Source organism: Coptis chinensis, chromosome 6, assembly GCF_015680905.1.
Source record: "Coptis chinensis isolate HL-2020 chromosome 6, ASM1568090v1, whole genome shotgun sequence".
Taxonomy (NCBI): Eukaryota; Viridiplantae; Streptophyta; class Magnoliopsida; order Ranunculales; family Ranunculaceae; genus Coptis; species Coptis chinensis.
In genome coordinates, this window is record NC_141461.1 from 14,929,110 (window position 1) to 15,073,288 (window position 144,179).

Here is a 144,179-nt window from a genome sequence, read left to right on the forward strand (position 1 = left end):
AACAACAATCATTGGCATACATCCCACAATTAGTATGATGCCCTTAATATATTTTAGAAACATTATAACATCTTGAATCAGCTTATACATCTTCCAATATCTATGCACATACAAAGTTGGTGTACTTGAGATCCCACACAATTTTGCCTTAAGATCATCAGTCCTGCATAGTAACGTACGATGAATAGCAGTGAAGTAATAATGTTAATTTTTCCCCTAGTAACCAATGACAGAATCAAAAAAACAAAAAACATTCTCTAATAAAACCAAATTACTAACCTATGATTTATGAATTAACAAAGAAGGTCATGAATAAGGATTCCTAAAATTAATAATGAATTCAAACCTATATCATCATCTTCGACACATCTTTGTTAGACACTGAAAACAATATATAAATAGATGGTAGAAAATGCAGAAAAATATTGTCTATCAGGCTCAATTAAGATTATATCAGCAAAAATGATAGATTACAAATATCAAAATACAATCCAAAACCATAAAATGCCTTCTTCAGATTCTCCATAGCTTTTCGAACTTTCCTCCGACTCCTTTCCCAAGCTATCCGCAGTGTCCTTACAGATTACTACAACGTAAGTTGAAATCAATGTCGTCCAAAAGTAACTGCTGAGATTACCTACAATTCTCTTTCCGAGCTATCTTCATCATCTCCAATGATGTTTTCATGCTCCACATCATCAATTGAGCACATATCCTTGCAAGTCTATACTAAAGATCCCTAGGCCTCTTTTCCAATTTCACAAGCAACTCAAACGAAATATCATACATTCATACCTAAAGGCATGCAAACAATAAAAAAAATGCCATATGTAACCAAGTATTAGCACAAGGCAGATTATTCACGAAGACTTAGCAAGTGTGCAACTACTGGACAAATTTGATATCTACCCAAGAGGCTTATTAATATCTTAACTCTTCAAAACAAAGACTTCTCAAAAGTTTTGAAAATACGGAAACCCATACAGCTATATTGTGTAGAAGTCCTTCAACTGTTCAAGGTGTTGAAAATCCAATTCTCAATTTGACAACAAAACAAAACAACAGCTACTAACTACTGATATTATGGAAAGCTAGAAACAATGCAATTAGATTATTTGCTAGCTTCCAATTTCTTTCCCAAACACAATTTCACAATATATATTTCTAGACCAACAATTCGAAGTAATTGCAGTAACAATGTCCTAGTTATAGAGTTTGTCTAATATATGACTTATACATCAAACAAACCATAAGATTGTCCTACATCGCCAATGTTACCACTCATTCAGAGGAGGAGTCATGTGTGAATAAACCAATATCAATCCAAAACATTAGTTTTTCATGGGTACCAAAAATCAACATTGTGTCCCATGGAAAAACAAAAGAACAAATAAGAGTGGAAATTGAATAGTACCTCTCCTTGGATCAAGTCGGGTTTAGAAATGTCATCCATTTGCTCAGTAATCAGCCTTAATCATGTTAAGTGATTATTGCTACAACCCATAGTTGATACTATTTTTGCAACTTAACGTCGAAAATAAGCACACTTAAGTTTATCCCTTCTTACCAGCTCCTTAATGTATATTTAAGGGCTTAAACAAAGAATGTTGAAGACTTGAATTGTTCTCTACTTTTCTCTATACAATGTACACTTTTATTTACAGTGATATAATACAATCCTACTTAGCAAATATATATATATATATATTTTAAAGGTATCATCAGAAGCAATAAATTAAGTAGGATGAAATGACAAAGTGGTCCTTCTTAAAGTAATTAGATAATTTGATTTAAGGGCATTAAGCGGTAGGAAAAAAGCCAGATGAATATAAGAGTTCAGGTTATTTACTGAGGATATAATAATTGAGATATCGGCTGCATTGTTATCTCTACTATCATCTATATTGATTCTCAATCAATTAGGTGTAATTGATTCAAAACCACAATCTTATATCAAGGTAGATCATCTCTGACTATATGAAACTAAACCAAGTTTTCACCAGGAATGATCAACACCAAAGAACATAGTAGGCATACTTGTACTGTAATATATAGGGCTCTATCTCCTTGATCTGATCGACCGTTGTTTTAAAAAAGGAAGTAGATGATCACTTGATCCCATCCAAAAACCTTCCAATCTTCAAATGTTTTTTTTTTTAATACAATCAAATCATCAGGAATCTTGTTATTTATAAATAGATCGGTCGACTTATCACTAATGAAAAGGTCCTTGTGACTTGTGTCGAGTGGATTATTATTACCTGGATCAACCTAGGAATTTTCAAAGATGGCCATTTATGAATTTTTTGCTATAATATAAACAATGTAAAAATAAATTTAGCAAAAGAAGTCATAGCATGCATGGCACCATTGTTGGATGATATGTCAGATGATTCAGCCATACTCCAAGTGACAACTTATTTATAATTATGCATTGATATACTTTATCATTCTTTAAATTTAACAATTACAAAAGCTAAAGTAAGTGCTCACAATGAACTTGAATAGACAAACATGGAACCTTAAATCAATGCATCTCCATCCTTTATGTATGTACCGACAATAGGTTGAATCTGTACATTACGATCAACCACAAAAGTTTTTTTTTTCGTCTAAACAAAAATAAGAAAGTGAACTTAAAAATTTATGAAATTGTTTCCGTTATGTTGATGGGATTGTATTGTTTGTTTTACCGCATACCCCAAAGTTCAAAGTATTTTATGAAAATTGGAAATAGGAGTTTGAAGCAACGTTTTATGAAAGATAATAATGCACGCATTCATCTAGAATGGTTTATTTTGAGTTGAGTTCTATAAGGTTAAGCTTAATCAGGTACTATTTAAATCTGTCAATGTCCCTAACTGCTTGCTGATTCTCACCAGAATTTCACTTGAATTAGGGAATTAGACAAACGTTTTAATTTGAATGTACATAACAAAGATTAGTTAATTAAAGTCATAAACCATGGTCTGACATACACACACAATGAAACTATATGAAACTATAAGCTATAAGAAAGAATCCAAGAGCATTTGAAACGGAATTAAAGTAACTAAAAAAAATGAAGGTACCTTAGTTTGCATTCATAGGTTATCATCAAGCCCTCAAGTACACCCCAGTGTCTCCAATCATATAAATCCAATAGATTGGTAGGAAAGCTTGTGTTTAATGAGATGGGGAATTAAACATAGTGAGGGCCTTGTTAAGAACAACGATTTTGCAGCAAGCGCAGACAATGGAACAGGGTCTATTACACCTGACAACTGCCCGAAGCTAACCATGTATCCACAAGTCTTCAAACATACCAATGATACCTGAAAAAACGTACATCCAACATAAGAATCCGAAATCGGTACAATAAACAGTCGATAGGTGGTATACACAGAAGCGTAGAAAACAATTTAGTTCAATTGTCCTCATGTAGTCATTCGTCAAGTAACACTCAATATGAATGTTTTACAAACATTTTCTTTTTTGGAACATGAAAAAAGTTCCAATAGATAAGAATAAATACTCACGGGCTAACATCTCTTCCCAATCTCCCGATATACAAGTCAATACAGAATTTAAAAGTGGTAGGTCTTTACCTATTCAAAATCCCCTTTATAGTAACACTAATAAGTCTATCATCTAAAACACAAAGACTGTTTCCTTGGCATGTATGTTTTCTACAAAGTCTACATTGTAATATATCTTTTCTTATAGAGCTAATCTACCTGGAATGTATCTTTTTCTACAGAGTCGTAGACAACATCAACTCCTTTGCCTGATGTTATCATGCTAACCGCATCAACAAAATCCTCTTGAGTGTAGATTATGATGTGGTGGCATCCATCTTCTTTGGCTTGAGCTGCCTTCTCTTCTGTTGAGACAGTTCCAATTACAGTGGCGCCAAGGGCATGTAGGCAGGCATGTATTGACATGTGAATTCAACTTCAGGGCTTGCAAGGTTTCAATCTTAGAGGATTTAATTAGAGAAGTTGAAACCAAAGAAAAGGACTAAAAAGTCCAATGCACTATAAGGTGTTCTAATCAGAGGCCAATTAGCCAAGTTTACTCAACCTTAGCTATAAAAGCATAAATTGGAGTTCAAATAAACAGGAGGCATCTGAAGTCGTTGCAATGTTTGCACGAATGATCTGTGTTCGTCAGAGCCTTCTTGTATAATAGTGAAGCTTCATAATTGTGTTATCTAGTTAGGAGTATATAAAGTAACATAGAAGCATCAAAGTGCTTGGATAAACAGCTCTGAGAAGTCGACTTTGAATAACTCCATGGTTATGTACAATGGGAGTTTGTAGATCTATCAACAATACAATAGCTATTTCTGTTATAAACTTATGATAGCACTTCAAATATATGTAGTATATGGTCAAGATGATTGAGCTTTAACTCTTTAAGAGATATAACTGATGAATGAAGCATAGAGAAAGAACATACAAACTGTCAGAAAAAAGCAGAATCAAAGATTTAGTACTGCGGATTAACTTAACATTTTCTTCCAATACCATTTTCTCCATATTTAAAAACCAAACCAAATACTTGAAAATGAGTTGAAACATACCTATGACAAGTCGATCTAAGTACTCTCCACCGTGAATATTCAAAAATTGCAGTTTGAGATATAATGGAATCACAAGCTTAGATAACCAAGTATGTCGAACGGAGAAATATTGATCTTTCACTAAGCATAGAATGTGTGCATCACAAAGTGGATCTGAAAAAATGAAGACAAATCTATGATAAAAAAAATATAATAGTGTTTCACCTCCTCCATGGCGTGTACCGGGGTGATGGATACAAAGAGATTGCAGAGTGGGAAAGCTTGACTGGAATTGTGGAAGATTGAGAAGAAGTTATTGGAGGAGAAAGAGGGAAGGTTGAGAAGAATTGAGTAACATTTTTAATATCCATCCCTTCGTATTCTCTCCTTAGACTTTTCATTTTCTTAACGTGTAATTAAATTACCCAATTATTACTAATTAAATGTCATTTATGGTAAGCGTACAATTCAAAATAGCATGGAATTGGTTTTTTAATATACCGCCACATGAAAAGACTGATTGCTCCTATTCAAAGGTGTTAAACAACATTTTAATTTAAGGACAATATCGGTACTGAGAATTTACAAAGGCATAAAAAGACCAAATAGTCATCATTAATAAATATCAAGGTGTTTGATATAATTATTCATCCAGGGGTATTATGCATAAGAAAAATACTCGGATGAATTTAAGAGGCCACGATCATTATAGAATATATATTGGAACATGGAAGATTAGCCACTATTACGAAAGTTGTAATGGAACAATATTGGAGCATGGACTTCGCTAACTCATCCATCCGGCTATTCACATTAAATTCAAGTAGGTTAAAGAAAGTTATAAGCATAATCAAATAACATGATGCTTGATATCTATCACTTTGCGGTAATAAGATTGAAGTCTTATTTCCGTTCGGTGTAGACTCAAGTCTTTACTCACGTATTCATGCGTTTAGCTCGAGTAGGGATTCGAACCAACCTAAATTCTAGGACAACATACAACTTTCTTATACTCTAAGTAGGGAAATTAGTGAATAAGTTTGATAGTGTTTGCTAGCTAAGTTGCTTTGTTGAATCCTAAATGATGCTAAACATGCGAAATACAAACAAACGGTAAAAAACTAAGATTTTTCCAAAGATATTCGAAGAGAAAGAAAGGGTGGAGGATCATGCTGCTCATGTAAGGTCATATTATCTTATCTTAGTATCGGATTACCACCATCTTTAAGCTGTTTTGGATTCATTATCAAACCCGAACCGGCTTGAGCGTTGATCCCCAGCGAAATGAACTCATCTCTAAGTCCATTTTCCTAACATAAGAAGTTGAACTGGAATTTCATCTCTGAAACTCCATCTCAACTCCTGGACACATAAAACATAATCTTGTCAACTCTTGAATCAAGAAGCTAAATAAGACCCGCGCGCGCGGCTATCTTAGGCATAGAAAGGGAGGCGCACGCGAATCCTTCTTCACTTCCATGCCTCAAGTTTGGCCGGACACTACCATTTTGGGGTAGTGTGTTCCATGTATCCTTAAATCCAGGCAGTGAATACTACTTTTAAGAAATTTATACGAATCCTCACATGAGCTTCATTAGCTCTCCACTTTGGAGGGGTTTAACTCATGATCCTAGGATTGGGTTAAAACTACAAGAAGATATATAAAATGAGAGAGAGAGAGAGAGAGAGAGAGAGAGAGAGAGAGAGAGAAGAAGCTAACAACTTGTTTTACCTAATGAAGAAGAGTTTATTCAAAAACTAGAAAGTGTTCCACCATTAACATGTTACACGCTTTTTACTAAAAACCAAAAGATAAAGACAAGGAATGTAAAAAGGAAAAAACCATAAAGGAAGTAAATGCTATCTAACTCCCAAAATCAGCCCCCTTTTATATAAGATAGCTTTTTTTCTCTTCTCCCACGTGAAACACTCCCCTCTCATTTACTTTCTTCTTATCCAAAACTAACCCCCATTTGACACATTTCATTTTCTAGATAATCATCATCATTAATTTCATGCAAGGTGTCAAATTTGCACAAATTATTTGTACCAATTATTTTGTCTTGCATGATGACTCATCAAATCTTGCGGGCCCGCATGGTGGGTCCATGTGTTGTGTCTAGTGACGGTCCGGTCTTTTGCCATTTTTGTAACTTCTCGCCTATGCGTAGAGTTCGTTACACTGATCGTCTGAGCAGCTCACTTGTTGCATTCGGAGTCCTGGTTTAAGAGATATGAGCTTCGACAGTTTGATGCTTATGTGCACGTAATCCCGTTTCTGACTGGATTCTGTACTGTTTGAGTCTTTGGGCTTTAGTCCGAATTTGTTGGGCTTCACATGGGCTTGATCGGAAAGCTTATGTATACTCCATATTACGTGCTTAAATGTTGGCTTTATCATCATTTGTACGTCAGTTGCTCCAACCTGCAAAAACATGAAAATACGATTATTTCATGATTATTAAGCACAAAATTAATCGAAATGTTATGTCTCTACGGGGTTTTATAGTACAGTTTTGGGTAGGGGTGTAATACGGGGCGGGTCGGGTCAACCGCGGGTCAAATAGTAATGGGTCAGGTCGGGGCGGGTCTAGGGGATACAAATCCAATGGTCACCAACGGGGCGGGGCGGGGCGGGTTAAAGTGTCATGTCTTAGTACCATCACCCGACCCGTTAGGTAAGCTTACGGGGTGGGTTTTGGGCGGGTCATCCGAGTCGGGTGGAAATTATCATTTTAACCCAATTTTACCTAGAAAAAACTTTCTAATTCTGCAAGTAATATATTTCCAATTCACAACATAGAGAAAAAAAATAATATAATTAATCAATTAAAAATAAACAAAAATAAAAAAACTTGAACTAAAACCCAAAACCATATCTGTAAATTTGAAACTTTTTTCTCGTGATTTATCATTTGTAAATTGATTATTTTTCATAGCATGATAAAATGAAGATGGGAACAATGATCTATGGTACAAAACAATAAAATATAAACTAAAAGAATACGAAATTAATACAAAGATGAATGATTAATATTCTCCAAAATTCGAAAGTTGAATTTAAACTTTTGATATTTGCCCGATGTTCAAACCTGAATATTTGAAATTGATGTTGAACTCATAAGTTTGTGTTCATATCTCCCAAATTTCTACAAAAGTTAACAGAAAATATAAACAAAATATAAAAATATTAGAGTTAGAGTCTTGAAATTGTGCGGGTCAGGCGACTTGACAGGTCGGGTTTGAGCATAGAACCTACACCCATAGCCCGACCGCATAAAAACGGTGGCGGGGCGGGACGGGTCTATTTTTGGGTCGTTACGGGTTTGGGTGGCGGGTGAAGACCGGATACCCTACCGGATGATGGGTCAACGGTTTTTTTTTACACCCCTAATTTTGGGTGCTTATCAATGCTTTAATAAAACTAAAAAAAATGTACATTTACGCTGAAATCAAGAATAGTCAAGCAAGATCTGGCTACAAAGATGATGAATTTCTTATCTGCCCTCAACTAAAGATGGCAATCAAGTTTTCTCACATTGCTTTATTGATACAAAATGAAAATCCACCAAAATGGCTAGAATCCAAGAAAAGACTGATGTTGTCCTTGAAGGCTACTAATGCTAATTTGTAGAAGTTAATAGACCCCTCAAATAACCATCCTAATAGGCACAAAAGTAATTCCAAAAAATATGTCAGAATTTGAGATGATTAATATACATTATATATATATATAGTAATCCTCTAAAAAGTAGCTACTTAAGTTAACTTAAAATAAATACGTATGTAAAACTTCACCTATAAAATGAATTTAAACCTAATTTTTTGTTGTTATGAAGCACTCACCATAATGATTATCTTCCCAAAATTTCAGCTCATTTGAAAACCTCTAACATAGATAAAAATTGTTGTCATCTTTAAAAAGAAATCTAACGGTTCAGAAATGTTGAATTTTTGTAATTGTTTTTTGCCAATGTTAGAGGTTCCCAAATGAGCTAAAATTTTGTAGAGATAATCTTAATATTGAGTATATCATATCCACAAAAAGATAGATTTAAATTCATTTTGTAGGTAAAGTTTTACTTACATACTTATTGTAAAGTTAACTTAAATAGTTATTTTAAAGAGAAAGACTATATATATATACTAGCTTTCGAACCCGTCCTACGAACGGGTGTCGTTATATTAAATTATTGTAAAAAATATTAGCAACTATGCATAGCTATGAGATATGAAAATTATATTAATCAGTCATTCAAATTTCTTGCACCACTCTCTATAAAAAAGAAACATCAACTTCTTTTTGTTGTTAGGTTTAATAATAGAAGTTTGATTGAAGTTTTGTGAGAATGCCTAATGTGACGAAGATAATATTGAAGCTACTTGAATAGCATGACATTCTTAATCATAATAAAACAATTATGATAAACATTACTTAAAATGCAAAACTATATTTGTCGAGACATTTATTCCCCCTACATATAATACAAACATGTTTTAGGGTTATTAGTTCAATGCATTTGCATCAAGTTTCTGATTTTCCATTAATTATTCTTTGAGGTTAGTTCAATGTAGTACATTACATTCAGTTTCCAATTTCTTATTAATTATTCTTTGAGGTTAGTTCAATGTAGTTGCATTAAGTTTCCGATTTCCCGTTAATTATTATTTGAGATTAGTTCAGTGCAATTGCATCCATTTTATAATTTTCCGTTAGTTATTCATTAAGGTTAATTCAATATAGTTGCATCCAGTTTTTGATGTTTCATTAATTAGTCTTTGATATTAGTTCAATGCATTTGCATCCAAGTTCCAATCTCCCGTTAATTACTTTTTGAGATTAGTTCAATACATCTGCATCCAGTTTCTAATTTTTCGTTATTTATATTTTGAGGTTAGTTGAATGCAATTGCATCCAATTTCCTATTCCCGTTATTTATTTTTTGAGGTTAGTTCAATGCAGTTGCATCCAGTTTCCGATTTTTCGTTAATTATTATTTGCGGTTAGTTCAATACATTTGTATCCAATTTTCAATTTCATGTTAATTGTTCTTTGAGGTCAGTTTAATGCATTTGCATCCAGTTTCTGATTTCCGATTAATTATTCTGTGATTAGTTTAATGCATTTGCATCAAGTTTCCAATTTCTCGTTTATTATTTGGTAAGATTGCATTTGCATCTAGTTCCCGATTTCCAGTTAATTATTGTTTGAGGTTAGTTCAATGAATTTGCATCCAGTTTCTGATTTTCCGTTAATTATTTCTTGAGGTTAGTTCAATGCATTTGTATCCAATTTATTATTTATGCATTGAGCTGAGGTTAGTTCGATACAATTACATCCGGTTTCCGATTTCCCATTAACTATTCTTTGAGGTTATTTCAATGCATATTTGCATTTAGTTTCTGATTTTCCACCAATTATTTTATGAGGTTAGTTCAATGCAGTTGCATTCGATTTTTTTATTTTTTGTTAATTATTTTTTGAGTTTAGTTCAATGCATTTGCATCCAGTTTCTGGTTTCCCATTAATTATTATTTGAGGTTTGTTTGATGTATTTGCATACCATTTACGATTTCCCATTAAATATTTTTCAAGGATTTGCATCCAATTTCTAATTTTCCGTTAGTTATTCTCATTGCGTTAGTTTAATGCAATTGCATCCAGTTTCGATTCCTAGTTAATTACTTTTTGAGTTTAGTTTAGTTTATTGTATTTGCATAAAGTTTTTCGATTTCCATTAATTACTCTTTGAGCTTAGTTATGTATTTGAATCCAGTTTTCGATTTCTTTTTAATTATCCATTGTGGTGTGTAATACCAACTTCTACTGATCCATCTGTAGTGTCCTTGCAAACATGACATAAAAAATAAATTATATTTGATTTACTATGTTGGATCATCAAAGATTATCCAGTTCCCGATTTCCCATTAATTATTCTTTAAATTATGCATGACTCATTATGTGGAATCTGCAAAGATTATCTACGAATGGGTATTGTTATATTAAATATGCATAACTATTATATATTAATATTATATTGATCACTCATCCAAATTTCTTATAATGTAAAAACCTCACTTTCCATTTAAAAAAAGAACTCACATTTGATAAAACCCTTCAATTTCATTTTGTTGTTTAATAATAGAAGTTTGATTGAAGTTTTGTGAGATTGCCTAATAAAGCGAAGTTCATATATATTGAAGCTACTTTAATAGCAAGGAGTTACCAATCATACATAAAGAGATAAGATAAACACAATTTTAAATGCAAAACTATACTTATCGAGACATTCTCACAACATATAATTCAACTATGTTTTGAGATTACTTCAATGCATTTGCATCCAGTTTCTGATTTTCTGTTATTTATATTTTGAGGTTAGTTCAATGCAGTTGAATCCAATTTCCGATTCCCATTTTTTTTTAGGTTAGTTCAATGCGGTTGTATCTAGTTTCTGATTTCTCATTAATTATCCTTTGCAGTTAGTTCAATACATTTGTATCCAATTTTCAATTCCCTATTAATTGTTCTTTGAGGCCAGCTCAATGCATTTGCATCCAGTTTCTGATTTCCCATTAATTATTCGGTGAGATTAGTTTAATGCATTTGTATACAGTTTCTGATTTCTGATTTATTATTTGATAAGGTTGCATTTGCATCTAGTTTCCGATTTTCCGTTAATTATTGTTTGAGGTTAATTCAATGAATTTGCATCCAGTTTCCAATTTCCCGTTAATTATTTCTTGGGGTTAGTTCAATGCATTTGCATCCCGTTTATTTTTTAAGATTAGTTTAGTGCAGTTGCATCCGGTTTCCGATTTCCGGTTAATTATTCTTTAAGATTAGTTCCACGCATTTGCATCATGTTTCCAATTTATAATTAATTTTTCTTTGAGATTAGTTCAATGTAGTTGCATCCAGTTTTCGATTTTCCATTAATTTAATCTTTGAGGGTTAGTTCAATGCATTTGCATCCAGCTTTCGATTTCGACAATTATTTTTTATATTAGTTTGATGTATTTGCATTCAAGTTTTGACTTCCCGTTAATTATTCTTTGAGGTTAGTTTAATGCAGTTGTATCCATATTCCGATTTTCTATTAATTACTTTTTAAGATTAGTTTAATGCTTGCATTTGCATCCAGTTTCTGATTTCCCGTTAAATATTATTTGAGGTTAGTTCGATGCATTTGCATCCAATTTTCGATTCCCCATTAATTGTTCTTTGACATTAGTTTCATTCAATATTATATATGTTGTAAAATATTTGTCATTATTGCTTTGCCATTATTTTTTTTCTTCATTTTCTATTATATATTTTGTGATGTTATTTTCTATATAATTTAATTTTCCACATGTAATTTGTTTTGGTTTGGTATATAATTTATTTAAGCCCAACATCCACTTTAACTGAATCTCGTTATTCCTATTATTATATATATAAAAAAGTTATATAGTGTTGAAAATTTATAAATTTATAAATTTAATTGGAATATGTCGTAATTATTGTGGCCAGAATTGTGATTTTTCGAATCCTTAACTATGAATAAATGTTTAAATCTCATTATGGATGGCGCATCAAATTGAAAGGGGTTTAGGAAAATCGTTTTCGGTGGAAACTATTGTTTTTAGCAATTTAGTTTTTTGTCTCATATTTTTTTTCCCGTAATTAGCTATATTATTTAGGAAAAGTTGGAGACTCTGTGAAACTCTAGATGGGATTATTTTTTTGTAATTAGTTATAGTGTTTATGAAAAGCTAGAGACTCTCTAAAACTTTAGATGCAATTGTTTTCTTATTTATATTATACTTTTTTATAAGAAATAATAGAGTTTAGAAAAAAAAAACTGGAGTGCATTTTCAAAAATAGATTGGTGAGGGTATAACTATAATATATATCTAAGGAATTGAAATATGTCGTAATTGTGATTTTTTGAATCTTTAACTGAATAAATGTCTAAATCACATGGCGCATAAAATCGAAAGGGTTTTAGGAAAATCATTTTCGGTGGAAATTATTGTTTTTAGCAATTTAATTTTTTCTCTCATATTTTTTTTTTTTTTTAAGTAATTAGCTATATTGTTTAGGAAAAGTTGGAGATTTTGTAAAACTTTAGATGGGATTGTTTTTTCGTAATTAGTTTAGGAAAAGTTGAAGAGTCTGTGAAACTCTAGATGGGATTATTTCCTTATTTATATCATACTTTTTTATATTTAGTAATAGAGTTTAGGAAAAATTGGAGTCTCTATAAGGGTATAACTATAATATATATCTAAAGATAAAGATAAATATTTGTTTTCTATTTTATCTCCTACTTTTTCTTAATTAGCCATGACACGTGGACACTCTAGAAATGCTTTCTCAATTGAATAGGGTAGAGCTATAATATATATATATATATATATATATATATATATATATATATATATATATATATATATATATATATATATATATATATATATATATATTACAATATTACTTAAAACAATGGGATTTTACAAATTAAGGATGCATTAGAAGTTTAGAACTCTATTAAAAAAAGAAAATTGATGGCAGTCAAGGGAATCGGCTGCGACCAGAGGGTACGTCTAGAAAACGCAATAGTATCTATACTGTAAGAGACTTAAATAATACATGGAATTACTTCAAAGTTCAAAATAATAAATCTAGATTACGACACATATAGAGATGACACCAAGATCATAATATTTTTAGCCAAAGGAAAACAACAATAACATCCTTATTACAAAGTCGGATATATATGCAAATATCATCTGCACGTTGGGGCTAAACTCAGATGTGTATACTCTTGTACTCTTAAGCAATTTTCAATTACCTCACACAAAATGAAAATGATGACTGTTGGTAGTGTTGCGCAAAATTAATGGAGAATGAATCAAGTCTGCAGAAATGCATCATGAGGCTCTCTAGGTGGGGCGTCCTAGTGACGATACCATGTTCAATGTGAAAAATGTTCCTCTGAAGTAATTCCAACAGTGATGATCTGGTAAAAAAATAAATACCCACCCTGTTTCCAACTTGGGCTTATTCACAATGACCGATTAGAAGTTGTGGTCCCTCATTAATATGCCTAAGAATCATTTTAATACTATGTAGAACTATGAATGATCTCTAAATATAAAGGTCCCAACAACATATAGATGTAGACACTTGGAAAAAAAAAAAAAAAAAAAAATCATGTCAGAGATATTTTATGTGATGCATTTTGGAGGGCTGGGGTACAAGTGAAGAAGGAAGCTCCTGTAAATTTTCTCACTGATCCCAATGAGGGAAGGTCGACACTTCCGCCCTGCTTGAGATGTATTAGTCTCTACAGTTGGTCTGAGGGAAGGCATGCGTGTGTTGATGTAACTGGAGCCTCTCCGTTGGTAGGGCTTGGGAATGGAGTCTTTGAGGTGGGAGAAGCAGCTAATAGAGCAAATGCGGGCCGGGGAAAAGTGAGAAACACGAGGATGCTTGTCGAGCTAACCAAAGATTGTTTCATTCCTTTCGGTTTTTGACACTTTTGGTTTCTTGGCCCAACAAATCTGTTGAGCTCCTTAAGAGATTGCGAAAAAGTTATGGACTTCTGAATGTAATGACATACCGGTTCCAACGAGTTTGTATTTAGGAGAATAGGATTTGCCATCCGAAGGACTTGCGACCTGCACTTGTTGCACGCTTGTCCTAACTATTTGTAAAACTCGTTATCTTTATTAATAAAATTTCCACTTAAAAATTAAAAAAAAAAAAAAAAAAAGAAGAAGAAGAAGAAGAAGAAGAGGGAAAAAAACAGATAACTTCAATTCATACCTTTTCCACCTTAATATAGAAAACTTATTCTTCATTGATCTGATCATCTCCATATATGCTTTGAAAAATTTGACATTATATCCAAATTAACTTACATCTATTACACATAACGAAAACAATAGAAATAGGGAATAAGATTGGAAATATAAGTACTATAATTACCTATGACAATATCTAGTCTAATGTCATATATGATGAAACACTTTGACTCATTTATACAACACTGTGATACTACCACTCCCCTCTCCATTTATCTAGGCCTGAGAGGCTGAGACTAACAAAACAAGATTGGGTATCACATTTAACGGATTTGCTTTCGATATCAATTAAAGCAGTAACCTGAAAGTGGAAACTAAAATGTCAATAAAGGGACGATGATCATTGTTTTCGTAACATACATTTTTGTGTCTTTAAACGGTAAGTTTTTGAAGACATAGCAATTTGTCACGCATATATACTTCAAGTGGAATTCAAACCAATGGCAAGCTTAGACAACTTAAGTTAGTCAAGAATTTTTCTTCCCTTAATTTTTTCCTCTAATGTAAATTAAATGAAAATGTGAGGGTTGCCACCTATAAGTAAAGATATATTCAAAGACATAATAATAATAAAAAAAAAAAGTTGTTAAAACGCAATAATGAATGCGAAATTGCATAACAAAAGCATTTCATAAGACAGGAAAAATATAAAAACAGGTGTAGGTAACCCCATAGAGTCAATCCCACTCAAAAGAACTCTAGATGATAAACAAAATTATGAGTAACTGATTTTTCATTGCGAAAATGTTCCAGTCCTCTACCGTTCATTATTCTGGACACAAATGTAAATGAAAATATAATAAATAAGTGATCTTATAATTCATTAGAAATCAAACTTAATTACAGGCCCTAAGGCCCTAGTAGATCCATTATTAGATTTGGAAACCATAAACTAATTTTCAAATTATCTGCTATTAATTACTTAATTTTGTAGTTTAATAGGGATTAGATGAGACCTTAAACAACATGATGAAATTGAGAAACTATGTAATTGAGTGAATGAGTTTGACGCTAGGTAAAAGGGCCCCAAAGATTAAATCTTTACCTGAAATACGGATTCATCACTTTCAAATCAACAAACATTGAAAGGCATTGAATTGGTTTGGTTATGTAGGTAATGGTGACAAAGAAGCACATTGGTAATGAAGATTTTATTTATTTATTATTTTCAAACAATACATTGATTATTCAAAGCCATGAATGAAAAAAATAGAAAATTGGAAGGGATAAAAAGAACCGAAAATTTTGTGGGTGAAACTTTTGAGTACCCTTCTAATTTAAAAGAAGTGGACGTCTAGGGTGTGTGAGTGCGCAGGCACGAGGGCTTTGGACAATATTTTTTTATAACAATATACCAATACTTTTGCATATATAAGTGGCCCAGATTCAATTCCTCACACTCTCTCTCTCTCCTGATGCACACTAGTTTTACTCTTAAAATAATGGATTAAAAACGAGAAAACGAGAACTAATAAATGGGGCGGCAAGTTTTCCAATTATATATAAGATATTTAATATAACATCTCTTTTACTGATAAAAAAATAAAAAATAAAAATGAAGGATCAAAGAACAATGCACAATCATATCTTTGCACCGAGTGTTTTTTTTCCCTAAAAGCACGTAAAATTTGTGTTAATTTTTTTAATTCACATTCTACTTGGCGATGGAACGAAACGTTTCTAGTTGAAAAATAAAATAAAATCAATGCACAATGTACTTTGCATTTGAAATGACAAAACCTGAGTGCAATCTACTTATCAAAAAAGTTGTGGGATTGAGTTCGAAATGACTTTGCACTTGAGAGATTCATCAGAGAACAGCAAGTGGCAGTATTTCTAGTTAACTGGGTTAGCTGCAACCAAATCTAATTGGGTATGTGGTCAGATTCATTTAATTGAATACATTCTCATTCCCTGTCACCAATATTTGTGGGATGTACTTGCACACCAATATTAATGAAACTAGTTATTCAAAACGATTTCCTCTTGATTTTGCGTGTACTTTGTCAGTTTGGTATATTCCGTCCGATACGCTTGTTGGAATGCTAGACCCACCTTTCTTGAACGATCTCTATGGGTGAGGTTACAGTTTTTCCTTTTTAAGATAAGAATATATCTAAAAATGGTCCTGATATCACCACATGACAGTCTGATCGCAGAATCGCACAATTTTGTACTTTCTTGTTGTAAAGGCTTGACAGTCAACTATGATTCTGTTGTTGTTCTAAGTGCCAGAATGCCAGTCTATTAATTGAGAAGACAAAACCAGTTACGACATTTTAGAATATTATTATGATGGAAAAGTTTCTAGTTCAAAACTTCAAAAAAACATAACCCAGGTGCAACTGGGCTTTGGACTTTTTTGGTTAATATTGAAACCCATAAATATGGAGATCTGTAAAGCCCACATAAATCCATCACGTGCCAAATATAAAAAAGAAAAAGAAAGGTCCTGTTTGGTAAGAGAGAGTAAAGGAAGAGAGAGAAAAAATGGGAAAAAAGATAGTGGAAGAGCAGGAGAAGAAGAAGAAAAAATTGGGAAGACCTTCACTTTTAGATATTCAAAAAAGAAGTATCAAACAAACACACCCTCCTCAAAAACAGAACAAAAACAACCCATATCCCGATATCCCCAATCTCAATCCTGACCGTCGACAAAATTCTCGAGTCAGTAGCTTATTTTTTATTCTTTTTTGAAATAGTCAATGTTTTTAACCGTTTCAGTTACTTTTTTTTGCAGGATGAATATCGAAATTTGGACACTGCTTCGGGTTAGTTATTAATGAGACGCCTATGATTAATTTGTGTACATTGTCATACTTGTTGTTTACTAAATGTATAGGTACAGAAATGGAGTCCAGTAGCACAACAGCAATGCCAGACACAAATTTGTTGGTGTTCATCTTGGACACACTTCAAAAGTGAGTGTATTGATTTTCTAAACTTTTCGTGATTTTATTGCTTTTATTTAGTTTCTGAATCTATATGTAGGAAAGACACTTATGGAGTGTTCTCTGAACCAGTGGATTCGAAAGAGGTCAATATCTCAGTTTAGTTTTTACTTGTATTTTTTTTTTTTTTTTTATTCTAATATGATTGTGATATTACTTCTTTTTTGCAGCTGCCAGACTATCATGATATAGTAGAGCATCCAATGGATTTTCGGACAGTGAGAGAAAAACTTGAAACGGGAGCTTATGTTAAGTTGGAACAATTTGAGGTCTGATAATGCATTTTTGGTTGGATCAGTTTATGTACTGGAGGTGTCAATGTTAGTAGAGCTAGTAATTACTTTGACACCTTCCATGTTAGTTATGGACTTTTAGATACTCCAGGAAAAATCTTCTGTGACCAGAACTAAGTATTTATATGCAATTAATACCGTGGGATCTTTATGATGGCGGCATGTGCATGGGGACCAATATCTCCAATATGGTGTCGTTATACTTTTTTTTTTTTATGTAATCGTCTTTTTGTGTTTAACTCTTGCTTATAAGAGTGTTAAATTTAGCTTCTCCCAACATGTTCACAGTTTATTGGTTAACATTGATTATGCAAGAACCGTTTTTTGACTGTGTTGGATGTTCTTACTTCACCGTTCATACTATTCTTTATCGACTCTTCTTTTCAGTAGTTGCAGCATGATGTAGTTTCCCACTTCTTTCTCTTTCGCATTTTTTTTTTCAATTTAATTCCATGCTACCGTATGACTATTATGCCTCATGTTTCCAGAAAGAGGCCTGTTGACTGTCACTGTTGCTAGAAGCACTCTCATTTTAACGTTGTCGTGTGGTTTACGTGCAATTATTTGGAACTAAACATCTCTCATGTAGTTTACTGAGGAAAACAAATAAGTACACAATAAAATCTTCAAGTTCGTTGTATATTTTCTTCTTAGGACGTGTACAAACTGGGATAGGTGGTCTGTACTTGATTCTGTTAGTTCAGTAAGAGGAATGTTGGTGGCCAAAGGTTCCATCACCTTTTCATTGCTATGAGGGAAACTAATATTGGTATCTTTTTCTTTTTTGGGTTGTACTACCATGCAGAAGGATGTCTTCTTAATATGTTCAAATGCGATGAGATATAATGCACTAGATACAATTTATTTCCGACAGGTACGCAACTTCAGTTCCTCTGTTTCCACACATGGATTCTTTAGTTTGGTATCTTGAACATGGGGTTGCATTTTCAGGCACGATCTATAGAAGAACTGGCAAAAAAGAATTTTGAAAATGTAAGGCAAGATAGTGATGATAATGAATTGCAACAAACAATAGTAAAGAGAGGCAGACCTCCAACAACGAACCCGAAGAAGCGTCTGGGCAGGCCTCCCATTGTGCGTACTGGTTCTGATTTATCTTCTGGTGCAACTCTGGCAGATGCTGGAGAAAACAACATTGACTTGAGGCGTGGTTCTTATGAGAAGTCTGGTCCTTCTGAAACATCTGGTAGGATTGACCATAGATCTTGCAGTAACGATTCTTTTACTTGGTCGTCTGAGCATACATCTGGGGGAAATGATGAATTTCCAGGTTTTATTTTGTGAATTTAAAAGAAGATTTTTAAAACTTTTGCTATTATCAGTTATATTCCTGTCACGGGATATCTAAAATTGAGTTTTTTTTGTGTGTATTGTACAGCTTCAGTAGTGAAGGGTATATCAGTGAAGTTTGGGAAGAAACTTTTTGTATTAGATGAGAGTCGTCGTAACACTTATAAGCAATCCCATTTGTCTGGTCGAAGTTTTCCATCGGTTTTGGCGACTTTTAGAGGAGAGAAGAAACAGCTAATGGCAGTAAGTATATAGCGAAATTTATTTTACTATTTGGTTCTTCTTAAGAATTTGATAGAATGCGCTCTTTCCTTAGCTTTCTCGTCTCTTTTTTTGGTTTTTTTGTCTTGTTTTCTTACAGTCAAATTTAAATTTAAACTAAAAATATACACCTGTGGGAACTTACCACTTTGCATGGGAATAGATGGATGTGGGACAAAAAAGGTTTATCTGCAGATTGGGTCTTTGCGCAAAGTTTGCGGTAGGGATTGGTTGGATTCTGTGTGATATGGATTCTCAGTGCACAAATGCTTTGTGTATTTTATTCAGATCCAAATTCACATTGTGTTTAACTGCTCACAACTGCCTACCAATCCTACCATGGTATGTTGCTACCCTTTGAGCACTGTGAGGATAATACTTGTGGGAAGCAGTTCTTCCCAACATTGGTGGGTTTTACCCAAGATCAATGTGGTCAAATTTTCAAAAACTTTAGGTCTCAAGTTTTTTCAACAGTTGGAAATTGAATGAGGAACGATTTGATGACATATCTAATTGATGGAGGTTAGGGAATAATAGGGTTATTTTGACCTGCTAAACTCATTTAGTGCAAGTCCTTCTCAGTGGTAAACTTTTGCAGTATGGATCATCTGTTTTGGGTTATGTTTTTGGGTCTATCTGTCGGATTGGATTGTTATGTAATTTGACTAATTTCTTATCTTGGATCAGGTGGGACTTCACATGGAACACGGCTTTGCAAGAAGTTTGGCTAGATTTGCTGCTAGTCTTGGACCGGTTGCTTGGAAAATAGCCTCGAAGAAAATCGAAAGGGCATTGCCTACTGGTGTCAAATTTGGGCCTGGATGGGTAGGCGAAAATGAATCTCCGTTATCAGAATCATTATTAACCATCCATACCCCAGCACATTTGTTTTCTGAACAACCATTTTCTGTCTCCAAAATATCATCTTCAGCCACTGTACGCAGCATACCTGATGTTAAAGTTGATAAAGTATCAGAGAGGCAAGTGCCTTCAAATAACTCAGCATCTGATGTATATTTGAATAGAATCAGCTCTCCATCTACTGCAGCGTCTTCCTTGGTTGGTAACCTATCTTCTGAGCTTACTACAGAGAGTGTGGAAGCTACTAGACCAAAATTGGAGAGTCGGGATTGCTTGTTGAGCAGCAATGCTGATGGGATCATGCTGAATCCTCCATTTCAGATTCATCAAGGACCTGTGCTTAATCCATCTGTGAATAGTTTTCAGAACCTCCTCGCAGATGGATAAGGTAGTTAGACCACTTATGCCTGTTGGGAGTGTGACTTCTGCAGCTACAGTTCACTCAGAATTGCACGACGCCTTTACTAAAACCAAGAATGGCATTGTACAATCGATATCTATGAACGAGATTGAAGCAGGAAACATGAAGTCGCCAGAGAATTTGAAAGCAACGAATTCTGAAATTTCCTTTGTAGTTCCTAATGGTGAGGGGTTTCAACAGCTATCATGTCAGGATTACTCACAGCATCAGAAATTAGATTCAGTTCCACCCGACCTCAATGTAAGATTGCAGTCACCAGTGTCTTCGACTTCAACTCAACAGTCAGATTTAGCACTGCAGCTCTGAGGTAGATTAGTTCAATAACAACATGGATTGGAGATTTGGAGTTGCATTCTTTGGAGAGAATAAAGAGATCTATTTGATTAAACAAAATATCAATTCTGCTGTTAAAGTGTGTAGAAGAGATTTATGTACAGATTAATATTCTAATGAGCTGGCAATTATTACATAAGCCGATAACTTTCCTGTACTCTGATATTGTATACCATTCAAGAAGAAAAATCAAATAATATGCTGACCGGTTTTTAATAGATTGATATTTTCTGTTTTTTTTCTTTTATCCTAATGGTTGGTGATCCGCAGGAGTATGCAAAAGAAATTCTGGTGAAACTGTACAACCCCGTAGCTTATATTATTTACGACTCAGGATTTAGAAGTAGTAGGCTTGTAGGAACTATATCTGATCATTATTTACGACTCAGGATTTAGAAGTGTTATCATCTTGCCTGCTGCCTCTGCATTTGTATTAATTATTAATTTACTTTCCATTTCTTGTTGTAGAGGAACATAAGTAACAGCAGAGATATGGTAAAATGTAGCTCTACTAAGAGTAGCTAAGAATAGTAGTTGTGCATAAGATTTGTGATAAATGAAAAGAAATTTCTAAAAATATTTATGCATTAAAATTGGGATTGCATTGTATTTGTATAAATTAGAAAGTCAATTAATGGCAATAAATTTTTTGAGATAAGACAATTCTAATGCCCACATTTTAAAACTTCATGCCATGGTGACTTCAGAGTTTAGACTGGCGTGTTTTTTCAGTTTACAAAGAAGAGTTCAGCACTATAAACGTTACCATATCAAATGGTCATGAATCTCTTATCATTATCATTTTTATTGTAGATGGTAATGAAGACTAAAATGGAATAGGTGGTCTGCTGTAAATCATGTCAGTAAAACAGAAAAAATGTGCCACGTGGCGCTTAGTAAGTAATCAATACTGATAGACATTGTTGGAAATTTTTATGAAAAAATTTAAAAGGAAGATTATGGCTAATTAATGTGGTTTGATTTGCTTCAAATTTGGAGACAAAAAAGTGGATTCATCTTCATGATTTGATTTTGAATCCTTTTGGCTCTGCTCTCACACACAGTCTTGCAGACCATTTTCAACCAAGGTAAGCAAAAAGAGAACTGACTTGAAAAAAAAAGAGTACTCCAGTTTGCTACTTTTACTGAAATTTTATTTTGTGTCTGTTACTCTGTTATTTTACAGCTCTACTTCTTCGTGACTGACCAGATATATGAATCAAACAAATATAATCCAAAATTCTCTATGTTTATAGAGAAGTATTAACATTTTTGACATATTTTTACTTTTGGAAATAGTAACAGTTGAAAATAGAAAGAAGACTGATTCCCTTTTTCTTTGTTGTTGTTGCTATTGTTGCTACATTTCTTGATTGATTTGTCCTGGGGATTTTTATGTTTTATCATCTTGGCACAGTTAGAAAAGTAGATAGAATGTTGAACTGACTGACTCTATTCATGTTCTTGCATGGTTCTGATTTGTGTATGAAAGGTTATTAAATTTATTTGATTTTCCCTGTTTCGAATCTTTGAGCTCTTTGAAGGGTTTGGGGAACTTAGTTTGATGATTTAAAGGAATAAAGGGAGTGAGAGTCTATGTTCATACATTGTCCTTAAAATTTTTAGACAGTTCAACCTCTGCCCAGTTGTCCAGATTGCATGTCTTGGAGCTGTTTGAGGGGTTTCTAGTCAACCTCTTGCAATATAGCATTATAGCCCAACCTTTTAGGATTTTTCTGTTCATCTTCATCTTCTTCTTCCTTTAGTTCCTTAGTACGTCATGAAGTCTTCAACTTCTCATTTCCTCTGCGCTTATTCTGCTCCATCTCTCTTTTGATTACTGAGAAACTTCATTCAACATTTTAATTATTTTAAATTAATCTCCTAGCTAGGACTGTTTGTTTACTTGGTCAATAAGAGGAACATGAGATTATCGGGAAAAAATAAAAAAAGAGGAACATGTGATGGAAGGAACTGTAATTAGGAGGATATATAATCAATGTAAAGTCGTGTTACATTTGTGGACAAAACTGTGAGTTCTAGCATCCCCTTCATTCCAATAAAGTTTCTTCAAACTCTCATAGGGATCAAGCTCTAAAGGGTTGTATACAACTATACAAGGCTCCTGTAATATGAAAGGCAAGGGAAAATCGATGAAAACTTGGAGCTAGGCATCTAGAATGTCGGGTGACACACATTTGAAAACTTGCATTGGTTACTGCATGTACAGATAGATAATTATCTGATTAGGGCTCCATTTTCTAGTAGTATTTGGTTTATCTGTAAATGTGAATGTATATGATGACTTCCCCGTTCCTTTCAAAAATAATTTTGTAGTCTAGGTTTCAAATATACGCTCTCAGTACTGTTAAACAGGAACCACTGAACCAAAGCATCTAGCCCTTTGTTGTTTTCCATGTACTGAATGATATCTATGGTTCAGCCTTAGTAGAATTCTATGCACTGAGCAACGTCGTACAATCTTCAGAAGTCCAAATTTGGTCATGTTTCTTTTCCATACTCGATTGAATTTGATCGGATATATGTGACATAGTCTAGGTTTTCCCATTTCAGGTGGTGAGTGAAACCATAAGTGGTGGCAGGGAGAATGTCCCCCGAAGATAGAACTAAATATCTTCAATTCAAAGGAAAATCTGTCATTTTGGATTTTGATTTAAACTACTACTCTTTTGACCTTAACTATCCCCTTCATTACCCTGAATCAGAGGAGGAAACATCCACCATAACTACCAATGAAGCGAACGTCCTTTCAGCAGATGAAAATGCACACAAGTCAAGTACATTTGATCTTAACTATCCCCCTAATTACCCTGAATCCGAGGAAGATACACCAACATACAGAGAAGTGAATGTGATTGCAGCCGATGAAAATGCACACAAGTCAAGTACATTTGATCTTAACTATCCCCCTAATTACCCTGAATCGGAGGTAGATACACCTACCTTAACATACAGAGGAGTGAATGTGATTGCAGCAGATGAAAATGCAGAAAAGTCGAGTACAACAGAACTTAACTACCCCTCTCAGTACACTGAATCAGAGGAATGTACACATTCTTTAACTTCCAGAGAGGTCAATGTTCTTGCAGCGGATAGTAATGCAAACAAGTCAAGTACAAACAATCTTTACTATTCTTCAGAAGGAGATGATACTTCCGAACCAGAAGAGAATCAGCTGACATCCACATTAATAGAAACTCATGAAACATCATCAGAGGAGAATCAGATGACATCTACAATAATGGATGCTCAGCAAACAGTTGCCACAATGGAGAATCAGCAGACACGCCTATCAAAAGACGGATCAATCCTTTCTGCTCCTTGTTCGGTTAAGCTGCCCAGACAACAGAACAGTCCGTCGGTTGTTGTTACTCAGCAAACATCTGCCTCAAAGGAGAATAAGCAAACTGATACATCGGAATCAATGGAGAATCAGCAGACATTCATTGTAATGGACACTCAAAAAACATCTGCCTCAAAGGAGAATCAGAAAAGACTCACTTTAAAACGTATAACGATCTGTTGGGCTCAGCAAAGACCGTTGGCCTCAACAGAGAATCGGCAGATATCAACATTAACGGACACTCAGCAAACATCCGCCTCAACGGAGAAGCAGCAACCACTCACATTAAAGGACGAAGCAACCGTTTCTGCTCCTTGCTTGCCCAAGCCGACCAAGCCTCAGAGTCAACCACTGCTTGTTGGTACTCAGCAAGAATCCACCTCAACGGAGAAACAACCTAGACGAAATAAATCAGGTGTCATTTTTCGACATGTAGTTTTTTTCATAGAATCTTAAGAATATATGTACTACTCCATTATATTCAATAGGGATGCAAAAGGTGGTACTGCAGACTGGAAAGCTAGACTGGGTTTGCGGTTTGCATTTTCATGCAACCTATATATATATATCCAGCATCCACCAACTCGCTAATTAACTTATGTTGTTTGGTTCACCCTCCCTATACCTCACATGAACCCCTCAACCTAACTGAAAGAGTTGATGAAATCAGCCTAAAAATGAAAAAGAAAATTATTGTTCACTTCATGTCATTGGTGACACACACAACCCAGTTTTCGACCTATTGGTACAATATAGTAACTGTCAGTGTATGTTAAACGTCAGATGGCACGAAAAGTTATTTTGAAGTTCATAAACTATTAGACTACCTTATAGTACAGTAAGTTTTATAGGAGTTCATAAATCATCTCTCAACCTAGACTCTGACTCATGCATTTAGAGTAATCGCCTAGAAAAGAATGTACTGTTGAAGTGAATTAGTTTTTCCTCAGGTTGTTGATCATAGTTTTTTACATAGCTACCTGGCTTTGAGCCTAAGTACCACCTACACTAATATATTATGCAAGACAGATGTATCACTGTGTTTAATTAGCGTAGTGTCACTTGCCTTGACGTGTCATTCACGGATCAGTTTAAACCGAAGTGCATTATTCTGAGTTTCTAACTTGCTACAGTTTGTCTTTAACTGTGGTTGATAATGGTTTATCCGGCTCATTTCCAGACAAGAAGATAACATATACAGCAGCATCACCAGAACATGTAGCAAGTATTTCATTTGATGATATTTCCAAGTACTTTGGGCGTCCGGTCAGAGAAGCTTGTGCCAATCTGAAAGTTGGACAGACTGTGTTGAAGAGGAAGTGCAGGGACTTCGGTATCCCAAAATGGCCATATAGGAAGATCAAGTCCCTTGACAATCTTATTCATAATATCAAGGTAACCTCTTTTTCACTTATTAAATTCTTCTACTGGCTTTACTGCACATCTAGGTATGTGGCAGGCATTAGGTAAAAAAGCTTGAACTTATTCATCTTGATTCAGTATTTCAGTATGTAACCTAAAGCGGTAGAGTGTCTTCGATCGGTGACTTATTTAGTATGCACTTGAGCATGTTAGATTGATTCATGAATTTATTTAGTGCTAAAATCAGCTGCATAATTATAGAAAACTGTAGATATTGTACTTGATTGCCTAGAACCGTGATTATAGTTTAGGCAGGGTACTTAGCAGTTCTTACTGCTGCAACACCAACACGGTATTAATTATTATTGTCCATTACAGAGTGCGATTACGTACCACACTTTTCAAAAAACCGGTGCTATGAACCACTCGTAGTTCTGACTCCTGATATTGTCACAGAACAGAATCTGAACTGAAAAACTAGAAGGCCTGAAGCAACAGGGAATTAAACTGATTTGTTTAATCACATATATAGCAAGTACTTCATGCATGCGTGTTTTATATGATAACACAGTTGTTATGTTGAAATTGATTTACAGGCAGAGGTGGGGCGTCAACAAGCAAAAATGAATCAAGAGACTGCCGAGGCAGTGTTGGAGACACAAAAGATAATAGAGAGTGAGAAAGAGTTAATAGAGAAGAGACCAGCTATCCAGCTAAAAAGTGAGACCAAGAAATTCAGGGAACGCCTCTTTAAAAGAAAACACCTTGCTCAAAGAGCCCAGGAAAGGACGTCCGAGGCCAAAAAGAGGAGAACAAACATCACATTCCAGCCTGAAGAGCAGGAAGAGGTAAATAATTAGTGACTTATTGTTGCATTGAAAACAATTAATACATATGATGATATGAGCATTTTAGGATTTTAGGATTTTAGGATTTTTCCTGATATAAGGACAATATGTTTATTTGCTTGTGAGTTGTGACTTCTGTGGACACCCAATGTTTACTGGTGATGATAGAATAATTGTGTCAGACATCTACCTGTTTATTTAGATATTAATAGAACATACATAAATTATCTAGCCCCCCTTGTGGAGAATCATGCATCCACCCCTGAGTGGCGCACTACTACACTAGTAATATGAAAGTCCATTTGAAGATAGCAGGGAGATGATAGCGAAAGGGAGAAGAGATTATTAATGCAAGTGTATTGCTTGTGACGGGTATAGTTAGTAGCTAAATTTGATTAATGTGTATTAGAAGTATTTTTAAGTGAGCTGTATGAAGAAACAAAGTTGGGAGGCAAGTATGGGATTTGGTTAGACAAGGAGCCAAGGTGGAATCGTGCATAGGGACAAAGATATGAAGCAAGTATGGAACATTCAACTAATATTTTAAGAAGCATTTCTCAAATGTCTACTGCTTTAGTTAGTCTTTACAGCTTCTTCTACACAGAGAGAATCCAACTTATTTTATTAGCAGAAATGTTTCAGTTTTGTCTTCAAATCCAACTTTTCCCACTCATCATATATATGATACTTTTCCCTGTAAAGACAAGAGTATTATGGAATTCATAACTTGTAAACAAAAGAAAAATGACTATCATACTTTTCAAAGTGGTAATTCAGTGCCTGTGGAACACTTTAGCTTTGATAAAAGTTTAGACAAAAGTTCAAAGTGGTAATTATCTAAAGCTCAATAGAATGGGCTACTGAAAGCATCAACATAGCTTGTTTTGTAATAAAATTCTAGAAAATCAATCCATTTAAAGAGTTGAACTTGTAACTCCCTGTCCAATATGATTGTCGATCAAGGCACAAGGCATAGCCTACGAAGTTTCTGATAGAATTTTAGTCCTGGACTCCTGGGCAGCATAGGTACAACTCTTTATGATGCTTATTACCCACTGTTTATGGTGCTTAATAGCAACAGTAACACAATTTCTTACTAGTTGATCAAAATCACTATCAGTCTTTAATCAAACGGTTGTGACACTTAAGTGAAATGTTAACTTCACCCAGTGGAACAAATATCGTCTTTGAGGCTATCAATTCAAAGGTTGCTTTCATCTTGACTAAGATATTTAATTTATCCAGAATTTTCAACTTGATTTATAATGAACTTATCCTTAACCACATTGTATGACTTTCAAATTAGTGCAATTCCAATTTGGCGAACACTTATGTCAGTTTAGTTTCTTCTGGTGAATTTTTAATCTTTCAACAAGTCGTACTGTTTACCATCTCAATGAAGGTTGTCAATGAATTGTGGTAGAATACTGCAGTCTTTAGATAAATGAAAGTCTAATTAAAATTTTCAGCACTAGAACCAGTAGTTTGCTTTCAGTTGGATCTATAGGCTTTCCAATTTTGATGGTTCTGGCCTTCCAATTACATGAACCATACCTATAAGTCTATAACCACCAAAAACATCTCAAGCACAACAAAAAATCAACTTGGCAACCACCACTCTGAGATAACAGAATTTCCAAATTTGGAATTGCAGGAAGTTCCTCAACTGTTCCTACCAGAAAACAGAGCCAAAGCCTGAATAGGGACCACTCTATGATTTTCCATCACTGCAAGCTAATATACTGGTTGTCTTGGTACATGTATATGTCTTAAGAAGCTAGGCCAACTTAAAATAGCTTATCTGATCAACAAAAACCAAAACAGACACATAAAATAAAATAAAATTGATCCAAATATCATAATTGATTTTCCTTTGTATGTTTAGTTGTTTACATCAGTATCATTGGTTTCTCTATAATTAACAAAATCCGCATAATTGAGAAATAAAAGAACAAAAGATTTTATGAATATGTTTCCCTATTACATTTTCTGTATATACAAGTTTTTTTTATGTCTTCAACTGTTCAACATGACCTTCAAAAAGTTAGCACAAATCATTAGCCACACACTAATCTTGCCAAACCAATTTAGAGCCAAAGGCCGAATCTTGACTAAACCATCTTTGAGTAGTACTCTTTAGCCTAGTATCATTCACTTCACAAAATTGTTGAGCCCACCCTTCTGGCTCAATTGCTTCTAATCCAAGACCAGGCGTTCTATCTTTAGACTTGAGGTTCACCTCTTGTGTCCAATCCACAACATAAGTTGATACCCTTCTTCTAAACTTAGCCTTGAATTCAGACCATGCTTGATACTTGAAGTGATGCACAACTCCTTTATGCAAACTCAATGTGTTTCCTCGCCATCCTTCTTTTAATCGAAAATGGTGGATTGCATTATGTAAAGATGTATCGATAGTGTCTAGTAACACAATTGATTTGTGTCGTTGCTCATTCCTTCTTCGACATGTATACCCTTGAGTAACTCCGGCAATAGGGTGTGATTGTTGATTGGATGGGCCGTATTCGAGACACTTAATTGAGACTTGCCCAATTGGCTGCGCTAACCATTTCGCCTTCTCATCTGACAAATTAGTATTAGACGATGGCGCTGGGGGCGACGACAAAGGAGTTGTTGTTGGTAAGAACGATGGTATCATACCTTGAGATGGTTCAGATGCATTAAGCCATGAATGAGCGAAAATAAACTCATCAACATCCATATACATCATCCATTTACACGACTCTTTAGCATAAATTGCACTGTGCGAGAATCCTGCTTCTTGTGCTTTAGGCCATGGCCAAAAGAAAACCTTCACATTATACTCTTCACCATCAACTAGTCCTTGAACCACCTTATGCAAATCATCATCGCTATCATTATCATACAGTATAAACTTCTCAACACCAAGTTTTGAATTATATATAACCCACTCTTTCAAGAACTTGGCCACATTACATACCATTGTACACGCACACAATTGTGCCTTTCCCTCGCCGTCTTCAATACTACTCTTAGGCACATAATAGGCCACTGAAGGAACCCGAACCGGTCTTATCCCAACTATCTCAAGCGAAATTTTGATTTTCTCATCTCCATCCTTAAACAAACTGCCTAACTCTGTTTCAGTAGGATGATTACACCTAAAAACTTCTTGGGCAGAAGTGACAACGCTCGTTTTAACAGAATAACCAACGCCATTATCGAATACACAAAGTAGCTCTTCTGGTGATCTATTCACTCCTTGTCGGTTATTTATTCCTTTAGCAAACAAGATAACGTCGTTCTCCGTTGACAAAGACTCATAAGCTAAAAAACTCCACCTAATCATCTCTACCGCGTTGGACCCATTACTGAACGTAATATTTTCATCCGATTTCGTCAGAATAGGCTTAAGCAATGGCCTGATACAACGGACACTATCCGGTACCTCGCACTTAAATACCGTCCGGTTACTAGACTGTAAAAAACCGGTATACTCCCCTGGAGAAGTCTCGTTGTTTTGGAAAACACATGTATACTCGTTATCCTTGGACAATATACTATCAGGCGATGAGACAAATAGTACTTCCCAGTCAGGTAAGAGGACAGATTCAGGTTGCACATATTTTACTAAAGGCGGGTTGTTACGAACTAGGCGGTGAGAATCTTCTTCGACTTCTTCTTTGATCAAGTTATTGTGCTGCAAACTTTTTATGGTGGATGGACTAAGTTGAAGTTTTTGCCCAGAGAAGAAGTTGCGAACGACGTATAAAGATAAAGTTGTGAAAAGAAGGAAGGAGATGAATATGGAAATAAGAGGTGTATGGTTTTTCCGGCGCATAGTGGCTGGTTTGAGAAAGAGAGAGATGTGAGGTTTTGAGTAGAAGGGTTTTTTTTAAGCTGGTCTTTGAAGTTGCGTGTGTGTGTCAAATACGGTTGATGGTAACACGGATTTTGGTGAAGTCTTTGGCAAAAATAATCAAAGTTTTATTTTAAGGTGCTTATGAAGTCTTTGGTCGCTTTTATATTTACTTGGGTTCATGTCTTTTTCTAGTAGGAAACTACATACGATTTTGGTATGACGTGTATTTTGGAGTTATTTATTAAGATTTGGACTGGTGAGAACTTCTCGAAATTAGGTATTATCTAAGTCCGTGTCAAGATATACTTTCAATTTCTAAATTTGATGAAGTCTTCGATTGATCTTAGAAAAATATATTCCAAATTGGTGTTCGTGATTATTCTAATAAATTATTTGTTTCTAACCATATCCAACTCCAGATTAATACTTAAATCATAAAGCATATATGATTTTCCAATGAATAATGATTCTGCTAAGTATAAAATCCAAGAAATGGGGCTCAGCCCATTGGTTTTAATCCGGATGAGTGTAAACCCCTTCATATCGGCCCATACCACATAACCTCTCTATTTATCAGCTCATATCACAAAAACTCTCTGTTTTCCAATATCAGCGAAATTCCAGTCCGATTTCTATTCCCTATTTTATTTTATTATCTTTTTTACCCTTCTTCCATATTTGGATAAGATCTCATTGCTTGAAACTTCTCATCCAAATTAAAAACCTCCTTCTCCATTTCACTGACCTCTTCAGCCTCAACATCATTTTTTGCCTCCAACTTCTCAACAAATTTCGGCATCCAACTTCACAACAGAATCGTCATCACCACTTATGATCACTGTACTACGCGATTTGAACAAGCCAATTATAACACCAAGAAGAGAAGGCCAAGCATGAGGAGTAAGGAAAGGATGGAATGCTTAGGTGGAGTGATGTACAGAAGATGAAGTATACATGGAGAGTGGCCCAGGGAGCTCATGAGAGACTCCTCCAAAGATTTGGGAATTTTAAGAAAACTACTAAAGATACCAGCTGTGGTGGTTTTGAGATGTGTTGTGTTGAAGATGTGGTGTGCTGGAATGCTATGATTGATGGGTATGTGAAATATAGTGAAATGGAGCTAGCTAAGTTGGTTTTTGAGAGAATGGTGTGTAGAGATGTTGTGTCTTGGAATACTATGATTAATGGATATGCATTGGTTGGGAGTATTAAGGAAGCAAAAGAGGTTGTTTGATGAGGTGCCCGAAAAGAAATGTGGTTTATTGGAATTCTATGTTGGCAGGGTATGTTAAATGTGGTGATGTTGAGGGAGCTCATGGGATTTTTATAAGATGCCTAGGCTGAGGGCGTGGTGTCATGGAATGCAATGTTAGTGTGTTACGCACAGAGTGGTAAATCGAATGAGTCTATGGAATTGTTTAATGAGATGCGGAATTTGGGTGTCAAACCGACTGAGGCTACTGTCGTTAGCCTGTCATCGGCTTGTGGGCATTTAGGTGCACTAGATCAAGGAGCTAGTTTACATGCTTATATTAGTGAGCATAAGATTGGATTAACTACTATTGTGGGTACGGCACTGGTAGATATGTATGCTAGATGTGGAAGCATTTCTCTAGCTACTGAAGTCTTTTACTCTATAGAACTTAAGGATGTTCTTACTTGGAACACCATCATAACTTAAGACAACCCAGTTTGCGAACACTCGTATTGACTGGAAAGAAACTCCAGAAGCACATATATTCAAAGTAGATCTTCTTGGATTCAAGAAAGAAGAAGTGAAAGTGGAAGTAGAAGAAGGGAAGGGTGTTACAGATAAGTGGAGAGAGAAATAAAGAGAAAGAAGAAAAAAATGACACTTGGCATCGCGTCGAAAGGAAAAGTGGAAGTTTCTTGAGGAGGTTTAGGTTGCCTGAAAATGCTAAGGTTGATGAAGTGAAAGCTAGTATGGAAAATGGAGTTTTAATCATTCATCGTCCCAAGGAAGAAGTCAAGAAGTCCGGAGTGAAATCGGTTGAAATTTCCGGGCCGAGAATGTTAATGTGTGAAGATATTTCTCATGATCTTGGTTATGACTTGTAGTTGTGTTTGTATCAATGTGTCGCGTGTTATGTCTTTTGATGGGCGGTATGGACTATGAATGGAGTCTAGTGTGAGTTTTGGTAGGGTGCTTGAATGTGTGATGCCTAAGGTTTTAATTGAATCAGAGTTTACATACATAAAAATATATGTAAAACTATATTTGCATAGTCACTAAAGCTATGAAAACTTAAATTTACATAGTAACTTTTGGAAATTAAATTAGCGTCGTGACACTGACCGAGAATATATGTAAATGTATGTTTACATAGTCATTATATATGTAAATCTATATTTACATAGTAACTTGACCTATGAAAACTTAAATTTACATAGTAATTTTTTTACTTTCGGATTACTCCCATTCTTGAAACTATGTAAATGTATTTTTACATAGTCAATATATATAAATCAAACACTAGTTAAATTTACATAGCATCAACTAGTAGATGTTTAAGCTAGCTTTGCTATCCAATTTAGCGATAGAGGATGAAATGGTGATCGGTTGTTTGGAGATTATGTGTTTGCGACAACAATAAATAGCTTCTTAATAACTACCATAATGAAGTATGTTATTATGGCAAAAAGTGATTTTTCAAGTAATCTTGGATTCACAAATATAGATAATTATATTGGTGCTTAACCTGATAGAGAAAGGGACTCTGTACACATAATATTTCCAAAAAGCTATAAACATTTCATCCATCATCATAATAAAATGTTTTGGCAAAGTAATTATACAAAAAGTATAATCCAAAAAAGATTGAATATGCATAACATGAATACTAAACAACTCCAACACATTAACAGTAATAGTACATCATAATCGAACACTCCCAAGTTAGAATGGTTCCAATATTTTACCACAAATAAACACAACGTAATCAACTAGAAATACGGAAAATCAGCTCTTCATTTCTTGCATTCTTCTTTTGGATCCCATTTTTCTTGTTGGCTTGATACAATCTCATATGTCAGGTCAACCCTCAATTGTCTCGCGTCTTCTACCGTTATATCTTGCATAGCTTTTCCACATATTATAGCATTCACGAACATAATGATGAATAATCCACAATCTGAACTGAAAGTGCCAAAAAGAAGTTTCAAATAAGAGATAAGAGATTAAAAAAGACATTTAAGTTCGGAAGTGAAGTTCTTCACGATGCTCCTTGTTGTGGGCATGCTCCAACTTTGATATCTTTCATCAAATCCACATCTAGCAACCTTAGCTCCCCGACGCCTACATCTAATAGATTCCACCACCCTCTCTTGCTGCATTCAATTGAACAAAAAATACCAAAACTATGTTAATGTATAAGAATCTGAGTAACCACATACTACATCTTCGAGATTTTTTAAAATTTAGTCCGCAAATATAATAATGCTTGGACTAACCACGACTACACATTCAACTTCAAAACTAAAACTACTATGCAAATATAAGAATGCAGAGTAACCCACGGGACTACACATCCAACTTCAAGACTAAAACTACTACGCAAATATAAGAATGCAGAGTAACCACGGACTACATCTTGAGATTTTGTGAATTTAGTTTGCAAATATAAGAATCTGGACTAACCACGGACTACCAATTCAACTTCATGAATTAAATTACATGGAAGATGCTTACCCATGCAAATGATAGGAAATATAGACACTTTGGTGGAGAACATCTAATTAGCTTCACCACTTCCTTAAGGAGGTGGAAGAACACGTACCAATCAATAATCTACCATAAACAGTAAGAAAAATAAGTAAATTGCAAGTTTTTTCATTTCAAAAGATTTGAGTAATCTTTTGTTGGGAAATAAAAAGAAAGTAAATAGAGTTTATGGTGGTGTCGGAAATAGAGAGAGAGTAAAAAGAGGCGAGGGTTTATGGTGGTGTCGGGAAATAGAGAGAGAGTAAAGGACTTCATAGTATTTCATTCCAAGACTTCTACAAACACCGAAAACTAAACTTGAAATTGTGGACTTCATAGTACCCCTCCCAAAAGAGAACTCGTTTTGGTGGATATCTCACTAGAAATTGGAGTAGACGAGGCTTGAAATTGTAGGGTTCTCGTTCGATCGATCGATCGATTGAGAGAGAGAGAGGATTTGGACTGGAACATAGTGGATCGGAGTTTCGTTTGTAGCCTTACTAGTCTAAGACCTAAGTCATTGCTAGCCTACTAGTGTCCACTAACATGAAAATGCAAAGTAAAGTTACTATGTAAATTTAAGAATGCATAGTAAAACTACTACGCAAATTTAAAAATACAGAGTAAAACTACAACACAAACATGAAAATGCAGAATAAAGCTACTATGTAAATTTAAGAATGCATAGTAAAACTACTACGCAAATTTAAAAATGCAGAGTAAAACTATCACCACACATTACACAAACATGAAAAAACAAACACAGTAAAAATTAAGAATGCAGAGTAAAAACTATTACGAAAATATAAAAATGTATGGTATAACTACTACACAAACATAAAAATGCATAATGAAATTGCAAAACTATGAAAACTAGAAAATACATAGTAAAATCACTAAACAAACGTAAATTCGTATTTACAAGCATATGAAAATTTATTTTTTTCATACAAATTTATAGAAATATGATTAAAGGTTGAAGATTCTCACCGGATTTGGTTTGGTCGCCGAAGTTTTTGGAGCAGTCATCTTCTCAATTTCATCTCCATCTCTTCTAGAACTTGAAAGTTTGATTTTTTTTTTTTTTTTTTTTTTTTTTTTTTTTTTCGGCTTTTTTTTTTTCCAAATTTTTTCGAGATTGTAGAGTTCTTCATTTTCTCTTTTGTTGCTTTCATAGTTTTTGTTGGTGATTCAACCATTTTTTTCTTTTGTTTTGCCATCTTAACTATGTGAATTTAGATTTGTAGGAGAAGAAATTTTAGATCTAAAAAGCTAAAGAGAAGGAAGAGAGAAAATAGAAGGATTCACGGGTTCACTGGTCCTGTTAAGTAGGCGGGTATTTTTGTCGACTTATTATTTAAAAAAAACAGGGAGGTTTTGTGAGTGGTTAGGATTTGAGGGGGGTTTTAATGTACCGGTTTTTTAAGCAAGGAGATTAAACGCAATCTCTGGTATAAAATCTAGCTTCACCACGTAGGAGATAACTTATATCCAGCGTTCATGGAACGGCCTTATATGCCGGGTGCGCTTGAATTTCCAAAAAAAAAAAAAAAATATATATATATATATATATATATATATATATATATATATATATATATATATATATATATATATATGGCTGGCTACATCGAATTGACATACCGAAATGACATAGGCAATCCTATCTATCTACACAATGAACTAAAAGCTAATTTTCTGAGATGTGATCTCCACATTATGGAGACCATCTCCACAAAAAACCAGCTCTTTTAAACACGTCTAACCCCACAAAAAGTTGAATTCAAGTTAGAAATTTATCTAACGGTCCATAATTTAAACACCTTTTTTATAAGACTAGAGACATCCAATTAGGGGTGGGAATTTGGCCCTAACGACCCTAACCCGGTCCTGACCGACCCAACCCTAAGCTCTATAAAGTCTTCACAACTAAAGCCCTCACAGAGTTTAGGGCAGGGCCGGCCTGACCCTAATGCCTTCTAGGATAGGGATAGGGCTAGGGCTAAGGTTCTGAAACATAGGTCCGACCCTAATTCAGCCCTAGTTATAGTTTCATATTTTCACTATAAATACACGTACTATAATTGTCTAACTCTTTGTTAAATATTTTCAATTAAAATAACATTGTCCTTTGTAATTTATCACTTACACCCAAGGATACTTCCAATAACTTGTCTTATATAACAAAAACTTGTCAACCTATCTAGCAGCCATGAAGAACAATGAACACTAGCCTAATAAAAAACAAGACTTTATTCCTTTGATCATCAAATCAAAGTCTAGAACTTACTATTCTCAATTTATTTTCCCACTTACTTCTTATAAATTATATTTTTATTCACATCCAAGCCAAGTCTATAACTAAAGGTTTTCGTCCACACCATTAAAGCGAAATACAGAGCAGACATTTGTAACACAGAAACCAAAAAACAACCTTTGTCTGAAAAATGACATTTGTAAAAAGAAGAAAATATATAGGCCCGTCCCTAAAACCCAGTCCTAAAGCCTTTAAAGAGGGCTTAGGGTAGGGTCAGGGCTTGAGATTTAGACTTGTGACCCGACCCGACCTTAATATTTGAAGGGCTTTTAAATGTTTAGGGCCGGGCTAGCCCGACCCGCCCATTGCCCACCCCTACATCCAATTGAGCTAATTTTTTGTAGAAATACTATCCATGGTAGGTAAGTCATCTCTACCAAAAATCAGCCTTTAGTTCTGTTGAATTTTGTGTTAGTGGTGATGTTAGGAGAGTTGTGACATTGATATATTAGAGACACCAAGAAGAAGACCAAAGAAAACTAGAGATTGATTAGGGTTAAAGAGTTCTTAGGTTGAGAGAGTGTTCTCTATTCAGAGTTACATACTTATACTAAAACTAAAACATGATAATTGAAACTACTAGATATGGATGTCCACACTTATAGAAACATGGGACTATCCATATTGGACATATTCTAATACTGACATATTCTAATACTCCCCCTCTAGATGTAATTACGCAAACTATGCAAATTACAACTTGGATTACAAAAAAACAAAAGATAAGAATACTGCTCTCCCTTTCGGGCATAGAACTGTTTTTAGTTGAAGAACTCAAACAACTGTTGAGACGTTCTGGAGCTGAAACTGTCGGTGTAGGCAATGTCTTAACCTGAATACTGAAGGTGTACCACAGTCACAAACTGAAACCATAACACCGGTTTGATGGCACGCTACTTGGCTGCTACTCACTTCATTCGTTGCTATGGCTTTCATAATCTAAATTGCAAACGATAACACTGATTTGACGTGCACTTCTTGGCTACTACTATCAATATCACTGAAACATACTTGCAGTTGAGGCTTGACTGCTACCTGAATACTGATGAGTGCAGTTTAGGCTTGACTGCTACTTGAAACATACTGGCAGTTTAAGCTTGACTACTACCTGAAACATACTGGCAGTTTAGGCTTGACTGCTACCTAAATACTGAAGACTGAATAGTGGAGATGTCTTGTCATGAAGAGTTCGTCAAGGCTTGCTGGAATATAGAGACATGAGTACTCTTTCTCATACGTCTCCATATTCTCCTTCCCTCATATACTACTGAATGTCTTAATATCTCCCTATTCCCCCTCTCAAGTTGGAATATACAAGGCTATTGAAAAATACAAAGGCTTGTCTATTCTGACTTGAACTTGAAACTGAGAAAACTAAGTACCAACTTATACAACCAACCAATGCCAACAATACTTCATACTTCAAAAATTCAAAAATTCTAATAGAACAGTGCCAACAATACTTTATACTTCAATGCCAACAATACTTCATACTTCAATGCCAACAATACTTCATACTTCAAAAATTCTAATAAAACATGCATCAAACAATACTCACTATAGAGGGTGGAGGGTGGGTCCGCTTTTATGATCAAGGAACTTCCGAATGTTGGAAGATGGAAAGAATAATTTCTCGTGAGATAGAGGTCGTGTACCCCTATAATACTTCAAACAAACAACTTGATCATGTTCTAGAAACTGAGATAGAATACGACATCAATACCAACTGTGCGGAAGCTAGAAACCCAAACATCCATAACGACATACAAACAATACTACCCCTCCAATCCTGGACGAGAATGTAAACTACCTTCCAAAGACTTGATACTTCAAAAATCTCAAAACCTGATGAGTGGAAGTTAGAGCGCGGACGCGCCTTTGTCAAGGCATATTGGGCCCGCTGCCCAATTTACTGGAAGTCGAAGTCAAGCAAAGAAGGCAAGTCCCATCTTAGGGTAATTCGATATACTCTTCTCCTCTCTTCACTGAAAACAAAACAAACAATCGAAAACAACTTTTTGGCGTCTGGATCGAGTGCATCGCCTATCCAATACTAACTTCAAAGACTCCGGGATACAGAAAGGTTGTGCCCCACTTATCAATACTAAGACAGAGAGATTGCGGAAGTGAAACAATACTAAGAAACCAATACTGAGAAACTTCGGATCTCTCTCCTAGTATTCTTCAAACAAACTTTAAACACTAGCAAAATCTTGAAAACTTACTTTAACATGATGATGAACAAGATCACATGAATAGTAATCGTGAACAACGATCTTAGGTGGAAAACCCGCCCGTTAGAGAAAAAAATTGAAACTTGAATTGAGATATAATAACTTCTTCTTGTGAGAAATCTTTCTTCTTCTTGAAACTTGACTTGAATACTACACTGAAAATTAAAACAAACTGATTTTTTTTTTCTTGGTGAGAGTTTCCTCTCCTAGCATACCACTGAACCTCGCTCCGATACAATGTTGAATTCTGTGTTAGTGGTGATGCTAGGAGAGTTGTGACATTGATATATTAGAGACACCAAGAAGAAGACCAAAGAAGACTAGAGATTGATTAGGGTTAAAGAGTTCTTAGGTTGAGAGAGTGTTCTCTACCCAGAATTACATCTACTATCTATATACTAAAGCAGAGACCTTTAAAAGAGGATTTTCTCTCTCCTATGTGGCACTCTAATATGAGAGTTAGCCTTTTCTCTATCCTATATGGCAATATGAAAGATAGTATCTTCTAATAGCCTACAATTCCACGTACATGAAACCTCTTTGGAGAGTTTGAGTGTATTTCTAATTCTTATATTTGGAGAGTTTGAGTGTATTTCCAATTCTTATATATCTGATCAAATAAAAAAAAATTGCTAAAAAATAAATGATTTGTAGAAAATAATTTCCTATTACGAATCAAACACTTTTAGTGTTCCAATTCTTATATATTTGATCAAATAAAAAATTGCTAAAAAAATAGGTGATTTGTAAAACTAATTCCCTATTACACCGACCAATTAATGTTTGGATAAAAATTCTTTATGTTATTATCCCATTTCGAGGAGTCACGCGAAATACCTCGGTGGTGCCACAATCTGTTCTATGACAACAATGTGTTGAACTACTTCAACAAGTCTCAGGCGTGAGGTATCCAAAGATCGATGTTAAATAACAAAGATCCACAAACCCCTTGCAAGAATAGTTTAGGCTGTCTCCCGATTGTTTCACAGAAACAGAGACAGTAAAGCTTAGAAAAAGGTGCGTGTACGGTTCCTAAGGGATAAAATTTTGTCCTAATCAACCGACTTTATCGAGAAAGATTAATTTTTTTAGGTCAAGTGGTTAATAGCGAGATTTCAAACCAAATTATTGGTCTCATGGTATACCTTAGTATAGAGGATGAGACCAAGGATCTTTATTTGTTTATAAACTCTCCCGACGGGTGGATAACCCCCGAAGTATCCATTTATGATACTATGCAATTTGTGCCACCAGATGTACATACAATATGCATGGGATTAGCCGCTTCAATGGGATCTTTAATCCTGGTCGGAGGAGAAATTACCAAACGTATAGCATTCTCTCACACTTGGCGCCAATGAAGGGAGTAAAAAGAAAAGAGAGGGAAATATAGAAATGAAATAAAGAACCTTTAAAAGAGGATTTTCTCTCTCCTATGTGGCACTCTAATATGAGAGTTAGCCTTTTCTCTATCCTATGTGGCAATATAAAAGATAGTATCTTCTAATAGCCTACAATTCTACGTACATGGAACCTCTTTGGAGAGTTTGAGTGTATTTATAATTTTTATATTTGGAGAGTTTGAGTGTATTTCCAATTCTTATATATTTGATCAAATAAAAAAAAATTGCTAAAAAATAAATGATTTGTAGAAAATAATTTCCTATTACGAATCAAACACTTTTAGTGTTCCAATTCTTATATATTTGATCAAATAAAAAAAATTGCTAAAAAATAGGTGATTTGTAAAAACTAATTCCCTATTACAAATCATACAATTTTAGTGTCTATGATAAAGCACTAACTTATTTCAAATATATCATTAACACAGCATCAAAACATAGTTAAAAACAATTATACAAAAAATAACATCACAAAATATATAATAGAAAATGAAAATAATAATAATAATAACGGCAAAACAATAATGACAAATATTTTAAAATATGTATATCTTGAATAAAACTAACGCCAAAAAAACAATTAATGGGGAACCGAAAACTGGATGCAAATATATCGAACTAACCTCAAATAATATTTAACGAAAAATCGAAAACTGAATGAAAATGCAATCATTAAACAAATCTTAAAAAGTAATTAATAGAAAATCTAAATATGGATACAACTGCATTAAACTAACCTCAAATAATAATTAATGGAAAATCAAAACTTGGATGCAAATACATCAAACTAACATCAAAAAATAATTGTCGGAAAATTGGAAACTGGATGCAAATGCATTGAGCTAACCCTCAAAGATTAAATTAACGAGAAATCGGAAACTAGATGCAACTGCATTAAACTAACCTCAAAGAAAAATTAATTATAAATTGGAAACATAATGCAAATGCGTGGAACTAATCTTAAAAAATAATTAACGGGAAATCAGAAACCGGATGCAATTGCATTGAACTAATCTCAAAAAATACACTGGATGCAAAATCTCAAGAATTAATTAATCTTGAAAATCGAAACCGTTTGCAAATTCATTGAACTAACCTCAAACAATAATTAACGGAAATCGAAACTATATGCAAATACAACTTTATCAAATAATAAACGAAAAATTGGAAACTGGATGCAAATGCATTAAACTAATCTCACGTAAATAATTAATCTAAAAATCAGAAATTGGATGCAAATGCATTGAACTGACCTCAAAGAACAATTAACAGAAAATTGGATGCAAATGTATTGAACTAACCGAAAATAATAATTAACGATAAATCAAAAACTGGATGCAACTGCATTGAACTGATCTCAAAAAATAAATAACGGGAATAGAAAATTGGATGTAATTGCATTAAACTAACCTCAAAATATAAATAACGGAAAATCAGAAACTGTATGCAAATGCATTGAACTAACCTCAAAATATAGTTGGGTTATATGTTATGGGAATGTCTCGATAAGTATAGTTTTGCATTTAAAATGATGTTTATATTATGTATTTCTGTATGATTGAGAACTCCTTGCTATTCAAGTAGCTTCAATATATCTTCTTATTAGGCACTCTCATAAAACTTCAATCAAACTTCTATTATTAAACAACAAAATGAAGTTGAAGGGTTTTATCAAAGGCGAGTTATGTTTTTTTTAATGGAGGGTGAGATTTTCACGTTATAAAAAATTTGGTTGAGTGATCAATATAATATCAATATATAATAGTTTTATATATTTATAAATATTTTTCAGAATAATTAATATAATGACACCGTTAAGTAGATAATCTTTGAAGATTTCACATAATGAGTCATACATAATTGAAAGAATAATTAACGGAAATCGAACTGGATAATCTTCGATGATTCCACATAGTGAATTAAGCATAATTTATTTTTTATGTCATGTTTGCAAGGACACTACAGATGGATCAAGAGAAGTTTGTATTACACACCACATTGGATAATTATAAGAAAATCGAAAAAGTTTGGATTCAAATACATAACTGAACTCAATGAGTAATTAATGGGAAATCGGAAACTTTATGCAAATTGCATTAAACTAATGACAGAGAATAACTAACGGGAAATTATAAATTGGATGCAAATCTTTGAAAAATATTTAACGGAAAATCGGAAACGGTATGCAAATACATCAAACAAACCTCAAATAATAATTAATGGGAAACCGAAAACTGGATGCAAATGCATTGAACTTAACTCAAAAAATAATTAACATAAAATCAAAAACCGAATGTAACTGCATTAAACTAACCTCATAGAATAATTGGTGGGAAATCGGAAACTAAATGCAAATGCATTGAAATAACTTTAAAGAATAGTTAGCGGGAAATCAGAAACCGAATATAATTGTATCGAACTAACCTCAAAACATAAATAATTATAAACTAGATCTGGGCATGTATTGGACTAACCTTAAAAGAGTTATTAACGGAAATTGGAAACTAGATCTAAATGCAATGAACTAATCTCAAAGACTAATTAATGAAACATTGAAAAATGGATGAAACCGCATTGAACTAACCTAAATGAATAATTAACGGTAAATTATAAATTTGATGTAACTCTGTATTGAACTAACCTCAAAAAAAATAATTAACGAGAAATTAAAAACTTAATACAAATGCATTAAACTAACCTCAAAGAACAATTAACATAAAATCGAAACCCGGATGCAACCGCATTGAACTAACCTCAAAAAAAATAATTAACTAAAACCAAAAAAATTGGATGCAACCGCATTAAACTAAAATCGAGAAATTAACTAACGGAAATCATAAATTGGATGCAAATGCATTGAAATAATCTAAAAAATAGTTAACTAGAAATCGAAAGTCGGATGTATCTCATCGATCGATCCCTCAAAGCATAAATGTCAACTTTTTAGCCTTCTCACATTAGCAATTACGAGTAATTAGGAACCCAAAACGAAAGTGAGTTTATAAAAACAGGACTCTTACATGTATGCAAACAAATTATAAGCTATCGAACTAACCTAGGAAAGCAATTAACGGAAATCGAAACTGTATCTGCGATGTATTGAACTAACCTCAAAGAGTAATTAAGAGATTGGAACATGGATGCAAATGCAATGAACTAATCTCAAAGACTAATTAACGAAACATCGAAAACTTGATGCAACTGTACTGAATTAACTTTAATGGATAACTAACGGGAAATCATAAATAAGTAGATGCAATTGCACTAAACTAACCTCAAATAATAATTAACGGGAAATTGAAAACTTGATGCAATTGCATTGAACTAACCTCAAAGAATAATTAATGAGAAATTGGAAACTAGATGCAACGTACTACATTAAACTAACCTCAAAGAATAATTAATGGAAAATAAAAAACTTGATGCAAATGCATTGAACTAATAATCCTAAAACATATTTGTATTATATGTAGGGGAATAAATGTCTCAACAAATATAGTTTTACATTTTAAATAGTATTTATTATAATTCTTTTATTGTAATTGGGAATGTCTTGCTATTCAAGTAGCTTCAATATTATCTTCGTCATATTGGGCATTCTCACAAAGCTTCAATCAAACTTCTATTTTTAAACCTAACAATAAAAAGAAGTCGATGAGTTTTATCAAGGCTTGGTGCTTCCTTTTTATAGAGAGTGGTCAAGAAATTTAAATGAGTAATTAGTATAATTTTCATATCTCATAGCTATGCATAGTTGCTAATATTTTTTAGAATAATTTAATATAATGACACCCGTTCGTAGGACACGTTCATGTGAAAAATCTTTTCAAGTGGGAGTAGTGTATTCTTTGAGGATATGGAAACAATCAATCTGTTTTAGTGATTTGTACACATTACGTACGTTTTAATGGTGATGATTTACCGCTAAATCACCATAAATCTAATAAAACTATTATACAAGCTAGATCGAGTTTAAAATAATTTTATTTAAAAATTACGGATTAATATTCTAAACCACAATGTGAAGAGGCTATCTCAATTTGATCCTTTAGTTTTCAAGTACTTATGCACTATAATCGTTGCGCATTAACGTATTTCAGTTTATTTTCAATAAAAATATATTCTTATTCAAAATGTGCGCTAAATCACCATAAATCTAAGAAAACTATTATACAAAGCTAGATAGAGTTTAAGATAATTCTATTTGAAAAAATTACAGATTAATATCCTAAACCACAAAGTGAAGAGGCTATCTCAATTTGATCCCTTGGTTTCCAAGTACTTATGCACCATAATCGCTGGTCATTAACGTATTTATATTTATTTTTAATAAAAATATATTCTGATTCGAAAATTTGTGTGAGACATTTTGTAAAGCCTTTTCAGCACACAAAATATTTAATAGATCCCAAGCGTATGCCCGGGTCCAAAATCTAGTACTTATACTAAAACTAAAACATGATAATATAAACTGCTAGATATGGATGCCCATACTTATAGAAACATGGGACTACCCATATTGGACATATTCTAATACTGACATATTCTAATAAGTTCAATGTGCAAGTCCGCTTTTGGAATGTGTATGTCATTTCCGTATGTCTCTTCTGTATATCGGCGTAGCCAGCTGGATATACATGTGTGTGTGATGGAAGGACTAAAGAGCAGACATTTGTTGTGCTTGTACCTGTAGACTCCGTTAGTGTTGTGTAATGGTTGTAACTTGGTGTAAGAGAGAACAGAGAACTACACATAAACCATGTAATCCAATTTCTGCATTCCTAAAACCAAAAATTTCTACTTTGAATTGTATTTGCCTCTTAGGTTGGAATGGGATCGCGATCGAAACGGTACGAGTTTAACGAAGATTAACCCAGAGATATTAGAAAGGTAGACATGTCTCTACCTGCTTGGGATGACGTACTGCCTATATGTCAACTGCACCAAGTAGCTGCTGGACCTATATATGCTCTTGTCCAGGATGAGCGAAACTTGGAAATCCTTGCCTGATGTTGGGGAGTGCTTGGGCAAGGTAGCCACTTGGTTTAAAGGCGAGAGTCATGTTCAAGTGTTGCCTCATCATAAAAGAAAGTCCCACGCCTTGTTCCAACATGGTATGCTATGCGTTGGATAGTCGGATAGTCCTTGAATAATAGGTCTGTTACTCTGTTAGACACCTTTACTGGTACAGCAATTATCCACCTCTTGGTTAAACATGCATATGGCCACCTCCTACAGATATGCCCCATCCCTAATGTGCATTACAGAGACTAAACCACATTGGAATGAAGTCAAAACGGAAAGGCTAGATCACCAGATTTATCCCCAATTTAGCATGAGCTTTCTTCGAGGCAATTTTTCTGAACTGACTTTGATGCATTAATTGTTGCATTAGTGGCAGGAAAAACACCTTTTGTTTACAAGATTCTCATAATTCAATTCATATAGTTCCATTCTGCTTCTACTTATTTCCAAGGCCCAAAATATCGCCGAGATATCCGAAATATCACTGATATATCTCGTTTTTTGGGTATACCGAGATGAAAATATCCGATATATCTCAACCAAATATTAAATCTGTTTTTTTTTGATATATTTCACAATTTCCGATATAACAATATATATCGACCAATATATACGATCACAGTATCATCGAACCGTCTTACTCGATCGGTGTTTTTCAAATCTTTAAACCTCGTCTCTAACATCTCTAATAAGGAATATGATTTTTTTTATCTATGAATTCTATAAAAACCCCCGTTATAATCTAAAAAATAATATAAAAAAATTAGGAGGGGTTGAATATAATTTGAGTGGCGTGAATGAGATTTTCTAAATTACTTTAAATAATATGAAGCTAATTCTAATTTCAATAAAGTGAGAGAGTTTTTGGTAAATTGTTTAAAAATGAGGGAGCTGATTAGAATAATTAAGGGAGGTGGTTCTAAAATCATAAAATAGAGAGATTACAAATACACGGTTGAGAAATTTTCCTCCTAAAGATCCGGCTATCATATAGTGTAGAGATATCAAATATAAATTGTTGGCTTTGACCGAATATTGTTGGCTTTGACCAATATATTAACGATATTTCCGATATAATCAACCATATTTCCGATATATCGACATACAAAACAAAATTTTGATTGATCAACAAAAAAATATATATCTCTGATATTTCTGATATATTTGATATATCTCGATTCTTGAGTACATCGAAATATTCACTGAATTCGATATTTTGGTCCTTATTTATTTCTACTATTATAACCGGCCATCTTGATTCTTGAAAAGCACTGCTTGCTACTACACAAAAAAAAAAATCATTATTAAGGTTGCGCGCATCTTATCAGAAATTTAGTTAAGTTTTAAGCTAATTTCCGTTCTGCAAGTACAGGTTGTACAGTTATACTGATTGGACAATAAAGAACTTGGGATGACACCCTTATTACATGCAAGGACCAAAATATCGATATCGGTTAATGTATCGGTGTACCCAAAAACCGATATATATCGGATATATCTATTTTTGTTGTGACCAGTCCAAACTATTTAAAATATCGAAAATATAATATCATAAATATTAGAAATATCGGATTTATATTAAAAAATAGTAAAAAAAGTCAAACGATATATATCACAAATATTGGATATATCGATTATCTCGGCTATATAAAGTTTTATATCGAAAATTCGGATATATATCGAAAAAAAATAGTTATATATTCGGTGAATATATATCGGAAATATCGATATCGGCGTACCAAAATACCGATATATATCGGATATATAGGCGATATTTTGGTCCATGACTACATGATCATTGTTTCCATTTTTCTCACATATATGGCTGGTTAAGCACCTTGTGGCTAACATACCAGGTTCTAACAAGGGCATGTTAATGTGAACATTTTTGGTTTTTATACACAAGATATATAAGCCAGATCGAACCTTCATCTTCAGGTTAGGCTTTACAGCTACTTATACTCCACTTTTTACTTGAAAAATTTATCCTTTAATTGCTCCTCAAGTCTTATTCAGATTCAAAAAGATGACAGTGAAAGTGTTTCACTTGGCATAGTACTTTAACTGCAATCCAAGCTAGTTTAGAAAGAGTATCTGGCGTACTTTATTAATAGAAATTTGAGTGATGCTCACGAAAAGCTCTTTCATGTATGAACTGGAACACTTAACTATATTATAATAAACAATAAACTCGAATTAAGTGAGTGTGTTGACATATATACATAGAAGTGATTCTAAATGTCTAACATGCTTTAGCCATCAGCAGAAGTATAAAGATTATGTAGAGTTCTGAATTTCAAGTATAAAGATTGGTTAGATTGCAGAACATCCAAATCAACAAAATTCGGTATGTGTACACGTACATGACCTGTAAGGCTGTAACTGGGATTGTCAATGCAGCAATTCACTCGGGAAGTTTGAAGTTAAACCATTAAACCATGAACATAAGAGCACTATTAACATAATTAACAGGTCTAGCTGTAAGATCTAGTTATATGTTGTTGCTACATACACTCAACAACTACACGTCTACATACTATTATTATCGAAAAAAACAAATCTACATACTATTTATTAGTTCTTTTGTGCTTCACTTAGAAAAAATGAGGGGGGTTTTATGATTTTACATTCGAATTTCGCCTAGGTCGATTGTATGGACATTCTAATTTTTTGTCATCTGCCACATCCGGTTATATGCATTTCTTTCCAGAGTGCCGACCTTTCCAGCACATTCAGTCATTCACTTGTCAATATCTGACCAAATCCAAAATAATAATTTTAGTGTTAAATTTCAATTATAATAATTTCAAAAATGTCGACAATGATGGTAATAACGATAATAGACAATCCACTTGTCGTTAGTCACATAGTGATTCTATTATTAAAAATATATCTTGAGACAAATCTGTTGAAATGGTGCTACTTATACAATTAAAAAGATTCTACCGCGAATGAGATGTGTTGCTACTTATACAATTGAATCAAGTTTTGAACTGATTTAAAAAATGAGGGGAAGAAAAACAACGTTCAATTCACTCGTCCAAAAACTAAAAAGAGCAAACCCCTCAATACACAGATTTTTGTCCATTTCGTGGTGTAAATAGGTTATGTGCGTGGAAATGATTGCAATTTCAGTTACGTTGCTCATTCAAATTACTATCTTAATTTCACATGTTTATTCAGATAATTTTCAATTTCCGTAGAGGCTACAGGTTAAGACTCTTGGTTTCCTTGGTTTTTTTTCGCTAAGCAAGTCTGGGTTTCTTTATGCAGGGCATAAGCAACCGAAATATTCTTGAGTTTAGTCAAAAACTCGAGACATGGTCTTCAGGTCATGTTTACGGTTTAGTCAAGCCCAGAGCATGTAGCCTTGTTCCTCCCGTTGTTTGCTTTCGTTTCTTAAGTTTGTGTTGTTGGGCTTGTACCTCCGCTTGTTTTACTTGTTGGGCTTGTACTCCCAATTGTTGCACTTGGGATTTGTGCTGTTGCGCCTTTACTCCAATTTATTTGATTCGTCACCACTTACATTTTCTGCGTTAGCATACAGAATGAAATGGTTTTCACTTCCCTGATGGAGGTATTTTGTTTGTTCATCATAGCCTAGGATTTTGATTCTCCCACAAGTTTAGAAGTGATAAGATTCCTAGTCCTTGATGGAGATATTTTCTAAAGAGTTCTATATGGGCTTTTTTCCAAAATAAGATCTAACTAGTGTTCTAAAAATTAGTCTAGGCAGCTGCCTAGGCCTAAATCGGTTAAAAAAATGGTCTAGGCAGGCTAGGCATACTAATTTGCTTCTAGGTGGTGAGATTAGTCGGGCTAGGTGGTCTAATAGGCTCAATTTTTATTTTATTTTTCAAAAAATAATTAAATGTCGAAAATAAAAAACACATAAAGACTTAAGATTTAAATGAGTTTAAAAAACTAGAGCCCAATGTAAATTCTATACCACTATAAGATAGAGAATATGTTTTTATATGGAGTCACTATTTGGTCTCTCTATTCAACTCGAGCAAATCACTTGCCACATTCTTCAACTATTACACCATTTTATAATAAGTACTTTTGTTTGTGTTTATTTTTTAAATTATGGTAAATGTTTGATTTATTTACTTCTTGTAGTATGGTATGTACACGATTATATATTATAATATAAGGGAGGGGTTCTGGGGACATGTTTTATTTTGACATGCAAACAAACTCAAAATCGTTAGGGCATTTATAAGTTTAGGATTAGGCTAATATTTTGTAGATATGATTTCCTAACTATTCTAAACATTGTCACAAATAATAAAAAAAAAAATCCAAACTTGCCAAATGTAGTTAACAATTTATAAAATTTGGCTACTTGCAGACCGCTCATTTTCACCATTTTTGATACTATATTTGGCAAGTTTAGAAATTTTTTATTTTTTATTATTATTTGTTATAATGTTTAAAATAGTTAGGAGATCATATATACAAAATATTAGTCTAATCCAAAACTTATAAATGTTCTAACGATTTTGAATTTGTTTATGTGTCAAGATAAAATATGTCCCTAGAACCCCTCCCATAATATAATACATTTATTAGGAAAAAAAAACACACACACAACAACAAACAAACAAACAAACTGCCTAGTGCCTAGGCTTTTTAGGCAAAAAAAAAAAAAAAAAAAAAAAAACCCCTACCTAGCACCTAGCCCGTCTAAACGCTGCTTAGAAAGCCTAAGCGCTAAGCATTCACCCACTGCTCAACTACAACCTAGCGTCTTTCAGAATATTGGGCCTAACCTAATGTCAATCATTTGATTTGGAAAATGGTCATCCTAACATACCAAGAGGATGGGAATTAGATTGAGTGTTAGGAATTAGGATTCGGAGAGGGTACCCTCATGGAAAATAGTGAATGTCGGGGGGTCCCTAAGGCCAAGTCCAATGGTGCAGCAAAACACCAAATATCACGGAAATTTTGATTCAATGGTGCGTTAAAACGCTAACCCGCCAACGCTATCGATATAAGTTTACTTATATATAGCGCCAGTTTTAACGGAATAACGTCAAGTCTACACGCCACTATGAGTGGAGGGTAAAAGAAATCTAAACCACAAAATCACTTTTAAATTTTTTTTTTCCCACACGCCTTTGAGAATGGCGGCTGGAGAGTCCAATAAAAAAAAATAATTTTTTTAATTTTTTTTTCCCACACGCCTGTGGGAATGGTGGTTGGAGAGTCCCAAAAAACAAAAAACAAAAAAAATCCTATCCGCCATAGGCACTAGCGGTTGAGAGTCAAAAAAAAAAAAAAACTTTTTTTTTTCCCACACGCCTGTGGGAATGGCGGTTGAAGAGTCCTAAAAAAAAAATCATATTCGCCATAGGCACTAGCAGTTGTGAAAATAACCATTGGGTTGGGAAACGCTAAGCCGCTAACTTTGGACTTAGCCTAAGGAAGATTGGAGTCAAGACTCAAAAATACCCATCAATTCCCAAACATCCTTCATCCCTTTAAAAGGCCAAAAGAAGAAAAAAAGGCAAATATTAAGATCTCGTGTTGCAGTGCTGCACTCTTGAGTTGTGGAATGACAGAATCCATCCCATCATAGTGGTAGGAGCTCCTACATGGGCTTGAATTTTGTCAGTAAAATGCGCACAAGTATTTGTCATTTGGTAATGAAAATAGATGTTGAACCCTTCTATAGAATAAAATTTCCAACGTAATGCAAAAGTAAGAATTTTTCCTCCAATTTTTGTAAGTTCAACATAAAACAATTTTTGTGATGGGAAATTTGCACGACTTGGGAGTGCTTCATAGTGTATCTTTTCAGACTCAAGAACACTTCTGGTAGAAATTTCATACGAAATTCACATAGACTAAAGTATAACAATGTTATGATGACGCGAAAGGCGAAAGCCATTTGGATGCTTAGTAGGCAACTAAGCTGATGGCATAGCTTAATGATCCCTACATGCATGCTTAAGAATATTCGAGACAAATAGCATATTCTGTTTCCAGTAACCTTCCTCTCATTTATTTGTTTGTTGCAATATCCATGTTTTCCAGTAATAGGAGTTCCCAATTGCAAAATGCGCAAATCAAAGATCACATAAAACAGACGTAGATTCCATCATAAAAAATTTGTTTTATATTTATGAATTCCGCTTATTTTCATTTCTACATCTAATTGTCTCTTCAAGAGCTAGCAAGTAGATATTCAGTTTCCACGAGATACAATTTCAAAATGACAAAAGAATGCAAGCAGACACATACATAACTTTCCTTTCACAGCATCATCAACACCATTGCTAAAAACCATTTCTAATATGATAGGTAGCAATTTTTTTGGCAATTTGGGTTCCCAATGTGCTACTAAAATCTCGTTTTTATCTCAACAATTATTAAATTCACACTAAAATGATCTTAATTTTAGCAATGTGGAACGAGACTTGTCCCGTCTGACCCGCTACTGAAATTGAAACGGTTGGATTTTGTATCGTTGGACGTTGGGTGTCAAAATAAATTGGCGCCAAGGAAATGGAGGGAATAATGGACGAGACAAGTTTATGCGTGTAAAAAAAAATTAAAATTGGGACGGGACAAGTCTGAAATAGAAACAATAAATTTGAAAAAAATATGTTGTGATTTTAGCAATTTTTAATGACACAAAAAACTAACGTGTCATAATTTTTTTAGTAACGCGTTGATGAAGATGATCTCAGCTTGTATAATACTATGCGGGCCTTTCTAGCAATCTTACCCGGAAAAAATAACTGTATTTCTAGTGATAAAATCTAGTCACCTTTCCATTTCAACGTAAATCCAGAATACTGGATAGACGCTTATAACCGCCCCTATAAAGCATAAACCTTGCAGTAATGATTTATTTCTTTTTTCCCATAACAAGTCTACAACCGAGACCCGAATGCCATTGACCATGGTTCAAAAAATTCATGGATTGAACTTCCTTTGACAAATATCTCAATTGTACGTGATTGAACGTTTGCCAGACCAATTGTTGTTTCCCATGTGAGTTCATTCCAATTGTTTACAATTATTATAGAATTCTTTTTTGTTGTCTAAAAAATCACTAAATCCAAATAACATTAAAAGAGTTTTCAAATTAAACCGTTGAACCCACGTTTTAATGTATTTTTTGTTTTTTAGTTAGAGTCGATGAATAGAATTTAATTGCTTGTGACGCTCAGGTTATAGGACATGCTTGGATTTAACTCTTATGCTAGGGTTCCTATCTTGTGTTTTTCCCAATTTTTTCTATCAAAATAATAATGAGTGGGTTAAAAAAGACATTTTCTTTTCCAATTCCACTATCTTCATTTCCACCACCATTTACCGGGCAACCACGACACATAGTTTGGGCTTTTGGAATTTTAAAAATCTAGAAAACCAAAATTAACAATATTTAAACTCAAATTATTTTTTGATTTTGACTAATTTCAAAATCATTAATATTTTGATTTTTTTTTTTAAATTGAAATATCCCGTGGAATTCGGATATTATGTTCGGAATCGTGAACACTGATCATTGCTCGATCAACATAACGCTGCGCCGCTGACATGGAAACTCATTTCCTGACAACGAAAAAGTTAAATTGTTTTTTTTCCATACTTAATTAATAGAGCCTCATATATTTGCTGCCACCAAAACAAAAAATAACGACCTTGTTGTTGTATACGGAGGTTGTTGTGTCTTGTCGATGACCACCGTACTTAAGCAACCACATCACTTATCTTTAAAGGGTAACATAACTAGCTAGCTTTACAAAAACAGGCTGGAGACCATTTTGGATGGAGTAAAATTATGAACTAGAAAATTGGAGACCAAGTCAACTTACCAACCAAGACCTACTAATTGATCATCATTATTGTCGATTTCAAAATATAGTATATCCAATTATTGATTCCTAAATTGATATAAAAATCAAATCCGGAAGGGCAAATTAGGAAAGAGATAAAAAGGAACTCCCACCAAAATGTTTAAATTGAAGATAGTGACATCACCAAAATTAGCCCCACATTCACACTTGACACATTATTTTCCTCTTCCTCTTTCTATTCATTGTAATCACCGACACCAAAAGTTTCCTCATTTTTCATTTTTCATTAATTGTTTTCTTTTTTTAATATGTATTATTAATGTGTATTTATTATTTCTATAAGTGTTCATTATTATTTTTTTTTAAAAAAAAAAAAATAGTTGTAAATTATAATTGAATTTTTTATATTTGAATTATTAGTACTAGGGTTGCCGTCTCATTATTCTTGTTGAATTTTTATTTTAGAAATGAGTTGTTTTTCTTGTTTGAGTCCTCGTCCTCGTCGTCGGAAAGATGTGAGTAGTATTGAGGATAGTACTGGAAATCGACACTATTCTGATGATCACTCAGGTGAGAAATTTATATATTTATTTAATGTTTATTATAAGTTTGAATTAGTGGTAATTGTTATTTGTTTGTTTATGTTGAAATTTGTAGAAAATGGGAAAAAGAAGGGTGTGGTTAGTGGTAAAGAAAAGGAGAATTTGAATGCGAAAAAAAGTGCTAAAAGCTTTACATTTCGTGACCTTGCAACTGCTACCAGGAATTTTAAAGCTAATTTTTTAATTGGGGAAGGAGGTTTTGGTAGGGTTTATAAAGGCCGGCTCGAAACAGGACAGGTGAGTTATTTTTTTTTAGCTGGAGTTTACTTTAAAGTTTGTTATTATTGGTTGAATCTGAATGAGTACGAATCAATGCGATGTAATGTGGATTTTTTTTTATATTGTTTTGGTATTTAATTAAGTTTCCGATCTACGGGTTTAGTACTGCATTGAATAATCGAGTGAATTTTGTACGATGAAAGTGTTGAATGGCGTAAATGTGTATCGGGATTCTTTTCATATTATTTCGGATCGAATCTAATTCTTTTATAATTGGAAGTACAGTAATTGTTATTGTATGTCTGGGTTTTGTGAACAGATTGTTGCTATTAAACAACTTGACCAGAACGGGATTCAGGGGAATCAGGAATTTATTGTGGAGGTTCTTATGTTAAGTCTTTTACATCATCCTAATCTTGTCAATTTAACCGGCTACTGTACTGATGGAGATCAAAGGCTTTTGGTATATGAGTACATGCCGATGGGAAGCTTGGAAAATCATCTGTTTGGTAAGTCCCTGCTGCCAAACATATAGCTTCCTGTTTGGTTGGTCTTTATGTTTTGAGAGCTTTGTGGCTGGCACGTTGTTCATTCATTTTTGGCACTTTTACGTGTGTGTGAGCGCACACCTGTGTTGTATGTTGGTTGATTAGTGTACCTGTCGGCTGTCCACTGTTGTTCTTTCTTCTCACTCAAATCTACTTCATATAAGAGTACACTTTATTCATTAATCCATAATATGTATATTTCTAATGATATGGCAAACTATATCTCTTCAAAATTGTTATTGCCTACTTGAATAATGATGAGATGTGATACCAGAAAAGGACTTCTGGACCTTGTGGTAAGTGGTAAAACTTCTTCTTAAGAAATCCAACCATTTTCTGAAAAGAGCTTACTAATGTTGTTTAAAGTTTTTACGTCTCATCTTGTCTTAATTTAAGGCAAACAAAGTTTTCACAAAGTGTATAACTTTGCAATTAAACCTTGAAAGCAGTTTTGTGGGTGCTAAGAAGTAAGAACTGCATAATCATATTCATCTTTCTCTAAGATGTTCAATATCGCTGTTGTTGATTTGAGCTTATAGGAACTTCTTATCTATTATTTGTTTTTGGGAGTCTGGTCAAGTTCCCATTACTAGGGGTTGTAGTGCATAATTTATGATCGTTGCTTTGATTGTAATTCTACTTTCAGACTTGGCACTGGACAGTAAACCTCTAGAGTGGAACACACGGATAAAGATTGCTGTTGGTGCTGCTCGGGGCCTTGAGTATCTTCATTGCAAGGCTGACCCTCCCGTCATTTACCGTGACTTGAAATCTGCAAACATTTTGTTAGACAATGATTTCAATCCCAAGCTTTCTGATTTTGGACTTGCTAAATTGGGTCCTGTTGGTGACAATACTCACGTTTCAACAAGGGTGATGGGCACATATGGATACTGTGCACCAGAGTATGCCATGAGTGGTAAGTTGACGCTCAAGTCTGATGTCTATAGCTTTGGGGTAGTTCTCTTGGAGCTTATTACTGGGCGGAGATCAATCGACTCCGCTAGATCGCAAGCAGAGCAGAATCTAGTTCATTGGGTGAGTTATACTTTGTTCATTTGAATGATTGGCAACTCTAATACATATGAACTGATGTAAGTAATTACAATATGAACATTTAAGTACGTAGAAGGCATATAAATATGTCATTAAGGTCAGAGTATTTACGTGCCACACAAGGCATGACATTTCCACCTTGCTCTAGGTACCTGTTTTGACGGAATCTTAAAATTCATTACATGTTTAGTTGTTTACAAATATACCGACTTTGGATTTCTTTTTATAGAAAAAAACAGAATTGTTAATATTGTTTTGATCAGTGGAAAAAGGTTGTACAAGTTTCCATTTCATATAGTTTGACCTTTTGATCTAGGAAAAAATAGCTACTTTTGTTATAATACTTGTAACAAAAGAATTAAGGCCTGGTTTTTTGTGGAGATGATCTCCCCACCATGAAGATCATTCTTACAAAAAATTATAATATTTGGATATGTCTAACCATGTAAAAATTAGTGTTTATTTTTGAACTTTTCATTTAACGGTCCAAAATTTTTGTGAGCATGTTCTCTATGGTGGGGAGATCATATCTACAAAAATTCAGCCTTTAATTCAACTTTTAAGTCCACAATTTTGCTTGGATTTGTTTACAATGTGGCTACAGTGAATGTGGCTCTATCCCTCCCTCCCTTATATATATATATATATATTTAGAAGTATTTTGATCTTGGAAAAAATATACATGCGACAACTCATGGTTTGAAGATCTAAAATCAAATTTTAAATTATTATGAAAAATTTCCTTTCGCCTTTGCACTTAGCATACTTCATATAATTACACATCTAAATACAATTTATTTTGAATGTGCGTATTATTGCTCTGTATTCGAGTACGTGTTTGATTTTCGGTGTGTTACATATGCGTTCAACGCACTTTATCCACATTTGGACTTCTAGTAACTGACCTAAAGACAACTAGGACCCTGGACTGTTGATTGAACAACTTACGTAGGCAAACTAAGTGATCTGTGATTCAGTTCAATTTTGTGTTATTTATAAAACACTCATTTAATGCATTCTTCTACTTTTCCCGCCTCCTCTGCAGTCTCGTCCCTTTTTCAAGGATCGGAGGAAGTTTGTTCAGTTGGCCGATCCCCTACTGCAAGGTCGCTTTCCAGTCCGCTGTTTGCACCATGCGGTTGCAATTACTGCAATGTGTCTTCAAGAGCAGCCAAAATTCCGCCCTTTGATAAGTGATGTCCTTGTGGCGCTTGAGTACTTAGCCTCGCAGCCATATGATTCTGAAGCTCATACTAGTGCGAACCGCAGCACTCCGTCATCACCTTTACAACGGGGTGCACCTGCTTTTTCCCCAACAAGATATAAGAGAAGTCCTGAACTGCATACAGATTTTCACAAATAGATAGATTGAGAGTTCTGATAATTAAAGCCACCAAATAACTTATATATGAGGTTTCCTGCTACAACCGTTCATTGCTAGCTTCTACTATAAAAGAAAAAGAAGTCAGCATTTTGCGGCCCTCATGAGGGACAAGGTACAGATATTTTGCATGCTTCAATATGGGTCGAGAGGTGTCCTCTTTATGAAACTGACCTTTATTTGTTATTTTATTTATCATGGTTTGAATCATATTGGACTATTGGAGACAGTTTCAGAAATGCCGTCAAAATCACACCCCTACAATGTTAAACTTGTTCAACCCGCTGGGCAGCCCAGAAAATAAAATAAGTAACAATTACTGAAGGAAAACAACCTTAAATCTGTTCAAGGACGACATTTGGAGTAGTCACACCCAAGTACAGACTGCTGGATTATTCTAGTTATACTGTTAATCCTCGGTGCCACAATTATACAGAACATACATGTATCTAATGTCTTTCAGAACTACACTCCGACTATTTTATGAGAACCGAGCCCCATATGAAACTTGAACTTTGTTTTCGAATTGAAAATGGTGCTTATTTCTGCTATTATGGCATTACTCTGTTTTGTGCTGCATACTTGCATGTATTTATAAAATTATGTCCTACTATTTTCAGTGTTGAATATGGACTCCAGTTTTTGTGGTGGTTGGATAATGTCAAAGCAGCGTGTTAAAGGAATCACTGTTCAGGGATTTTCAGTGATGGACCGACAAGTCTAAATTATAATGCATAATTTATGTGCATGAAAAAACCGCTAATGAAGTAGGAATATGTTTACGTTCCTGTCTGCCTTGATAGTCCTCTTTGTGCACGATAGAAATATGGAACATCCATTTTTTCCTTATCAGAAGCTTCAATTGTTATCTGATAGTTTCTCACTTGTTTCTTTCTTTTATTTTTTTGAATGTGCCTGCAGGTGTCGTTTATGAATGTGTATATGTGTGAGTATGCATGTGTGGCATTGCATGATGAAATTAGGAGGAAGTTGATACCATCGTGTTGGCTGCTCTGAAGTTGTTAGGAAAGATATCTTCGTGCTGCATATTGGAAGATAGTCTTATGATTGGCACTTGAAAGACTTACTTTGAATGGGAATCTGCTGAGAATCAGAAGCATTATAACAGGATTCCATGGAACGAAGCGTACACAATTGTTTTTTCTTTCTTGAAGTGGCTTCTGTTTTGTTTTGTTTTGTTTGAAAGTAGGCTAAAGAATTGGTCTTCAAGATTTTTGCCTATCATTTATTTATTGACTTTGGAGTACAAATTTACTGTCCTGTTGTTTATTTTTGGAAAGTGTCTTGTCTAAAAGCATGTGGATTTACTTTGTTTTGGTAATAAGGTTGAAGGTGGATAACTAGATATTCATTTCTGGTTATCAAATGATTCAAATCTATATCACGTCAACTTTTGTACTAAAAAAAGCGTTAACAGCAACGCCTGTGGACTTAATTGACCTGGAGTAATTGTTCTTCAGTTACCGATGATGTATAAACTAATTATTATGATGATACACCATGGCTTGAGTTGTGAACAAGAATTACGCAGCCATTTTTTAATCAAAGACCATTCGCAATTGAAACTTGAAAGTAAAAGGAAGGAAAATTACAAACGTAATTCTCTACTCTTTTTCTTCTTCACCTTCTTCTCTTTTGTAAACTTGAGAAAGATCAGAAAACCGAATCTTTGTTTCTACTATTGGAGCTCGTGGGATTTAGTCCTACTTGATAGAAGTTAGAAGCTAGTAAAGAGAGGGAGATATGTGGAGTTGTTGCAAAACAGTTCAAGCTGATCATAGAAGTTCAAGCAATATAGATTCACCCCCAGGTACGCAAGATTCTGCCCCTATCTAGATTTGTTAAACTTTTACTTTTTGTTTGCTATAGAATTTGATTGAATGTTCTGTAATTATCCAAAACTGACTCTTGGGTATCTTTGGATTGGTTTTCTTTAATAAAATTAGTCTGTTTTAGTTAATGTTCTCTCTCTATTTACAAGCAGCAACGTCGAAAAACATCAGTTGTGGAAGTGAATTATCAGGAAGCAGTGCTGGAAATCCTCTATACTCAAACAGCGGGAGTGTTGGCGGCGACCTAAACCCCAATGGGCAAATTCTGCTGACGCCAAACCTAAGAATCTTCAGTTTTGCAGAATTGAAGAATGCAACAAAGAATTTTAAAAGCGATACCGTACTTGGTGAAGGAGGTTTTGGAAAAGTTTTCAAAGGTTGGATTGATGACAAACCACATTCTAAGAATGGGAGTGGATATGTTATAGCTGTAAAGAAATTAAATTCAGAGAGCATGCAAGGATTTGAGGAATGGCAGGTAACTTTTTAAGCCAAGTAGAAACAAAGTGTAGTAAGTGCGGTTATGATTCATTTTGTATTTGTAAGAAATGGTAGTATAGCTCAAGATTGATCCTGTCATAATCTCATATTGTCACAAGAGGCGTAAGTTTGTTTATGTGTTTTCTGGCATAGAGTGTATGTGATTTATGCGTGATGTATAGGAGAGAGATGTCTGTGATTCCTCAAGTTCCATGTGAATAAAGTTGAATTGACTAAAAACCTACATGTTTAATTTGTCTTAAGTACTTGAGGTTAAGAATTCCATCCAAAATATTACATTCATAGAGAAGATATCAGGGATCAGGGAGTCGGTGTTTTTCATTTATGCATATTCAAGACATGTTGGCATGGCTCACTTCATTATATCAGTATTAAGGTTTATTTCATCATATCGCTCTGTGTATCTGTGGGTGTTGTTCTAAACTGGTCTTGTTATTTATTGGTGTGGTGCAGTCTGAGGTTAATTTTTTAGGGAGGCTTTCGCATCCCAACCTTGTTAAGCTAATGGGCTACTGCGGGGAAGACAGCGAGCTCCTTCTTGTTTATGAATTCATGCAAAAAGGAAGCTTGGAAAACCATCTCTTTAGAAGTAAGAAAAGAGTATACTAGTAAAGCTAGTGTTAACGTTGAGGCATTATTGGAAAATGACAGTGCTAATAAAAGAATATATTCATGCACCTTCTGACTCGAATGTCAGTTCTTGATGCAATGCAGGTCTAATATAAACTAATATTAGTTGTTTTAAGCAACATCAGTCGTTTTTAGATTATCAATGAAACAAGATCTAGAGGTTGAGACTCAGGAAAGCAGACCCTAATAGGATATTGAGCTCACAATGTTCATTAATATAGGACATTAATCTTATGCAGGGGGTTCAGCTGTCCAACCACTTTCATGGAGCTTACGACTCAAGATAGCGTTAGGTTCTGCTCGAGGCCTGGCATTCTTGCACTCATCAGAAAAGCAGATTAACTACAGGGACTTCAAAGCTTCAAACATCCATTTGGATGGGGTAAGACTTGTACAGACAGAAAACTGCACTCCTAAATGTTACTGAAAAATTATCAATAATTAATCTTATAATAATCACTTGTCTCCTGTAGAACTATAACGCCAAGTTATCTGATTTTGGATTTGCAAAAATGGTCCAATGGGTGGTGCTTCACATGTGACAACAAGGGTCATGGGCACATACGGATATGCAGCTCCTGAATATGTCGCCACAGGTAAATACTGAAAAGCTAAATTCTTAATACTACATAATCTCTTTGTGCAGTATGGAATCAATTATTTTTCTTCTTTTTTAGAATCATTATTACTAGTAAAGTTTTAATATGTTATAATAAGAAACACTATTTGTATATATGGAATCCTATTGAAACCAAGAAATTTGATCGCCCTGCCATCCACTTAGTTCTTACTGATTCAATTTGCAAGGTGAGATGAACATATATAAGCTCAAACTTGAACTAGCTCGAACACTTGCTGCAAAACGGTTAATGCCCAGCCCAGCAATGCGCTGAGGTTGGCATATATGTTAGAAAAGAAAATAAATTTATTCACACTTGTGCTTGAGCTTGCAATTGCCTGTCTAGATGATTCGTTTAATAAATAACAAAAATACCCTTCCATACAGTACTAATGACTATGATCTCATTAAACAGGTCATTTGTCTGACAAAAGTGATGTACATGGCTTTGGAGTGGTATTGGTTGAGATGCTAACAGGCCTAAGAGCTATTGACCATAATCGACCAACTGGGCAATGCAATTTGGTAGATTGGTTGCGACCATGCTTATCTGATCGGAAGAAGGTGATGCGAATAATGGATCCCCAATTAGATGGTCAGTGTACATCCCAAGATGCAATTCAGGCAGCTGAACTCTGTCTAAAATGCCTTGGTTCTGAACCCAGAGTCTGACCATTCATGAAAGAAGTTGTCCAGTCTTTAGACGAAATTCAAGCCATCAACTGCAGACCTAAGGAATTTAGAACTAGCACTAGACATCTCCCTGCACACAAAAGGTCACTACTTCATATAAATGGTTCAGATAGAGCACAGTTATTGGTTGCTACAGAAATAGTAGGCCAGTCGGTCCACAAGACTGTGAAGCTGATTTTTCATTACTTGATGGATCCCATGATTGGGATGATCGGCATACACAGTATGGGGGGTATAGGTAAGACGATGACCATGATGAACATCAACGCTCAGCTTGTGGTAACTGTAGCATTTGATAGAATCATTTGGGTGACTGTATCAAAGGTCTTGAGCTTGGATGATGTACAGAATGAAATTGCTAAACAGCTAAATGCGAGTTTGCCAGTTGACGTGGCCAAAGTCCGTCGAGCTTCGATGTTGTCTGATATGCTAAAGAAACTGAAGTTTCTCATCATTCTCGATGATGTATGAGAATCCATTCCTCTGGAGAAAACCTACTATGGAGAATGGTTGTAAGGTAGTGCTGACCACACGATCAGAAAAGGTCTGTCATTGCATGTCCACAGACAAGAATATTCATATTGGAGGTTTGTCTGATGAGGAGGCATGGGACTTGTTCGTATGCAAAGCTGGTGATAAGGTCCTCACACCTGACATCAGACCTATAGCTAGCAAGGTGGTAGGAGAATGTCTCTCGCATCCTCTTGTCATCATAACAGTAGGTCATGCTCTATGGGAATGCAGTAGTTTCAAGAAGTGGGAGAACGCCTTGGCGGCTCTGAGGTCCTCAAAATCCAAGATTGAAGATCCAGAAGAGGTAATCTCTAAGCTTTTGAGATTTGGTTATTCTCGTTTGAAGAATCATATGGTACAGCAGTGCTTTTTGTATTGTGCATTTTTCCCCGAGGACTACCTATTCGAACCCAGTGAACTGATTAGATATTGGATGGCTGAGGGTTTTGTAAATCATGTTGGAGACATGTTGGAGACATTGTCTCAGAAATAAATGAGGGACTCAAGTTACTAAAAGAGCTAAAAGATGCTAGTGTATTGCACGTGTTCAGGCAACATTTAAGAATGCATGCCATCTTCAGAGGCTTAGCCATTGATATCATGAGCGAACAGTCTGGCTTGTTGTTTATGTCTGGATTGGGTCTAAAAGTATTACCTTATGATCTGGAATGGGCGGATGGAAGAAAAATTTCGCTGATGAGAAATCGCATCAGTTTCCTCGACGACCTGCCTTGCAGCTGCTCCACTCTCTTGACATTGTTATTGAGGGACAACACTTTCTTATATGACATATCTCCTTCTTTCTTTAGTAAAATGTTTTCCCTCCAAGTCCTTGACATCTCCTGTACTGGGATTGCGGAGTTGCATCATCACTTTCCAATTTAGTATGCCTTCATACATTGTTTCTACAACAATGCACCAGTTTAAGAAAAATACCATCAGTAGAAAACCTGAAAGCACTACGGTTCCTGAATCTGCGTGGAACTTCCATCAAGGAATTGCCAGAGGGGATGGAAACACTGATCAGACTGAGATTTCTTGACCTTTCTGAAACCAAAAATTTAGTGAATATACGAGAAGGCGTAACATCGTCTCTCTGGGGTCTTGAAGAATTACATTTACAAGGAAGCAGACTCTGTAAGATGGATACGCCACAGGCAGCCAATTCTCTCAAGGAAATACGATGCTTGACACAGTTGCAAATTCTTACACTGAGTGCTGTGGGCTTCGGAGACCATCTTGATACTATCATGTGTTTACAAGAGCAAAATCTTGTAAACTTTAGCATTGATATATATGGTTCTGTCGAAGATGTTGTTGATGGTGTTAAAGATATATGATCAAAAGTTGAGCAGCTAGGACAACTGCATTTTCCAGTCAATATCTATTGCTTTCTGTGTGACGTATTTGTAATAATAGTTTATGAAAGAATTGGTTTGGAGACCAAGACCATTTGTCCATTTGTAATTGTGAAAGTAAAGAGAAGAGAAAAAAATAAATCATTAATAAGAACAAAAGCCAAACTTAAATTTCTAATATTTTTCCTCTATAAGATTTGGAACTAGAGGAGAAAAATCACAAAAGCCAAGCTTCATTTCACGTAACTCCTGCTACTTAGAAGTTAGCAGTGAAGGTGAAGAAATTAGAAGTGAAGGTGAAGAAAGGTTGATATGTGGAATTGTTTTAAAGCAGCTCAAGGTGGTCGTAAAAGTTCCAGCAATAGAGATTCTCCCCCAGGTACCCAAGATTCTTTCTCTATCAAGACCTGTTAAACTCTAAGTTTTTGTTCTTGTGCTATTTATAGCTATAGAATCAGATTGTAGATTCTGTAATTGCCATTTGTTTGGAAAAAAATCTTTATTTACAGTTTTTATTTTTATTTTTATTTTTCCATTTATAATATAATCTCTATTTAGCTAATATTCTCTTTATTTACACACAGGAACTTCAGTTTATTTACACGGTGAACTAAACTGGAACGGGCAACTTCTGCCGAGCCCAAACCTTATAATTTTCAGTTTTGAGGAACTGAAGAAGGCAACAGACAATTTTGGATCCAATATAGTTATGGGAGAGGGTCGTTTTGGAGAAGTTTTCAAAGGTTGGATTGATGACAAATCAGATTCAAAGAATGGGAGTGGCTATTTTATTGCTGTAAAGAGATTCAATACAGAGAGCTTTGAGAGCTTTAGAGAATGGCAGGTAACTTAACTCTATAACCGTTTTCAATATGTAAGAAATGGTAAAGCCATAATTCTAATATGGGATGTATTGCCGGGTGATTTAATTTTTAATAGGCTCACACCTTATTTTAATTCCGTTCTCGTGACATTGATAAAGGAGAGAGATATCTGTTTTTCCTCTAGTTCCATATAAATCAAATTTACTTTACTTAATAAAATCTACATTGTCTCACGGTTTTGATTTCCATCCAGAAAGTGACATTCATAGAGTATGTGTTTGGTCTCAGGGCTTTTTTATATCTGCATACTTATAACACGGTTCGCCTTATTAGATCGGCACTGTATTTCTGTCATCATTTCTCTCTGTGCTCATATGTGTTTTAAACTTGTCTTGTTTATTGGTGTGATGCAGGCTGAGGTCAATTTATTAGGGAGGATTTCACATCCCAACCTTGTCAAGTTGCTGGGGTACTGCTGGGAAGAAAAAGAACTCCTACTTATCTACGAGTTCATGCAACAAGGAAGCTTGGAAAGCCATCTGTTTGGAAGTAAGGGGTGGACTAGTAAAAATAGTTTAAGCATTGATGAAAATGAAACTGACAAGAGAAAGAACTTGTTGCATGTTTAATCAGTAAATATTTAGTCACAATCTAATTCGAGTATTAGTTCTTGATCCAGTGCTGATCTAAAATTGGTGTGTTTCGTTTGTGGGAATCATTCCCACGCAGTCACGCACACACCTTTTAGAAACTATAGGCTGCTATTGACTAGTTGATTTTAGTAAGCTCCTAATTATAAATACTTCCCCTTGCATTTACAACAAATTAGTGGTGAAAAGTTCACGAAATCAAGAGTTTTTTTTGTGGGGGGGGGAGGGGATTGAATTGTTTTTTCAGATTGACATTGGTTCAAGATCTTGTGGTTGAAGCTCAGGAAAGCTAACCACGATGTGAAATTGAGCTCCTCATGTTTATTATGTAGACATTAATCTTGTGCAGGGGGTTCAGCTGTCCAACCACTATCATGGAACTTGCGACTCAAGATAGTGTTAGGTGCTGCTCGTGGCCTAGCTTTTTTGCACTCATCACAACAAATTATCTACAGGGACTTCAAGGCTTCACACATACTACTGGACGGGGTGATATTTTGTTACCCACATCTTGATTTTATAAAGATATATAGACAACTCATACTTGCTCTGAATGTTATTGAAAATTGCTCGATGACTATGTTTATAAATTTGTTTTATTCTTAAAACTGTAATTGCAACTGCAGTTCGATCTTCTGAATGCTACTGAAATTCTTCTTCTTTTTTATATCCTGTAGAACTATAATGCCAAGTTATCAGATTTTAGTTTGGCGATGAATGGTCCAATGGGAGGTATTTCACCTGTGCATACACGGATCATGGGCACGTATGGATATGCGGCTCCTGAGTACATTGCTACAGGTAAAGACTGAAAGTCTAAAATCCTTAGTATTTCCGAATTTCTTTCTTCGAACCCATTGATAATAAATTAATAATTTGTCTGATAAGAAGCACAATTTGTAAGGATTCTTATTGAAACCAAGAAATATTGGTTTCCCTTTTCCATCCACTTAGTTCCTAATGCAGGATTCAATTAGTTTGCAATGAGGTTATGAATATTAGCCCACACTTGAACAATGTTACAACAAAATGGTTTATGGACCTAGTCTAGCAGACCACCAAGGAGGTTGGCGGTCGTGTCAGAAAAGAGAAGCAAATTCACGTTCTGCTTGAGCTTGCAATAATACAAAGTCTTGCCGATCCACCTAGATAAATAATAAAGACACCCTTCTCTCTCTTTTTCTTTGTTTCTTTCTTTCTTCTAAGTGAGCAAATTTGTATGAAGAAGAAAAATGTACAAAATACAGTTTGAAGTCGATAGAAATTTTTACATACTCCTATTGGCTATGATCGAATCTAAAGTACGTAGAGAACAGGGATTTGCATCTTGATAGCCAAGAGGGTCTGCACTCATACATGACTTGTTCACTAGTAGCAAATATTATTAGACAAAGATACCCTTCCATGTTCACTGCTAATTAGTAGCAAATATATTAGACAAAAAAGATACCCTTCCATATAGTACTAACGAATATGATCTCATTGAACAGGTCGAGTGCATGTCAAAAGTGATGTTTATGGCTTTGGTGTGGTATTGCTTGAGATGCTAACAGGCCAAAGAGCTCTTGACACAAACCGACCAAGTGTACAATACAATTTGGTAGACTGGTCGAAACCATCTTTATCTCATCGGCGAAAGCTGGTGCGAATAATGGATCCACGATTAGAAGGCCAGTATCCATCCAAAGGTGCAATTCAGGCAGCTCAACTCACTTTAAAATGCCTAGGTCCTGACCCTAGAGCCCGACCACACATGAAAGAAGTTGTCGAGTCTTTAGAACGGATTCAAGCCATCAAGAGCAAGACTAAGGAATCTAGAACTACCACTAGACATCACTATAGTCACCACCCTGCACATAATGAGTATCCACTTAATACAAATGATCTAGATAGAGCACAGTTATTGGTTGCAACAGAAATAGTAGGCCAGTCGGTCCGCAAGACTGCAAAGCTGATCTTAGAATACTTAATGGATCCCATGATTGGGATAATCGGCATATACGGTATGGGAGGTATAGGCAAACGACAGCAATGATAAACATTAACGCCCAGCTTGCGAAAACTGAAGCATTTGATAGAATCATCTGGGTGACTGTATCAAAGGTCTGGTGCTTGGACGATGTGCAGAATGAAATTGCTAAACAGCTAAAGGTGAGTTTGCCGGTTTATGTGGATGAAGTGCATCAAGCTTCCTTGTTAGGTGATATGTTAAAGAAAGTAAAGTATCTCATCATTCTTGATGACATATGGGAACCCATTCCTCTGGAAAAGGTTGGGATTCCTCAACCTAGTATAGAGAATGGTTGTAAGGTAGTGCTGACCACACGCTCGGAAATACTCTGTCACTATATGTCCACTGACAAGAGTATCTATATTGAGGGTTTGTCTGATGAGGAGGCGTGGGACTTGTTTGTAAGCAAAGCTGGCAATCAGGTCCTTACACCTGACATCAGACCTATAGCTAGAAAAGTGGTAGGTGAATGTCTCTCTCATCCTCTTGTCATCATAACTGTAGCTCATGCTCTACGAGAATGCAATAGTTTCTTAATGTGGGAAAATGCATTCATAGCTCTGAGGTCCTCAAAAACCAAGATTGAAGATCCAGAAGAGGTTATCTATAAACTTTTGAGATTTGGTTATTCTCGTTTGAAGAATCATATGGTACAGCAGTGCTTTTTGTATTGTGCATTTTTCCCCGAGGACTACCTATTCGAACCCAGTGAACTGATTAGATATTGGATGGCTGAGGGTTTTGTAAATCATGTTGGAGACATTATCTCAGAAATAAATGAGGGATTCAGGACACTAAAAGAACTAAAAGATGCTAGTGTGTTGCACGTGTTCAAGCATCATTTTAGAATGCATGCCATCTTCAGAGGTTTGGCAATTGATATCATGAGAGATCAACAGTCTGGTTTCTTGTTTATGTCTGGATTGGGTCTAACAGAATTACCATACGATCTGGAATGGGCCCAGGGAAGAAAAGTTTCGCTGATGAGAAATCGCATCAAGTTCCTTGACGAACTGCCTTGTAGCTGCCCGACTCTCTCGACCTTGTTATTGAGGCACAACACTTTTTTATATGGCATGTCTCCTTCTTTCTTTGGGAAAATGCGTTCTCTCCAAGTCCTTGACATCTCTTTTTCTGGGATTGTGGAAATCTCGGCATCACTCTCGCATCTTGTGTGCCTTCATACATTGTTTCTACAACACTGCACCGGTCTAAGCAATATACCATCTGTAGAAAACCTCAAAGCGCTACGGTTTATGAATCTGCGTGGAACTTCCATCAAAGATTTGCCAGAGGGAATGGAAAAACTGGTCAGATTGAGATTTCTTGACCTCTCTGAAACCAAAAATTTAGTGAATATACGAGAGAGCGTAATATCGTCTCTCTGGGGTCTTGAAGAATTACACTTGCAAGGAAGCAGAGTCTGTAAGATGGATACGCCACAGGCAGCCAATTCTCTCAAGGAAATGCGATGCTTGACACACTTGAAAATCCTTACACTGAGTGCAGTGGGCTTCGGAGACCATCTTGATACCATCACGTGTTTACAAGAGAAAAATCTTGTAAAGTTTAGCATTGATATGTATGGTTCTGCCGAAGACGTTGTTGATGGTGTGAAGGATATATGAATATGATCAAAGACATGTGATATGGTTCTGCATTTTCCAATCAATCCATTGCTTTCCTTGTGATGTATTTGTAATAATTGTTTGTAGAAGAATTGGCCAGGAGACCTGAGACCAAGACCATTTGTAGTAAATTTAAACTAAAGTACTAAAGATAAGGGAGAAAAACCCGAACTTAATTTTCTATAAGAAGAGAAAAATCATAAAACCCAAGCTTCATTTCACATTTTCACATAACTCCTGCTACTTAGAAGTTAGAAGTGAGGGTGAAGAAAGGGAGATATGTGGAATTGTTTTAAAACAGTTCAAGCTGATCGTAAAAGTTCCAGCAATAGATGTTCACCCCCAGGTACCCAAGATTCTTTCCCTATCAAGATCTGTTAAACTTTTAGTTTTTGTTTTTTTGGTATGTATATAGCTATAGAATATCTCAGTCTGTTTGGAAAATCTCTCCCCCCAGGGCCCAGGTACACAGTTTTTTTTTCCCATAATCTAACCTGGTATTCATTCAATCAAATACCATGCCAAAAACAACTAAACTACTCTCTCCCTCTGTCCAAGTCTTCAAGAACACATAAAATGACCACTAGTCCTAGAACTGCGTCCTCTACTTTAGCTAATGTTCTCTCAGTTTATTTGGGAAGTTTCTTTTAGTAGATATCTTTTGTCCATAGTATAAATTTTTGGTATGCATTTAAATTCCATGTAGTTGAAAAATCCCATTTCATCTCTAGTCCTAGAACAAAATCCTTGACTTTCAATTCTCATATACAGAATATCTCTGTTTTAGCTAACATTCTATTATTAACAAGCAGGAACATCTACTACCATAGGCAATGGAAGTCAATTATCAGTAAGCAGTGCTGGAAATAGTCTATACTCAAACAGCGGGAGTGTTGGCGGCGACCTAAACCCCAATGGGCAAATTCTGCCGACGCCAAACCTAAGAATCTTCAGTTTTGCAGAATTGAAGAATGCAACAAAGAATTTTAAAAGCGATACCGTACTTGGTGAAGGAGGTTTTGGAAAAGTTTTCAAAGGTTGGATTGATGACAAACCACATTCTAAGAATGGGAGTGGATATGTTATAGCTGTAAAGAAATTAAATTCAGAGAGCATGCAAGGATTTGAGGAATGGCAGGTAACTTTTTAAGCCAAGTAGAAACAAAGTGTAGTAAGCTTATGATTCATTTTATATTTGTAAGAAATGGTAGTATAGCTCAAGATTGATCCTGTCATATTGTCATAAGAGGCGTAAGTTTGTTTTTGTGTTTTTTTGGCATAGCATGTATGTGATATATGCGTAATGTGAAGGAGAGAGATGTCTGTGATTCCTCAAGTTCCATGTCAATAGAATTGACTAAAAACCTACATGTTTTATCTGTCTTAAGTGGTCGAGGTCACAAAATTACATTCATAGAGAAGATGTTAGGGATCAGGGAGTCAGTGTTTTAATTTCTTCTATGCATATTCAAGACATATTGACATGGCTCACCTTATTATATCAGTATCAAGGTTTATTTCATCATATCTATCTGTGTTTCTGTGGGTGTTCTAAACTGCTCTTGTTATTTATTGGTGTGGTGCATTCTGTGGTTAACTTCTTAGGGAGGCTTTCGCATCCCAACCTTGTTAAGCTACTGGGCTACTGCTGGGAAGACACGGAACTCCTACTTGTTTATGAGTACATGCAAAAAGGAAGCTTGGAAAACCATCTCTTGAGAAGTAAGAAAAGAGTATACTAGTAAAGTAAAACTAGTGTTAATGTTAAAACATTATTGGAAAATGACAGTGCCGATAAAAGAATATATATTCATGCACCTTCGGATTCAAATGTCAGTTCTTGATGCAATGCAGGTCTAATATAAACTAATATTAGTTGTTTCAAGCAACATCAGACTTTTTTTGATTATCAATGAAACAAGATCTAGAGGTTGAGACTCAGGAAAACAGACCCTAATAGGATATTGAGCTCGCAATGTTTATTAATATAGGACATTAATCTTATGTAGGGGGTTCAGCTGTCCAACCACTTTCATGGAGCTTACGAATCAAGATAGTGTTGGGTGCTGCTCGAGGCCTGGCGTTCTTGCAATCATCAGAAAAGCAGATTATCTACAGGGACTTCAAGGTGTCCAGCATCCTTTTGGATTGGGTAATAGTTTCTTACCCAAATTATTATTCCAAGTTATCAAAATTCATTTTGACTTGTAGAGACAGAAAATTGCACTCCTGAATGTTACCCAAAAATCATCAATAATTAATCTTATAATTATCACTTGTCTCCTGTAGAACTATAACGCCAAGTTATTGGCGAAAAATGGTCCAATGGGTGGTGCTTCACATGTGGGCACATACAGATATGCAGCTCCTGAATACATTGCCACAGGTAAATACTGAAAAGCACAAATTCTTAGTTCTACATGATCTCTGTGTGGAATCAATTATTTTTCTTCTTCTTTTTTTAGATTCACTCGTAGTAAATTTTTAATGTGTTATAATAAGAAACACTTGTGTATATGGAATCCTATTGAAACCAAGAAATATAGATAGCCCTGCAATCGACTTAGTTCCGACTGATTCAATTTGCAAGGTGAGATGAACATAAGCTCAAACTTGAACTAGCTTGAAGCCTTGAACACATGCAAAATTAGGTTCATACCTATCCCAGCAATGAGCTGAGGTTGGCATTTATGTTAGAAAAGAAAAGAAATTTTACATTAATTGTGCTTGAGCTATCTAAATGTTTAGATTATAACTGCCATACAGTACTAATGAATATGATCTCATTGAACAGGTCATTTGTATGTCAAAAGTGTTGTATATGGCTTTGGTGTGGTATTGCTTGAGATGCTTACAGGCCAAAGAGCGCTTGACACAAACCGACCAAGTGGACAACACAATTTGGTAGACTGGTTGAAACCATCTTTACCTGATTGGCGAAAGCTGGTGCGAATAATGGATCCACGATTAGAAGGCCAGTATCCATCCAAAGGTGCAATTCAGGCAGCTCAACTCACTTTAAAATGCCTAGGTCCTGACCCTAGAGCCCGACCACACATGAAAGAAGTTGTCGAGTCTTTAGAACGGATTCAAGCCATCAAGAGCAAGACTAAGGAATCTAGAACTACCACTAAACATCACTATAGTCACCCTGCACACAATAGGTATCCAATTTATCCAAATGATCTAGATAGAGCACAGTTAATGGTTGCAACAGAAATAGTAGGCCAGTCGGTCCACAAGACTGCAGAGCTGATCTTAGAAAACTTGATGGATCCTATGATTGGGATAATCGGCATATACGGTATGGGGGGTATAGGTAAAACGACAACAATGATGAACATCAACGCTCAGCTTGTGAAAACTGTAGCATTTGACAGAATCATCTGGGTGACTATATCAAAGGTCTGGTGCTTGGACGATGTGCAGAATGAAATTGCTAAACAGCTAAATGTTAGTTTACCAGTTGACGTGGCCGAAGTCCGTCGAGCTTCGATGTGTTCTGATATGTTAAAGAAACTGAAGTTTCTCATCATTCTCGATGATATATGGGAACCCATTCCTCTGGAGAAGGTAGGGGTTCCTCAACCTAGTATGGAGAATGGTTGTAAGGTAGTGCTGACCACACGATCGGAAAAGGTCTGTCATTGCATGTCCACAGACAAGAATATTCATATTGGTGGTTTGTCTGATGAGGAGGCATGGGACTTGTTCGTAAGCAAAGCTGGTGATAAGGTCCTCCCACCTGACACCAGACCTATAGCTAACAAGGTGGTAGGAGAATGTCTCTCGCATCCTCTTGTCATCATAACAGTAGGTCATGCTCTATGGGAATGCAGTAGTTTCAAGAAGTGGGAGAACATCTTGGCGGCTCTGAGGTCCTCAAAATCCAAGATTGAAGATCCAGAAGAGGTAATCTCTAAGCTTTTGAGATTTGGTTATTCTCGTTTGAAGAATCATATGGTACAGCAGTGCTTTTTGTATTGTGCATTTTTCCCCGAGGACTACCTATTCGAACCCAGTGAACTGATTAGATATTGGATGGCTGAGGGTTTTGTAAATCATGTTGGAGACATTGCCTCAGAAATAAATGAGGGATTCAAGATACTAAAAGAGCTAAAAGATGCTAGTGTGTTGCACGTGTTCAGGCAACATTTAAGAATGCATGCCATCTTCAGAAGCTTGGCCATTGAAGTCATGAGAGATCAACAGTCTGGTTTCTTGTTTATGTCTGGATTGGGTCTAAAAGTATTACCTTATGATCGAGAATGGGCCGAAGGAAGAAAATTTTCGTTGATGAGAAATCGAATCAATTTTCTTGACGACCTGCCTTGTAGCTGCCCGACTCTCTCGACCTTGTTATTGAGGCACAACACTTTTTTATATGACATTTCTCCTTCTTTCTTTAGTAAAATGTCTTCTCTCCAAGTTCTTGACATCTCTTTTTCTGGGATTGCGGAATTCCCGTCCTCACTCTCACATCTTGTGTGCCTTCATGCATTGTTCCTACGACACTGCACCAATCTAAGCAAAATACCATCAGTAGAAAACCTGAAAGCACTACGGTTCCTGAATCTACGTGGAACTTCCATTAGTGAATTTAGTGAATTGCCAGCGGGGATGGAAACACTGGTTAGCTTAAGGTTTCTTGACCTTTCTGAAACCAAAAATTTAGTGAATATACGAGAAGGCGTAATATTGTCTCTCTGGGGTCTTGAAGAATTACACTTACAAGGAAGCAGAGTCTGTAAGATGGATACGCCACAGGCAGCCAATTCTATCAAGGGAATGCGATGCTTGACACACTTGAAAATTCTTACACTAAGTGCTGTGGGCTTTGGAGACCATCTCGATACCATAATGTGCTTACTAGAGGAAAACCTTAGAAGCTTTAGCATTGATATGTTACGTATGGTTCTGCCGAAGACGTTGCTGATGGTGTAAAAGATGTATGATCAACAATTTTATTATGCTCCATATCTATACTGAATATCACACTGAACAGACAAACAAGCACAGCGTTGCAGATCAAGGTTTAAAATCCAAGTAATTGGGCTTCCTCTGGAGTAGTTGTTCTTGGGTTATCGCCGATATGATATATTAATGGGTGAACTAGTATTACCCCCCCACTAGATGAGCCAATTAGGATTTCCCCCCCACTAGATGGGAAATTAGGGTCTCCCCCCTAAATACACACAAAAAAATTTCAGTCAACCCACTTTAACTTTTTTTTTGTGTGTATTTAGGGGGGAGACCCTAATTTCTCATCTAGTGGGGGGGAAATCCTAATTGGCTCATCTAGTGGGGGGGTAATACTAGTTAACCCTATATTAATTGATCATTGAGATACTCTAATAATGTAGAGTCTTTAGATACCTTACTAGCTAGTGTGCAAAAAAACTGGAGTATTTTAGATAGCAATTTATATGACCCCTGGTGACATTGTCAGTTGTGAACAGGTGGTATGATTTCCGCAAGCCACTATCATGCTGATCTTCAAAAGTATCGATCATCATCCGGGTTTTTTCGACTCTAAGCAGAACTGCAGAACTATTCATATATCAATTAAACCTCTGGGAGCGGTGTCTCTGTATTTGTGAGTGTCTTGTTAGAATAGTTGTATGAACACAGCAACTAAAGTAGAACAGAAGGAACAGTAGCAATGAAGAAACAAGGACAGCAGTAACTGGGAATAACCAAGGCGCGGATTAGGCTGTCCTTAAGGAAAGATTTCGCCTCTTCCAATGGTGTAGAAAGGCAACTGTGGCGTCTTCCTCACATGATTCAATGGTTAACAGCAGTCTGACTTTGCACTAGAACAAACTACCCTCTAGAACAACAATATAACTCTCCTCAAGTGCCGACAAGAAGAAGATAAGAAGAAAATGACTGGTTTGAGTTTTCTGTTTCTCTGAGTTGAGTTTCTGATCAAGTCTCTTCTCTCTATGGACTCACAGTCCTATTTTTAGAGGTTAGGAGGAAGAGAGACCAACTCTTAATAGAACACTGAAACTTGCATGGCTTTAGAAAAAGGCAAAACAAGTTTAGGGTATTGGTCAAACCACTACCCACAACAGTAAGCCCAAGTCCAGGCTCGAACCCTACTTGATGTGGTGGATAACCAATGTGGGAATATCTACTATGCACTAAAGTGGCGAGAACACCATTTGTTCATCTCCTCCACTTTGCACACACACACACTAGTATTTAGAAATACACAAGAGATTCCAACAATCTCCCATTATTTCAAAATACTAATAGTTCCCCACTATTTTGGAATAGGATATTACAAAAGAAATGGGTTAACGAAATGCCAGAGAGAATCGAAAAAACAATGCATAAGATACTGGTGCTTTACGGGCTTGAACCAGTTATAGGGTAACATGTCTTATAATACATGAAAGTGGTGGATTAAAAAATCTTTGAACCAACATTCCCTTGTAGTAAAATAGAGGACATGCACCCACATTGCTCTTTCATTATATGCCTGTTCTGCGGTGTTGCGCTTTTTGGCCCTTGCGCTGCCTGTGTTCCATGAATGCTCTAGAGTACTTGCCTGAATACTCATAAGAACCGACCCAGTTCTACATTCACGTAGGTGGATATCCATCAAGTGTACATTGCAGTTAAAATACACTATCTCATTATAAAAAAATGGACTATGGATTCCAATAAGAGTAAAATAACTCATCCTTTCTCATTGCAATTCAAGTTATACAAAGTATACAAAAAATGCTATCTAGTCATAGGGTGGGACGTCTCAAAGAAAGACAATAACATACCAGAGCGACGAGGTGACTTGTTTTTTCCCTTTGAACCTAATTCATGGGATCTCCAATCACATAGGTGGGGTTGCCGTCGATTAATAAGCCCTCTATCTAAGGCAAAAGTCCCATCCCCTCGACGATAACCACTTGCCTCCAAAGAAGTGGTGCGGTTAGACATGTGGCCAAACTAAGTCCAACCTAACATAATCTCTAGCAATTGCTTGATTAAGTTATATCTCAACTTACATGTATTCTTTTCCCATTGCACATAAGATAACATGTCTTAGCTATTGCAATGAGACAGTTGCAAAACATATACACATCAGGAGGCTGTTTAGAGCCAATGAGAAGATTTGCCAAGAGGTTGCTAACCCACTCAGCATCATCACATGCCTTTTCTAAGGCAATTAGCTTGGATGATATCCAAGATACTCAATTTCCACCAAAGGTAAACACATAAACATTACTGGATCCAGTTTATAACATATTACCCTTCTAACAATGATGGAAATCTACTAAATATCAGTCCATAATCAATAGCTCTGCTATAGTACTTGGATAATCTGATAATATACATCAAAGTTCTTTATAAGGACACAATGGGTTATCAGCTCAGTATGCCATAAATGTAGGCAATGTCATGTCTCACATACATTATCCATCAAGTACAATTGGCTACCATTGATATTGACATATTTAGTATGAGAAAATACAAGGAGATTATTTTTCATAAGATGGATATTTGCCACAAAAGGTGTTAACACATGCTTACTATCATAATACCCATTCTTTTCAATGAAAAATATTTCTACTAAGTGCTATAACAATATAATGAGACCAACATGAGTTTTAATTCTTATATTCACCAGTCATTCAATTCTGTAGTGCCCGAAATTCCTCTATACCATCCGGCCGGTCTGGTTTAAGGTATGTTGTGGCCTTCAACTATATTCAAACGTCAACATCTTGACAACTGAATATAGTAGTTACAGAAATGAGTTTAACAACATAATAAACTATCATTTTCAATGACGGTTTATGATGTGTTTCAAATAGGAATTTCTCTGTCTCATACACATTCTCAATGCTAGCACTCATTAAATCATCTAAACAAAGAGAGATTAACACATATGTCTTGCTTTGCTCTAAAGAAAGTACATATTTTTTTTATCAACAACGGTACTTTGACATCCATATGACACTAATATGTTGTTGAATTGCTCATGCCATTTATAGGCGCTTGAATCAACTCATACAAATATTTAACTAAATTGTATACCTTCAGCTCATCACCTGGTACTACTTGGTATTGTAGTTACGCACAACTACTCAACTAGAGTCTTTAGAATTCTGTAGAAGAAATTCTAGTTATATGAGCAAGGTTTCAAAATAGTATAAATCTTGTCTCTGATTGAAACCCCTTGGTTATTATTATTAGCCTTGTATTTTGCAATACAACTATCACGTTTTAGTTTTCTCTTGAATATCCAATTCAACCTATAGATCCCCCAATAAAACAAGAGTCTAGTTTAGAGGAGTTGTATCCTTCAACAAAGGACACTTCTCATAGATAGACAACTTCCTTATATGTTAATGAATCTTTCTCAAGAAACATATAAACATCATCACCGAGAATGGTGGATATACTCACTGATAGTCTTCCAAATTTCTTATTCAAAAATTATGGGATCCTCTTATGTAGTTCATTATGAACATCCAACCACTCTATGCCAATTTCACAGAAAGCACATCCTCAAATAAAATTAGCATATAAGACATTCAATAATAGTGTGGTATCTACAAGATTGTTATCACGCATGACAACTAAAACAAACATCACTATTATGAGTTTCACCAATGAACATCTACTAGATAGTTCTAGGTCTCAAAAAAATATTTCTTTTAGATTCATTCACAATAGCCTTGGCAAGACAGCCCCCACATTTTGAAACATTTTTGGATAGGCCCAAGACCTTTCCATACTTTGTAGTTCAGTGTCTTTCCAATTATCTTGTGAGATGAACTATGGTAAAACAATGTCATGCATATGGGTCACCACCCCCCACAGTTCAATGGTTACTCAACCTAATCAAACTTACATGCAAAACACATTATACCGCTACAAACACTAAAAGAAACAACAACAATAATATGCACTCTTATAACAAGAATATACTTTACTCAAGTTTATGATTATGGATCATATAAAACATAGTCATATTATGTTCATCCTATCTATATGAAAGGAAATCCACAAGTGATTCAAATGAATTTTAAAGAATAGAAGAATTAGATGAAAAAGGTTTTACCAAGATAATATCATTATCATTTTTTTTTCATCATTCAACATTCCAACTTATATAGAGAGACAATCCACGCACTTGTACATCACCTTGGCTATTTATTCATAGTCATAGGAGGATAATGCCTAATAAGACAATCCACAAGCGTTACATCTCCTTGTCTAAAATAGTCACTGGAGGATATTGTCTAAGAAGACAATCCATAACCTTACATCTCCTTGACTAAATTAGGTTTAGGAGGATATGATTGTTTCTCATATTGTTTCCTCTCATAGACAACGATGCTCATTACTTAATAATATATGACATGGTTAAACTTCATGCCTATGTTAAATAATGCATTCATGCCAAACATGGTTAATATCATATCATAGGTTCAGAAAAAGTAAACTTTAACTGTACCCTTCACAACAAAAAGTATACGATATTTAAACAAATCTAATCACTGAATATGCAAAACAACTGAGGACTTCACCTCCTCTTTTTATATGAGCTCAAGCAAGATAGGATACCTTATCAACAAGACCTCAAGTACTACCACAACATCTAATGGCTCAACCCATTAATGTCTTCAACTAGAAAAATTTACCAATAAACTATCATCAAGTTCAAAGCAAATCCACGATGATTAATATCCAAAACTAGCATGCTATACAGCTTTAACATATGCTATATTGGATATAAGCTACAAGTTACTTCATCTAACATGTATTTTCACAATAGTACAATTTTAACCATCGTCTAACAACACTTACACTCAATAGAGGTAAGTAATTATGCATTGAATACATTATAATTACTATCCAAGATTTGAGTGTGATTGATATTAAATATCTTAAGGTCTCTCTTAGACCATCTACATACATCTACATTTGTACAAAGAAAAATAATATCAAACTACTTCTAATCAAACCAATTAATATCTTAGTGATAAACATGTATAATTTGTTGACTAGGTTATTAAAGAAGTTTAAACTTAGGGATTTCCCTCCTAAGAAAAACTAGCATGCAACTCAAGGCAAGAATATCACCATATAATCAAACCAAAAGAATTGCAAAGAGTGAAAGAATACGATACCTAACCGATTGAAAAATCGGATTACCATATTTTCCTCCTTCTAGAAAAAACAGTTCAAAAGAACTATAATTCTGAACTAGCTCATGAAGAATTGGGTATCAAGCCTTATACCACTGGAAAGCTCTTTGAATCAACTATCCAACACAAAAAGTGGATTGCAAAACCGAGCTCTGAGCTGAAAGTTATAGGAGTTTTTGTAACGAGTGACGCAGCTGTTAAAAAGACGAACTTTGACGTTTTTCTTGATAGAAATCTCATATTTGACTCCCGCAAATGTAGGAGAAAGGTCTACAACCATATAGGGTTTGATAAACCACAAAAGATCAATAAATATTCAATCTTTAATTGGTTTCCCTACCAAAAACGAAATTATTAGAAAATTTCTAAAGTCATAACCCAATAACACAAACAATAACTCAAAGTAAAAGACTTATCTTTTGATTGTCGTATTAAAGCACTCTCCTTTGTTCTACTACAAATTTTTTTCCTTAAGATTGTTAGAATAGTTGTATGAACACAGCAACTAAAGTAGAACAGAAGGAACAATAGCAATGAAGAAACAAGGACAACAGTAATTGGGAATAACCAAGGCGCGGATTAGACTGTCCTTAAGGAAAGATTTCGCCCCTTCCAATGGTGTAGAAAGGCAACTATGGCGTCTTCCTCATAGGATTCAATGGTTAACAGCAGCCTGACATTTGCACTAGAACAGACTACCCTCTAGAACAGCAATATAACTCTCTCTGGCGGCTGACAGTAAGAAGAGAAGAAGAAAATGACTGGTTTGAGTTTTCTGTTTATCTGAGTTGAGTTTCTGATCAAGTCTCTTCTCTCTATGGACTCACAGTCCTATTTTTAGAGGTTAGGAGGAAGAGAGACCAACTCTTAATAGAACACTGAAACTTGCATGGCTTTAGAAAAAGGCAAAACAAGTTTAGGCTATTGGTCAAACCACTACCCACAACAGTAAGCCCAAGTCCAGGCCCGAACCCTACTCGATGTGGTGGATAACCAATGTAGGACTATCTACTATGCATTAAAGTGGCGAGAACACCATTTGTTCATCTCCTCCACTTTACACACACACACACTAGTATTTAGAAATACACAAGAGCTTCCAACATGTCTAGGGTACGGTCTTTGTTGATAAACTAGGACTTTCCATTCTTCAACCTATGGTTTCTGTCTTTCCGAGTGACACACTTTGTCCATTTTTTTTTTATAGTAGAGAGAGAGTAACTGAAAAAGAACTTCTAACACAAGTTTAACTATCTATTTCCCGATAGAAAATCACCCTACTAATCTTAATATGTTATATGTGTCAACTTGGAAAGCTCTTACCTACAACTTTAAATCAACAATGAAAATATACTATATATCTGGAGAACGATACATATTGGTATATCTTTCAAAAAAAATTATATGTTTTGTGGAAGGCGAATGAGAACGATACATATTGGTATATCTTTCAAAAAAAATTATATGTTTTGTGGAAGGCGAATGAGAATGTCAAAGAAATCCAAAGTGGTGTGTCTATGTGAATTAGGGGTGGGCAATGGGCCGGGGTTTTAAAGCCCTTAAGATATTAGGGTATCGGGGGGTGGTCACAAGTCGAAAATCTCAAGCCTGACCACGACCACAGCCCTCTTTAAAGGCTTTAGGGTTCGGGCTTTAGGGTCGGGCTTTAGGCGGGCCTATATATTTTCTTTTTTACTACATCGGTTTTAAAACTCATTTATATTACAAAATGTATAATAATCTACAAACTCAAAGTCCAACCAATCTAGTAATAATCGCGTATAAGTCCAAAAATTTAAAATGCACATCCATAATCTAATGAATCAAGTACATCGAATTTGTTCTTCCTCAGACTCAAACCTCACTAAAATTACATTTAACATTGAAATATAATTATATTATCATTTTAAAAGGAAGAAGTAATATATATAAAGAAGAAAAACATAATAGTTTTGGTTAAGCTCTTGTTAAACTATTTGTAATATCATAAATTATTTTATAATAGATTCAAACAAATATAATATTACCTTTCTTCTAATTTAAAAAGTGATTCAAACAACAAAAATGAAAATATACTTTATTTTATATGTGAATAAAAATATAATTTATAAAAATAAGTGGAGAAATTGATAATAATAAGTTATGTCTTTTTCGACTTGATGATCATAAAGTCTTGGTATATCTTTTATATAAAACAAAAAAAAATTCTGAAAGACAATGTTATTTTAATTGTTTTGGTATGTGTATTTATAGTGGAAGGCGAATGAGAATGTCAAAGAAATCCAAAGTGGTGTGTCTATGTGAATACTGGTTGTTTGAGCAAATATTATTCCATAAAAGTATTAGACATAGTAAAATGACATGTGAAAATATTTCACCGGGTAATTTCACTGGTAATCACTGATTACTTATAAGTTCATATATTAAATCATGCAAAGTTGGATCACATATCTAGTCTGAATTTGAGCCGACTTATATTATTGTAGTCTGTAGATGAGTACCACTTTTGCCAGGTCATGGATGAAAATTACTTGTTGTATATAAGACAGCAGACTTAAGTCAATATATGCCGTCAACACCGTCCATCAAAATCTTAACAGCTTTGTTAGGAAGATCTTTTAATCAATCAAGTCATGAACTAGAAAGTTGTTGTCCATGAGAATCAGCAGTACCATCAGAAGGTTAATCGGGGCGGTCTTTGCGCGTAGTGCTGGGTACTCTATGAGCCCTTGAAAGGAATACTTCTTTCGGTTCTGTATTTATAACTTATACATTTTTCGGGCTGGCGGCTTGTATTTGGATAAATCAAAAGTTAGTGTGGGCGTGTGGCATTGTGAACTGAGACTTGAACAAATCTTAAACTAGTTTAAAAAAGCATGTACGCTCACGGGCTTGAACACGATCCGTATTGGGAACCAACCAACCAAACAATTTAGGCTAGCTCACAACTTCGACCTCCGTTCATTTCTTAATTTCAAGCTCATTTGTGTTGCCGGATAATTTAGGCCTTTAGCGCTTAAGAAAGTTTTGTCCCCTGTTGACAAATTCTTACATTTTCAGAATGAGTTCGTCTATCCCGAGTGTTTGGGTAATGACTCACACAAACACACCAATGATCTTATTGGAGAGGTTGATAGAGAGTGAAAGAGACTGTACCACCAATGGCTGCCTACATATCCAAATTGTTTTATGGAATTAAGTCTCAAAAATGCACGTAGTTCTTTGTTTGAAATGATTGTTGGGTATTTATAGGAATCTTATTGCTAAAAATATCCCTTCCTTATTTGACGAGATATTTTCCTCTTTGTATAAAATCTTTCCAAAAGTTTCATATGGAAAAAATCCCTTGACATATCTCCGGACCTGCTATATATAACTTGGGTGTCATATTAGTGGGCAGTGTCATTGCTCCAATAGAGGGCATGCCCGAATGTCACATTAGTAGACAAGCGAGACTACCACAGTAGCGGGTAAGCAAGCCCGCCTTATTAGTGGGCGGCTTTTATAGTGGTACCCAATGATGGTCATTCGTAGGGGTACAAGTACAGTGGTACATACACCGCCCCCTCTTTGCCGGATGGAATTCGTTCCTTGCGGCGAATAATAGACATCATATTACTATAAAAGAATGAAACAGTGTGATCGAAATTTCTGTGATGCCATGTGAATAACTTAGTTAAGGTTAACTTAACTTAGAATGCTTTGTAATCGTGAGATCGACTGACCTATCGGGTAACTCGGATCCAGTAACCTCAATGACTTTGACCATGTGCAATTAATTACATTAGTAAGGGTAATTTAGTAAAAGCTGGCAAGCATGTCAACTAGCGTGTTTTCTGTTTTGTAGGAAAGGTTGGATGTTATGCCGTCCAGTGGGATATTAGTTTGGAGTTATGCAGAATAAGTGGACGGTTATAGGTCACAAACACTATAGTTAATTTCATGTACGATATTTGAGTGTATGAACATCTCTTGCAAAGACAAAGAAAGATGGAGCTAATTTCAAATCTTGAACCAGCTCGTCTGACCTTCCATGACTTCTGTTTGAGTACAATAGTGGTAGGTTGGTCAATTGCTTCATTGAGGATGTATTTATATTTAATTTTAACATATACTTTTCGACCAACAATATAAGCATATGGAGATTTATAGTATCATGAAATTGATATGTAATATAATTTTGAGACCACAAATAATGTAATTGTGTGGGAGAAAATGAATTGGTTAAGCATTGTTTGGGTGGCCTGGTTTCTTCATCTTGCAAGTAAGAGTTTTGGCAAGTAAGAGTTTTGTTTTAGCCAAGGGTACAAGCCGTTGGACCGCAAACCAACTTATATTCGTGTGGTAGAAAAACATGGATATTTTATTGCAATCTAACAGCTTGCTCCCTTTGCCCATATGTTGAATTTTCACCGTAAAAAGTATACTCTTGTATACTAATATATCGTGTTCTGTACGCGTTTGTGTGTTCAGTCTCTTTTATAGTGAAGAACACCTAGGTGATAATGTAAAATTTGGAAAACAGAAATTTCGTATTGTTGATAAACACGATAAACCAGTTTGCATTTATATAGTCATTCCCGTTTGATTGCTATGTGATTTGTGATGAGTGGGGTAAGGTATTGTAAATGCTAACTCCACGACTTTTCTGGTGAGTGGGGCAAGATATTGCATATACAAGCCCCGTGACTTCTTGATGCGTGGAGTAAGGTGTTGCAGACGCAAACTCCACGACTTTGTGATGCGTGGAGTAAGGTTTTGCAAACGCAAACTCCACGACTTTTTGATGCGTGGAGTAAGATTTTGCAAACGCAAACTCCACGACTTTTTGATGCGTGGAGTAAGGTTTTGCAAATACAAACTCCACGACTTTTTGATGCGTGGAGTAAGGTTTTGCAAACGCAAACTCCACGACTTTTTGTTGCGTGGAGTAAGGTTTTGCAAACGCAAACTCCACGACTTTTTGATGCGTGGAGTAAGGTTTTGCAAACGCAAACTCCACGACTTTGAATTTGTGTAGGTTAAATACCAACCTCACCTAAACTAAGGTGGTGGTGACTGAACTAGAGTGCTTTGCTGTACATTGCTTTTGAGGAATTTATATACACTATGCGTGCCTTGCTGAATGGAAGTAAAGAAGTCAACTATGGAAGAATGGAATTTTATTGATGATTTGAAATTTGAAACAACATAGCTAGTTTGTCTCATGGACATGCACTAAGGAGCTGTCACTCAAGCTACCAATATGTACTAATGGGAAACCAATTTAACGATAAAAACGCCTAAGATGGAGAGTATTCCATGGTTTCGGGAGAGGGGTTCCTGAAATTGTGTGAAGGAAATATGCGCCCTTCGAGGCAGTACGGTCAATGATAAGAGGTCCTTCCCAGTTTTCGCCTAGCTTCCCTGCATTGATGATCTTTGATTATCTACACAAGACCCAGTCGCTCGGATGAAAAACTTTCAAGCGAAGCTTCTTGTCATATTGCTTCTTCATTGCGGCTTGGTAATGGAGGAGACGAGCAATACTTTCCTCACGCATTTCATCTAGATTGGCCTTTGAATGAGCTACTAATTTGTCATTATGGCCATCATTTAAGGCAGCGGTGCAGGTCGTCCCAGCAAAAAATTTCGTGGGTAACACCGCTTTTGCTCCATATGCCAGGTTAAATGGTGACATTCCTATCGAGCGCTTTGGAGTTGTTCTATACGCCCATAGAACGGCTGGTAACTCCCTTGTCCACTTGCCTTTAGCCTGTTAGAGTCGACGTTTGAGGATTGCTAAGATGGATTTATTTGTAGCTTCGGCTTGCCCATTTGCTTGGGGGTGATAGGGTGCAGAAAAATTGTGTTGAATATGGAGACTAGCACAAAGCCTGTGTATTTCTTCTGCATCAAATTGTTTTCCATTGTCTGATATTAACTCAGTGGGGATACCAAATTGGCAAATTATATCCTTCCATAGGAACCGTTTGACGTCCGAAGCTTGTATGTGCACCAAAGATTGTACTTCTGCCCACTTGGTAAAGTAATATGTAGCTATGAGGAGAAAGCGAACATTCCCTGGAGCTCTAGGTAGGGGCCCAATGATGTCTAAACCCCATTTTGCAAATGGCCATGGTGAAAAAAAAATCGGTGTAGCTCTCGCTGGTCGGAAGAGTACCCAAATGATAGTGTTTCTGACAAGGAATACATGTCTGGGAAATGTTTTTTGCATCCAATTGCATATGAGGCCACCAATATCCTTGCGTCATTGCCTTATGAGCCAAACTTCGACCACCCGAATGATTTCCGCATATCCCTACATGGATTTCTTGTAGCACGGCTGCTCCTTCCTTTGTTGTGAGACACCTCAGCATAGGAAACAATGAATTACCTTTCCTGTACAATTGCAGAGTTCCTGTGGATGAAGATACAAGTATAAACTTTCATGCATCTCTTTTGACGTTATCTGCGATCTTGGGTTCTGAAAGGACTATGCCATTGCGTAGAAATGCAATGACCGGTGTGCGCCAATCGTCGATGTCTGTCACGACATTTGGATAAGTGAAGTTGTCGGGCTTTTCTGCAATTTCGTCGTCACCTTGATCGTTACTTTCAGGTATAGGGCAGGAGTCTGCATCATTTTCTTGAAGAGTCCTGTTTCTATCTTTCTGGGAAGCGTCTTCACTGGGCTTGTCTTGTAGGGGAATATCATACTTCCTTTTCCTCGTATTGACAATATTAATGTCCGATGGTAGATGTTCCCTATCCATACTGAAAAAGCAACACGCGTTGATGTAAATGTCTGCGAGTTGTTCTAATGACAAGTCAATGCTCGGGTCTTGCTGGAAATTAACGTTAACTTGTCTTGGTCCATCAATGTCTACTGCTACGGATAGATATACTAAGGCGTCTACATGTCGAACATCATTCCGAGGCCTTTGTATAATCTGGATGGTTTCAAACTGGTGAGCAAGTCTGTGAATTAAGTCTAGGTATGCTGCCATTTTATAGTCTCGGGCTTCAAAAGAGCCGGAGAATTGCCCTGCCACCAACCGTGAGTCAGTGAAAATTTGTAATTTTCGAACTCCTAAGTCCAAAGCTGTGCACATTGCGTACATGACAGCTTCATATTCTGCTACATTATTGGATGCCTTGAACCCAAAACGAACTGAGCGCTCAATGGTTGATTTATCTGGCTTGATAAAAACACATCCTAATCCAGAGCTGGATTTGTTGTGTGAGACATCCGTGTAAACAATCCATGAATCGGATGAAGGGTCAGTATGCTTTGGCAGGGCTTCCTCGCCCCCAACTATAGTCGTTTCGCTATAGATACTGCTGTCTTGGTTGACTTCGGGGACAAAATCGTCGATAGGGAAATCTGCCATTAGGGATGCAAGTGCATGACCCTTTTCTGAAACGCGAGGTTCAAAATTGATGCTATAAGCACTTAAGTAGATGTCCCATTCCGCGAGTCTACTTGATTCTTGGCACTTCGGAAAACTTTGCGTAGAGGATATTCCGTGTATACTTTGATCAGTCTTCCTTGGAAATATGGCTTGAGAAGCCCGGGCAAAGATGAACCAAGGCTAGAGCAATTTTTTCAATTCTTGAATATCTCCTTTCCGCCCCGTTAGTGTTTTACTAATGAAGAAGATTGACGACCGTCTTTCTCCATCGATGAAACGAGGACTGCACTTACTGCGATTATCAGTAGCGACCAAATAAGCTCCAACAGGTTGCCACAGTATTGGCCGGCCAAGATTGGTGGTGCGACCAGGTAGTTCTTAATTGATTGAAAGGCATTTTCACAATCATCATTCCACTTTGCTGAGTCTTTTAACGTTTGAAAGAAAGTATGACACCGGTCCGAGTATTTAGAGATGAAACGATTTAGTGTTGCTAAGCGCCCTGTGAGTTGTTGAATCTCCTTTTTTGTTTTTGGAGAGGGCATGGCTTGAATGGATCGGATTTGTTCTGGGTTAGCTTCGATGCCTCAACGAGTCATCAAATACCCTAGAAATTTTCCTGATATCAACTCGAAAGCACATTTCAAAGGATTTAGCCGCATGTTGAATTCGTCAATTCAGTCAAAAACTGATTGTAAGTCAGAGATGTGATCGCCGCTGTGCTTGGATTTTACAACCATGTCATCAATGTAAGCCTCCATTGTCTTGCCCAACATATCTCCGAATATGGTGTTGATCATCCTCTGGTACGTAGCCCCTGAGTTTTTTAAACCGAAAGGCATAACTTGGTAACAAAAAATCCCTTGGTCGATTGATGAATCACGGTTGCTTCTTGGTCTTTAATAGCTAAGCGGGATCTGGTGGTATCCCGATCAGCATCCATAAATGATAAGCGTTGGTAGCGGGGCGTGGCATCTACCAATTTTGATATTATGGAAGAGGGTAGGGATGAATCGGGCAAGCTTTGTTAAGGTTTAAATGAAATCAATGCACACTCTCATTTTACCATCTTTCTTGGGCACTACAACCACGTTAGACAACCACTGCGGATATGAAACTGGCCGTATGAACTGAGTTGAGAGTAACCGATCAATTTCCTCTTTGACTTTAAGTTTTCTATCTGGGGCCATGCGCCTAGGCTTCTGCCGAACTGGCTTGATGGTAGGATCCATGTCAAGTGTGTGACATGCAACTTCTGGGTTGATCCCTGGCATCTGCTCGACTGACCAAGCAAAAATCTTTTTGTTCTTTCTGAGGAGTGCTACCATTTCTTTTTGTTCATTTTCCGTCAGTTCTGCCGATATGAAAGTTGTTCGTCCGCCTAAATTCCCAATTTGAACTTCTAAGAGGCGGTCGATAGTCGGCGGTCCTTCATTTTGTGAACTAGTAGTATAAATACTGTGCGTGACTGACTCTGATTTAGACACTGCTTGCGAATTACTGAGAATTGTATTTCCCCGCATATCTGACTAACGATATTCCTCCAAGCCTTTTTCGTGACAGCTGTGGGAAGCCATCTGGTCACCGCGCACCATACAAATTTTGTCGAGAGATGGGAATTTTACTGCCTGGTGAAAGGTAGAGACTATCTGGCTACCATCTTTGTGGAGCCGATCTCTTCCTAGGATTGCATTGTAAGGGGACTTGCAATTCATCGGGAGGAATTCAATGTCAATGGACTTGTTCATGGCGTGGGTAGAGAGACTCTTCCTCTTTGGAGTTGTTCGCGGTTCCGAGTCAAACCCAATGATTGGAGTACTTTCGTAGTAATTAAATTTTCCGACAAATTGCATGTTCTTGTAGCAACCGCAAAATGACGCCGATGGAACTTTCAAGATATCTATCATGATCGCGCTTGAACTTCGCCATAATCCAACGAAGTCGAGATGACGACACATCATAATGAAGATGATGGACTCAATTAGATCTCTATCACTAAAACATAGGGGACCAGGCTCTGTGGTTTCTGAACGAATTCCTTCAACAAAATCAATGTTATTGATGTGAAACCAAACTTTGCTCGTTGTTCACACTTTTGCCTTGTTCGTGAAACATCATTGATTTTGGCATGACCAGCTAGTATGACATTGTGGTTAGTCATTGTTACATTTTGCTTCACCGCTTTTGAAAGCACAAACTTCGTCTAATTGTCCCTTGTCGACTAGCCTCGTATTTTTTCCCTTGAGATCTCGCTGCACTCTCTCGTTTCATGGCGAAAATCATTATGGAAGTGACACCAAAGATTTTTGTCACGTGTAGACTTAGTGTTTTCAGGCAAGGGGTAGCGGTGGAAACGATAAAGTTCGTCCTTGATCTTTTCATATATCGCGCCGCATTACTTGGCATTTAATGGAGTGAGCTTCATTTCCTCACTGGCCGTGTTAACCTTGTTGTATTCTGACTTCTGTTGTGGTCCTTCCAATATGTTTTGCTTCTGTTTGCCTTTACCTTCGTTTGAGTCTTTACTCTGAAAGCCGTTGTCTCTTGAGGCTTTTGATCTAACATCTTCCTCCACGTTAATGAACTGCTGCATTCGTGCAAACAAATTGGATTTTGATTGTGGGGGGTCCCGTACAAGGGAGTTGTAAATTCCGTTTTTATCGAAATGGACTCCTTCCTTGAATGCATGAATGATCATTACGTCAGGGACATCGGTGACCTCTGCTTGCACTTGACGGAAACAAATTACGAACTTTGCCAATGCTTCATCCTTTTGCTGCTTGGTGTTGAGCAAGATGTTGACATCCTTAGGACGTGTCCAATTATGCTTTAACCGATCTGTGAACTGGTTTGCTAATTCCTGAAATGACGCGATAGATTGAGCTGGCAAGCTGGAAAGCTAACGTAGAGCTTCTCCTTTTAACGTAGACGGAAATTTTTTGCACAGTAGGGGGTCATCTTTGCGCCATAGAATTACCCTACTTTTAAACTCCATAACATGATTGTTTGGGTCTCCTCCTGCTTCGTTGAACGTAGGAAGGTCTGGTTGTTTGAATCCTTTCTGATGCTCTGCATTTTGTATCTTTAGAGAAAATCTCCCGATGACATCTTCATTTACTGCAAAGTCTTTCCATCGTGTTTCAGTGACACCCACATTGGTCATTGTTTTCTTGATGATGTTTTTGATTTGTTGTTCCGTAAATGGTGCACCTGTGGCTTCTAGATTTATGACTTGAGGAGTAACTTCACTCGTTGCATCTCACGGTGTTGTAAGCCCCGTTGTTGCTTGCTTCTATATTTGGCTTGTTCCTTGGGCTGCGAGACCTATGCCGATAAAACAGGCTAGGCTGTCGAACTGGGGACCCATTTCTTTGGTGTGGCCATATTCTGGGCTGACCATTGTTAACATGTCTGTATCGGTTTGCTGCATTCAAGCCATGTCTAAGGTCATGCATGTTGCAATTCGTCTTTGAGGTCCTGATCTTGGCGTCCAGCATTTCGTCTTATGGTGGATGTTGTCCACCTTTCTGATGCGCTATGATCAACATTCAATGATCTTGTCATGTTATGACCACTTATACGCCTGGTGTTGTTGGTATTTCGAGATCTGGATCGTCTTCTTGAATGGGATGAATGTCTGCTTGACCTTAGGTGACGATGCTTTCGGGGGCGGTTTCAATGGGCCGAGATGTACCGTAATTAAATTGTAGTCGGTTGGATACACTCCGATTTTCACCGGATCTGGGAGCTCTTGCCGGTGTGGAAGATGCAGCATCGGCATCATCCCTTTGTACTTGCTTCCCTTTGTCCAGTTGCTTCTGCAAGTAGTTGTTATGCTCCATCTCTCTTCGAACCTCCTCGACGCCGGATTTCTAACGACGCCTCTTCATCTCCTATCTCCATGTTTTCCGGATCTACTTCGTTTTCATTTGTAACGTCTAGATCTTGAAGGTGAGCTACTAGAGCCTGAGATGTCGGACGTCTAGATCTGGGTTGTCGTGGCACTTGGAATTGAAAAGGCTGATCTTGCAGATCTGTTGCAGCAGGTTGTTCTATCACATCCTGATTGATTAGTACTTCCGATTTTCGTCTTGTTGTTGTTGTTGTGTTTTTGCATTCTTGTTCGCCTGAGATCTTGTAGTTTTTGCCATTAATGGTGCTTGGAAGAAAGGAACGTGGAAGAGGGCCCGTCAATAAGGACCACGGACGGCGCCAATTATGTTTGGGTAATGACTCACACAAACACACCAATGATCTTGCTGGAGAGGTTGATAGAGAGTGAAAGAGATCGTACCACCAATGGCTGCCTCACGATCCAAATTGTTCTCTGGAATCAAGTCTCAAAAATGCACGTAGTTCTTTGTTTGAAATGATTGTTGGGTATTTATAGGAATCTTATTGCTAAAAATACCCCTTCCTTATTTGACGAGATATTTCCCTCTTTGTATAAAATCTTTCCAAAAAACTTCATATGGAAAAAATCCCTTGACATATCTCCGGACCTGCTATATATAACTTGGGTGTCATATTAGTGGGCAGTGTCATTGCTCCAATAGAGGGCATGCCCGAATGCCACATTAGTAGACAAGCGGGACTGCCACAGTAGCGGGTAAGCAAGCCCGCCTCATTAGTGGGCGGCTCTTATAGTGGTACCCAATGATGGTCGTTCATAGGGGTACAAGTACAGTAGTACATACACCCAGGATATCCTCATATGGACGAGATCCGAGACTGTTGGATGTGTGATCCAACGGTCTGAAAATAAAAACCAACTGATTTTCAGACCGTTGGATCACACATCCAACGGTCTATGGGGATATTAATGTAATACTAAATGTGTTAGCTCACAAACAATCAACTAATCGTTCTTTAACCAAGAAACGACGGAATTATTTTAATAAAATCAATAAATGAGTATCACAATTCTCCTCAGCCTTTAAATAGGCGTCCTAACCCTAAGATAAACAAGCGGTGAAGCCACCGAACCAATCCTACCAAAATTAAATGAAACAAAACGACTTTCTCATAAAAGCCCAAAGAAAAACTTCGGGAGAGCGCGGCGCTTGTGAAAGGTAATAATCTTGGTAGCGTCGCCCTCGTTATCTTGTAACAACCTCTAGGCATGAGCGGCGTGTCGCTTGCCGGGGTAAAGAATATCTTGAAAGGCCGCGTCGCCGCATCGTACTACTAAGAATAACCCCTCAGACTTTCACGACACCATCATATTCATCAAGGTATTTCTCAGCAAGAATCTGTACTGCATCATTCCCCCCTAGTTGGAAGGAATTCGTCCTCGAATTTAAATCACCCTAATCGTCAAACGAATCACCACAGAATGGGATGAGGTGTCGAACATTGAAGACATCTGAAGTCCGGATATGACTAGGCAAGCGAAGGCGATAGACATTAGAGTTAATCTTTTCAATCACCTCCACAGACCAATCTTGCGATGTTTTAATTTATTATAGTCACCAACAGAAAAATGGTCTTTAGTAAGGACAACCCAGACAAAATCACCCACCTCAAAATGAACATCATGACGATGGCAATCAACAGTAGCCTTGTACTTTGCATTTGACTCCAATAACTTCTGATGAACAGTAGCATGAGTATCCTGAAGGTGCTGAGCAATCTCAAAAGCAGTAGAATGAATAGGCTGTAAACCAGGAATAGGCGCAATATCAACTGCAATGCGAGGATTAAACCCATAGAGAACCTAGAAGGGAATATACCCAGAACTCCTATTAACTGAATGGTTAAAGGCAAACTCGGCTTGGGCAAGATGAGAATCCCACTGCTTGATCTTAGTACTTACCAAAGAACGTAACATATTACCCAAGGACCGGTTAACAACCTCTGTCTGGCCATCAGTCTGTGGATGATAGGTCGTACTAAATCTCAACTCAGTGGGCATCATCTTCCATAAACAACGCCAAAAATGACTAAGGAAACGAGTATCCCGATCAGAAACAATAGATGCAGGCAAACCATGTAACCGGTAAACATTGTGAAAGAACAACTGTGCAACACTGGCAGCATCGGTAGATTTCTTGCACGCAATGAAATGCGCCATCTTAGAGAACCGATCTATCACCACAAAAATAGAGTCGTGACCTTGTTGAGTACGAGGAAGACCAAGAACAAAGTCCATACTGATGTCACACCATGGACGACTCGGAACAGGTAAAGGCATATATAACCCTACATTAGTAGCATGACCCTTTGAGACTTGGCAAATATGACAATGAGCAACAAACTTGTGAACATCTGTGCTAAGACCGGGCGAAAAATAAGACTCAGATACAAGCCGTAGCGACTTGTCATGCCCAAAGTGGCCCTCATTATGCTATTCAGTGAGGAGATGGAGACGAAGGTTGCAGGCAGGAATATAGAGACGCTTACCTTTAAACAAAAACCCCTCCTGGAGAGAAAACTCAGATAACTGACCCTCCTGCATATCAGTCAGAACAAGTGAAAAATAGGGATCACTAGTGTACATCTCAAGAAAAGAGTCAAACCCAAAAACCGTAGTACGCAAGGACACCAACAACAAAGAACGCATGCTAAGAGCATCCGCCACACGATTTTGAACCCCAGACTTGTGGCACAAGACAATGGTAAAATCCTGCAAATAACTAGACCATCGCAGTTGTCGGGCACTGATGTTATCTTGGTTACCAATATGCTTAAGTGCTTCATGGTCAGAATAAAGGAGAAATTCTGAATGAATCAAATAATGATGCCAATGTTTAAGAGTCTGAACAACGGCATAAAATTCTAACTCATAAGCACTGTAGTTCTGTTTCGCACCAGAGAGTTTCTCACTGAAATAAGCGACAGGATGAGTATGCTGACTAAGAACAGCCCCAATACTAACTTTAGAAGCATCGGTATACACTTCAAAGGGAGATGCAAAATCCGGGAGTTTAAGAATTGGCGCCGAAATAAGCTTAGTCTTGAGAAACTGAAAACTCTCTTCAGCTGCCTGGGTCCAAAGAAACTTACTACCACGCAAACAGTCAGTCATAGGAGCAGTGATAGTACTAAAGTGAGGAACAAAGTGGCGATAAAAAGAAGCAAACCCATGAAAACTACGTGCTTCAGTTAATGTCGTCGGGCTAGGCCAGGAGCGAACCGCCTCAACCTTAGACATATCCACAGAGATACCTTCTGCCGAAACCACATAACCCAGAAACAAAATTGAGTCCGTACAGAAAACACACTTAGCAACAGCAGCAAAGAGCTGAGCTTGGCGTAAGACAGACAGACAACACCGCCTAGAGATCCTGGAGATGAGACGCGGTATCCTTGCTGTAAATTAAGATGTCATCGAAGTAAACCACCACACACTTGCCCAAAAATGGCTTCAACACCTGATTCATGACTCGCATGAAAGTACTGGGTGCATTAGATAGGCTGAATGGCATGACCAACCACTTATACATGCCCTCCTTCGTCTTAAAGGCGGTCTTCCACTCATCACCAATACGGATACGAATCTGATAATAACCGGACTTTAAGTCAAGCTTGGTAAAGACTGTCGCACCATGTAACTGATCCAAAAGGTCATCTAACCTTGGAATAGGAAACCTGTACTTGGTAGTGATCTTATTAATAGCCCGACTATCGACACACATACGCCAAGTACCATCTTTCTTGGGAACTAACAAAGCAGGAACCGCACATGGGCTTAAACTTTTCCGAATAAATTCTTTATCCAACAAATTAGTAATCTTCCGCTGTAACTCCGCATGCTCTTTCGGACTCATCCGATAATGCGGACGATTTGGGATTTTAGAACCAAGAACCAAATCAATTTGGTGTTGTATATCCCTCATAGGAGGCAACTCAGCCGGTAACTCATCCGGAAAAAGGTTCGAGAACTCATGTAACAACCCCTGCACACACGTTGGCACTGCAACCTTTGACGTGTTAGGTTCACACATTAAAATAAACACGTGACTAGCACCTATCAATTCGGTCTCAAAACTGCGCAAAGCCAAACAAGAAGACTTTGGCTCGGCTGATGCTGTGGGCACAGGCTCCTTAGGCAGTACTAACACAATTTTAACACCCTCAAACTGAAAACTATGAGTATTCTTCCAACCATCATGAAAAACTCGCCGATCAAATTGCCAGGGTCATCCCAATAACAAGTGGCAAGCATCCATTGTAACAACATCACACCACACCTTATCAATATACTTAGAACCAATAGAAAAAGGAACCAAACAATGTTTAGACACTGTTACCTCTGTGCCTTTCTTTAACCAAGAGAGAGAATAAGGCGCCGAATGTTTCCCAGTTGCTAAATTAAGCTTACGAACAGCTTCAGAAAAGACAACATTCTCACAGCTACCTGAATCAATAACCAGTTTACAGACCTTTCCAAGAATGGTACAAGTCGATTGGAAAATATGATTGCGGAGCTAACCATCACCCTCAGTCTCCTTAGGAGTAAAACACAAAGCGCACACCACCGGTTCACCCCTTACCGCTGACTAGTTCTTCCGGAATGTCATCTGAGCCCATATAAAAAATGGGAGCCCCAAGAAACCCACCCATGGGATCCTCATCAATATCCTCATTCTCAGCAAACAAAATCTTACCAGGAGCAGGCGGTTTTGGACATTTGTTAGCATAGTGACCAATCTCACCACAACGAAAACACTTAACCGCATTAGTGCCACAATCAAGAGCTTCTAGACCTTGCGGCCTAGTGATAGGCACATTGGGAGTGCGGGGAACAGAACCACTAACGCTAAGGTTTTGTTGTTTTTCCAGAATTAAGGCACGTTGATGAGCCTCAGAGACCGAAAAAACATCAAACAGGTTCAAGGCATCCTGCAGGTTAGAATGAAAACCCCCAATATATTGGGCCACCAACTGATCATCAGATTCTGTCAGTTCGACACGAGACATGAACTGATAAAACTCCTTGGTATAGTCATCCACATATTTGGCACCTTGACGCAAGTTCTGAAAGCGTTGATATAATTCACGCGTATAATTGAAAGGTAAAAGATCGGCGCGGAGATATTTTTTAAGTTTTCCCCAATCCACGATTTTAGACTTACCTCGCCCTGCGTGGACGAAGTCGCCTTCTTCACTATTGTCACCAAGCCATAGCACCAACCAAAAACGAAGTTGCCACAAGCGCTACCTGTTTGTCGTCTGACACTTCTTTGTACTCCAGAACTTCTTCCACAGTCCCGAGCCAATCAATCAGTTCGTCTGGTTGAAAGCTACCATGAAACTCAGGCAGATCAATTTTCAAACTAGATTTCCAGCATCTGTTCTCTCTGTGATGTGGAACACGCGGGAAATTGTCAATCTCCTCCAAATCAGCAAAGGGGTTATTATCTTCTGCCTCCAAATCGTCCTCCACCAGCTGTGGTTCACGATCTCGTGGTTGATCGGGTTGCCGATTAAAGGCCTCGACCTGGCGGGTTAGCGCTGCTACCTGCCTTGAAAGTTCGGTCATTTGATCACGAGCATACACATCGTCCAGATTAGCTTCTCTCTGAGGTCTATCACGTCCTCTTCCTACTTGACGAGGCATATTGCAGATCGTAACTGAATCTGATACCAACTAATGTAATAACTAAGTGCGTTAGCTCACAAATAATCAACTAATCGTTCTTTAACCAAGAAACGACTGAATTATTTTAATAAAATCAATGAATGAGTATCACAATTCTCCTCGGCCTTTAAATAGGCGTCCTAACCCTAAGATAAACAAGCGGTGAAGCCACCGAACCAATCCTACCAAAATTAAATGAAACAAATTGACTTTCTCATAAAAGCCCAAAGAAAAGCCTAGAGCGCGTGCGCGCTTGTGAGAAGGGTAATACTGAGCGCGTGCGCCCTCGTTCTACTGTAACAACCTCTAGACATGAGCGCGTGCGTGCTTGCCAGAAGGGTAATACTGAGCGCGTGCGCCCTCGTTCTACTGTAACAACCTCTAGGCATGAGCGCATGCGCGCTTGTCAGAAGGGTAATATTGAGCGCTTGCGCCCTCGTACTACTAAGAACAGCCCCTTAGACTTTCACGACACCGTCATATTCATCAATGTATTTCTGAGAAAAAATCTGTACTGCATCAGATATTATCGTGGTAGCCCAGGCCTTTCAGAATATATGTTGACAGAAAATTGGAAGTGATCCCAAGTTTCCAACATCGGATACTTTGTATAGCATAGAAATTGTGGTGAGATATCGGAGTTTTCAGCTTTGTGGACTCTTTGACGAGAAGGCAATACGTGACCCAATTAGGCAACGTGGGGCCATCATAAGTCAATATTGATTATTGAACACATAGTCAATTATAGAGGGTCAAAGTCAATCGTGGCGACTTGTTAGCTTTAGAGGTGTGAGATGTAAATGTACCCTTTGAAACAAGGCTAAGAATACGAAATTGCCTTGATAGAAACAAGACATGTCCAGCCGTGAAAGAAGATGTGAATCGAAATACTGTACTCAAATAGTGGAAATTGCGAAGAAAGACACATAAACATCTTGTTAACGCGGACTTTGCCTTCAAAAATTCACTATCCTGTTTTTCTATTCTAAGAAATTCACTCTTTTGACTTTGCCCCTTGTATCCATGCTGCATGGTCCGATGGTCGTACCAACTACCAAATGTATGTGGGAACTTGGAAGTTTTGGATCATATTATCTTCAGAAGATTTAATTATTCACAATCTATTATAAAAATGTTAAATTTTTAAGGAACAGACGAGAATATATGATCCTTTAAACAAAACTCTAGAATTTTTTTGTTGGTTCTTCTTTAAGAATAATCGTCAAGTCATTGCGACTCCTCTAAGAATAATATTACGGTACCAATGATGTCACCACCCTCACCCTCCCCCAAATATAACATCATGGGCAGTGTGCAGTAAATTGTCAAACGCTCGAACCCCATAGTTATGGAAGCAATTGATAAGAACCATTAATTTCAACTTGTGGTTATCACTGAATAACTCATTAATAGACCTTGACTCAGTTGATGAACCAACACATCCATGGCCCATTCATCACTGTGCTGTTTAGTTTAACCTTGTTCAGAATCTTTAAGGTAAAAGAGATGACGAATATTCATGGCAAAACATCTCTGTTGGCATGTTGCATCAAAGTAGTTTCTTCTCGGATTATCAGCGCCGAAAAAATATTGCATACTACATAAATACAAAATCTATTTTTCACGATCGTCCATAATATTAACAGATTTCAACATCCTTTTTGCATTGAATGTAAATAGTTGTTTCCATAGTGGGAGCTGGGAAATCATGGTGTGCGGTGATGGTACGTAGGAGACTAGGAGTAGAGACGGAGAGTAAACTGCATCAATATTGAGTACATTCCTACCTCTTGGGAGTAAAAAAAGTAAGAATGATCGAGGAGACAAAGACGTCTAAATTCTACACTGCTGGTTACGAGAAAATTCTCGTCAAGACCAGTTGACTAAACTAAATAATAGTTAGATGCATTGTTCGTTATCTTCACCAACATGTGTTTTCTACCAACAGCTTTTTAGATTGAATTCACTGAGAAGACCAAGACCATTAGACTACTATATTGCAATTAAAATATGAAGAGAGTATAACGAAATTTTCATCAATATATAACAACAAAACCCAACCTTCATTTTCTTCTCTTTCCTCTTGTCCACTCTTCTCTCCTCATCTTTGGTTTCTCTTCTTCAACACTAGAACCAAGCTTTGTTTCTGCTCTTGTTTTCCAAATACTAGAACAAAAGAAGCTTATATGGTATTCTCTAGTTAGAACTTTAAAAGTGAAGGTGAAGATATGGGAAATTTTTGTTGCGGTAAACCAGCTCAAGTTGATCATAGAAGTTCAAACATAAGTTCAACCCCAGGTACCCAACTACCCAAGATCCTTCCCCTATCTAGATCTGTTAAACTTTTAGTTGTAATCAGTAGATTTTTGTTCTTTTGCTATTTATATCTATAGAAGCTTCAGTCTGATTCCATAGTTATCAAAAGCTGAAAAGATATCTACTAAAAGTAACTTCCCCTGCAAAAAAAAAAAGCTGACACTTGAGTATCTTTGCATTATTTAGTTTTCTTAGGAATCTCTCAGTTTATTTGGGAAGATTCTTTTAGTAGATATCTTTTGTCCATGGTATAAATTTTTGGTATGCATTTAAATTCCATGTAGTTGAAAAATCCCATTTCATCTCTAGTCCTAGAACAAAATCCTTGACTTTCAATTCTCATATACAGAATATCTCTGTTTTAGCTAACATTCTATTATTAACAAGCAGGAACATCTACTACCATAGGCAATGGAAGTCAATTATCAGTAAGCAGTGCTGGAAATAGTCTATACTCAAACAGCGGGAGTGTTGGCGTCGACCTAAACCCCAATGGGCAAATTCTGCCGACGCCAAACCTAAGAATCTTCAGTTTTGCAGAATTGAAGAATGCAACAAAGAATTTTAAAAGCGATACCGTACTTGGTGAAGGAGGTTTTGGAAAAGTTTTCAAAGGTTGGATTGATGACAAACCACATTCTAAGAATGGGAGTGGATATGTTATAGCTGTAAAGAAATTAAATTCAGAGAGCATGCAAGGATTTGAGGAATGGCAGGTAACTTTTTAAGCCAAGTAGAAACAAAGTGTAGTAAGCTTATGATTCATTTTGTATTTGTAAGAAATGGTAGTATAGCTCAAGATTGATCCTGTCATAATCTCATATTGTCACAAGAGGCGTAAGTTTGTTTATGTGTTTTCTGGCATAGAATGTATGTGATTTATGCCTGATGTGAAGGAGAGAGATGTCTGTGATTCCTCAAATTCCATGTGAATAAAGTTGAATTGACTAAAAACCTACATGTTTAATTTGTCTCAAGTATTTGAGGTTAAGAATTCCATCCAAAATATTACATTCATAGAGAAGATGTCAGGGATCAGGGAGTCGGTGTTTTTCATTTATGCATATTCAAGACATGTTGACATGGCTCACTTCATTATATCAGTATTAAGGTTTATTTCATCATATCGCTCTGTGTATCTGTGGGTGTTGTTCTAAACTGGTCTTGTTATTTATTGGTGTGGTGCAGTCTGAGGTTAATTTCTTAGGGAGGCTTTCGCATCCCAACCTTGTTAAGCTAATGGGCTACTGCGGGGAAGACAGCGAGCTCCTTCTTGTTTATGAATTCATGCAAAAAGGAAGCTTGGAAAACCATCTCTTTAGAAGTAAGAAAAGAGTATACTAGTAAAGCTAGTGTTAACGTTGAGGCATTATTGGAAAATGACAGTGCTAATAAAAGAATATATTCATTCACCTTCTGACTCGAATGTCAGTTCTTGATGCAATGCAGGTCTAATATAAACTAATATTAGTTGTTTTAAGCAACATCAGTCGTTTTTAGATTACCAATGAAACAAGATCTACAGGTTGAGACTCAGGAAAGCAGACCCTAATAAGATATTGAGCTCGCAATGTTTATTAATATAGGACATTAATCTTATGCAGGGGGTTCAGCTGTTCAACCACTTTCATGGAGCTTACGACTCAAGATAGCGTTAGGTGCTGCTCGAGGCCTGGCATTCTTGCACTCATCAGAAAAGCAGATTATCTACAGGGACTTCAAAGCTTCAAACATCCTTTTGGATGGGGTAAGAGTTTGTTACCCAAATTATTATTCCAAGTTGTCAGATTTCATTTTGACTTGTACAGACAGAAAACTGCACTCCTAAATGTTACTGAAAAATTATCAATAATTAATCTTATAATAATCACTTGTCTCCTGTAGAACTATAACGCCAAGTTATCTGATTTTGGATTGGCGAAAAATGGTCCAATGGGTGGTGCTTCACACGTGACAACAAGGGTCATGGGGACATACGGATATGCAGCTCCTGAATACGTTGCCACAGGTAAATACTGAAAAGCTAAATTCTTAATACTACATAATCTCTTTGTGCAGTGTGGAATCAATTATTTTTCTTCTTTTTTAGAATCATTATTACTAGTAAAGTTTTAATGTGTTATAATAAGAAACACTATTTGTATATATGGTGGAATCCTATTGAAACCAAGAAATTTGATCGCCCTGCCATCCACTTAGTTCTTACTGATTCAATTTGCAAGGTGAGATGAACATATATAAGCTCAAACTTGAACTAGCTCGAACACTTGCTGCAAAACGGTTAATGCCCAGCCCAGCAATGCGCTGAGGTTGGCATATATGTTAGAAAAAAAAAATTACATTAATTGTGCTAGCTTGAGCTATCTAAATGTTTAGATAAAAGAACAAAGATTAGCTTCTTCCATACAGTACTAATGAATATGATCTCATTGAACAGGTCATTTGTATGTCAAAAAGTGATGTATATGGCTTTGGTGTGGTATTGCTTGAGATGCTTACAGGCCAAAGAGCTCTTGACACAAACCGACCAAGTGGACAACACAATTTGGTAGACTGGTTGAAACCATCTTTATCTGATCGGCGAAAGCTGGTGCGAATAATGGATCCACGATTAGAAGGCCAATATCCATCCAAAGGTGCAATTCAGGCAGCTCAACTCACTCTAAAATGCCTAGGTCCTGAACCTAGAGTCCGACCACCCATGAAAGAAGTTGTCGAGTCTTTAGAACGGATTCAAGCCATCAAGAGCAAGACTAAGGAATCTAGAACTAGACCCTCTGCACACACTAGATCTCAATTTCATCAAACTGCTCCAGGAAATCATGCCTATCAACGCTCACCCAGAAGGAGGTAACTCTATTACAAAAGAATGGAATGAAGTTCACTTATGTGCATGCCCTCGATCGTTTATACGGAACCATCCCCATTTTTTTATTATGAGATGTTCTCTTTGAAATTACAATCAGTTTGTGACTCTGGTAATTATTTGTATCAAATAGATGTATGTAACTTTGAGGTTTAAAATTGTCTCGTGTAATATAACTTAGTTTGTTTCACCAGTTTATTTGTTATTCTTTAATGTAACAGAACAATATTTCCCTTTTAATTTTCTCCTTCAGAGCTTCTTTATGGCTAAGCAACATTTCATAATATCGGTCGATATATATCAGAAATATCGAATATATCGCGATATTCTCCACCTTCACAAAACACAAAGAGCATGCAACTTACAGCAAGACGTAAGCTAAAATCTATCAAAACATGAACAAATCATGCAGAAAAAAACACATATGAACGTATTGTTACTAGTCATCTTCTTCATACCTCCTAAAAAAACTCCCATTTTTTGTACTTAAACAGCAAATAAAAATACTCTTACATGTAACTCCAAGAACCACTTTTTTCCTCCGTCTTTTTGACAAGGGTCGACGTCCTTCTCGGTAAGCAGAGATACATACTTCTCCTTTTCGTTGTTTAAGTTGGCTTTCTTGTTTTGCATTTAGATCCTTGTTTGATGACGTTTACATTTGAATTCTACTTCTATGTTGTTTTTGGAGAACTGAAATTTCTTCTTTTATATTAGGATATCTTGGAAACTGCTAGAATTTTTGTTCATACATGAGGTGTCATGCTTGGTCAATATTTGTTGTCTTGATGATTTGTTATTAGTCCGGCCTTTTTTATTATTGAAAGTTTCTTGGACACTCTTAGAATAATGTTTGCATCTTGTTTCTCGTGCACAAAGTACATCATCATCAATTGATTCAATTCTATAGAGTATATATATGTGCTTATCTGACTTGTACTACTTTTCGAGGTTAATACTCAAGGTTTACCTAAACGAACTTGTATCACTGATTTGCCACTAGATTTGACTTTTGTGTGAGGTTCCTCTATAGTACTAGCTAGTTATGCTCTTGATCGTTCTCTGAAATTATAGCATTCAACCTTTGATTCATAAAAGTCACCTGAAATTAGAACAGGTCATTTTGGAATTTGCCTTCATTAGCCAGTGTCACCCAAGATGGAGAGCCTTAATAAATCTAGTCAATCTGGTATTAAAGGGTTATTTGCAAGTTTTGTTGGTTTTCTACGGAAGTGCATCTTCCATGTGCTCTCTGTCGGTCCAATGCCTACTCACATTGCTTTCATCATGGATGGAAACCGAAGATATGCTCGAAAAAAGAACTTGAAAGAAGGGGCTGGGCACAGGGTTGGCTTCTTGGCTTTCTTGTCCACACTCAAGTACGGCTATGAGTTGGGTGTGAAGTATGTCACAGTTTATGCATTCAGCATTGACAATTTCAAACGACGGGCTAAGGAAGTTCAATATGTTATGGATTTACTGGATGAGAAACTTGAAGAGCTACTCAACCAGAAGAGTATTTTGGATAGTTATGGAGTGAGGATACGTTTCATCGGGAACTTAAGTCTCTTGAATGAGTCCACTAGAGTAGCTACAGAGAAGGCAATGGCAGGCACTGCCAAGAATGACAAGGCAGTACTCTTAATCTGTTTGGCATATTCTTCCACTGATGAGATTGTTCATGCTGTCCAAGAAGCTTGCAACGAGAAATGGAATAAACTTCAAGAAATGGACTCAAATGAGAGAGGGAATGATTCAATTCTAGCAACTAGAGCAATGACTCATAAGGAGTGTGCAATCAAATTGGCAGATCTTGAGAGGCACATGTACTTGTCTGGGGTCCCTGATCCTGATATCTTAATCCGATCTTCAGGTGAGTCACGCCTGAGCAATTTCCTTCTGTGGCAGACAACTTACTGCCACTTGTATTCTCCGGCTGCACTTTGGCCAGAGATCTCTTTGTGGACCTTATTGTGGGCAATTTTGAACTTCCAGCAAGCCGAAGCATATCTGGAAAAGAAAAAGAAGTTGGCATGAATCTTGTAAATATGGAGTGGCTTATTGTGTTCCATTCTTCCTATATAAAAGAAGGAATTAAAAGTTACAATGTGCGCTGTTGTGGATATACAATAGTGCTACATAAAGAGGTCTTGGTATTAAATTATTGGTAGATATAATTCTGATAGTTTTCACCTAAGCACCATAAATGGTTGTACAGTGTGCAGTGCATTTAAGTTACAGAAGGTATTAGGTTTTCATGTTTCCTTGAGAATAATGTTTCAGAAACAATTGTACGTTATTTGTCTTGTGTCATGATATCTGATTGACACAAGGTGTTAGAGTTGCAGAACTAAACCCCAGTAGTTGAACAATGCAGGTGAGAACTGAAATTTTCATTGCAGACTAGGCTCTGGAATAAGTCTGCTTTTAGGAATGTCTGTTAGGATCCTCTGGGGGTGGCTCACTTGAGTTCTGCTGGGATACAAGTATTTTTAACATCTAGCGCAACTTAAAACACACAAAAACTAAAGAAAAAACGACTAAAAAGGATATCAAACTTTATACCTTTTGACAATATGGGAACCAAACTTATTTTCTTAACAGTTTGGGGACCAAACTGTTTGGTTTTTGCAATGTAGGAACCTCCGTCAAATTTCTCTAACACCGTTTATAATTTGTATTAATTTTCATTTTATAAATTAATACAAATAAAAATTAATTTGTAATGTTGAAAAAAAATTAATATAAATTAATTTGTAATGTTGAAAAAATTAATATAAATTTTCTAATTTGCAATGTTGAAAAAAAAAAATACAAATTAATACAAATTAGAAACAGTGTTAGAGAAATTTAACTGAAGTTCCTACATTGCAAAAATCAAACAGTTTGGTCCCCAAACTGTCTGGAAAAAAAGTTTGGTCCCCATATTGTCAAAAGGTGTAAAGTTTGATACCCTTTTTAGTCGTTTTTCGAAAACTAAACGTGAATGGTTCTCGACTTGTATGTGACAATGTAGAGAAAAAATGAGTTTTTTTCTCTCTTTGGCGAATAGGTTGTTAGGCACGCTCGCGCTCTATGTATGCCTGGACAAGGGCGCGCCTGCGCTCCTCTCTTTGGCTATGAACAGGTTGTTAGGCACGCGCGCGCTCGACTTTTGCCTAGCCAAGGGCGCGCTTGCGCCCCACCATATTTCAACAGGACTTCGACAGAGAGAAATTCTTAGTGAGTTGAGTGTTCATATTCTTTGTGAGTGAATTGAGAGCTCTTGTAATCTGTTACTCTGGACATCTAGTAAAGCCTGGAACTTGCCAGTGTGGACGTAGGCAAATTGCTAAACCACGATATATCATTGTCTTGTGGTTGGTTCTCTTTTGCATTATTATTTTTACTTTATATATTTGTTAAATTGTTAATGAGAAGCGTTGGGATAGTACTTAGAGGGTGTTGAAGTCTTGTCTAGAGATAAGGATCAATCCTTGTGTAGGGTTGATCTATTTGTAATAAATAACGTTATTTCGCAGTAAATTATTCACAACAATTGGTATAAGAGCGGGGTATACGACTTAGGATTTTGAGTTTTGGTGAAGAACCATAGTGCTCAAAATTTGCGTAGACAAGGTGTTCAATAAAATTCCTGAATGAAATATTTTTTTGGGTTATTGTGTGTGACTTGAAAAAATGCTCCCAAGATGTCAAATGCTAGATTTGAAGTAGAGAAGTTTGATAAAGAAGCAAAAGAAAAGACGGCGAGGGTGATATCGAATGAGATGACTTCCACAAGCAAGTGAAAGGGTAGTTCGAAGAAGCCTTTAAAACATGTACGGTGTTACAATTGCAAGGAAAAAGGGTATTATCTATGTGATTGCCCTAGCCCGAAAAAGAGTAACAAGATGAGTGATAAGTTTGAGAATGAGGAAGTTAGTGAAACAAGTCTTGCTTTTGGCTTTGATGGGGATGATGTAAGTCTTTCGGTGTCTACACAAGACAACCACATGACCGATAAGTGGATTCTTGATTCTGGGTGCTCTTACCACATGTGTCCAAATAGGAAGTGGTTTGCTACCTATGAGTAGGGCAGGAAATGGAGCAGGTTCGGGTCGGATTCTCACTCAAAACTCTTTACCATATCCGGATCCATCTGGATTCGGGTCGGATTTCGGATATCCATATCCACTAAAAACACACAAAAAAAATACACTATTTTAATGATTTTCATATATAAATGTAAGATATAAATTATTTTTAGGCATCAAAATATGAATCTTGTTAAAATAGTTCGGATTTTCGGATATTCGGGTCGGATAATTTAGATTCGGATATGGTCTATTCGGATAAAAATGAATTCGGATATGGGTCGGATTCGGGTTGATCCCATACCATTCCCAGCCCTACCTATGAGAACTTGAGTGGAGGTTCCATTTTGATAGGTAATGATGTTGCTTGTAAGACGGTAGAAATTGGAATTATATGGGTCAAGATGCATGATGGTGTGGTGAAGACTTTAACCGATGTGAGGCATGTTCCTAAATTAAAGAAGAACCTCATTTCTCTTGGTACCTTGGATTCCAAAGGACACAATTTTGTGGGAAATGGTGGAGTCATAAAGATCCTTAGTGGCTCTTTAGTCATTATGAAGGGTCAAAGACATGTAAACTTGTATACTTTGTTGGTTAGTACAGTGATAGGCGATGTAGCAATGACTACATGTGGTGATGATTCTGAGTGCACAAAATTGTGGCATATGCGCCTTGGGCATATAAGCCAAAGGGGATTGTCTGAGTTGTGCAAGCGAGGGCTACTGAAAGATTTGGAGAAACTAAATATGGAATTCTGCAAGCATTGTGTCTATAGAAAGCAGTGCAAAGTCAAGTTCGGTACAAGCAAGCACAAGACAAGAGACATCCTGGATTATGTGCATTCGGATGTGTAGGGACCTTCTAGAGTGGCTTCTACGGGAGGTAACCGGTATTATGTCTCTTTCATCGATGATTATACACGCTATGTGTGAGTATATATCTTGAAGTCCAAGGATGAAGTTTTCGAGACATTTAAAAGGTGGAAAGCAATGGTTGAGAAACACACAGAAAGAAAGGTGAAGACTTTGAGGTCTGATAATGGTACTGAGTATACCTATGGTCTTTTCAAAGAGTTCTATGCGCAACAGGGTATTGCTAGATGTTTCGACCAAATATGATCAAAACACCAAGTGTTGATAAAAGAGACGAAGAACGTAGAAAAGTAATTGGAAAAATGATGGCGATCGGGGGAATGATGAGACTGTACCTTGCGGTTGCCTACGTACCCAAATTATCAATGGGATCAAGTCTCAAGAACGTAGTTCTGAATGAAAAATAGTTTGGTATTTATATAGGTAGAGTAGAGAATCCTTGTAGCTCAAGTATTCTTGTAGCTTGAGTAATTGTGATAGACTATAACTTTCAACTGATAATTATCTCTTTGATAAGATATGAATCTGGACATAAATCAATGTACATTAGTGGCAAGCCATGTGGCTAAGGTTCACCTTTGACACATGAGTTAATAGCCCTGATACATCGATTCATGGTATTGCGAATTATTAACCCCGTCGATTAAGCGAATAAAGTGGAGATTCCTACCAATGGGCGTTTAAGCCAATCGTAGGTGGGGTCGAAACATCCTTTTGGCATGTGAACAAAATTCATATGGCAAAGAAGAAAAAAAAATGAGCCGGAATGTATAATGAAGTGTCGCGTGCGAAAAGAAATAATGGAAAATTGATCGTCGAAAAAAAAATCGTGAATTATCGGGGACGAAATAATGTCAAACTAACGATACCGGACTTGATGTAGTTAAATAAAAGATGGCGAAAATGCACGAAAAAAAAAATATCTTGAAAAATAAAATTGCAAAAAATTCGATTAAAAAATGCATGAACGCACGCGTCACGTAATAATCTGAAATTTGAATTCGACGATCGTGCCAACGGAATAAGGATATACTTGGATTATACCGTTGAAAATTAAACGTAAAGACAATTTAGTAAAAATAGTAATAAAAGGAAGTTAAATACTAATTGGACTCAAAGTGTTCGGATGTGATAAGAATATGGAGTAGATAAGAATTTGGATTAGATAAAAAAATTTCTATTTGATCCATCCAAAATACGTTGGGGCTGTTTTGAATTTCAAAGATGGGCAAAACTAGGCTACTAAGTCGGTCGGTCTATTGAAACTGTTCGGGTTTGCTGGGTTTAACAGAGAACTGCCCGAGCCGGGTATAATGGGTTCGCATGATGACAAAACAGGAGCGATATGTAAACTGACTACGTCAAAGATTCTATTTCCATTCTCAAACAAAACTGTGGCAAATACAAGTAGTAATTGAACTATGGGTCCCAAGACAATAAAAAAGACAAAACAAACAAACTAATTGACGTGAGATACAGTACCCAAAGGATTGTACAAGGAAACGGATTGTATAAGAGGATTAGTGCCAAAGGATTGTATAAGGAAACGGATTGCATAAGGGAATTAGTGTATGTGCATGATTAGGGAACTTCTTCTTATCTTCACTAAGCTATATATATATTATGCCTTGTGATACTGTAGAAGAACGGACGTCCTCTTTTCTTTCTAATAATAGTATCTGAGAATTATTATCAGAACAGATATAGATTCCGATCTTCTCGTCTTAACAGATCATATTAAGGATGTAGAAGTAACATACTTTGGAAGTCTGATGAAGTTGGACCTTGTTTGCATGGCATCATATGGGCAAGAGGATTCAACGAAGAAAATCAACCAAGTGCTGCCAGATACTGGACGAGCTAGGCCTCAAAAACCAATGGACCAGCTACGGATCTCAAACAACAACAAAAACAATATCGAAAAAGCGAGGCAGCATTGAAGCCAATCCTCAAGGCAATCTAAAAGTAAGTATCGAAAAAACTATATATGTCCAAGTGCAACGCACATTGAAAGTCATGATGTTAGAATTTCTTCTCTTATTGTTTTGTACACGATACTGAGCTAATGAAACTTATAGGTGGGGTTGAGATATTTAATGTTGGGGCTAGACGAGGAGAACTATAGATCACAAGCAAAGTCAAACACATTGCAAACGAACGTGTGTCGAATTAGAGAACAAATCGTCGAGATAATGGAAAAAAAATTGAAAAAAGAAACTGAGTACAAAAAAAAAAAAAGGCCTTGCGCGCGAGCGAGAAAAATAAAAGAACCGGATTGTAAAGGAAAGAATGATAGAGAATGTCGAGGTAACTATTCGAAAAACAATGGCTAAAGAAAAAGTGTCGTTCACCGTGGATGAACTCGAAAAATACTTTAAGCGGTGCCAATGATTATTGACAACATGAAATGGGTATGTTAGTATTTGTTATCAGTTATCTTAAAATTTTGGTTAAGTCTGAAAGACTGATGAAAAGATTTGTATTGTTGTCGTCGCAGGTAGAAACGGCGGTACGACGGGAGAAAGAACTTCACGAAAAGATCGCGAATAAAAGTTTCGCTCCGCATGATCTCAATGCCTTGGAAAAAATAAATAAGGTGAAGATAATTTTCAATCCGCTCGGAAAGTTAACGTAATGCGAATTTTTTGCCGCACGGAGAAACGGCGGTAGTACGAGAAAAATATATTCACAAAGAGTCGACGGAGAAAAGTTTTGCGTAACAAGGTGTCAATTAATGTCGTAGAAGAATGAAAGAAGCTGAAAGAAGTTTCGTTGAGAAAGATCAGGTCAATGTCTTATAACGCTGTCGGAAAGTTTAACTCGGAAAGATTCGCCAGGAAAAATCGGCTCAATGTCTTAGAAAAAAAAAATTAAGCTGGCATACAGTTTCGCTTGAAACGGAAAGAGTTGTACTAGTTGTATAAGCAAAAGCTGATAAAGAACCATTGGTTTTTCCCAAACCAAAGATTATGTGATTGTGTGAATGTAATATCATAGAACTAAAAATTCTTTTTGAATAAAATGAAGTATGTGTTGGCAATTGAATATCATTGTGATGTCAGATAACATATCTGTGGAAAACTGACAATGTTGTTGAATTATATAGATGACACGAAATAGAATGAAACGCCCCCAATGCTAACTTTAAGCTTGCAAAATTAGATTGAGCGAAAAAATGCTCCGACGCAGAACTGACGAAACGAAACGGGGTAACTTCATCAGATGTTGACATAAATGAGTAACCGCCTAATGGCGTAAAATCGCTCAATTTAGACCGAAAATTAAATGTGGTAAGTTCGGTTCGGATTTTGTCGTAGCGATAATACGACTAAGCGGTAAATTTTTCAACTTAGGCTGCCGAAATTAAACGTGGTAATTTAAATCGATTTTGTCGAGCGATAATAACGACTAAAAGCGAACGTAAAAGTGTTCAACTTAGACCCATCCGTGGTAATTTCGCCGATTTTGTCGAGCGATAGTAACGACTAAGTGAGCGTAAAAGCGTTCATCTTAGACCTAATGAGAAATTAAACGTGGTAATTTCGCGGATTTTGTTGTAATGATAGTAACGACTGTCGAGTGTAAAAGCGTTCATCTTAGGCGACGAAATTAAACGTGGTAATTTAAATCGATTTTTTCCGAAATGATAAGAACGACTAAAAGCGGCGTAAAAGCGTTCAACTTAGACCCATCTAAATTAAACATGGTAATTTCCCGATTTTGTCGTAATGAATGATAGTAACGATTAGCGAGTGTAAAAGCGTTCAACTTAGGACCCACGAAATTAAACGTGGTAATTTCGCGGATTTTATTATAGCGATAGTAACGGCGACTAAAAGCGGCGTAAAAGCGTTCAACAGGATCCATCTAAATTAAACGTGGTAATTTAAGCGGATTTTATCTCAATGATAATAGTAAAACTAAGCGGCGTAAAAGCGTTCAACTTAGGATCGATGAAATTAAACGTGGTAATTTTCCCGATTTTGTTGTAATGATAGTAATGCGACTAAGTGGAAATAAAAGCCGTTCAACTTAGATCGACGAAATTAAACGTGATAATTTCGCGGATTTTATTATAGCGATAGTAACGACTAAGCGGCGTAAAAAGCCGTTCAACTTTGGCGGCGAAATTAAACGATCGTGCTAAATTAAACGCGTGGTAATTTCGCCCGGATTGTTTTGAGCGATAGTAACGACTAAAAGCGGCGTAAAAGCGTTCAAACTTAGGACCGACAAAATTAAACGTGGTAATTTCTTTTGTCGTAATGATAGTAACGACTAAGCGGCGTAAAAGCGTTCAACTTAGGCAAAATTAAACGTGGTAATTTAGCCAGGATTTTGTCGTAATGATAGTAACAACTAAGCGCGTGAAAATCGTTCATTCTAACCCATTTAAATTAAAACGTGGTAATTTCGGTTGGATTTTGTCGTAATAGCAATAATAACGACTTGCGAAAGCGGCGTTGATCTTAGGACCGACGAAATTAAACGTGATAATTTCGTCCGATTTTATCGTAGCGATAGTAACGACTAAAGCGAAAAAGCGTTTCAGCTTAGACCGAATTAAAATTAAACGTGGTAATTTCGTCCGATTTTATCGTAAGCGATAATAACGACTAGCGAAATAAAAACGTTCAACTTAGAATTGTGAAATTAAACGTGGTAATTTCGTCGATTTTAAATAGCGATAGTAACCGTAAAAACGTTCAACTTAGGACATGAAATTAAACGTGGTAATTTCGTTTTATCGTAAATAGATAGTAATGACTAGCGGCGTAAAAGCGTTCAACTTAGAATTAAACGTGGTAATTTAACGATTTTGTAAATAGCGATAGTAATGTTGCGATGGAAACAAAATTATAACATTAGAACTTCGGGTTTTTCGTTCAACTTGTAAATTTTGTCCGCTCATTTAGTAAAATAATTTGTTCGCGACGAGCGGAAAACGAACATCTGTTAGGGTCATTTCGGAAATAAACCAACAATGTCAAGGCCCCATTTTACGCCAAATGACCAAGGTTTATGGATTGGATGACGCTTACGCGAAAGTTGACCCATACGTATATCATGTGTTTGACAAGGCACACACTTCTGACAAACGCTTAACATCCTTTTGGCATGTATGGCCACCAATACCATTGGGTCATTGTTATGTGAGCGAGACTTCGCCCGGGAGTGGTGTTTCACATAGTCCCCGAATGAATTTCTTGAGGCCTAGTAAATTGTTCGTCTTTGCTTAAAACAACGAAGGATAGAATTGAGACTTGTCTTCTTTGTGATAGAGTTTTTAGTCATCGAATTCCTCAGCATCGTCACCGCATGATCGTCGTCGGTAGATCTTACCGAGACATTATCGCTGCAAGCTTCGTTGGAATCATCTTACGGATAAGTGGTTAATCCAAAGTTGTTGTCATAACGGTGGCGACTTGATTTTCCACGGATAAGTATCGCGATATAATCGGGATGTCTTATATCATAACGCGGATACTGTACAGTAATGATAGATGTAAAATTTCATGTAATTCGTTGAACGAAGTCTAAATAAACATCCATTCTATCATTGCGAGTCGCATATTATCATTCAAATTGGCTAACGACTAGCTTAGAATAATTAATCGTAACTTAGTCGCCCCCAGTTGAAAAGTTATGCGTATACCACAAATGACAGTTTCGGACTCGGCCATATTATTTGACGCGTCAAATCCCAAATGTAGAGACCTCTCAATTATGTCTTCATTCAAAACTCAAGATGACACAAACAAGACCGGATGGGACTTATTATGCGAACTAGCGGTGTAAATCTAGCAAGTAGGCGATATATCCGATAAATATTTCAAGTCATCGCCCGGGAGGTAATGACAATTAGAGATCGGCGTTTTCCTCATTGAGTAATTCTTTCGACATAGGAATATCATCAATAAGAAAATCACCATTAAAGCGAAACCAAAGTTTGTCTCTGTTTAATTGTATGAGTGTCGAGAGACAATGTTGTAAATGCTAAGGTAACTTTTCCATTCTCGCGACTTGATCCGTAGGCGTTCGCGAAAAACTTTAGCGCGGCCGGATATTAAACAAAGTATAAACTTCGACTATTCCTTCTTTGAAATAAGCTTAAGGCGTCCCGAAAGATGAAACAAGGCCGGTGTAATATTTTCAATACAAGAATGCCTCGAGACATATGACGGACATTATCCGCATGAACAGATGAAGAAATCGTCGAGAGACAATAACCGTCTTTGAATAATTTGGCGATCGGTGGAATCCAGAGTTCCGGTGCGTATGCAATCGGATGTTGAAAAGGAATAGGAGGAGTAGTTCGATACCGCCGGATTGACTGGAACCACACATTCGCGATGATCGTCGATAAGTGCGCATCGAGAACTTAGGCTCGTCCGAAGATTAAATCATAACTTTTGTAGAGCGTGATCGTCGATTTTGCATAAAAACCGCAGACGGCGCCAATTATGTTTTTCGACCAAATATGATCAAAACATCGAAGTGTTGATAAAAGAGGCGAAGAACGTAGAAAAGTAATGGAAAAATGATGGCGATCGGAGAATGATGAAACCCCTTCGCGGTTGCCCTCACGCACCCAAATTATCAATGGGATCAAGTCTCCGAACGTAGTTCCGAATGAAAAATAGTTTGGTATTTATATAGGTAGAGTAGAGAATCCTTGTAGCTCGAGTATTATTGTAGCTTGAGTAATTGTGATAGTATAACTTTCAACCGATAATTATCTCTTTGATAAGATATGAATCCGGACATAAATCAATGTCGTTAGTAAAAGCCATGTGGCTAAAGTTCAGCCTTAGACACATGAGTTAATGGGCCTGTACATCGATTCATGGTATTGCGAATTGGGCATTAACCCTGTCGATTAAACGAATAAAGTGAAGATTCCTACCAATGGACGTTCGCCACGTAAGTGGGAGTCGAAACACTAGACACTGGACAGTGAGGGGCATGCCGCAGCAGAATGGGTTAGCAGAAAGAATAAATTGCACGTTGCTTGAGAAAGCTAAGTGTCACACCCCGAGACCTAACACACATCCTGAGGATGAAGAGTGAATCTCGAGGCCGACACTATCCCAATTCTAACGAAATTTCGACAAAACTTTCTTTGTTTTATCGACGTTCGTATACAAAAAAAAAAACCTGTCATAACCTGGAAATCATATACTACAACCTTCCAACAACCATATCTATATAAAACCAACCTTATACACAACAGTATATACATCCACCAAATGTTTAATTGTAACTGCTACTCAAATACATCAAGTATTACATCAAAATGAGCGAAGCTCTCTCTATACAACCAAAAGGAGCTAATTTCACCCTATACCACAAAATAACTTGACCCTGTCCCTCGTCAAGCATAAGGAAATCCGCCCAAATCTCCATAATCATCCTCACTAGTGGTAGGAAAAACTCATCCATGGAATCGCTTTTGAAATGTTAATGTAGGATGAGCAAACAACTATGCCCAAGAGAAAACGCATACATAACCAATAAATAGTCTACTTATAGAAAACATTTAAAACATCGCGGGGTTTTCATAATAATATCTAAATATCGTGACTATATAATACATTACTAACTAGTAGAAATCATTTCGACATGCTTTGTTAATATTCAAAATATAGATTTCACAATCATCATACAACTATTGTGGCACGCATCCTATTAGAATGGTGAGGTGACGGTACTTCGACCCCGATCCACGGACATATCTCGGTTCGATGGTTTCTAGTGTGAACCATGCACCGTTTTTTTTCGATTTTACCTAAGGAGTGAAATGCCATTGTTGTTGTGTTTGTACACACAAAAATCTCCAAAGCTTTTAGGATTCGGTGGGCCCTGTGATCCACGACCTATACTGTCCACCTAAACTACGATTGGTCAACCGTTCGACGATTATTGATCGCTTTCGGGATCCCGACACACATCCAAGAGTGGACTAAACTCTACCTCGCTGCGTCTAAACCTCATCGAGGTAACATGTAACCTCACACAAGCTAAGCACCACCATATAACACGCGACAAACATGGTTATCTAGAAAAAAGTAGAAAGAGAATTCGGACTACATCCCCGTGATGCATCCCTTTAAAGGTGGCCCACCACCTCAAAAGGTGTACACCATAGTTGAATCCTCTAGAAATGACTAGCTAGCGACAACATTTCATTCTTTATAGAATTCACCAATTTTTTCCAAATCCCTTCGTGATAAGCATAGTAATATATATACTTTCGTATTCTGATTATTTCCAAATACTATAATTACATATTTAGTTTTTTTTTTAAAGCTGTTGGTTCATGTGTAAGTTCCCGAGTTTCCAACAATCGAGTAATGCTGACCTATGACTCCCCGAATAGGCGGTCATAGTAAATGACAACCGATGATTCCCAAATGGTGAATCATCGTGAAATAACAACGAACTATCCGGTGGAACAATCCGTAACCTCACACATAGTTACAAACAACCGGATAATCCTTACCCAAGATTACAAAATCCATCTCTCGCTCCTCACCGGCATGAGACGAGAACCCTTCCCAAAACCAAATTTTCTCTTTTAACGAAAAAAACCATCCCAATTACCCATATCTCACAAAACCATTTCACACGAAAAGCTATCCATATATTTAGTTTATATCATTTCAAATGCAAAACATGAATACTATATATACATGCATGGTTGATACGTAAACTATCCCTTCCAATTTAAACAACTCAAATCATGCATGAAAATAAACAGGCTATATATTGGTATGTAGGTTCCTACCTTAGCAAGCTCCGTTCTCCTCAAGCCCACTTAACCGAATCAAGCCCGCTTAACCGAATCCACTCGTAATTCCTCCTATAACATCATAATGTCAAAGAACGAATGGCTAAATCTAGAAGACTTGCTGACCATCTCCTCAATGTAATGTTAAACCAGAACTCTAACACAACATATAATTTATTGCAGTTGAGACTCGAGAGTAAGTCGGAGTATGAGAACGAGACCGGCAAGATAACATTAACACTACTAAAAATCCAACCAATATGCTATTAACACAGGGTTCTATCTAATTGGTCCAGCTACATTCTGACATTTAGAACTGCATCGATTTTAAAGAATTTTGGTTTTAGCTATTAAATTCCTAATAGTTTCTTCACCTAATTTTCTACGAAGTTACATACACAAAACAGGGAAGCTACCTAACCCATATCGATGAAGTAAAAGATCACCCTCGACTTCTCGCTCCAAAGCAACACCTACACATTGGAAAGAGAAATTGAAATGAACAATAAATAGATATATATATATATATAAGGACAAACATGGTATAATGTGCTTGACTTCCAAGCAAATCAAGAATTCACATACTAAGCATTGATCGAAATATCTAAAGCCGATCCATTGGTGCCCATTATCGATAATGTCTCACCACTAAGCCCCTAACCCACAACCTAAGATGACAAGATCTGATGTTTGATGTTAGGCGACAAAAAATGTCGGTTAAATGGCTTTTCTGCGTTCGTTCGGTAACGAGTTAATGGCTTACACGCATGAGTGGGTTATCGTTATAGCCTGCGGTGGGATAGAATGTAGAAAATTAAATTAAGCTGGTTGGGCCGGAAAAATAATTACGACGATAAATCAAATTAGTTAGTGATTAGAAGTTAATTAGGACTTTAAGCCTAATTTGGGCATATTGGGTTTGGGCCTTAATTAGCTAACAAGTAAAAGAAAAAAAAAAAAACGCATGAAACAAAATCCCCCAAATCAAATTGCACCCAATTCTCTTAATTTCGCCCACTCTTAAACCCTAGGAGAGAGAAAAATTCACCCAAAATTCAGTGATTAAACCTCAAATCAAACACCCAATTCTTAAAAAAACACTAAGCGCGGGTGTGGGGATTCGAAATTTCTTGGAGTTGCGTCGTATTTCCGCGAAAGGTGAGTTAATTTCGTTTCAAATTAATAGTTTAAACTCGATTTCGATGGAGTTGGTTGTATTGATGAAAGATAATTGAAATGAGATGGTTTTTAATGTCGGCAGTAGCTAATTGGAGGGATATGGCTTAGCAAATTTGTGGAGAAGAAAGCTAAAGGAGTGATTCTTATTGACTTGGTAAGAATTTTTGATTATCCACTCTATTTTTGAGCAGTTCATGTCGGTTTATAATTGTTTAAGAGTAGATTGAGTAATGAACGATTGATAAGGAATACAACAGTAAATATTGCTAGAATTAATGTAAATGGAAGGGTGTGGAATTGTGGTAGTTGTAAATTGAAAGTGATATGATTGGTGTTGACGTGAGGTATAGTGCTAGAAATGGTTTGTAGCTCTGTTAACAGTAGTTAGAGGAAAAATTTCCTGAGACCAAATTCGTAGCGTCGAGATTCTTCTCGACTTACGTTAGATAAGAAGTTCTCGTTCGTTCGACTGCATCTGCCCAGAACTCTTTGCCAAGATTGGCATTAGAAAGCAAACACTTAGTGTAAAGACTCAAATTCTCGTTAAGGGTATTTTCGTAAATTACATAGCAAACCTAGGGACATTTATGTAATTGGTCGGTCGGGTTTACATTTCAAACGTACATAAATTAATGAAACTTAACTCCGACTCATAAGCCATGTTAGGTAAGCAACTCATATACGTAAATTCCTTACTCCACATGTGAAAGGCTACCACCACTTTCAGCTCGGGTCCTGTGCCACATGTCAAATAATAATTGACAAAATGTTGCAAAATGAGATGTTTAGAGTTTGTAAATTATGTGTAAAGATAAATTCTGTCATAAGAACTAACGAAACTACCAGGGCATTGAGCTTGTTTAAATGTACAGATACTTTCATGAAAAATGTTTTCTGCTAAAACCTTAACAGGCATAGCTCTGAAAAGCTTACGCAAGCTAAACTATCAAGTCAAGAGTTTTTGAAGATAACTACGATGCCCATCAGCAAGAGTCAAGAACTTGAACGTGTAGTTTCAACAAAAGAACCTCAGTCTGTGTGTGTGTGTTGGGGGGGTTGGTTTCAGAAAGTATCTCTCTATAGTTGATCTATACAGTTCCAGCTCAGAGGCAAGTTGGTATACCATTTGACACAAGACTCACTGATATATAACTGAGTGGAAACAAAAAGGATAAATTATATATCAATGGTATGCACAGCATTATAGATGTGATTAGTAGTTTGAGCATCAAGAAGCATAGACAAGCAGTTCAAGAAATCAAGGTGCAAAGAAAGCAATTAACAAGCTACTAGGCATGCGGTGCACACAAAACTTACTTGTGATCAGATGGATTAGGCCTAACTTCATAAACAATTGTTGCAACAACATCCCTCTTCAACTGTTAATTGCAAGCACAAGAATGTCATCAGAACCACTACTTCAGTACATTGAAATTTATAAATAACGAAATAGCTTGATCCATCGAAATACCTGGGTTGCTTCACCCTTCAAGCCAATGTATAGTATCTGAGTTGTGTCAGCACCAAAATTGTCAGGGAAATGCAAAGTGAGATTGCCCACACCTTGGAACTTAGAATACCTGTTATGGAAAACAATCAGTAGTTCTAAACTATGCAACATGGACACTCAGACACGTGGACTCGCTGTGCATCCATTTTCAAACAAGGGTTTCTTCTATATTCTAAACGACCAAGAAAATAATCTATTAACATAGTTACAACTCCATGATACGCCACTTTAATAGTTATTTATTTGTAAGGAAGCGCTTTGTAAGGTCTTGAGCTCAAGAATTAGTTGTCTAACTAAACAAATAGTAATAATTTTCATTTTAATTAGTCGTGTCCCTGTGTCCTCTTCATATAGGTCCCGTGTCGGACACCGACACATGTATGTGTCAATGTGACTTAGGTTATAAACATATTGAACCAACTGCCCCTTACATAAAGAGGTTGAGAAACCATGATTAATTTTCAGTTTCCCACACATTAATGATCTCATAGGCCATATGGATTAACTACTAATTAGAAAAATCAGTTTAGAACAGAAGAATTTAAGCAAAGTATCACCACTTCACCATCACAAGATCATACATATTCTTTCAAAAAGATACAATTTTTCATAGAAATGGATAGCACTAAATTCAATCAAAAGCCACATTCTTTTGTCCCTTATAAGTTGATCTCTCTCTTCGTCCACTCTAGTCATTATAAAGACCTATCACCTATGTGGCTATGTATACCAGATAATTAGAATAGATCTTTCAAAAAGATACTATTTTTTATAGAAACTGATAACAATAACTTCAAACAACAGCCACATTCTTTTGTCCTTACAAGCTAATCTCTCTCTTCAGTCCACTCGGGTCATTATAAAGACCTATGTATACCAGATTATTATATTGAGGGACTGGAACAGTATGTGGATGTTGTATAAAATGCTATGGAATCTAATGAGGATTACCATGTAACTTAGCATTAATTTTTCTTAAACATAGCACACAATTCTGTTTGGAGGTCCTCTGAATAACTGAGATTTCAATATATCTAATGAGAATACTAGTGCACTTAATGATCCACAACTGACCAACATTCCAACAGTTTAAACTCCGTATACATGCAACCAGACTATGTGTGCGGGCAGGATTAATATTTAAAAAAAAAGAAGTTAAAGAGTACACTCTGCAAGGAGCTAACACAATTGGACTAATAAAAACCAGACTACGTATGCATGCAACTTCCATAATTACCAGTCATTTCACCAGATCAAATCCCCGATACTAGGACTTATTACCAGTCATAAATCTCCTATTTATGATAAGCATGAAAAGATCTATATCTCATGACACATATAGTTGCTAGTATACAGTAATACAACATTAATACCAGTAGTTGCACATTCAGTACTTGCTCATAAATAGCTAATTATATCAACTCAGAATAATTTTTAACAGCATGGATGTGAATACAGTACCACCAGTGTACCACCCCAGTTTTAGTATTTTGACCTGCTCAGGGAAAAAAGAAAAGAATAGGGGGATGCAAACACTATTTGTGTTTTCGGGTCTCTGGAAAAGCTCACATTGATGGACCTTGATTTCAGTTTTATTTTTTAAACCAGACAACAGATTTGACTTCCACAGGTCTCATTCGCATATTACCAAAATGCATCCCTATCTTGTACAGAAGTAAGATGATTGAGGCTATGGAAAATAGTCAAGCTGTATTGTAACAGATACCATTAATTTACTTCTATCTAAAGTTTATTGGTGGATTAGATTCGTGCTGCTGAAACCAACACTTGGAATAACACTATCATGGCATTCACTCTGAAGCTAAGTAAAAAGTTTGAACATGCACTTGTTCATACTTTAGAATACTTTCAGCTAGAATCTGAACACATTAGTTAAGAGTAATTCATAAACAACAAAAGGTGGGATATCAAATAGGGGTAATAAATCAGCACATACCTTGTTTGATATTCTAAGACTCCATGCAAATTTTCTGCCAACTCCCACTCCTAAAGGCAAACAATGTTTTAGTGCATTAGAGGTGACTACGTGCATAAACATCATTACAGGATAATACCTGAACAGGTCGCATGCTTTGAGCATCTGAAAAATCAATTCCATCTCGGTTGATGAAGCTATCATTCAAAGTAAACATATTGGTATACTGTCAGACGTTGTTGGAACAATGACCGAAAGAACACATTCAAATTTTTTTATTGCCCTTTTCCATCTTTTTAGCCTAGGATTTTTAGTGCATCTACTAACATAAATCAGAGACCACATCAAAAGACTATGAGATATGGTGAAAATTGAACTTACGCTCTCATCTTAGCAGGACTTGTTCCAGTATCACCACCAACAACTGAAATACTTTTGATCTTCACATCTGATGTAAACCTATATTTCCAGTCCGTTGCAACATTCAAAACAAGAACTTTACTCGAGAACTTCCAAATCAATAGTGCATAAACCAGAAGAAATAAAAGAGGTTCAGAAATTAGAAGTCTCCCAGCAAAGGAAAACTGCTGGGACTTTCACTTGACAGAGTCATATCTGGGCACTAACATTTGCATTTACATTTGACAGACTAGAAAAAACAAAAATTGAAAAAAGAAAAAGAAAAAGCAAGTTACCAACATAATTTTGTTAATCATGTAAACCCCAAACTTAAACAAATAAAAATAGTACGAAATCGCCAATATTCTCAGATGAATTCAGTTTTAAAGTTGCCCTTAATAATTGTGATGGGCGGTGTTGTCTCTGTAAGCTGTAAGCCTACGATTATGTTTCGTTTTGTTTTTTGGTTTTTTCCCCCTGGGCGTGATACAAATGTTTTCCTTAAAGTCCTCAAATGTTTGTCACCACTTCTCCAACACCCCATCCTTCAACGCCTAGCCAGTGAGGTGACTAATCAGGACTTGCTATTGTGGACACCAAATTGGATGTTGGTCGGAAATAACCACAATTATCTTAGGCTATCCATCTGACTTGGTGAACTATTGCATCTTGATTTCATAGGAAATCCTTTTAGCAATACATGACCAACTGACCAAAATCACTAATCCCTTTGGACTATTTAACATTTGCTTTGTACAGTGCAAAACCTTGTTGAAGTATAACATAAGATGGGGTCACTTACGGGATGAAAACAAGTAACTCGGGATCACCATCATTGCTTTCACCAAGTGATGTAATATGAAAACGACAATACCCCTGAAGAATCTAGACGTTGCTCCCAAGAACACAGACTTAACACTTCCTGGGGCAGCCTCATTTAAAGCAACAAGAAAGAGAAATAAAATTACTTTTCAGATGACTAAATAAAATATATTAAACACTTTAGAAACGAACCTTGGGCAAATCAATGTGTTTGTAGAGTGAAAAGTCAGATGAACAATCGTGTTCTTCACAGCAAACACGCCATTATGAAGAAGAATGAATACCGGTATTTTGATGGTCTCGTCCTTACTTAATGCCACGTACTCATAATACTTACACGTGTTTCGGCAATGGTCCAAGGCCCTTTGTTCGACTCCAAAATGTTAAGGCCCGAGGGATTATCTTTATCTTTATATCTACTATCTACTATCTACTATCTACTATCTATATACTAATACTAATACTAATATATATATATATATATCTACTCTACTATGTATATATCTAATATGAGAGTTAGTTTTTCTTTTCTCTTTCCTGTGGCACTATAATAGGAAAGATAATTTTTTAAAATAGTTTAATTCCATAGTTATTTTCAATAACCTCTTTCAGTTTGGAGAGTTTGGAGAAGATATTTCTAATTTTTATATTTGGAGAGTTTAAGTGTATTTTCAATTTTTATATAATTGATAAAATAATAAAATTGCTAAAAAATAGGTGATTTGTAAAAAATAATTTCCTATTACTTAATCAAACACTTTTAGTGTTCCAATTCTTATATATTTAATCAAATAAAAAAAATTGCTAAAAATATGTGATTTGTAAAACTAATTCCCTATTACAAATCATACAATTTTAGTGTTTATGATAAAACAACGACTTATTTGAATATATCCTTAATACAGCCTCAAAACATAGTTAAAAAACAATTATACAAAAATAACATCACAAAATATATAATAGAAAAAAAAAAAAAAAACAACAAAAGCAATAATGACAAAGATTTTAAAAAATATATAATCTTGAATGAAACTAACGTAAAAAACAATTAATGGGGAACCGAAAACTGGATATAAATGCATCGAACTAACCTCAAATAATATTTAATTAATGAAATTGAAAATTGGATGCAAATGCAAGTATTAAACTAATCTTAAAAGTAATTTAATGGAAAAGTAATTAATAGAAAATTGGAATATGGATACAACCGCATTAAACTAACCTCAAATAATAATTAAAGGAAAATAAAAAATTGGATGCAAATATATCAAACTAACATAAAAAAATAATTGTCGAAAAATCGAAAATCTGGATGCAAATACATTGAACTAACCCTCAAAATTATTAAATTAACGGAAAAATCGAACTGGATGCAAACAATAATTGAACTAACCTCGATGCAAAAATTAATTATAAATTGGAAACATGATACAAATCGTTAACTAATCTTAAAAAATAATTAATGGGGATGCAAATCGAGGACCTCAAAAATCTTAACAAATGGGGTGGAACTTAGATGAAATAATCTCAAAAAATAAAATTAATGCAAATGCATTGAACTAATCTCAAAACATAATTGGGTTATATGTTGTGGGAATGTTTCAATAAGTATAGTTTTGCATTTAAAATGGTGTTTATCTTATCTCTTTCCGTATGATTGAGAACTCCTTACTATTCAAGTAGCTTCAATATATATGAATTTCACCTTATTAAGCAATCTCACAAAATTTCAATCAAACTTATTTTATTAATTATAAACAACAAAATGAAGTTGAAAGATTTATCAAAAGTGTGTTCTTTTTTTTAAATGGAGAGTGAGATTTTCACGTTATAAGAAATTTGGTTGAGTGATCAATATAATATTAATATATAATAGTTATGCATATTTGTAAATATTTTTTTTCAAAATAATTAATATAACAACACCGTTAAGTAGATAATCTTTGAAGATTCCACATAGTAAGTCATGCATAATTTAAAAATAATTAATGGGAAATCGAACTGGATAATCTTCGATGATCTCACATAGTAAATCAAGCATAATTTACTTTTTATGTCATGTTTGTAAATACACTATAGATAGATCGATAGAAGTTGGTATTACACACCACATTGGATAATTAAAAGGAAATCGAATCTAGATTCAAATACATAACTAAGCTCAAAGAGTAATTAATGTAAAAATCGGAAACTTTATGCAAATGCAATAAACTAAACTCAAAAAGTAATTAACTAAAAATCGAAACCGGGATGCAATTGCATTAAACTAACGTCGATAACTAACGGAAATCGAAAACAATATGCAAATACATCAAACAAACCTGTATGGATAATAATTAATGGGAAATCGAAACCGGATGTAAAATGCATTGAACTAAACTCAAAAAAATTAACATAAAATCAAAAACGAATGCAATTTGCATTGAACTAACCTCATAGAATAATTGGTGGGAAATCGAAACTAAATGCAAATGCATTGAAATAATCTCAAAGAATAATTAGCGGAAAATCGAAAAACCGAATATAATTGCATCAAACTAACCTCAAAGCATAAATAATCGAGACTAAATCTAGATGCGATGTATTAAACTAACCTTAAAGAGTTATTAATGGGAAATCGGAAAATGGACCCAAATGCAATGAACTAATTAATCTCAAAGACTAATTAACGAAACATTGAAAAATGGATGAAACTGCATTGAACTAACCTAAATAAATAATTAACGGGAAATGATAAATTTGATGTAATTGCATTGAACTAACCTCAAAAAATAATTAACGGGAAATCGAAAACTAGATGCAAATGCATTGAACTAACCTCAAATAACAATTAACATAAAATCGGAAATTTGATGAAATTGCATTGAACTAACCTCAAAAAATAATTAACGGAAAACCAACAACTGGGTGCAACTACATTAAACTAAAATCGAGATTAACTAATGGAAAATCAGAAATTGGATGCAAATGCATTGAAATAACCTCAAAAATAGTTAACCGGAAATCGAAGTCGGATGTAAGCATGATCGCACTTACCTCAAAGCATAAATACGATGAGTAATTATGAACCCAAAATGAAAGTGAGTTTATAAAAGCAGACTCTTTACATGTATGCAAACTGTGTATAGAAATTGTAAACTATCGAACTAACCTAGAAAAATAATTGACGGAAATCAGAAACCGGATCTTGAGATGTATTGAACTAACCTTAAAGAGTAATTAACCGAGAGATTGGAACTTGGATGCAAATGCAATGAACTAATCTCAAATACTAATTAACGAAACATTGAAAACCTGGATGCAAAAGTCTTTGAATTAACTTTAATGAATAACTAACGGAAAATCATAAAATAGATGCAATTGCAATTGAACTAATCTCAAATAATAATTAATGGGAAATCGGAAACTTGATGCAACTGCATTGAATTAACCTCAAAGAATAATTAATGAGAAATTGAAAACTGGATGCAACGTATTACATTAAACTAACCTCAAAAATAAAAAAAATTGATGCAAATGCATTGAACTAATAACCCTAAAACATATTTATATTATATGTAGGGGAAATAAATATCTCGACAAATATAGTTTTGCATTTAAGTAGTGTTTATCTTAATTCTTTTATTGTGATTGGAAATGTCTTGCTATTCAAGTAACTTCAATATTATCTTCGCCACAATGGATATTCTCACAAAACTTCAATCAAACTTCTATTGTTAAACCTAACAATAAAAAGAAGTCGATGAATTTTATCAAGGTTTGATGCTTCCTTTTTATAGAAAGTGGTGCAATAAATTTAAATGAGTAATTAATATAATTTTCATATCTCATATATAGCTATGCATAGCTGCTAATATTTTTTAGAATAATTTAATATAACGACACCCGTTTGTAGGACACGTTCATGTGATAAATCTTTTCAAGTGGGAGTAGTGTATTCTTTGAGGATATGGAAACAATCAATATGTTTTAGAGATTTGTACACATTAGTATGCGTAAAGCTAGAAATGGTAATGATTTACCGCTAAATCACCATAAATCTAATAAAACTATTATACAAGCTAGATCGATTTTAAGATAATTCCATCTGAAAATTACGGATTAATATCCTAAACCACAAAGTGAAGAAGCTATCTCAATTTGATCCCTTAGTTTCCAAGTTATACATACACCATAATCATTTGCTCATTTACGATTTCGCTTATTTTCAATAAAAATATAGCCTGATTCGAAAATTTGCCACTAACTCACCATAAATCTAAGAAAACTATTATACAAGTTAGATCGAGTTTAAGATAATTCTATTTGAAAATTACGGATTAATATCCTAAACCACAAAGTGAAGAGGTTATCTCAATTCAATCCCTTAGTTTCCAAGTACTTATGCACCATAATCGCTGCTCATTAACGTATTTCGATTTATTTTTAATAAAAATCTATTCTGATTCGAAAATTTGCCACTAAATTATCATAAATATAATAAAATTATTATACAAGCTAGATCAAGTTTGAGATAATTATATTTAAAAATTATGGATTAATATCCTAAACCACAAAGTGAAGAGACTATTTCAATTTGATCCCTTAGTTCCCAAGTACTTATACACTATAATCGCTGCTCATTAACGTATTTTGGTTTATTTTCAATAAAAATATATTCTGATTCGAAAATTTGTATGTGATATTTTGTAAAGCCTTTTAAGCACACAAAATATTTAATAGATCCCGGGCGTATGCCCGGGTCCAAAATCTAGTCTATATACTAAAGCAGAGACCTTTAAAGAAAGATTTTCTCTCTCCTATGTGGCACTCTACAGAGATTGGGCCTGAAGCCCACCATTCTAATTTAATTTCGGATAAAAGACATAGACTTTTGTAATTATGTTAAAAGCCCACCCAGTCAATTTTTTGGTAATATTACAAATTTGTCCCTCACCCCATCTTCCCCAAACAGAAATCTAAATAGTTTGAAAACAAAAAAACAAACCCTAGTTCCTCCAAATTAAACTGAAAGTATGAAAAGTGTAACATGGAAATTTAAAATTTGAAATTAATGGCGATTCCACCGATTTTGTACATTAAAAACCGAGATCTACTCGAAACAAAAAACAACCAACTATTACAAAAGTGAGAAACTAAATTTAAAATTTCCATATATATATATATATATATATATAATTTTAGTCGTATTTTGTGTTTTGGTTTAATGAACTTGCTTTTTGCTTAAATGAACATGAAGCTTAAATGTTGATGCTTGTTGTTTGATTTTACATGTTGTTTTCAATTGTCAACTCCTACTGCAACATGAGTGTTACACTATACGTCAATTACCATTGCAACATGGATGTAGCACAATCAATTACCATTCTAACAACCACAGTCAACTCATATTACAACATGGATGTTGCAGCATCAATTATCATTACAACATGAATGTTGCATAATCAATTACTACTTGCGAACAACCATTGTCAACTAATCTTTTAACATGAATATTGCAATCAATTACTCTTGCAACAACCCACGCAACATGAATGTTACAATTTGTCGATTACCACTGCAATATGGATGTTGCCTTTGTCACCTCTAATGCAACATGGATGTTGCAGCTTACATTGACATCAAATAATTGAGATTACATGTACTCATATATATGAATGTTAAAGAACTTAATGGTTATACACAATAGAAAGTGCACTTAGTACTTTTGATTCAAATGTACTATAAGTATTATCGTGATGAAGTTAACATAAAAGAATGGATCTTTAGCTCAAAAGGTAGAAATGCTTGGGAGAAGAATCCCAAGAGGATGGTGGTTCAAATCCACCAAGATTTGTTTATGTGTATATAGCATTAAGTCTTTACGATAGTTCTAGCATTAAGTCTCATGCATTACATCAAAAGTAAGTCTCATGCATGGTTCTTGTACAACATCCCACTGCAATATGGATGTTGCACCTTCAATTACAACCGCAACATGAATGTTACACTTTCAATTAGAATGTTACACTCTCAATCATTCACCGCAACATGAATATTGCAATTTGTTAATTAGAATGTTTTACTCTCTCACGACCGCAAACATGAATGTTGCATTCTCAATAAAATGTTGCACTATCAATTCTTACTACAACATGAATGTTGAACTCTCAATTACGATCGCAATGAATGTTGCACTATCAATTATGATCTGCAACATGAATGTTGCACTCTTAATTACAATTGCAACACAAATAATTTCACAGGATATAAATTCCATTATAACAAATGAAAAAAAAACTAACGAATAATCTCAAAAATGAGTATCTAACATTCAATAAAAAGAATACAATGAGTATCAATTTCTCATTAATAAAATGTCAAAGACCATACTTAAAAATCTCAATTAAGATAACAAAAAATATGGTTTGCCGAGAACATCAAAACCCGATCCTCGCGGACTAACGAATCACACCGGTGCTTTCAATTTTTTTCTTCTTGAGTCTACCAGGACCAATCTTCGGACTACACGGATAAACCGTAGGAAAATCAAGCATATGTCTTGGCATAGAACCATTCGAAACTAGTCTGATAGAATGTGAGTAACATTGCCCTGAATCACGATCATTTGTATATCCTTCATCAATGTAGCTATAAAAGGAATCACCCTTACTACCAATACAAGCGATAACATGTATGCAAGGGAAATTATCGACACGCTAATAGTTACAAGTACATGATCTATTCATTAAATCAACTGAATGAATGACGTCGCTATGAACTAGAAACTGATTTTCATTTGATCTAACCACCATCAAAGTCCTTATAGCTTCAACCTTACTAACCAAGATTACTATCTCCATTTTGGACATAAAACGGAATTCCATTTCATAGACTCCTCCAATCTGTTCCAAGTCATTTCTATCATCTTTTCCATGATTCCAAAAAGCATAGGAATAATAGGCAGGAAGCGCTCTTTAGTGATCCATATCATTCATTGAAACATTCGATCAGTTAGTGTCGAGCACATGTATCTTACCATATCTAGCACTGTGAAAGTATGCATTTGCCCAATTTTCCAATCTAATATCTGTCAAAAACCTTTGCACAGGAAAACCGCCATGTTTCTTCAACTTTTCAGCACAAGGCAAAAATTCATGATGAGAAACTATATAAGCACAATCAGAAAATAGCTTCACAACATATTTTCTCAATTTGTTATCTTTCTGTATAACATAACCAACATTGTTATTCAAGTGCCAAAAACAATATGAGTTAAATGACCTTGAAAACACAATTAGAATATTACACAATGTATTCAACGTATAACTTTATAAAGTATGTAGTAACAATATCAATAATTCAAAGTAAAGAAAATCAGATATTAAATTAAACAATCAATATATATATATATATATAGCAACCGCTTGAAATCACAGGAGTATGCAATAAAACTAATCTACATAAAGGGAAAATGCTTCATTTGTAATGAAATCCAAAAAGTCAATCAATACCAAATTTCAAAGGTTATTTTAAAACCCAAAATCATAAATAATAAAAACACTCATTTTTTTAGAACGATTAGAGGAAAAAAAGAGAGTGGGGAGAAAAGAAGATAGAGAGGCAAAGTGATTACTTTGATTGTGGGAGATCTGTTGGGGTCGGCAGCTAGTGTATGTTGGAGTGTGGTGATGAAGATATATTTTGAGAAGAGAGGTGTTTGTGAGGAAAAACTTAAAAGGGTAAAATGGGCATTTTAAATAAATGAAACACAAAGAAAAGACTTAAACTTCGAAATTTACCGGGTTGGAACCTTTATTTCACATTTCAAAAATCAGGTGGGCTTTAGGTGTAATTAATAAAGTCAATGGGTTTTAAGCTAATAAAAACCGGAATTAGGGTTTTAAACCTAGTTTAGTGGGCACTCTAATATGAGAGTTAGCTTTTCTTTTTTTTTTCTATTTTATGTGGCACTCTAATATGAAAGATCTTTGAAGAGTTTGAGTGTATTTCTAATTCTTATATTTGGAGAGTTTGAGTGTATTTCCAATTCTTATATATTTGATCAAATAAAAAAAAATACTAAAAAAATAGGTGATTTGTAGAAATACGAATCAAACACTTTTAGTGTTCCAATTTTTATATATTTGATCAAATAAAAAAAATTGCTAAAAAATAGGTGATTAGTAAAAACTAATTTATATTTGATCAAATAAAAAAAAATTGCTAAAAAATAGGTGATTTGTATAAACTAATTTCCTATTACAAATCATACAATTTTAGTATCTATGATAAAACACCGACTTATTTCGAATATATCCTTAACATGGCTTCAAAATATAGTTAAAAATAATTATACAAAATATATAATAGAAAATGAAAAAAAAAATAACGGAAAAGCAATAATGACAAATATTTTAAAATATATATAATATTGAATGAAATTAACGACAAAAAACAATTAATGGGGAACGGAAAACTGGATGCAAATGCATCGAACTAATCTCAAAAAATAATTAACAGAAAATCAGAATATTGATACAACTGCATTAAACTAATCTCAAAAAATAATTAACAGAAAATCAAAACTTGGATACAAATACATCAAACTAACATCAAAAAAGAATTGTCGGAAAATCAGAAACTGGATGCAAATGTATTGAGCTAACCCTCAAAGATTAAATTAACGGGAAATCGAAAACTGGATGCAACTGTATTGAACTAACCTCAAAGAAAAATTAATTATAAATTGGGAACATAATGCAAATGCGTGGAACTAATCTTAAAAAATAATTAACGGAAAATCGAAAACCGGATGCAACTGCATTGAACTAATCTCAAAAAATATACTGGATGCAAAACCTCAAGAAATAATTAACGGGAAATCGGAAACTAGATGCAAACTCATTGAACTAACCTCAAACAATAATTAACGGGAAATCGGAAACTAGATGCAAATGCAACTTTATCAAATAATAAACACGAGAAATCGAAAACTTGATGCAAATACATTAAACTAATCTCACAGAATAATTAACGGGAAATCAGAAACTTGATGCAAATGCATTGAACTGACCTCAAAAAACAATTAATAGAAAATTGGGAATTTGATGCAAATGTATTGAACTAACCGAAAAGAATAATTAACGATCAATCAGAAACTGGATGCAACTGCATTGAACTGATCTCAAAAAATAAATAATGGGAATTAGAAATTGGTTTCAGCCCACAAAATATTTAATAGATCCCGGGCGTAGGTCCGGGTCCAAAATCTAGTATATATTATAGTTCTCCCCTCCTTAATTGAGGAAGCCTAGCTAGAGTGTCCACGTGTACAGACTAATTACGATAAATCAGGAGAAAACAAAACTGCGGATAAAAAATAAAAATAAAAACGAGCTGGCGAGAAAACCCACCGTACCTCTTCCTTCCCAAAATCCTTCGTCTTTCTTCCTCTCCCATCCCCATCCCATGGGATTACTAGAAATCAGGAGACTAAATAGGAAATCAACCTTTCACAAAACACTAATGTAATGCCCGTATTTTTAAATACGTATTTTTCTATTTATTTATTAATTAATTTAATTATTTATTTTCAAAATTCGTCGGATTGGACTCGGGATACGTGGGCCTGGTTTTGGGCTCGAGTCTGTGTTGGGCTTGGGTTTCGGACCCAAGTATATAAACACATTGTTCTAGAAAATAGGGTTCAGAGAATAATAAAATAATGAAAATGGAGGCAGAGATGAAAACTGGATTTCTGGAGGGTGGAAGTGGCAGCTGGGACTCGGAGAAATTCGTAGGAGCTGTTCATACAGGTGAGTAGATTAGTTTCTATCTCACGAGATATGTTAAGTATTCTGGTATTAATATTCGTCCTGTCAGTGGTAAAACTATGGTTATTAAAACTGTTTAAAATCTGTTGAACTCCGAATATTTGAGATTGAACTGTCGAAAGGTTGATTTGGGCACAAATGGAAGCGAGAGCCCTACCAATACAAAAACAATGGTCATGTATATAAACGATGGTTCCATACTGTTTTGTAACTTGTTTGTATTTTATTTATTTTCGGTTATACACTTGGTGTCGATTGTATTAAACCGTTGAGGCTTGTTGTGGATTGGTTGATTGAATGAGGTTAGGTGGCCGTGGTGGAGTGTTGGACTGATGAGAATCGAGTTAGGGCGATGAAGCTTGAAGCGTAATGGCCCGGCGGTTGGGCATTTTTTGGGTTGGTTTCATTTGGTTGAGTGATGATGGGTTGAAGTGGGGTAGTGTAGAGTATGAAATTTCCCGAATGGGTCTTTGGGAAGCTTGGTGGAAGCTCCCAAGACTCGTCAATGGCGTTACTGCCATTACTGTGATACTGAGAATTTGGTTTTTTATTGTGATTTTCGTGTTTGAACTGTGTTTGTGGTATTGTGGGTTGGTGGTTTGATGTATGGGGGTAGTAGGGAGTTTGATGGGGGCTGTTGGAAGCTTGGGGGAATCCATTAATGGCGGTCACGATTTTAGATCTAGTTTTGGAGAAGATGGTGGATTTAAGAGTTGGGGTCTTTGGCTTTGTTAATGTTAGTGGGTTTTTCAGTTGGAGTCGAACCGACTTGATGGAATGGGAGTGGTGGCCGGAAAATCCGGTGGCTTCTGGAGGAGAGAACTGTGAAGAAGAAGAACAGTAATATCGGTTTGGGCCTTGGGCCAAAGCCTTTGGTTTTGGTTGGGCCGACCTTGTGTTGTTTTGTTTGGGCCTAGCTTGTTTAGTTGGTTGGGCCGGAATTTCATTTGTTTCTATGGGCCGATTTTATTAGTTGATGGGGCCACTTTTTAGTTTTGATTGGGCGAAATCTTGTAGTTTTGTTTGGGCCCGATTTTATTTGGTTTAGTTTGGGCCCGGTTTAGGTTAAGTTTTTCTTGGGCGGTTTATACGAGTTTGTTTTGGGCGAACTTCGGTTGTGTTTTAGGCGGTTTAGTCTAAAGTTTTTGGGGCAGTTCTAATATTGTTTGGGGCGATCCGTTAGACTTAAAATAGATCTATTTGGGTTTTCCAATGTTTAGACTTTTGGTTTTAAGGTTTGGGCTTGGCGATTGGTCCCGAACCATCACCCTATGAGCCCACGAGCCATGCTGGCATTGACCTTAGCCATGAACCATAGCTATGACCATGAACTTGTCGAATATGGAAGCAACGGTTTGACTTTGACTATGACATGTTGAGTTTGACCTTGACCATGATGTGTTGACCTTTGACTAGGACACGTTGACTTTGACTAGGACATGTTGACTTTGACCAGGACAGTTTGACTTTGACCAAGACCTGTTGACTTTGACCAGGACATGTTCACCTTTGACCATTGACGGTTGACTTTGACTTTGACCGTTGACTAGGAAACGTTGACTTTTCTAGTTTTTCACACGTTTGTTTATATTCATTATATAATTATGATTTGACGTGAGTAGTGTGTAAAACATATATATATTGGGCTTTGATTGTGGATTGTAGACTGTATAATTGTGCTATATTTTATGTTGTAAATGGTATTGACAAATTAAATGTGGAAATCTTTGTGGAAGGCGATATAAATCTAGTTGTCATTATCTAATTAAGATTTGACGTGAGTAGTGTGTAAAACATATATATGTTGGGATATATATATTAAATGGAATAGTTTTAGAGACATAAATGTATAAATACTCCATTATTATATATGTGAGATGCTACTATATGGTAGCATAGTATTGGTGAATATTTGCCGGAGTGTGGTGTAGTACAATAATATATTGGCGTGAAAGTATGAAAGTGGTTATGAGATATAATTGAGATATTTCTAAATATTATGGCTTAGTGCAATAAGGTAATTGACCGCACGCGTGATATAGTGGATTTATTATGAGTCATTAATGTATGACACTTGAATAAATTACGTAACGAAAATCCTAACCCCGACTACCACAACTCATGTGATTGGCCGCCCGGCGTTTGATTAATCTGAATGGCCTTGGTGACCCTTCCGTCCGTTTGATTAAAATTTGAATGGCCCTCCTGGCGTGTAACCGAATAGTGGCTTGATTATTCCGTTAAGCAAAATAGAACGATGATCATAATATTTTATGCGAATAGTGGCGGTGCTTACATAGATTTGGCTTCCGTGTGAGGATTTATCGGTGTCGCGGCATCCCGTTCGAGGTGGTTACGCCGCGGGTAGCTCGATATGTAAAGGGAGGCATGTGATGTACATGTTAAGGTGGGTTCGCGATTGTGGTAGCCGGGGAAACTAGGTAAGACATAGATCTGACGTGATTTTATGAACACACAAAGAAAGTCTAAACTAATATAATTATGATAATATGTTGGTAAATGATATATCTCTAGATAGATGATTGTATATGTTTGGATGGTTAGTAGTTTAGTTAGAACCTAAAACTCATGGAGGAACTAAATGCCTTTTATTATCGCATATGGTATGTGGTATTAGTTGTTGGAAGTTAAAGCTCGATGGAGGAACTACCGCCTTAATTATTATACTTAAGGATGTTGTATTAGTTGGTGAAAGTTAAAGCCCGGTGGAGGAACTAACACCCATTATGGTTTAAGTATATATTTGGTATAAGTATATGTTGTATTTTAGGGCTACTCACACCAAATTTTTATAATCTTGACCGATTTGCATGTTTGCTTATCGGTGTGTTCATTCAATGAACATAGTTGATAAGTTTTGACAGTTTTAGTGTTGAAGAAGGTTAGGCTGCTGCTTGTGGTTTTGCGTTAGCGTTGATCTCGGGATATGTTTTGTTTTCCCTTGAGGTGATATAGAGTTTCAGTCGAGACAAAGCTATTTGTATTTTCATTTGTAAATTTTGTAATGAAGAAGACTTTTGTTTAAGTTAAAATTTTTACTGGTTTTTAATTATCCGCATATTTAAATTGTTTATGGGTTTTTGGAAGTTGAGAGTGCGTCACACCTCGGAGATCGAAGAGTCGGGAACAAATAATGTTTTTCCGAATTCTGTCGAAATTCGGGGTGTGACAACTAAATTCTCAAGTCAAGTCCTATCACCAAGGTGGAGGGAAGAGACCCCTAACTTTGTTTTGGCATCATTTGATTCAAACTTATCCTGTCAAAAGTACAATAACATCCGTATTATTCCTTTACTGAAATGATTCCTGTTATGTGTCCTGTTGTCTGCCGATTTGAGGAATGATTCCTGTTTGCTTGACAGATTTGAGGTTAGTTCTTTCTTCCCCTTTTCATTATCCTCAGAAATCTTCAAAGGTCTTCTCTAATAATCTGGCATTATCTTGAAGCTTTGTTGTCGGTCAACAAAAGCCTTCTTTTGTCCTTTGGGGAAGCTTATCCCGAACAATGGGGCACCGGGGGCAGCTTTGGTGGAAATTGTTCAGGGGTTGTTTGGCTTTAAAAGGAAATCAAAGTCATCGGTTCAACACCATTGTCGAATGAGATTATTTTTGGGCCACTTCATGAGCAAGATATGACTTGCTTGATCGCGACTCTCATTATCCCACATGATTTGGCGTGGATATGTTCTCCTCACTATATGGATTATCTCCACACAAGATCGATTCATCCAAAATATATAGCATAACCAAGGATACTCCACTTTAAGGTGAAAATGAGTGACCACTGAATTCTCGAATTGGTACTTAACCTCCGGTGGGTGTAGACATTGCAGATCATTCTCATAAACAATCAACCAAAACCAAAAAATTTCAAACCGTAGATGATCCCTAATTGTTTGTGTCCCTCCATTGTAATTATGTTATGATTGGATAATGGATTTATGTGTTAATGCTATCATTTCAATTTTGTCACACGATGGAGTAATTGGTTTCATGCTTTGCTCTACTACGGAAGGGCAGCTTTGATTTCAAAGCGTCCGATGAACCCACTAGATGAGAATGAGGACCATAGCAAAACAAAGGGACCCTTGAAGTTCTACAACCCGCAGGTAGATTTCCCTTATTTGGTTCTTTGGATTAGTATATGAGTTTATCTTTTCTCATCTGTTATGTTCTTAATCCGAATCTAGATACATTCGGTGCATTCTGTTTCCCATCGTTCGCGAAGGTGATCAACAATCGAGTATGTAATAAAGCTTCCAATAGCATTAAGAAGCGGGGATTAGTGTTGAAACTCACTCAACACATTTCAAACAAGAAAATAAGTTGAGGTTATAGTTGGTTCTGTTAAAGTAGGTTGAATGGGAAGAGATGAAGATCAATTGTCAATTGGAACTTGGACGGGTTTTGTACCATCCGATCGGTGTTACATTGTTATAACAATGGTATTCAGTTTGTGGTACCCTCAAAACTCAAAAATATCTGTTAAAGAAATCCTTCTCTATATTCTCTTTGAAATCCAACACGCTCTAGCAATCCGCCGTCGGTATGGTTTGTATGGTTTTTCCGAAGTTACATCAATCGTTTATAGATTTTTCAATTATGATTTGAAATTGGATTACGCCATTGTGGGGAAGGTACTAACAAGATTAACGATTTGTAAGCAAGCGAAAGCAATAATAATTCTCTTCATTGATAATATCCATCTTTAGCTTTGTGAGGAAAGTTGGGAGTCTTTGTTAATTGTAGTAAACTTAGAAAGATGTAACTATTTCTCTATCTTTGAGTTTGTGTGAACCTTCATTTGTCTCACATTGACTTCTGCTCTTTCACACATTTTTACCTCTCGCACATTGGTTATACTATTTAGATCATTCATTTTCATCTTTGTACACAGCGTGTTCTCTGGTTTGTTATATGTTTTTCAGAATATCATGTATCTATGTCCAAACTTTTATTGTGATGTCTACAATGGGTTCGGACTTTACGTGATAGGGATGTTGTAGAAGATTTGAAAGCCTTAATAGTTTTTAGTTACTTTTGCCCAACAAGTGGATGAATGGGGCAAGTGCTTATCATGGACAGACACTCTTTCCGTTTACATGTATTTTAATATTTATACCCATTTGGCTGTTTTCATTGTCACAAAATCCTTCAGATAGACCTACACAATAAAACTAGAACATGTAAATTATGCACTATATTCCATGTAATATAGGTCTGACTTATAAAAGTTGGAGTGGAAATATATTATAATACAATTATGAAACGCAACCCGTTCATAGGTTGTTCCACATGACATAGATGGCTATCGGTTTTATAAATCACAATTTATATTGTGTTTTTTCATTAACTATAATTTCTCTTATCTGTAGACCAAGTTAAAATTTACTTGCGTCAAGATTGATGGTTGTGACTTACAAGAAAGTTGGACCATTTGACGAAACTTCCAATCTTCTCCCCATGCTCCAGTTTCTTTCTGTAGAAGAGGATTGTTTATCATGTGTTTGTTAGCATAGGAAATGAAACTTGCTTCATCAAATCAATAACTTCTTTTTCAACGTGTTTAATGTTGTGAGAATGTGTGAAAGTCAACAACCCATTGGGTCTAAAACTCAATGTTGCCTCACCTCATGCAAAATCATCTTTAGCTCTTTTCGAAAATATGCTAGACCTACAAGATGTATAAACATCTCTTTGTGCATATTTGTATACATCTAAACTTTTAAAAGTGGAATTTTTAGAATGAATTTATGAATGTTGATCTGGCAGAACATTTCATAACAGACATATTACTTTTCCTTCTTATAAGTTTTAGTTTTTCTCTTTATGATTTGTTAAAATTATATGTTTTTTGTTTGAATTGTAGGTCTTTGAGAGTCGTGAAGAACTTATCGGATGGGCTGGGCGAATAGGGAAGGAAACTGGTTCCATTATTGTGATCAAGAAATTTGATCATTCTTCAAAGGAAGGACACCCAGGTTGTTCCTTGGTTGTGAAAGGGGCATGATGATGATAAGTGGAAGGTGAGTGTTGAATGTGGTCGCCACAACCTCCTCGCCGAAGACCAACTTAGGGGGTCATACATATGGGGTAGGCTAACACCTGAGGAGCAAAAGGTTTTGTTTCGATGACCTTACGTGGAGTCAAGCCAAAACAGATTCTTAATGTCATCAAAGAGCGAGATCCAAATAATTCTTCTAAGTTGCAACACATATACAATGCACGCGGATTAAGAAATGTTGAAAAGAATGGAAGATCACGATCACGACAACCGATGCAATTGATGGATGAGAATGACTACATTGAATGGAATATCTTGCGAGAGTTAATAGATGTGGTTGGTACTTGGTATAAAATTTTACTCCTATGGACAATACGTAAAGGCAATCGTTATGTTTACTCATCATCGAAACCGTGAAAATAATGTTGCGAGGAGAAGAAATCCGTGTCGCCGAGGCCATTGAACATTGCAGCTGAAAAAGAACGCCGAGGAGAGAAATGGAGGTGGCGAGAGCAAGCGGAATAAAGGCGGAAGTGGAGAGGATCCAGCCAGTTGAAGGAACTGGAGACAATTTCGAAAAAAAGGGATTGGACACCAAGGTTGTGAGGTTGGCGGAAATGAACAAGAAAAAGAGGGCGGAACTTCAAAATGGCATCTAAAAAGAAGGCAATTAACACGGGCTTGAAAGAGGGTGAAGAAGGATATGATCCATTCTCTAGGAGATGGACGAGGTCAAGAAACTATTATGTATCAAACACCGCGGAGGAGATGAGGCCGCAGCTTACGCAAATGGGGGCGTTGTTCTTGAATCGGGATTAGGTGTAGGTAGTGGATCGAGAGTAGCGAGGGTCACTAGAGTGGCTGGCTTGAGTACAACAAATGCAGCTTTGGAAGCAAGAGCAATCACAGGAAAATTGGTAGATACAAATGCTCTGTTGATCAAACTCCTTGCACGATTTTCAGCTTGAAATCTCATTTGGATAATTTTGAAGCGATTCTTGCCGGATTCCGCAAGGGATATATGGGAAGAAAGCAAAGGATAGAGGCCACCATTGGGCGAAAAGTCCCGGAGAATGATGGTAAGAGGCACGCGATCACACCGACGGTTAGTGACACGAGGGTCTTACGTGAAGTATGATAACAAGGAAGTATTGTATAAGTGACTTCTACTAGCTCAACTAAACATAAATGAATATCGGTTGTGTTCATTTTAGCCAAACAAGTCATACTGAAAGTACAGTTTTTCTCTCTACACCACCATGTTGTTATGAGTAATCATACAATGATATGCTCTTATCATCGACACGCTCAAAGCCGACCCGATCCTCACGGTGGACGAAATGCCACCCCCATACTTGGTCTTTGTGGCTGCTCATTGTGCCGGACAAAACAGCTCTCATGCTTAAATCCCAAAGTTGGACCGGTCCGGTCACTTGATCCTGTAGCAAGTCAGCATACCATCCGGCTCACATCCATGCTCAACACCCAACTCGAATTACCCGACATAGCTCCAACCAAGCTCTTCCCTTCTGCATCATACATATGTATGTGTGCATCATCGAGGCTGAATAGAGCACACGTGGATGAATAGGAGAGTATGCAAGACCTAACAGGCATAAAGTGGCCCTCAAGGTGGTGTAGGAATTTAGCTTGCGCTCGTCAAATACAGAAATTGTGCCATCCATGGACCCACATGCTAAATTTCTCCCATCAAGACTCCATGCGGTGAGGGCGAACTTGCCACTGCCACCCTTTATCGGAGGGCTTAGATGATTCAGGGCGAGGGATCGGCGAGTCACAATCAATTGCCAAGTGGCGGTGTCCCCTCCAAATCTTGCCGAAAACATACCACTGAAGGAAATGAAATTGTGACAATGATTTCGCAAGAGAGAACTACGATAAACATAACGAACATGTTACCTTAGGGGTTTGATTAGCAATGTAGATATTTAATGGGATTCACTATACACAGGTGATAGCAAGAATGCAAATGCAGTTAATGGTTAGGTTGATACTTATCATGTAGGTTCCTTTTCTTAGTCATGGGAACAATATATCCATAAAAGCAAGTATAGAAAACAAAGTGACGAACAGTAATGGTTTAGGAGTTCACAGAGATTGAGAGTACTAACATTCATCCAATACTTCACGGGAGCTGTGGGCAACTGCACATACATATATCAGGATGTCTTTTAATGCTTAAACGAACAAGGCACGACAACTTAAAGGGACGGACTATGGTTTTACGGATTTCTCAATGTATATGTGACGGGCAACTCTTCCCTAAAGCTAACACATCCACAACATCACTACAAACAAAACATGATCACAACTGTTTTCTGTTTCATTTCTTTTCTTTTTTCGACCGGTAAAACATGATCACAACTTCAACGGAATACCTGTTGTTAAGAACCTAAGTTATTCATCTGGGCATATCGAATTAAAATAATGATATTGTTGTTACTATTAATAATGCAATTCTTCCTTTTCCAGAGTGACAAACACGTAGTGGGTGCCATCTTTCTTCAGTCATAATACAAACCGATACTTTATAATTGGTCAGAATTCATCAAAATATTCAGATCATCTTTGCTTTTGCGTAATATTTATTAGTTATTGCCACAGCATACTTCAGTGAAGCATAAAGAAGACATCATGCGTATTTAAGTATAATCTCACTAACTTCCACGCAAACCACAAAAACAACAACATTGAACGTGTAAAAGGAAAGCTATTTTTTTAACCAATCAAGCTTTACAGCATCAAAGTAAATACAAGGATAGGCCTAAGGAGCGAGTTTGTCTTATTCACATCATGATGAGTTACTCTGTCAAAGTTTCTATGCCAGAATTCTTTACTCACATTAACGAACCTTCTCCTTATGCGCTAATGAACTGGGTATAGCTAGGAGGAACCAAAAGTAAAAAAAAAAAAACTAAATGTCTTCATCACCAGACCCATAGGCTACCCTCTCTAAAGCATCAAACACGGGCTTAGCTCAACACAAGAGTTGACAGCATTCTAGGGACAGGTGCCTAAATCCGTTCATGGAATCAGGAAGCTTACCCAAGAACCTAAATAGCTAGAAAATTTCTCGATCCAATCAAATAAAAAATTGTACACAACCATATAGTGTGAATACATAATTACTTGACTTTAACAGCCATACTGACATCAATAGAAAAATGTTGTTTGAGTCCTCAGAAAAATTACCTAAATTCTTGCTACTATATACCTTAATCAAAACTTGGGAGTTGATACACAAGAAACAAAACTGGAAGGTTGAGGCAATGATTCAAGCGTCAAAAAACATAATTGTTCTTCCCTTGAAAGACGTCTAGGGGATGGAGATTGCAGATCGAAACTATCCCCATATAGTTCGCCGCTCACTTGGCCTCAAATTAACAGCTACTACAAATTTTTAATCAGGGTTCACTCTCCAACTTTGCATCGTACAACAAGGTATGTACGCCTAAATGGTACACTCCCACTTAATGTAAATTTCAAGGTCATAGTTCATGGTTATCCGTACATCTTATATATAAAATAGGAAGCATTTGAAAGGAAAATCATATAATTGGTAACAAAATTGAAGCGAGAAAATAACCATTAAGGAAACCGACTAAATAAGAGTGTGGAAATGTCAGTACTTTAAGGACTCATAAAAAGGGTTACATCCATACTTTACTTATCCTCAATCATATAACAAGTGTTTTTCCACCTTTTGTAAAGAATATCATACACTTCTTTCTTTCTTTCTGAAGCAAGGATGATCACTTTCCCAACCTACTACTACATACCTATCCCCGATACTGTTACTACGTTAACATAATATCGTTTCGGACTTTAAAACAATAAAACATACCCGAAAGGAGTTTTTTTTCTATCATGGCAGAAAAACAGTGCATCAAAGTACCAAAACAAGAAGAAAAACGAGTGGAAGGGAAGAATTTGGATGTAGTAGTGATGGGGACTGAAGAATTTGATGTCAAACCAAGGATTACTACTTCTCCACAGCTCAAAATTGTGAGTATACGCATACTTTATATGTCTATATGTATAAATTTGCTATTTGTTTTACTGTTTAATTCTAAACTTGGATTGGATAACATTGCATGACTTTGTGATTTTGTCGTATTTGTCACAAGCTGAATTGTAATTGTGAATGTGTGATAGAGAGGCAGAGCACAATAATATAGAGTCAAAGTGACTAAATAGCTAACTTTGATTTACTTTGTTATATAATTCTCGAACCCTTCTGGTTGCTCATAGTATTGTGGTTTCTTATTGTTAATCGTCTGTTTGTTAATGTAGGAGCAAGTTGGAATGTCGCACCTAGAAGTATCGCCATGTGTGACACCTCAGGCTCAGGGCACAACCTTAAGGCTAGGCTCTACGACAAGGGGGAAAGAGATTGTTGGAAAGCCTTATTACAGCTGAAGTGTTGCACCAGTGAGAGAATCCATCCTGTTTTGAAATTAGCACAAGGCACATTACCCAAGATTAGTTCTTACCCTATTACCGGAGCAAATCAGAAATGAGACAAGTGGAGTAATGTTTAGCAAGTTCAAAGAAAGGGTCCATGACTGCAGCTAAATAAGAAATGAGCCAACTAGAAGAATGTAAAACCTCAAGCCAAGTTCATCAACATAGAGAAGCTTTCTTGATAAAATAAAGTTTTTTTGATACTACAACAGGAAGTGTATATGTTATGTGGTGTGTTTCCGCGTGATACCCAATAAATTTGTAAAGGTTTTCTTTTCTTTGGCTGTGTTGTGTTTTTTTTTTACTGCTTCTGGTGAATTTCTTTGGTTGACTGAAGGGGTTCTTTGCATTTATGATTTTTTTTCAATTTCTACCGTTGTTGAAAATGTTAGAATGTACATCGCAATAAATTTGAACAGAGTTAGAAAGTCATTTCAATAAAAGGTCACATATCAATGGACTCCTACTTATGTTGACGCACATATTCTGCTTTAGAAAGACAATCCAAATTTGGAAATAAACATCATGACTGAATTAGAGTTTTCATAAAAGATGAGTTTAACTGAACTTCTAAAATCATATCACAATAGATCCTTATAAATTTAACAACACAACTTCCCGTATACGACAATTCAGTAGCAGAAGGTAAAAAAAAAAACTTTTTATACTGACAATTTTTATACAACTTATCTAAGTATCGTAGTGAATATTGTTTTAAAACTTACACAATTTTTATTTTCTTTTGCAGATTATTAATAAGAGATAAACTCATCTACGAGGTAATTTCATAATCTACCATGGTATTTATTCGCTGTATTTGTTCTTAACAATAGAAATAATAGTGTATGTTTTACAACCTAATACGGTTAAAACCCTAATTCGAATAATAAGAAAAAAAAATAGTTCAGTATCATATTCATATTTTCTGTTATATATGAATCAAATTTTATATTAATTGTGACTAAAATTCTATAAAATAATGCAGGTAAACTACATGGATAGCATAGATGTTGATGAAAATAGTTTCAACTGCAATGGAATGGTGATTACTCAAAAATTAAGTGATCCGTGGATTATAATTGAGCAAAACAGACTCTGTTACTACAGGATACACAAGAATAATATTTATTATGAAGACTACAAAGGATTGACAGATGAAGTAGAAAATAAAGTCCAGGGAGATCGTTTAGAAAAAAAAAGAAGAAAAGAAGAATTTAGATGAATAATTTGGAGAAGAAGATGAAATGCTGATGAAAAGGAGCAAATAAAAAGTTGTGATGGAAGACTTACCTTTCGGAACATATTAATTAAGATCTTTTGTAACCACTACTTCTTCTAAGTTCTTTTCTTGCATTTAGAACTCTTATTGTTTCAACTACATTGCAAAGAATAGGGCTTACAAACAAATAAATAATGTGATGTTAGAGGACTAAGGATAAACATGGAATGTATCTAAACTTCCGATTTTCAAGAATTCATTGTTACAACATAAAATGGACAAAAACATTTTCGATTTCACATGGTTCGGATGGTAACATCACAAATAATAGAACATGTTAATTAAGTCATCCATGAGAATAGGATTTAATCCACATAGGTAAGCAATTGTTGAAACCATAATCTCTTCAACTCATGTCTAATCAAATAATGGCCCTCTAACTAACCATGGAGAAAATATCAGATAACCAATTAATTTGACGTAATCGCAGGTCGGAGTACTACAATTTAATATCTTAGAGAATGTGGACTCCAGAAAACACAAAGGATCCAGCAATCTGGACAGAATCGACACCAAAAGTTTTATCTAGACTATACGATGAGTACTATGACTGAACATTTGAGAAACCGTCAAGCCAAACTATTATGGCTTTACCAGAATGTGTCCTTACTTTCATATATCTATTGTAACCATCACAATAAAAGGAACGATTCAGATTAAACATGTCAATTGAATGAATGGTTGGATTTACAATGGGGCACTGGAATTACGAGTTATCAATTTGATCTAGACTACTTTGGTGTCCTAAGAATGCAGGAGGACCATGCATCAAGTCGGAATTATCATGCATGTCTATTACTTAATGTTTAAGAATGATCACACCAAGAGATTTGGTAGGGGGATGCCTGGTGAAGTATTTGCACTAAATACTATATAGAGTGGGCCAAACTTGGATTGGTCCGGCCTTTACCATATTAAAAACAATTCTATTTTATATAGTTATATTCGTTTCTAATTTAGATAAGTATTGCTTAATTCAACTTCTACACACGATCCGTTTCTAATTTAGATAAGTATTGCTTAATTCAACTTCTACATATGGTACAAGTCCAAAACAGGTATACTTCTAAAACTAGAATAAGACATTTGGAACTTATAAATATAACACAACAATGCCTCGAGTAATATAATTTTCAGAAAACTATAGAGCTACTACAGAGAAAAGGTACACATGACAATAATTTCTTTTTCAATCTTATTAGATTTTTTAATAGTATTAGTAACCATGTGTTATTTTAATCCATGAATTTAGCATAAATAATACATCTGTTCATGCATACATAGCAAACGGTTGAATATTCATCATAATTGTGATCAGAAATGTAATTCTAATAGCTATATATATATATTAAATTTTTTCGATGAGGTGAACGACTTCGAGCATGCATAAGCAGAATCTGGGAAGCTGTTAATCTACAGGACAAGACACAATCATATGGTCTACACATGTTGCTACTTGACGAAAAGGTAGAACAGACTAAAAAAAAATGACTTCTTTTATATCAAAAAACTTTTTGAATTTTAATCCACTTATATTACATTGTGCAGTCGAATCAAATTCATGCAAATATTTTACTAGGAATCCAACACATGTTTGAAAAAAAAAACTGATAGAAGGAGACATATTTGTAATTGATAAATTTGAAGTCAAAGAAACAACCGGAAGATATCGTCCAGTAAGATCTAAGTACACTATTTCTTTCACTAAAGATACTATAGTATCTCCTTCGGAAGAAATTGGGACGACATTCAACAAATATAAATTTTCGTTCGTAGAATTTGAAGATCTTATGATACCTAAATAATACCGTGCTGAAATTAATAAAAACTGAACTAATAATACAACATAATTTTTGCAGGGAGAGCAATTCACTTGCAGGGCAAAGTTTGTGAAGATATTTGAAAACCAATGGAGCTACAAATCATGCAAGAACTGCACTTATAAGCATGTTGACAAAGGATCGGAACCTTTTTGCACTAACTGTGAAATAACATACAAGACTCCACAAGACATGTAAATAAATCACTAATAAATACTCCATCTTCGGTTTTATAATTCATTACTAATTACAACTTTAAAAATTAAACATGTACCTACTTAAACTATGCGTACAAGATGAGAGTGGAGAACAAACAACTTTTGTCGTCTTTGGTAAAAAAGCACAGAAAATAGTCGTGTTTCCTATCCAAAAAATAATGGAGCTGACTTCTGAGGCAAGTACGAAATAGCTTCCAGTTGACATATTTACAGTGAGCTCTTATGTAGAAGAAAAAAACATGCCGATAATCCAAAGTCATTCACATGTTGGTTTGGTATCAAAGCTGCTCAAGCAAATTGCAAAGGCTTGGAAGGCTGAGAGTGGGTAACAATAATCCATAGTGAAGATATCTTTCCCTATTTTTCCAAATTGTAGTATTACTTTCTCCTATTCTTCCTGTGTAACATTGTGGGAAGGCTCGACAGCTGCCACTAGCTGGAAATTCTTAACAGAAGCAATTGTAACACATCCTCGAAAATTTAAGCACCAACATTGTAGCTGCTCATGCCATCGAGGTGCTTTGTTCTTCAAGATAAGTGGTTCATTTGCACCCCGTACTGGTAGTAGTACGGTTCTGATAGCTTTTTAGAGCTGAAATCAACATGTTGATCGATCCTTGGAGATTGGAGTTGGCAAGAGACAAAATTGTTCTTCAAGAGACTGAGGGAACAGAGTTGGTGTGGGTGCAGTGCCCCCTTATAGAATAGAAGAAATGGGTATTGAATACATGGTGCATTGCATTCTCCTAGGTCCTCTGGCACGCAAAACATTTAGCT

The 144,179-nt window shown here is 35.9% G+C and overlaps 7 protein-coding genes, 2 long non-coding RNA genes and 6 pseudogenes across 18 annotated transcripts; 11 read left to right on the plus strand and 4 right to left on the minus strand.

Moving 5' to 3' along the window:
- The first annotated feature begins 16,847 nt into the window (after positions 1 to 16,847).
- On the plus strand, positions 16,848 to 21,047 carry LOC147491666 (uncharacterized). 5 transcript variants are annotated; one of them, XM_086565165.1, is made up of 10 exons: positions 16,848 to 17,065; positions 17,139 to 17,169; positions 17,241 to 17,319; positions 17,390 to 17,435; positions 17,520 to 17,618; positions 18,448 to 18,516; positions 18,594 to 18,933; positions 19,042 to 19,196; positions 19,902 to 20,039; positions 20,146 to 21,047. In XM_086565165.1, the coding sequence occupies exons 1-10, from the start codon at positions 16,889 to 16,891 to the stop codon at positions 20,233 to 20,235; spliced, it is 1,224 nt and encodes a 407-aa protein (XP_086421291.1). In that variant the 5' UTR covers positions 16,848 to 16,888; the 3' UTR covers positions 20,236 to 21,047. The 5 variants fall into 5 exon arrangements, with proteins under 5 accessions (XP_086421291.1, XP_086421286.1, XP_086421288.1 ...); XM_086565160.1 differs by having other exon boundaries at positions 19,902 to 21,047; XM_086565162.1 differs by having other exon boundaries at positions 18,594 to 18,849; positions 19,902 to 21,047.
- A 3,608-nt stretch (positions 21,048 to 24,655) lies between these two features.
- Positions 24,656 to 26,965, plus strand: LOC147491667 (protein RKD5 pseudogene; annotated as a pseudogene). The gene is made up of 3 exons (XR_015199422.1): positions 24,656 to 24,729; positions 25,327 to 25,588; positions 26,152 to 26,965. The product of XR_015199422.1 is annotated as a protein RKD5 pseudogene (transcript).
- A 1,282-nt stretch (positions 26,966 to 28,247) lies between these two features.
- Positions 28,248 to 30,375, minus strand: LOC147491668 (glycosyltransferase family 92 protein RCOM_0530710-like). The gene has a single exon (XM_086565384.1). The coding sequence runs from the start codon at positions 30,224 to 30,226 to the stop codon at positions 28,472 to 28,474; it is 1,755 nt and encodes a 584-aa protein (XP_086421510.1). The 5' UTR covers positions 30,227 to 30,375; the 3' UTR covers positions 28,248 to 28,471.
- A 2,725-nt stretch (positions 30,376 to 33,100) lies between these two features.
- LOC147491669 (uncharacterized) lies at positions 33,101 to 35,231 on the minus strand. Its single transcript, XR_015200403.1, has 3 exons — positions 34,959 to 35,231; positions 33,485 to 33,595; positions 33,101 to 33,404 (listed from the first exon to the last, which is right to left on the minus strand). It is a non-coding gene; the product is annotated as an uncharacterized LOC147491669 (long non-coding RNA).
- A 12,685-nt stretch (positions 35,232 to 47,916) lies between these two features.
- Positions 47,917 to 48,515, plus strand: LOC147491670 (uncharacterized). Its single transcript, XR_015199331.1, has 2 exons — positions 47,917 to 48,081; positions 48,221 to 48,515. It is a non-coding gene; the product is annotated as an uncharacterized LOC147491670 (long non-coding RNA).
- A 4,550-nt stretch (positions 48,516 to 53,065) lies between these two features.
- On the plus strand, positions 53,066 to 57,841 carry LOC147491671 (putative serine/threonine-protein kinase PBL21). The gene is made up of 6 exons (XM_086565199.1): positions 53,066 to 53,334; positions 53,422 to 53,603; positions 53,905 to 54,094; positions 54,780 to 55,171; positions 56,235 to 56,685; positions 57,492 to 57,841. The coding sequence occupies exons 1-5, from the start codon at positions 53,232 to 53,234 to the stop codon at positions 56,550 to 56,552; spliced, it is 1,185 nt and encodes a 394-aa protein (XP_086421325.1). The 5' UTR covers positions 53,066 to 53,231; the 3' UTR covers positions 56,553 to 56,685; positions 57,492 to 57,841.
- Positions 57,842 to 57,981: 140 nt separating this feature from the next.
- On the plus strand, positions 57,982 to 61,662 carry LOC147491672 (putative serine/threonine-protein kinase PIX13; annotated as a pseudogene). Its single transcript, XR_015198188.1, has 6 exons — positions 57,982 to 58,401; positions 58,576 to 58,901; positions 59,378 to 59,513; positions 59,794 to 59,936; positions 60,028 to 60,150; positions 60,589 to 61,662. The product of XR_015198188.1 is annotated as a putative serine/threonine-protein kinase PIX13 (transcript).
- Positions 60,866 to 69,000, plus strand: LOC147491673 (putative serine/threonine-protein kinase PIX13). The gene is made up of 7 exons (XM_086567304.1): positions 60,866 to 63,116; positions 63,322 to 63,581; positions 63,975 to 64,110; positions 64,561 to 64,700; positions 64,889 to 65,012; positions 65,702 to 65,899; positions 68,663 to 69,000. Exons 1-7 carry the CDS (start codon positions 63,050 to 63,052, stop codon positions 68,998 to 69,000), a joined length of 1,263 nt encoding a protein of 420 aa, XP_086423430.1. The 5' UTR covers positions 60,866 to 63,049.
- LOC147491674 (putative disease resistance protein At5g43730) lies at positions 61,366 to 61,872 on the plus strand. Its single transcript, XM_086567303.1, has one exon. The coding sequence runs from the start codon at positions 61,366 to 61,368 to the stop codon at positions 61,870 to 61,872; it is 507 nt and encodes a 168-aa protein (XP_086423429.1).
- On the plus strand, positions 68,995 to 72,913 carry LOC147491675 (disease resistance protein At4g27190-like). Its single transcript, XM_086565198.1, has 4 exons — positions 68,995 to 69,572; positions 69,860 to 70,002; positions 70,140 to 70,236; positions 70,645 to 72,913. The coding sequence occupies exons 1-4, from the start codon at positions 69,311 to 69,313 to the stop codon at positions 72,792 to 72,794; spliced, it is 2,652 nt and encodes an 883-aa protein (XP_086421324.1). The 5' UTR covers positions 68,995 to 69,310; the 3' UTR covers positions 72,795 to 72,913.
- Positions 72,914 to 96,916: 24,003 nt separating this feature from the next.
- Positions 96,917 to 100,415, plus strand: LOC147491676 (putative serine/threonine-protein kinase PIX13). Its single transcript, XM_086566440.1, has 6 exons — positions 96,917 to 97,291; positions 97,700 to 98,025; positions 98,498 to 98,633; positions 98,914 to 99,056; positions 99,194 to 99,317; positions 99,747 to 100,415. The coding sequence occupies exons 1-6, from the start codon at positions 97,222 to 97,224 to the stop codon at positions 99,767 to 99,769; spliced, it is 822 nt and encodes a 273-aa protein (XP_086422566.1). The 5' UTR covers positions 96,917 to 97,221; the 3' UTR covers positions 99,770 to 100,415.
- LOC147491677 (putative serine/threonine-protein kinase PIX13 pseudogene) lies at positions 99,747 to 100,415 on the plus strand (annotated as a pseudogene). Its single transcript, XR_015198977.1, has one exon. The product of XR_015198977.1 is annotated as a putative serine/threonine-protein kinase PIX13 pseudogene (transcript).
- A 198-nt stretch (positions 100,416 to 100,613) lies between these two features.
- LOC147491678 (dehydrodolichyl diphosphate synthase CPT3 pseudogene) lies at positions 100,614 to 102,290 on the plus strand (annotated as a pseudogene). Its single transcript, XR_015198978.1, has 2 exons — positions 100,614 to 100,749; positions 101,293 to 102,290. The product of XR_015198978.1 is annotated as a dehydrodolichyl diphosphate synthase CPT3 pseudogene (transcript).
- Positions 102,291 to 115,612: 13,322 nt separating this feature from the next.
- On the minus strand, positions 115,613 to 129,212 carry LOC147491679 (uncharacterized; annotated as a pseudogene). The gene is made up of 9 exons (XR_015199423.1): positions 129,156 to 129,212; positions 126,779 to 126,965; positions 119,741 to 119,860; positions 118,921 to 118,998; positions 118,679 to 118,736; positions 118,561 to 118,610; positions 116,565 to 116,673; positions 116,411 to 116,472; positions 115,613 to 115,828 (listed from the first exon to the last, which is right to left on the minus strand). The product of XR_015199423.1 is annotated as an uncharacterized LOC147491679 (transcript).
- Positions 129,213 to 143,658: 14,446 nt separating this feature from the next.
- Positions 143,659 to 144,179, minus strand: part of LOC147491680 (tubby-like F-box protein 5 pseudogene) — a 1,132-nt pseudogene continuing 611 nt past the window's right edge.

Bases quoted from the DNA above. Each gene is read 5' to 3' on its own strand.
- LOC147491666 (XM_086565160.1), top strand. From the start codon at position 16,889: ATGGGAAAAAAGATAGTGGAAGAGCAGGAGAAGAAGAAGAAAAAATTG. The intron at 17,320-17,389 runs GTGAGTGTATTG...ATCTATATGTAG, and splicing joins ATCTTGGACACACTTCAAAA to GAAAGACACTTATGGAGTGT. The intron at 18,934-19,041 runs GTTTTATTTTGT...TGTATTGTACAG, and splicing joins GGGAAATGATGAATTTCCAG to CTTCAGTAGTGAAGGGTATA.
- LOC147491668 (XM_086565384.1), bottom strand. From the start codon at position 30,226: ATGCGCCGGAAAAACCATACACCTCTTATTTCCATATTCATCTCCTTC.
- LOC147491671 (XM_086565199.1), top strand. From the start codon at position 53,232: ATGAGTTGTTTTTCTTGTTTGAGTCCTCGTCCTCGTCGTCGGAAAGAT. The intron at 53,335-53,421 runs GTGAGAAATTTA...TGAAATTTGTAG, and splicing joins CTATTCTGATGATCACTCAG to AAAATGGGAAAAAGAAGGGT. The intron at 54,095-54,779 runs GTAAGTCCCTGC...TTCTACTTTCAG, and splicing joins CTTGGAAAATCATCTGTTTG to ACTTGGCACTGGACAGTAAA.
- LOC147491674 (XM_086567303.1), top strand. From the start codon at position 61,366: ATGGAGAATGGTTGTAAGGTAGTGCTGACCACACGATCAGAAAAGGTC.
- LOC147491673 (XM_086567304.1), top strand. From the start codon at position 63,050: ATGTGGAATTGTTTTAAAGCAGCTCAAGGTGGTCGTAAAAGTTCCAGC. The intron at 63,582-63,974 runs GTAACTTAACTC...GGTGTGATGCAG, and splicing joins AGAGCTTTAGAGAATGGCAG to GCTGAGGTCAATTTATTAGG. The intron at 65,013-65,701 runs GTAAAGACTGAA...CTCATTGAACAG, and splicing joins TCCTGAGTACATTGCTACAG to GTCGAGTGCATGTCAAAAGT.
- LOC147491675 (XM_086565198.1), top strand. From the start codon at position 69,311: ATGCATATTCAAGACATATTGACATGGCTCACCTTATTATATCAGTAT. The intron at 69,573-69,859 runs GTAAGAAAAGAG...AATCTTATGTAG, and splicing joins GGAAAACCATCTCTTGAGAA to GGGGTTCAGCTGTCCAACCA. The intron at 70,003-70,139 runs GTAATAGTTTCT...TGTCTCCTGTAG, and splicing joins CCAGCATCCTTTTGGATTGG to AACTATAACGCCAAGTTATT.
- LOC147491676 (XM_086566440.1), top strand. From the start codon at position 97,222: ATGGGAAATTTTTGTTGCGGTAAACCAGCTCAAGTTGATCATAGAAGT. The intron at 97,292-97,699 runs GTACCCAACTAC...ATTAACAAGCAG, and splicing joins AAACATAAGTTCAACCCCAG to GAACATCTACTACCATAGGC. The intron at 99,057-99,193 runs GTAAGAGTTTGT...TGTCTCCTGTAG, and splicing joins CAAACATCCTTTTGGATGGG to AACTATAACGCCAAGTTATC.